Source organism: Carcharhinus amblyrhynchos, unplaced genomic scaffold (genome assembly GCF_965287045.1).
Source record: "Carcharhinus amblyrhynchos unplaced genomic scaffold, sCarAmb.v2.hapA scaffold_38, whole genome shotgun sequence".
Taxonomy (NCBI): Eukaryota; Metazoa; Chordata; class Chondrichthyes; order Carcharhiniformes; family Carcharhinidae; genus Carcharhinus; species Carcharhinus amblyrhynchos.
The window spans coordinates 3,190,158-3,322,384 of record NW_027649779.1 but is presented as its reverse complement, the minus strand read 5'-3'; the positions used below and the strand labels follow the sequence as shown (position 1 = coordinate 3,322,384).

Here is a 132,227-nt window from a genome sequence, read left to right as displayed (position 1 = left end):
CTATTACTATGTCTTAATTTCTGTCCTTCTAGTAATGTTTGTTTCCCTTTCTGTGTGCGTCTGTTTCCCCATTTGTCTGTGTGTACCTGTTAACATGTATGTATGTATAAACGTGTTGATAGTTCTTCATAACGATGTCTTGATTCGTGTTTGTGTTTCGATATGTAGTAATGTGTGCTATGGTATTCTGTTCTGTATGAGCATGTTAATGTTTGTGTCCACATGTTTGCGCGCAAATGTTTTGCTGTCAGTTCATCTATATGCAGCCTGCTTATTTGTTTATATGCATTTCCATATATATCTGTTAATGTGTATAACATTGTCTGTGTCTTTATGTATATCCCTGTCAGGGTGAATGTGTGCTAATATATATACTTATTTGAGTATATGTATGTGTTTGTGCATTTATGTGGGTCTACATGTATCTGTCGATGCATGTATGTGTTTGTGTCTGGGTCTGTGTACCGATTCACAGAAGTGTATGAACTTGTGTGTTTTATGTGTATTTGTGTGAGTGCTTTTGGAAATATTTGATTGTGTGCGTATGTTGTTGTTTTAGTGCCTGTTTGTATAAGTTTGAGTCGACACATTCGTGTGTGTGTGTGTGTGTGTGTGTGTGTGTGTGTGTACAGCTACACCTGGATTTCTAATTGTGATAGTTTTGTGTAGTATTGTCAGTATGTATATTTTTTAACTGTTGCTTCAAGTTTCACCGGCAATTGTTAACTGAACGTGATCCAAACAATCCGAACAATGGAGCACATTTTCAGACTTTGCTGTTTAAATGTCTTTTATGCGAGTGGCACGGTGATATCAGGAGAGTGAATGAAATAATTCATTGATGCATCTCAGAATCATCAGGGACAGAACAGTGAAAACTGGGGAGGATTCTATTACTTGTTTAAATTTGTATTATGGGAAATCAATGCCAGCACATGATTAACAGGAACAAGAGTGTTGAAACATTTTTGAAGTATGTTGCATAAATATATATGCATGTATTAGTTTATGTGTATTATATACTTCAATGATACTTTGATAATGAGAATGATACTTCAAAATCTAGAGCCAAAAGAAGGAAGCTAATTTATACTGATGACAACTGACTCCTGATTAGAGAGCCGTTCCCTTCCAAACACGCGACTTAGGGAGAGGGAGGGCAGTGAGCTCATAGTTTACCTCTCTCTACCCTGTGATGCAATGCGCCTGATGGTTCTAACCACTGAGGAAGTGGAGGTGAGTGGATTAAATAATGACATTCCTCCTCTTTTCATTGAGGAAGTTGTGGTATATGGGTTAGTTATTGATCCTCCCCTCTCTTTGTTGGGTGAGTAGGAATCCAGGATGTTAACAATTTCACTCTCCCTCAATCTGATGGGGGATTATTTCTCTATGTTTATGTGTGACCCTTACTTCTGTTCAGTGGGTGTGATGCAGCAGCTTAAAGCTGACATGACAGGGTAAAGGCATGGACAATGAGAGAAGCAGGAACACCGAGATCTAAATATTGAGAATGTTTGACGCAAATGTTGAAATTGTCGGATTTTTCCTCAGGCAGAAAAGTCGGTGAAGACGTTTTGGAGAATATTGTCATAAATGTGCTCTACTCTGTCTCTAAGAAAGGGTGGATCTGAGCAGGGTGCATTTGTTCAACAAGACTTGGGTCTGAGGCCTGAAAATATCTGACTCAAACCAAAAATATCTATTGGACGTAAAACGGGAAAAAAAGCAATCAATAAAGCAATTGGGTATTTCATTTATCATTAGAGGAAAATGTTTTTATTCTTTTTGTTGTAGTTTTTAATGTAACCGAGTGATTCTCATTGACATGAATTAACAGTGTCCATCAGTGCAAGGGAAATGTTCACAAAACTGGGTTTACCGCTGGATTTGTCAACTGTTCTGTTGATGATCTTCAAGGGGATGGCTTCATGTCCCACCACACAGGAGTAAGAAGCGCCGCTGGACCATTCCTCTGCTGCAATGGATAACAGGCTGTACATGAAGAAGGAGCTATCGCCGTTCTCCGCCACCACCTCGGTGTTCCTGTAGGTCCCGGGATTCACTGGCTTGTCGTTGATGGTCCACTTGACGAAGATCTCTCGGGGGGAGAAACCTCTCACTAAGCAGCTGAGGGAGACGAAACTCTGAGCGGAGACTTCTTCTGCCGAGGGCAGGAGGACAGAGACGACAGGTTCCCGCGGATTTGGATCTGCAGAAAGTGTACAATAAATATCAATAAACTGGAGAATTCTGGAGACAATGAAACCACTGGTTAGATCTGAGGAAAATGTGCTTCGCTTCTGATTTTAACTGTTCCCAGTTTTGATTTGCTGCTTGGAGGAGCGGTGAACACAATTGTTTTCTCAAATAACTCGGGGGGGGTGGAGTGGAAAGATTCAGAAAGTTTACAGCACAGAATCAGGCCATTCGGCCCAACTGATCTACTGTTTCTTTTTGGTTTTCTGGTTTTTATGCGCCACATCAGGCTCCTCCCTTCTTCTTCGATCTAAACCCAATAACATCGCCTTCAGTTCACTTTTCACTCATCAACACATCAAACTCCCCAGAAAAATATCAATCGGCCCAGAGTCGTTTAGTTCAGGGGAGAACATTAATGCACTGAATACTAAATATTGAGTAGTACACTTTCACTGGAGATAGACACAGTGATGTACTTACATAGAAACACAGAACATTACAACACAGTACAGGCCCTTCGGCCCTCAATGTTGTGCCGAGCTATCTCCAAACCCAAGATCAAGCTATCCCACTCCCGATCATTCTGGTGTGCTGCATGTGCCTATCCAATAACCGCTTGAAAGTTCCCAAAGTGTCCGACTATCACAGCAGGCAGTGTATTCCACACCCCAACTGCTCTCTGAGTGAAGAATCTACCTCGGACGTCCCTCCTATATCTCCCACCATCAACCTTATAGTAATGCCCCCTAGTAACAGCTACATCCACCCGAGGAAATAATCTCTGAATATCCACTCTATCAATTCCCCCTCATCATCTTATAAACCTCTATTAAGTCGCCTCTCACCCTCCTCTGCTCCAAAGAGAAAAGCCCCAACTCCCTCAACCTTTCCTCATCAGACCTACCCTCCAAACCAGGCAGCATCCTGGTAAATCTCCTCTGCACTCTCTCCAATACTTCCATATCCTTCTTATAGTGAGGTGACCAGAACTGAACACAATATTCCAAACGTGGTCTCACCATGGCCCTGTATAGTTGCAGCATAACCCCATGGCTCTTACACTCAAACCCCCTGTTAATAAACACTAACACACTATAAGCCTTCTTCACAGCTCTATCCACTGGAGTGGCAACCTTCAGAGATCTGTGGATATGCTCATTGTTCCGTGAGAGCACTGAAGAGAGGCTGCGATTTGCGAGTGGAGAGCTTGTGGGTGAGTACAGCGACTTTTTCTTTTTTAAAAAAACTAACTTTGTTTTAGTTTTTTTTTGCTTGCTTTAAGTTTTACCCCGGAAGTAGTTGCTCGGGCACTCGGGTCAAGTTTTTTTTTTCTCACCCTACTATAAATTAGACCGGAGGGGATTCCCGATACTCTACATAGGTAGAGTATCCCAGCCCTCCCCCCTCCTCTAACCTAAAAAAGAGAGAGAGAGAGAGGGGCTCTGTCTGTGAGCAGGTAAGACTGCTTTTGTTTTTCAGTGTGCTGTAAGGGCTTTGGCTCACAGGGCCAAAGAGATAAGGGCGAGGCAAGGTAAGTTGTAAGTTTTTTTTTTACTTTTTCCTCTGGGTTACTGAAAGGGGCAAGTATGGGTGTGAGGCCAGTATGTTGTTGCCAGTGCAACATGTGGGGGGTCTTGGAAGCTCCTGGTCTACCAGACATCCACACCTGTGCTCAGTGTGTGGAGCTGCAGACCCTACGGAACCAGGTTAAGGAGCTGCAAATGCAGCTCGAGGACCTTCAGCTCATTCGGGAGAGTGAGGAGGTTATAGATAGGAGCTATCAGCAAGTAGTCACACCAGGGCAACAGGAGGAGGGCACTTGGGTAACTATTAGGAAGGGGAAACCTTGGGTGATGGAGAGCACACCGGTGGATGTCCCTCTTCAAAATAAGTACTCCGGCCTGAGTACTACTGGGGGGGACAGCTCATCTGAGGGAGGAAGCGGTGGCCAGGTCTCTGGAGCTGAGCCAGTAAGTCAAAAAATTAAAAAAGAGAGCAGAAAGGTAGTGCTAATAGGGGACTCCACAGTGAGGGGGGCGGACAGGCGTTTTTGTGGACGTAGACGGGAGTCGCGGATGGTGGTTTGTCTCCCTGGGGCTGGGATTCGGGATGTCTCTGGGCGTGTCCCAGACATCCTGAAAGGGGAGGGTGAGGAACCAGAGGTTGTAGTGCATATAGGTACTACTGACGTAGGCAAGAAGAGGGAGGCAATCGTGAAAAGGGACTATAGGGAACTGGGTAGGCAGCTGAGGAAGAGAAAAGCGAAGGTAGTAATCTCAGGGTTGCTGCCTGTGCCACGGGAGAATGAGGGAAGAAATGGAATGAGGTGGAGGCTGAATGCGTGGCTGAGGGACTGGTGTAGAGGGCAGGGATTTCGGTTCCTAGATCACTGGGACCTCTTTAGGGGCAGGTGGGACCTGTACAGTAAAGACAGGTGGCACTTAAATCCCAGGGGGACTAATATCTTGGCGGGAAGACTGGCTAAGGCTACCGGGGGGACTTTAAACTAGAAAGGATGGGGGGAGGGAATTGTGATGGGGAAACTGGGACGGAAGAGCTCCCAGGTAGGGGAGGACTGCAGGCAGTATGAGAGGGAGGTTAGACAGGGGTGGAGAAGGGAAATGCCCAGACTGAGGGGCTGAAGTGTATATATTTTAATGCAAGGAGTGTAGTGAATAAGGTAGATGAGCTTAGGGCGTGGATTGCTGCTTGGGAATGTGATGTGGTGGCCATTACGGAGACTTGGATGTCTCAGGGACAGGACTGGGTACTTCAGGTGCCAGGTTTCAGATGCTTCAGGAAGGACAGGGAGGGTGGCAGAAGAGGTGGTGGAGTGGCACTGTTGATCAGGGACAGTGTCATGGCTGCAGAGAAGGAGGATGCCGTGGAGGGACTATCTACAGAGTCTCTGTGGGTGGAAGTTACGAACAGCAAAGGGTCAAAAACTTTGCTGGGTGTTTTCTATAGGCCGCCCAATAGTGACAGGGAAGTTGAGGTGCAGATAGGGAAACAGATTCTGGAGAGATGTAGTAATAACAGAGTTGTCGTGATGGGAGACTTCAATTTCCCAAACATTGACTGGAATATCCCTAGGGTAAGGGGTTTGGATGGGGAGGAGTTTGTTAGGTGTGTTCAGGAAGGTTTTCTGACACAGTACGTGGATAAGCCTACGAGGGGAGAAGCTGTACTTGACCTGGTACTGGCGAATGAACCAGGGCAGGTGATGGATCTCTCGGTAGGAGAGCATCTTGGGAATGGTGACCATAATTCTATCTCCTTCACAATTGCGTTGGAACGAGATAGGATCAGGCAGGCTAGGAAGGTGTTTGTCTGGAGTAAGGGGAGATACAAAGAAGTCAGGAAGTTACTTGGACAAATAAACTGGAAGGAGGCGTTCTTAGGGAAAAGTACCAAAGGAAGGTGGCGGATATTCAAGGAATGTTTGTCTGGTGCTCTGCATGACAACGTTCCGATGAGACAAGGGGGTTTTGGTAGGTCGCGGGAACCGTAGTGCACGAAGGCTGTGTTGAACCTAGTCAGGAGGAAAAGGAAGGTGTACAAAAGGTTCAGGGAACTAGGAGAGGTTAAGGATCTTGAGGAGTATAAGGACTGTAGAAAGGAGCTTAAAAGGGAAATTAGGAGAGCCAGAAGGGGTCATGAGAAGACCTTGGCGGGTAAGATTAAGGAGAATCCCAAGGCCTTCTATAAATATGTGAAAGGTAAAAGGATGAGAAGAGAAGGGATAGGACCTATAAAAGGTGAAGGGGGAAAGGTCTGTGTGGAACCGGAAGAAATGGCAGAGGTGCTTAATGAGTACTTTGCCTCAGTATTCACGGTGGAAACTTATCTGGGAGATTTTGCTATGGATTTGCAGCAGATGGAAAAGATTGAGTATGTGGATATTAAGGAGGAGGATGTGTTAGAACTTTTGAATTCTATCAAGATAGATAAGCCGCCAGGACCAGGTGGGATGTACCCCAAGATACTGTGGGAGGCGAGTGAAGTGATTGCAGAGCCCCTGGCAATGAACTTTGCGTCGTCAATGGAGACGGGAGAGGTTCCGGAAGATTGGAGGATTGCGGATGTAGTTCCTATTTTCAAGAAAGGGAACAGAGATAGCCCGGGAAATTACCGACCGGTGAGTCTGACCTCAGTGGTTGGTAAGCTGATGGAGAGGCTTCTGAAGGACAAGATTTACGAGCATTTGGAGAGGTTTGACATGATCAGAAATAGTCAGCATGGATTTGTCAAGGGCAGGTCGTGCCTTACGAGCCTAGTCGAGTTCTTCGATAATGTGACTGAACACATTGACGAAGGAAGTGCAGTGGACGTGGTGTACATCGACTTCAGCAAGGCGTTTGATAAGGCCCCCCATGCAAGACTTCTTGAGAAGGTGAGAGGGCATGGGATCCAAGGGCCTTTGGTCTTGTGGATCCAGAACTGGCTTGCCTGCAGAAGGCAGAGAATGGTTGTGGATGGGTCTTTTTCGGCATGGAGGTCAGTCACCAGTGGAGTGCCCCATGGATCTGTTCTAGGAGCCTTGCTGTTTGTCATTTTCATAAATGACCTAGATGAGGAAGTGGAGGGATGGGTAAGTAAGTTCGCTGATGACATGAAGGTCGGTGGTGTTGTGGATGGTCTGGAAGGGTGTCAAAAGTTGCAGCAGGACATAAATAGGATGCAGAACTGGGCGGAGAAGTGGCAGATGGACTTCAACACGGATAAATGTGTAGTCGTCCATTTTGGCAGAACCAACGGGAGGAACGAGTACACTATCAAGGGCAGGAGTCTTAGTAGTGTTGAAGAGCAGAAGGGTCTTGGGGTCCGGGTCCACAGGACTCTTAAATCGGCCTCGCAGGTGGAGGATGTGGTCAAGAAGGCGTATGGTGTACTGGCCTTCATTAATCGAGGGATTGAGTTTAGGAGTCGGGAGGTAATGCTGCAACTTTATAAGACCCTTGTCAGGCCTCATTTGGAGTACTGTGCGCAGTTCTGGTCACCTCACTATAGGAAAGACGTAGAAGCTATTGAAAGGGTACAGAGGAGATTTACAAGGATGTTGCCTGGACTGGGAGGCATGCCTTATGAAGTTAGGTTGAGGGAGCTGGGACTCTTTTCCCTGGAGAGACGAAGGTTGGGAGGCGACCTGATAGAAGTTTATAAAATGTTGAGAGGAATAGATAGGGTGGATTCTCAGAGGCTATTTCCCCGGGTTGAAATGGTCGCTACGAGAGGACACAGATTTAAGGTGCGGGGAGGAAAGTACAGAAGTGATGTTAGGGGTAAGTTTTTCACTCAGAGGGTGGTGAGTGAATGGAGTCGGCTGCCGTCAGTGGTGGTGGAGGCGAACTCGCTGGGGTCTTTTAAAAGACTTCTGGATGAGTATACGGGGTTTAATGGGATTGGGGGTTATAGATAGGTCTATAGATTGGTTAAGTGTTGATGTGATCGGCGCAACTCGTGGGCCGAAGGGCCTGTTTGTGCTGTAGTGTTCTATGTTCTATGTTCTATTATATGAACCCCAAGATCTCCCTGTTCCTCCACATTGCTCAGAACCCTGTCGTTGACCCTACATTTATTGTTTCAATCTCTCAGCTCACCTGTTTCCTTGTGGATAGATGCTCTTAGAGGAGTCGGCAGATCCTGATGGCTCACCACGCACTCAAACACAGCCGCACTCAGCCAGGCTTGTGTGGAGATGCTTAATTTGCTGATAACGCTGTCACGATCCGCTCCGGGCTTTTTGGCAATCTCTGATTTCAAATACTTCCTGTCTCGGATCCAGGACACGTTAACTCCATCAGGAGCATGAGAAATGATGCAGGTTAAGGTCGCGGTCGCCTCCAGTAAGACCTGTTCTATTGGTGGTGGCTGTATCTTCACTGTGGTATCAAGGCACTGGAGAGGACCTGTGAATGAGAAATGGAAATCAACCCTAGTTCCCCTTCAGAAGCAGGACAGCAGTCTTCAGCCTGAAGGAGACAAAGTCGCCTTCAATATATCAATCTCTAACTATCGCCTTTCAACTTCCATGGCGAATGGGAAACCAGCTTGCTGTATGGAATTATTCCCTATATTAAATATTGGAGCAGCGGTAACATTTCCATGAATCAGAATTGGAGAATTCCCAAACAAACACACCATCCTGAACTCAGGGAAAAAATAAAGTTTATAAATAGGGTGGATGCACCTTCTAATATTTTACCCCTGTGCTGTGACCTGTGAAACAGTCTCACACCTACTGTCTCTCCAAATTTTACCAGCTGTCTCAGGAACAAGCTGACATCAAGGCCACCTCACTCACTATATTACTTCAAACCGAAAGGGGGCACTCTTTTAAGGGGACGCAGTGGCATATGGTGTTGTCAATGGGCTTATAACCTCGGGCTAAGGCTCTGGGGACACAGATTCGAATCCCATCATTGCAAATATGAAATTTGTGTTTTATAAAAACGTATAATTCAAAGTTGAAATGATTCTCATGAAGCTATTGCTGTAAAACCCCTCCTCGTTCACAAATGTTCCTTAGCAAAATCAACCTGCTGTCTTTATCTGGCCTGGCATGCATGTGACTCTAGATTCACAGCAACGTGAGTGACACTTCAGTGCCCTCGGGTTTGGGAAATAAATGCACATCTCAGGAAGGGATAACAAAAAATTGTTTTTCTGATGAAATTCTGAATGAGATATTGTCCTAATGCAGCAAACTACGTGACAATAACTTACAAGTTGTTCTATGCTTTGTACCAACTTTAATAGATCCCTAATTCTAATTAACATCAGAATGATATATGTTATCCTCTGTTTGAGTCTCTTACCCTGAGATGCGCTGATGTTCAGACTCTGAGTGTCTCCTTGATGAGTGACCTGGCAGGTATAGACCGCTTTGCTGAACCATTCCCCAGCGGAGACTGTCAGCCGACTGCTGGCCGAGAAGTTCCCGTTCACTTCACAGGGGGGAGAGGTGACAATTCCTGAATGCGTGGGTTCCCCATTCTTCAGCCAACTCACTTCCATTGACCCTGGCTGGAAATCGATGATTAAACAGACGATGATTACGAATTTCCTGTGTGAGATTTCTTCACTGGAACTCACAGTGAGGATAACATTTGGAGGGATCTCAGGACCACCTTCAGGTAAAAAAAAAATGTGGATCAATTAAACTTTTGTCAACAGAGGGTAGTAAGGGCGTGGAAGGCCCTGCCTGCAGCAGTTGTGGACTCACCAACTTTAAGGGCGTTCTGGAGGAGGGAACCGAGTGCATGGTGTCGAAATTTGCTGATGACACCAAGATTGGTGGAACGGCAAATTGTGCGGAGGGTGTGGAGAGTCTGCAGAAGGATCTAGATAGGCTGGGTGAATGGGCCAGGAAATGGCAAATGGAATTTAATGTTGGCAAGTGCGAGGTGGTCCACTTTGGCAGGAATAATGGTAGGAAGGACTATTACTTACGGGGTGAAAAACTGCAGCAGGCGACGGTGCAGAGGGACCTCGGGGTCCTTGTGCATGACTCGCAAACACCCAGCTTGCAGGTGCAGCAGGTGGTCAGGAAGGCGAATGGGATGCTGGCCTTCATAGCGAGGGGGATTGAATATAAAAGTAGGGAGGTCTTGCTGCAGCTGTACAGGGCACCGGTGAGGCCGCAGCTGGAGTACTGTGTGCAGTTTTGGTCGCCGCACTTACGCAAGGATATTTTGGCCTTGGAGGGAGTGCAGAGGAGGTTTACTGGGCTGATATCGGAGTTGAGGGGGTTGAGCTATGAGGAGAGGCTGAATAAACTAGGCTTGTACTCGTTAGAGTTTAGAAGAATGAGGGGAGGTCTCATTGAGACGTATAAGATGATGAATGGGATGGATAGGATAGAGGTGGAGAGGCTCTTCCCGCTCTTAAAGGACAGTAGGACTAGGGGGCACAGCCTCAAGATAAAGGGGGGGCGGTTTAGAACGGAGTTGAGGAGGAACTTCTTCACTCAAAGGGTGGTGAATCTCTGGAATTCTCTGCCCGTTGAAGTGGTGGAGGCTAACTCGCTAAATATTTTTAAGACGCGGGTTGATGGGTTTTTGATAAGCGAGGGGATTAAGGGTTATGGGGAGAGGGTGGGAATGTGGAACTGAGCCACAACAGATCAGCCATGATCTTATTGAATGGCGGGGCAGGCTCGAAGGGCTGGATGGCCTACTCCTGCTCCTATTTCTTATGTTCTTATGCTCATATGGATAACATTGGAATAAACTAGAATTAGTTTAGAGGGTCATTAGATTGGGTTCCACTGGTCGGCGCAACATCGAGGGCCGAAGGGCCTGTACTGCGCTGTAATGTTCTATGTTCTAACTCATTTGCAGTCAATAGACACTAACTGGTCCAATCCAGAGTGCCGGATTATGCACATCTATTTAAATGAGTTATAACCAAGGCCCTACATGTTAACCACAGTGTTTCTGTTTTACACAAGCTCCACAACACTTACATGGTATTTTAATGCTCTCGACTGTGTTGATGTGTCGAACCTCACAGTCAATTCTGGGACATTCTCCCGCTGAGTCGCTGATGGTTAACTGGCTGCTCAGGGTGTAGTTTCCCTTCGTGCTTCTCACTGATGGGTAAGTCTTAAACCCACTGGGGACCGTTTGCCCATTTTTCTTCCAGGTCAGTTTGGAAACATCTGGAGAGTAATCCATCGCCAAACATCCGAAGGTGATGGAGCCGTCGGAGTTCTGTTGCTGACAGGGGGAGACCAGGCCGTAGAGAGTAGGCGCAGATGGTGTCGCTGGGAAAGAACAGCCAATTGAACAAGTTAGACTCTTGCGTTTATTAAGTCAACAAACATATTGTTACAAATAGGTTTCTATATTAAATATTGCTCTTGGTGTTACAGGGATGAAGGGATATGGGTAGTAGGTGTGATCAGGATAGTGATGAGCTCTGACCAAAGTGAATGGCGGAGTAGGCTCAGAGGGCCGAATGGCCTACTCCAGCTTCTATTTTCTATGTTTCTATCTCAAACATTGATTAGAATTATGAACTTATCCCTAATATTTCCCGATTAAATCTTTCATCCGCCTTTGAGATGATGTTACTTCTGTCATTTGGGAATTGTCATCTCTGTAGAAACTCATGTCCCTGTCTCCACTTCTATCAAATTAGGAAGAAAAAACACATTCTGTTAGTCTCACAATGACATGTCATTCGTTGGATTAACAGAGAACAGCAAAAATTTTCTCCATTATTGCAGCAAATATTTATTTCTCAACAACAGCAGTGTGTGATGAACCGCTGTTTATTTCTCAAACAACAACACATTGTGATGAAGAAGCTCTCCCTTCATTCAGACTATCCACTCACCTGATGAGGGAGCTCCAACTGCTTGTGATTCCAAATAAACCTGTTGGACTTTAACCTGGTGTTGTGAGAATCCTTACTGTGCCCACACCAACCTCACTCCGCCATCTCCACACTAGTTTTGGAAATTACCTGGGTTCAAACTGATTGATGCCCCTTCCTCTCTCCAACTCACTGCCTCTCACTCCACAAAACGGAGATTAATGACTTTGCTTCAAAAATACCTCCGGAATGAATACTTACTGAATGATCAGGAAACTCTAAATGTGATAAATTCAAATAAATGCAACATTGACTCATTGAAGGATCATACATTACTACTGAGAGTCTCCCATTCGGGCCCTGAAGTTTCCTCCATCATTCACTGAGATTACAGATGAGCTGATTGTGGTGCTAGCTCTATTCTGAACCTCCTCACTCCGCCCGTCCATCACCCGCTCTCTGCCCATTTTCCCCAGCTCTTTGCCCTTTCCCCTGGCTCTCTGCTTTCCACGGTGGCTCTTTTCCCCTTTTATCCAGCTCTCTGTATTTCCACCTGGTTCTCTACACTTCCCTCCAGCTCTGTGCCCTCTCCCCTGGCTCTCTGCTCTTTCCCTCAACTCCCTACGCTTTCCCTCAGCTCTCTGCCCTCTGTCCCTGCTCCCTCCCCTCTTTCTCCTTTCCCCCAGCTCTCTGACCTTTCCCCCTGACTCCCCTGCCCTTTCCCTCGGCTCTCTGGCCTTTCTCCTGCCTCCCTGCCCTTTTTCGTGCCTCCCTGCCATTTTTCCTGGTTCTCTCCCCTTTCCCTGATCTTTCTGCCCTTTCCTCCATCTCTCTGCCCTTTCTTTCGGCTCTCTCCCCTTTCACTGGTCTCTCTGCCCTTTCCCCCTGCTCCCTGTCCTTTCCCCTCTCTCTACCCTTTCCACTGGCTTTCCGCCCTGTTCCCCGCCTCTCTGCTGTTTCCCCAGCTCTCTGCCCTTTTCCTCGCCTCCTGTTCTCCCCTGACTCTTTGTCTTTGCCCCTGTCCCTGAGCCCCCAGCGATTCCCTCCAGCTCTCTGCACTCCCAGGGCAGCTCCCACCTTTGAACACCAAACTGCCGCTTGAGATCTTTCTTCTCTCTCGTTGCAGGCCTTCCCCACACAGATTCAGTGAGTGTGAGTGGGAGAATCTGAGTGTGTGAGGGTGAGTGATTAAATGAGTCAGAGTGGATGAGTGATGTGTGAAGGAAGGTGGGTAAGTGAGGGTGTGTGAGTGAAGTTCTTTGAGTGAGGATGAGTGATTGAGGGTGAGTAACTGTGGGTGAGGGTGAGAGAGCGTAAGTAAATGAGGGTGTGTGAGAGAGCGTAGGTGAGTGAAGGAGGCTGAATGTGAGTGAAGGTGGCTGGATGAGTGTAGGTAAGCAAGATTGAAAGAATGAGGGAGAGTGAGTGAGGATGTGTGAAGGTTAGTGGAGGTGGGTAAGTGAAAGTGAGTGAGATTGAGTGAATGAGGGTGAGGGAGTGAATGTAACTGAGTAAGTGAGGGGTGAGAGTGAATGAGTCAGGGTGTGTTATTGAGGGTGGTGTGTGAGGGAGAATGAATGTGGATGGGTGGGAGAGTGAGGGTGAGTGAGTGAAGGTGTTTGAGTGAGGATGAGTGATTGAGGATCTGTGTGTTAGGGTGCGTGATGTTGATGATGAGGATGTTGATGATGAGGATGTAAGGGTGTGTGAGTGAATGTAAGTGCGTGAGTCTGAGTGAGTTTGAATGGGTGAGGTGGCGCTAGTGAGAGAGAGACAGAGAGAGGGTCATTGAGCTTGAGTCTGTGGGGGTGAGTCTGGGTGATTGAGGGTGGGTAGGTGAGTGAGTGAGTGTGAGTGAGAGTGAGTAAGACTGGATGAGTGAGGGTGGGTAAGTGGGGTGAGTGAATGAGTGTCAGAGAATGGGGTGAGTGAGTGAGGGTGTGTCAGACTGAGTGAGACTGGGTGAGTGAGGGTGGATTAGTGGGATGAGTGAATGAAGGTGAGTATGAATGTTGATGACTGACTGAGGGTCTAAGTCAGTGAGCGAGGGTTAGTGAGTGAGTGATGGTGTATGAGTGTGGGTGGCTGAGTGACAGTGAGAAAATGAGGGTGCGTGAGGATGAGTGCATGTGGTTGCGTGACTGAGGGTGTGAAAGTGAGTGAATGTGAGTGAGTCAGTGAGGGTGTGAGAATGAGTGAGGCAGGGCGTGACATTGAGGTTGAACGAGTGAGGTTGAATGAGTGTTTGTGGGTGAGTGAGGTTGTATGAGAGTGAGTGAGCGAATATGCGTGAGTGATTGTGAGTGAGTGAGTGAGTGAGTGAGTGAGTGAGTGAGTGAGTGAGTGCGTGAGTGAGGGTGTGAGGATGAGCGAGTCAGGGCCTGTGTTTGAGTGAACGAGTGAGGTTGAATGAGGGTGTGTGAGTGCTTGTGGGTGAGTGAGTGGGGATGGATGGATGTGAGTGAGTGAGGGAATATGAGTGAGTGATTGTGAGTGAGTGAGCGTGTGAAGGTGAGTGACTCAGGATGAATCAGGATCAGTGAGGTTCTGAGGTTGAGTGCGTGAGGGCGAGTGCGTGAGGGTGGATGAGTGAGCAAGGATGAGTGAGTAAGCGTGAATGAGAATGAGTGAGTGAGGGTGAGTGATTGTGGTTGAGTGAGTGAGGGTGAGTGAATGAGGGAGAGCGAGTGAGAGAGTGTGTCAGTGAGGGAAGGTGGGTAAGATAGGGTGAGTGAGTGAAGTTATTTGAGTGAGGATGAGTGAGTGAGGGTGAGTGAATGAGGGTGAGTGAGTGAGAGTGTGTCAGTGAGGGAAGGTGGGTAAGTGAGGGTGAGTGAGTGAAGTTCTTTGAGTGAGGATGAGAGATTGAGGGTGAGTGAGTGAGTGTGGGTGAGGGTGAGAGAGTCAGTGAGCCACCTCCTCCTCTCCCTCTCCATCGATCTTTTCCCGATTCTCTCCATTGATCAGCTTTCAGTAACAGGGCTGTGTAAAGTCAGGAATCAGTGTAGATCACCGGGCAGCTGCTTTAATGTCGGGGCCTTTCTTTCAGAAACACGGATCAGTGAACAAATAGACAGACTGAGGGAGCTGGAAGGGAAGCTTCCAGCAAAACTAGGGTCACACAGGAATCAAACACCAAGTTTACGCCAGTATTGGGGAGCCAGGCGGACTTAGTCTCAGCCAGATCCCTTCTTATTGATTGTGTCTTTGTGTCCGGTGTAACACATGGAAATCCTTACTTCTGACCTCATGTTGGATGGAATGTGTCATTGATGAAGCAACAGAAGATTGTTGGTCCCAGAACAGTCCCCTGCCGAACTCCTGCAGTGATAGCTCAACTTAGATGTTTGACCTCCAACAACCATTGCCATCTTGCTTTGTGCTAAATATGACTCCAAACAGAGAAGAATTTCCCGCTGAAACTTATTCACATGAGTTTTACTCGGGCTCCTCGATCCCACCCTCATTCAAATGTTAGTGGGGGAGGGGGAGGGGGAGGGGGTGGCCGAGGTGGCACAGTGATTAACGCTGCTGCCTCACAGCTCAATTCCCGATATGGGTCATTGTGTATAGAGTTAGTAAGTTCACCCCGTGTCTGCTTGGGTTTCCTTCGGATGCTCCTGTTTCCTCCCACAGTCCAAAGAAGTTTGGGTTCAGGGGATTGGTCGTGCTAAATTGCCCCTTAGTTTCAGGAGGACTAGTTAGAGTAAACACATGTGGTTATGGGGATAGGGCTTTGGTGGGATTCCTGTTGATGCAGACTCGATGGGCTGAAAGGCCTCCTTCTGTACTGTAGGATTTCGTGATTCTATTCTGTGATGTAAATGACAGTCTCTCTGACGTATGTGAGGTGGAAAGTGTGTGAGAGGGTGTTTGGATGTGTGTTTGATAGAGAGAGAGGGTGAATTTGTATGTGAAGGTGCCTGTGTGTGATAGACTGTGTTTGCACGTGTGAGACAGTGGGCTGCGTTTGCAAGAGAGGACAGTGTACCTTTTGGAAAGTAAAATAAACTGTTCATGAGTGTGTGGAAGTGTGCATGGGATTGTGTGTGAGTGAGAAAGATGTGTGTGATGTGTGTGGGTGACAGAAGCAAAGTGTGTGTGTGTGTGTGTGTGTGTGTGTGTGTGTGTGTGTGTGTGTGTGTGTGTGTGTCTGAGAATGTTTGCACGAGACTGTGCTTGTGTGAGAGACTGTGTCTGTGTATAAGTTACAGTGCGTGCATAGGTCTATGTTTGTGAGAGACTGTTTAGGAGAGAGCTAGTGTGAGAGAGCAAGAATGTACAGGTGTGAGATAGTGTGTGCAAAAGGGATAGAAATAGATGCATGTGTGTGAGAGAGAGCGATGCGTGTGCAAGAGGAATTGTGAGAGAGTGTGTGTGAATAAATGAGAGACAACTTGAGCGTGTGTGACAGAGTTTGGGAGAAAGGGTGCGTGTGCGAGAGCGTGAGACTATGTTTGTGTGTGCGTGTGAGAGAGAATGTGTGTGGAGGTGTGTGCGTGTGAGTGTTTTTGTGTATGAGATGTGAGAGACTGATTGAGAGAGCGGGAGTATGTTTGTATTTGTATTTGAGACAGAGTATGTAGACCGTGAGAGAAAGAGAATGTGTGTGAGATATCGTATGAGAGGGAAAGTAAGTGTTTGTATGTATGTGTGAGAGAATATGAGCGTCTGTATGTTTGTATTTATGTGTGTGAGAGTGTGTGATGTGTGTAAGTCTCTATCTGGCTGATTCAGTCTGGAAAAGCACCCTCACTCCACACATACTCACCCACTCACACAGTCAGTGGGAGTGACAAGCGAGCACAACACGGACTGTGGGGCACGGGTTGGAAAAAAACATTTAAATCTTTCACAAGTCTTTCACAATTAAATAATTTCCTCTTTCCTCAATGAGAGAAACTTGTAAAACCTCACGCAATTTGACACAATCCAGGGCAAAGCCACCCACAAGATTACCCACCTCCTCATTCACCCTATTCACTCTCTCCATCACTAACAAGCAGTGTCAGCACTGTGTGTATTATATACAACATGCACTGCAGCAACTCACCAACGCTCCATAGATTACACTGTCCAAACCCGCTGCCTTTACATCCTAACAGTACAAGGGCAGCAGCTACATATGAAACACTATAACCTGTAAGCTTCCCTCCAAAACACACACCATCCTGACCTGAAACAATATCTCAATTCATTCATAATCGCTGGGTCAAAATCCTGGAACTTCCTGCCTAACAGCAGGGCGGATGCCTGCAGCATATGGACTGCAGTTGCTCAAGGATTCTTCATATCAACACTTTGTGAAGGAACAATTAGATTAAAAATTCTGGCCGAGCAAATGTCTCTAAAATGCCTTTAGAAGATTAAAAATAATATGCAAGTGAATTTGACCCTTCAACTGTCAAACTAAACAGTTCAGGGGCTGCTGTAGTACGGAGCACAATATAGTAAATCTCACTTTGTATTTGTTCATCGAACATTCCCAAGGCCGGTACATCACTGCTTAAAAATCACCCAATTCTCGCTCTGCAGTCTGATGTTTCTGCTTCTCTGATGAACACAATATGCTTTAGGGATTTAATTTCTGAGACGCCGAGTCAAACAGTCACATTTCTCACAGATACAAGTGCATTGAAGAAATAAATCAAATTTCACTTCCTGCAGTACAGGAGAAGGAACCAGAAGATTTATAACCAGTCAGGGAGATTCCTGGTCCCAACACAGTGACCACACGCCCAGAAACAGAACAGACACAAACAGTTCAACAGTCGATTTCCCAGCAGAAAGATCTGTTCACTCTGTCAATTTCAAACTGTTGGATTCACATTGATCAATAGTCAACTTACAATAGAAACATCAATAACCTATTTTAAATTAAACTGATATTCATTTCAGAACTCCTCTCGACTTTTAATTATTTCTCTCTGCCTGTCTCACTTCTCGAAAACTGTGTAAAAATGTAATTTCGCTGAAAATGAGCAAAAATAACAGATTCAGGACAGTTCAATGTCCCTAACAGAGATACAGTGACATAGTAACAGTTCAATGTCCCTAACAGAGATACAGTGACACAGTAACAGTTGAATTTCCCCCAACAGAGATACAGTGACACAGTAACAGTTCAATGTCCCTAACAGAGGTACAGTGGCACAGTAACAGTTCAATGTCCCTCATAGAGATACAGTGACACAGTAACAGTTCAATTTCCCACAACAGAGATGCAGTGACACAGTAAGAATTAAACAAACTGGGAAACATTTACATTGAAAATCGTTACCTGATTCGATCTAATTTCTTAATTAAATGTAACCAACAAAATAATCAAGGCAAAACACTTTATCGAGCCGAGCACAGCTGAGTAAGGAAATATTTTGTTTTTGAATTCATTTTCATTCAATTAAATATTCTCTAAAACTGATAATATTTTGCACGCTAGTGCAATATTCAAGGTCTTTTGTTTTGAATTAATCAGCGTCAATATTACATTTTAAGTTATTGTTAATTGTCAGTTAGTTCTCCTGCCAGCTGATTTGTACTCTGTAATAAAATGAGTTTTCAATCATTCAAAACGTCCTTCTGCCCCCAACATTGTTAAATAATTAGGTCCCAATTAAATCTCAATGTTAAACTATAATTTCAAATTACTGAATGGGAACATTCAAACATCTGTCATTCATTTACTTAAATCTAATCACATTGTAATATTTTACTTTTTCACTTTTACTACAAATGTCTTATTATAACCAACAATCGTGTTAAAAATGCATACTCCTGAGTTTGTATAGACTGTAACGGCCTGGCCGTTTGAAATCAATAATACTACTTCCGAGATTTAATAATTTAGACCACCCATATAACTTCATTACTGAACACATTGTTTAATTAAGAAGATCTGAATTAAACAGTGCAAACACAGAGACGACAATTGATTCAAATCCTCTGTAACGCTAAAAACACGATGCAGAAGAGAAGTCTCAACCTTTTCTACATTATAATATTTAATAAGAATTAAACATAAGCTTCAGTTCGTATGAATTCTTCCATTCTGTCATTTATTCTTCCTATAATTCTATTCTGTGTTTAACATTAATGGGAGACATGATGTTATTAAGTGCAGAGCTAATATTATTTTTATCATATTTATAATATCATATTATTTTTATATAAAGTAATCCTTTTGAATTTCAAGCATTTAATTGTCAATCTGTAGCCAGTTTCTGTTGATACTTTACTGCAATTCAAACACAATCATTTGAACAATTTTGCTTGAGTGTCAGCAAATTCCATCTGTCAGAAAACTCTTCACTGTCAATTTTTTATGAATTGAATTTTGATTCTAGTTGACCAAAGGTCAAATTACAACAGTGAAAACAAATCAATAAACATTTTAAATTAACCTGACGTTCATTTTAAAACTCCCTTTGCCTTTTAACTACCTCTCCCTGACTGTCTCAAATCCCAAAAACTGGGCAATTATTTTTTCTGAAAGTGAGAACTTCGTATAAAACAGATTCAGAGCAGTGTAATGTCCCTAACAGAGATACAGTGAATTGTAATTCATGTTTTATTTCAAAAAGTAACATGAATAAAATGCCCTAACATATATGTATTTTATTTTCCGAAACTTTTCTGCTTTATCCCTACAAGGATATTCAAAAGCAATTTTATTTTCATTTAGCCAGAACTGCTTAGTATCACTGAGCTGAAACAATGAAAAAACAATTGAGGAACACCAAACAATTACACAAATTTTGAGATAAGTGATTAATTATCTCGGTATCTAATTTTAAGAAATACTTCGAACGAATAATCTGGTTGCAATTGCATAGAAAAATAATTAATAATCGGATACAAAAATTTCCAAAAAGGAAATTATTCTGCAAAACTCGTATTCCAGTAAATGAGAACTTAATCTGGGATATACCGATTAATGCAAAGTATCTTGTTCAACAGAGCGCTGCTGTGAAAACAGCAGGGTATCATTGAAATAGCTTCTGGAATTGTCACAAAATATTTCCAGTCTGGAAAATGTTCTGGTCATGTTATTTGTGTGAAAAACACTACAGAACTATAAAAGGGGATTATTGCTAAATTATTAATATAAAATAATCAGTGGTGAATATGGAGTTATATTACTGATTAATAATTCTTTGATTTATATTATTTTTACTATTAAACTTATAAATGAGAAGTTTGTGATTGCAACAAAGATGAAGTGTCCGAATGAGTGTTGTAAGTCATGACTTACTTGAATTTGTAAGCTTTAGTTAAAATTTATAAAAATGCTGTGGTATCTTTTCGATTTTTTTCCCCAAACCTGCTTGTTTTCTCCCTACAAGGATTTTCAAACTCGAAGATTCTTTGTGTTCAACCAGAAAACGTCTAAGTCTCAACGGCACCGTTAAAACACTATTCAAACAACACAGAAATAATGCCACGAAGCCAAACCATTGCACAAATTTTAAACATCCAGTGACTGCACCACAGAATCTCCTCAGCAGAAACACAACAAAACACATCAATGAGGGAATGAATCCGTTTCACAGAAAAGCAGCTCAATTATCCATTCAACTGAATCAAATGTAACATTGCAAAAAGAAATCTCAATATCGAATCTAGCAAACCAGCCCTTAACCAATAATTAAACTAAACAGAAATCTGGAATACGAGCAATCGCATTGCGAGGACGTGGAATATGTCCAACAAATTAGTATTGAAACTTTACCACATCTTATTCATACCAGGTCATATTTCAAACATATTTAAACATTTGGATGGTAAAAGTTCCAGCCATCAAATGCCACCGAGATTAAACATTGCAGTTAGATTTTTTTAAATTTTTGGTTTAAATTTCAAACACTTGTGCAGTAGATGGTACAACCCGCAGCCACTAGATGTCACCGAGATTAAACGCTGCAGAAACGCTGAATTGTATAACAGACATTCGGCTTTTAAAGTCACCCAACCACACAGTAACCTCAATAGATAAACACAAAATCCCAACAATTTGAATCCCTCAGCAACACCTATTGTCAAGAAACAGCGGAATTCTAAAACCCCTTCGCAGCAGAATCACAGGAAACATTGTAACAATTCTCAACCAAGAATCCACCAAACTCACATTTATGTTATCACATGGATTATTAGTACAGGTAAAAATATAAAACAAAGACACATGTAAACCAGTTACTCAATAAGTGGATGGTTCTTACCTGTAGTCACCGTCACCATGGTCCCTTGTCCCCAGTAATCAAAGTAGTCACAGTGTCACATTCCGTAGGCTGTGTCATACAATAACCGTCCCTGCACAAAATAGACACAAAATCACCATTATTTTAAATATTCACAAACGCAAGGAAAAGCAAAATCAATTAATGTTCATTAAATTATCATTGGATTTCTGGATATCATTTGACATTCATAAATGACCCTCATGTTTTATATTTCACAGAGTTACACGTGAGCATGTTGTTGAACACACCGATAATTGAGTAATTATCAAGATTTTCCATGTTTATTCTTGTCATGTGGTCAGTGCTGGACATAAATAATACTGTACTGTGATTACAGTTGGAATATAAAAGTGACACTGATCCAGTTTCAGTCAATCAGTGCTGAGGGTTTTTTGTATTGACAGTAACTGCAGTGCCATCCAGTTATCACAGTGAGACACAGCATGACAAATACTGAGGCGGACTGTTAGCTGTAAAATACAGACAGTTAATTTCACTGCTATTTCAAAAGCCTGTTTCCAGCTCGTTAAGGGTGACTCAGTGAGATATTTCAATTTTTACTGGTCATTGTATTGATAAGGGGTTAGAAACTTTGACACTCTCTGTGCACATTCAGCGTGTAAATCAATAACAAGAAAATTGAAGCATTTTACATCTTAAAAAGAAACAATGCTGTTTCTAAGTATTATTTTGTTGAACCCTCATTTACTTTGGCATTCGGCAATGGCATTGGTCACAAATTTAAGCAACGTCCTTTTCTGAGGTTTTTGGATGAGGATGGCGCTTTTCTCAGCACTGTGACTCCTATCGTACATCACAGTGACACACACCCATACAAAAACTGCACTCACTCTGTTCAGTACTGCTATTCAATATTCACTTTAAATGGGCCATTAGTTTTGCTCTAATGTAAAATGTAGGCAACTGTTTATACAACACAATCTATCAGAAATATTAAAAAGAGTAATATATCGTGTGTTGTACTTGCTGAAACTACAATGAATATAAAGTCAGTGAAAAGCTCACCAGTTATATCGGTGAGTTTGGGAAGTTTTACTGTTAAATGCTTTCTGTGTTACTTTTTTTAAATACGATTGTAGTTTGGTTCTGACCACTGTCGATCATATTGCATTTAAAACAGATACTGACCTTCAGGTTATGATGGAAGTAGCGGAATCCCCTCCCGGGCTGTTCTTGTCCGGGTGCAGCCCTGGATCCTCTCGCTGTGTCCTCCTGCACAGTAATAGATGGCCGTGTCTTCAATCTTTAGGCTCGTCATGTCCAAAGAGCAGATTTTACTTGAAGTGTCTGTGAACACAGTAAATCGACCCTGAATTGATGGCGCGTAGTAGCTGTTGCCGGAATAAGCAGAGTAGCTAGCCAGCCACTCCAGGCCCTGTCCGGGAACCTGCCGGATCCAACCCATCCAGTAGCTGCCAACACTGAAACCGCTGGTTTTACAGGTCAGTTTCAGGGAGCCTCCGGGAATCCCGGTCTCTGCCTCTGGCTGGGTCAACACAACATCCGACTGGACACCTAAAAATAGATCAAAAACACCAGGCATTAATCTTCGTGAAATGAATGCTGAGTCTGGAACATTCCAGAGAGAGACTAACACTGAGACAGTAACAGTGAGAGACTTGAACAATAATAATGAAAAAATCATCACCAGATAAGAAAGTCAGCAACAAACTGAGAGAAATGGCCGACCTCATCTTTCTGGTGATTTGGGGGAAATGGTTGTGTCAGGAACTCAGTGAACAAACCAGCTCCCGGACTGTTGGATTCTGGTCCCAGTGAGCGGTATTTAAATACCCGGCAGAAGGGGGCGGCTTTCCAGGCGCCGCCTGTTGATTCCCTGCTGGAGGCGGCGCCTGGATCCGCGTCCCACCTTCCACACCCCCAACAGAATGGACTCCGAAATTTACAATAGTTTAATATTAAAATGGACATTTTATCTGTATCGGGATATTTGTTTGGCTGAAATGTTCAATGTATTGTCCCATTACTTCTGATGGTGATACTCCAGTTCATCATCTCTTTACTTTTAAAATAACTAATTCCATTGTAAATATGGTGCTTTTGTTACCGCTCCGGTAACAACAAGACAAATCTGAAAATGATGAAATAACGTTTTCGGAAAATAAAGTGACCTTCAGTCTATTTTGCAACAATTCCGGGTCTCTGCCACATTTCAATTACAGGAGTCACATCCTTGTGAGACCAGGCAGCGATGGCAGATTGCCCTCACTGGGGAATCAGAAAGGGTCCGAGATTTGCGGGCAATTGGATTAGCTTAGCGTTTAAAAAAAAAGAAAGACAGCATGGACAAGTTGGGCCGAAGGGCCTGTTTCCATGCTGTAAACATCTTTGACTCTATAATTCTGACTCTATGACAACAATAAAACATAATTTATCGAAAGAATTGTTATCGATTTCTGTAACTAAATGCGGGGGATAAACAGTGTGGATGGTTATCTCTGTATAAGTTGGGTTTGCAGATGAGAAGAAACTCTCGCACAATACAGTGTGTCACCTTATATTTGTCAAACTGCCCCAATCTCGAAGACAACCCTTTGAAAATAACAGGACTCGCGCTCTTCTATAATTAAATAGTGAGTTGACAGAGAAACATAAAATTAAATTGATTTTTGACCGAGAAGTTAATGAACCGGAACGGACACGGAGATCATTAAAGTTCTCCTTCAGTATCCAAATCATTACAGCTCACTCTCTTGGCCACCGGCTGTCAAACATACACTGGTATTGGGAACATAGGATGTCAGGACTTTGTGGCACATTGCACAACATCACAAAAGTAAATGTTTTATACTCCATTGAATCAGGTTATGAACTGATCATTTCTCCACTCATTGGCAGCTATGAGAGGAACTCTTCAACAACAGAAATCAGATTATAGTGTACAATAGCACACGGTGCAAATCAGGTACAAGAGACGCTGTTGTTTCAATAGGGTACAAAACTTTCAGAATATTCCAGGAATCCCCGGTGTTCATGTCAGTTTTATGATGTTGTTTTAGTATTATTTCATGCCATTGCACCGATTTTACTTCACTGGGGAAGTGGGACCATCAACATCTCTCTCTCTCTCGCACTTCATGAAGTGATTAATAAACAGACTTTAATGATTGGAATGAAATTTACTCGGGAACTGTACAAATGAAAAAAAAACATCCGGTCACTTTATTGTTTTGCGATACTATTTACTCAGATAATGAACAGGACACTGAATGAAAATATTTAATTAGAATGATTACGATTGAAATTGTGTCTTTCTTGTGGGGATGAAACATTTACTGTTTAAATGTCTGAATCCCATGTTATCCATTCAGCTTCACGCTAATCTGTCCCACACAGTATTTGGCAGCAATCCAGGCTGCTGTCAAATGCTCAAAGTTATTGACAGGAAACATCTGGGGGTGTTTGTGCAGTAGATCAAAGATCAGTTTCATCAGCACTGAATGCTTGGCTACAAGCCAACTTAAAACATTGCATGTTGTCAATAAGGTCTAGTTATAAACAAATCTACCCAGCAACAGTACTGGAGGCACTTGAATTTTTGGAAGTTATAAATCTAGATGAAGTTTTCCCATCTCTAAAGAAAGGATTATTTTCCACCTTCTCTGGTACCCTATTAACAACAATGATGATTTTTCCAACACATCAGGATATTGCTAATATTGCTAATAATAAATAATATCGCTAAATATTTTTAAGACGCGGGTTGATGGGTTTTTGATAAGAGAGGGGATTAAGGGTTATGGGGAGAGGGCGGGAAAGTGGAACTGAGCAGCGACAGATCAGCCATGATCTTATTGAATGGCGGGGCAGGCTCGAAGGGCTAGATGGCCTACTCCTGCTCCTATTTCTTATGTTCTTATTGCGATGGACGGACAGAAATAATCACAGGCTGACTGAAAAATAGCTCAGAGAGATGATACATGCTGTTATATTTGAACATACACATTTATATGTTATTTCCTTTTATCTTTCCATGGGGTGTTTGTTTGGAAAGGCCGACACTCTTTGCCTGTCCGAAATTCCCTTAAATTGACTGGTTTTCTAGGACACTTCTGTAGATATTAAAGAGTCAGTTATTTTGCTTTCCGCCTGCAGTTATATCCTTGTGAGACAATGTAGCTGGTGGCAGATTTCTTCCATTGGGGAATCAGAGCGGTTCCATTGATCGCAATTAGTATCCATTCCAGATATATCAATAGAGTTCAAAATCTACCTGCGGGAAGGGTCCGACTTAAATCCCTGTCCTCACATCATTGCCCTGGGCCTCTGGATCACTGGAACAATTAAAATAACTGATGTCACCATCTACACAAACAATAAATGTATGACTATGTTGACGCAGGAATGAATCACATTTGAATGACTGATGGATGACGACTGTTGGATGACTGAATATTTTGATTGAGGAATTAGTGAATGGATTGGTGGATTCATTGATAAATGGGACTGAATGATGCTGTTCTATATTTCCATATTTGTGTTTGACTACTTCATAAATTGAAACAACTCCTTTATTCAATGTGTGTCCGTCTAATACCTTCAATCCTTCTAGAGTGTCTGGGTGAAATACATTCCGAGTTTCTCGGGAGTTAGCAAGCTGATCCTCTTGAAGAGAAGGGGGAGATTTTCCTGCAGTTCGGATGGTTCATTTCTCTGCTGATGCTGAATCTTCATATCCAGGACAAAAAGAGAGCGTGATTTGGTTGAGGAGGAATGATTGTACGATATAAAATACTGGCTCTTTCATATACAACAAATCAATCAACACACCCTCACCCAAATTAGTGAAGGTAACAGGGTGAAAAGTAAGTAAGATAGCAACAGAAATATTTGTGAAACTCACTGGAAAACTACAAGTGTCACATTATTTCCCAAAAGAGTGTAATAATGAATCATAATTTAAAGATTCAGTAACTTCACATGAAGTACAGGTTGTTCCATTTATATCATCACTTTGAAAACCATCACACACTCCAGCTATGTACCAGGACTTTCTGTGTGATGAGGAGGTGATGACTTGTCAATGAAGCGCAGGGGCTGCTGGGTAGCTGTTCATATCCTCGGTCTGAATTAATCCCATTCCCCACTGAATTCTGGGACAGATTTCATTCCTTGGTGTCAAAAAAGCCAATGTATTGTCAATAAATTTTAAAATCAATAAATTATATGAAGCAAAGTACAGTTCTATGTTAAATGGAATGAAATGCTGACAATCAACAGAAAATACTGGAGAATCTCAGTAACATCTGTGTGGACAGAATACAGCCTTTGTTTCACATTTGGTTGACCCTTCGGCAGAGTATTCCTGATGCTTTGGAGAGATCATCATTGTTTCCAACAATGTGTCAGAAAAGCTGCATAAATTTCCTGTGAGATGGGAATAACAGAAATCATAGATCCTGTTTCGAGACACACACAAGTTGCATCAATTCACATAGTGATTCCAAATATCATAACAAACTTCTTCATCCTAAACTAATCAACATCTCAATCACGAATTATATCCTAAAAAAATCCTAATCCCTATCCACCCACATCATTTCTCAATGTCATCACCCTCTTCAATTTCCTCCAAAGAAAAGATCACACTGACTCGAAACGTTGGCTCTATTCTCTCTCCACACATGCTATCAGACCCGTTGAGATTTTCCAGCATTCATAATTTTTGTTTCAGTTTCCAGAATCTGCAGTGTTTTGCTTTTATCAAACTGATGAACATAATTGGTGAACTAATTGTTTATCTGTATGAATTGATGATAACTGGGGAATTGGAACAACCCCGCCTGGAAATTCCTCTCTAAAGCACTCACAAACCTCACTTGGACCACTCCTTTACTGATGCTGAGTCGGACCCCAGGAGCACCCTCCCCAAGAGCACTGTCGGTGTACCTACACTGCAGGTTCTGCAGCAATTGAATAAGGCGGCTCACCACCAGCTTACCAAATGCAATCAGCAATGGGAAATAAATGGGGGCCTAGACAACGTCGCCTTCCTACCATAGAGTAATTTTAAATACGCTCCTCATCATGTATGAATGAGATCTGGTGAATGGAATTATTCAATTGCAAATGGATAGTAATTGGTGAAAATAGTTACTACCTTTCTGAACTTATTTTTAACATTCTCCTTATTTGGTCCAGTATCATTAATTAATCAGCACTGTTTCAGTTCATGTCTAAGAAGTTCCAATATCAGTAAAACTGTGCGAGATACTGCCTCAGTTTTATTTTCCTTGACAATGTTATTTTTTAAAATGTTTCTTTCACGGGATATGGGTCTCATTGGAATTTGGCATTTGACCAACCCTACATGGCACTCGGCACTAACTCATTACTATAAACTGTTGCATGTGTTGATGTTTTTTGCTATTTTACTCCGCAAGCGCGTCGGTTCACCTTGTTGTCTAACGAGGGGCATGCACACGGTAGGTCTTGCGTGGGCTGTTCTTGGATGTTTCGAGAGTGGCCTAGCACTTCGCGTCGTTTGTGTATGCTTAAAACTGGACCAGTAGATGGGCACCACGACAGCTCAGTGACTATCACTGTTTGCTGTGCAGATACATGGATTTGGGCCAGTGTCTGTGGGAGTTTGCACATTCTGCCTGTGGTTGCGTGGGTTTCCTCCGGGTGCTCCGGTTTCCTCCACATCCCAAAGATGTGCTCTTAGTCTGATCGGTGTAACAAATTGTCCCTAAATTATTCGCCCCTTAATCTGGTTTCCAATGGGGGTACCATAAGCATATACATGGGTCAAGGGTGGAGGAGGAAAAACACGTAGTTAAGATGGCGGCGCGGGCTCGTTGGGCCGAAGGGGCAGTTTCCCGTGCTGTGTTGTTCTTTGTTCTTTATTTTCTTGAATCAGGCCCCTGTTTATATTAAAATACAGCCTGGTTCTGTTAATACTCTGCTCGACCAGAGCTCAGTTTACGTTGCACAGGACATTCTCTCTGGTTATGTAATATTTGATACTCACTCTGTATATATTTCACTGTGGCAAGTTTGTTCCTACACTTAACTATGCCTCTCTTTGAATTATGTTTGTTTTACTCTACGGTTTTGTGAGAAGAAGAGATAATATGTTAGGATAAAAAAGATTGCTATCAGGCAAGATCCAGAAACGGGCAGTATTGGATCACCAGTATTTTATTGCGCTGTAATTGTCTTTGTTTTTTTGTTCTTCATTGACATTACATGCTACACAGGACTTGATATCCACTTTCAATGCAGCCAGCAGAAGTAGATTTCAGATACCGCTCCTTCTTTTCCACTGTCCAAAACCTCAGAGTTTGCCCTTGCAGAAGGATGCAGAGAATTGTGTTCTCCCAACCACTTACATCATTACTGGCATTGACCAGTGCAGTAAAAACTGAGACCATGTCCGATGCAAAATAAACGTGGACACGGACAATTGCAGAAATAAGATTGCATCTACTGTGATACAAACAGAGAGAGATCTAAATTAATATAATCAGAATCAACGTCTAGTTTAATATAAACAGAAACATGGTGACACATAATATAAGTAGGGATAGCGTCTAATTTGCTACAGACAGATGTTATATCCAATTTACTATGTGTAGAGGCAGACAACATAAAATTGTACATGCAAGATAAAAAGAGTTAGGGTCTAGTGGAAAATAAACAAAGGCATGGCTTGTCATATAAGCTGACACAGGGTAAATTTACTTTAATATAAAGAGAACAGTTCAATCCCCATGAAATTTGTAGAGACGGCCGACTGTCCCATCGAAATTTTACGGGATCGAAGTAACACGGGGTTAGCTGCAACATGCAAAGTCCCCTCTGTACTGGCAAATTAATAACTCCCAAAGCAGGAATAACACGAGTGAGATGCAAAGTGAATCTCCCTCTAAACTATTCAATTCAAACATTCTCAGAACAGTATACTGCCTATAAACAGAGGGAAACTCCGTCTACAAATCTGTTCAAACAAAATTAAGGCAGAAGGAGCATGGACACTCTTGTATGTAAAAACTCTCCTGCACTCTTCCTTCAGAGATCCAGGAGGCAGGTTTAAATTAGCGTTAGGTAAAGGGGAAAGAGCCGTCTACACAGTTCCACAAAACACACCCAGGCCAGGTACAGCAGAGATTAGATACGGATTAAATCTTCCCTGACAAAGATACATCAAACATTCATAAGCCAGGTGCAATGAGTTCAGACGCAGAGTAAATATTCCCCCACACTGTCAAGTCAAATGCTCCAAGGACAGGGATAACACCGGCTAAATATAGGGAAAGATTCCACATTGAATCCTTATCACCAGGTGTAACCGAGATTAGGTGCAGAAGAAAATGTTTCAAGCATTTCAAAATTATAGATTTCTCAAGAGATCTTTTCGAGTAAATCTCAGTCATTTATTCCAATTTATTGAATTATATTCTTTTAGAAGCCTATAACGGTGGCTGAGAGAACACATTGGGCAGACATTGACTTTATGCTGTGGAGTGAAGACGATGAACCATCATGGAGAGACAAGACACAGAACCAGACAGGAGAAAGACAGAGGAAGGGATGAAACACAGGAAATTTCCATGAACACATTTGCAGTGTCATTACATTTCGGGATCAGAGGCATTATTTCCTAATTCTGAGCTTAGATATCATCATGATGTTTTTCCTCACATAACTGATGAATAAATAATGTTGAAAAACAACCATTACTGGAATCCGTTGATTGATTTGCATGGTTGTCTCTATTTCTGTGCTGTGTTGGTGGGGAAATATTTGTTTTTTTTTTGTTAGTCAACAATCTAATTTGGAATTTCTATTTTTGTGTTCATTTACATAAATACTCACTGTTTACAATGAAATGTTCATGGCAGCAAAACCAGATAAACCGTCACTTATTGATCAGTTTCAACTCAAAATAGCGGTTTAATTTAAGAATATTAACAGTTGGTTCAAAATGAATTGAAACTTTTTGAACATTCATTACACCAGTTGTATTTAATTAAAAGAAAATGATACATTCCATTTCAGAATTAGTTCTCAAAGTTCTGAAGTCACAATTAAGAAAACATCTGTTAACAGGCTGATATTCCACTGAATGTTAATTTGATTGAGGATTTAATCTGTTTAAACTAGACAAATTCAATTTAAAAAAATCTGATGTCTCAATATTCCTGTCACAAATAGTGATCACACTCACACGACAGGAGGATAAAAAAAATCAAATATGGTTATCACTAAGAGATACAATTAATTTTGCTGCCTCACAGGCGACAGGGAAACGGGTTCGATTTCACACCCTGGGTGAATGTGAGTGGTTTTCATATCCATGTGAGTTCTCTCCGAATGCTCCAGTTCCCTTCCACAGTCCAAGGATATGCAGATTAGGTGGATTGGCTGTGGTAAGTTGCCCCTTAGCTTCCAATGATGTGCAACGTAGAATCACGGAATCCCTACAGTGCAGAAGGTGACCATTCTGTTCATCAAGTCTGCACCAGCTATCTATCAGAGCATGTCTCACAAGGTGGAATGTCTATGTTAAATTTCCTGTTAGTGTCCAGCGATGTGTAGGTTCGGGGGATTAGCCTGTGAATATGTGACGTTGTCGGGATAGGGTGAAGGCTGGGCCCAGGTAGGATGCTCTGCTGGAGAGCCGCTGCAGACTTTTTGGACAGAATGGCCTCCATTTGGACTGTAGGGATTCTATGAGTTCATGTTGCTATGATCAGGCAGAAGAATGAATATATCCGCAATAATCTCAGCACTTCCAGAAAATTACAACTTTCATTTTGGTGGAACTTGCATTTATAGAACATTTTACCCGAACTCATGTCGTCCCAACGTTCTTACAGCTCACTAATGTACCTTTGTAAAATTTAGTCACTGCTATAATGTTGGAAATACAGCAGGTAATGTATGTGTAACTTGCTCTAACAAACCAAGATATGATAAATGACCATCACAATGCGATTTTATTTGAAAAATGAGGATTTGTGTCGGATATTGGGCATAACAGCCTTGCTGTTTGTAGTTATATGAAGAGATTTTGCATCCTGGCATCGACCTTAAATGTGAATCTGCTTCTCTCTCTGCTGATGCCCATTGAGCTGCTGAGTAGCGTTTTTATTGTTTAGATTCTGTAATCTGCAGCACTTTGCGCTGTTTTCATTGATCCTCTGAATGTGAGCATCACCGACAAAGCCAAATTAATTATCCCTGCTGAAAAGGCGGATGTGAACCACCTTGGTGAAACTTGCCCTCGGGATGATTTTATTGTTTGACTGTCGATAAAAGCTTTGATACAACTGGGTGGCTTGCTCGGCAATTTCAGTGGTGGTGAAGGGTCATTTTCCTCACAGTGGAACTGGAATCTATCTGGGACAGATGGAGTAAAGATAGGAATATTTGGTTCTCGTGTTATTTCCAAAGAACGGTGTTGTTTGAAGTATAAAAGTAAATTACTGAGTATTCTGGAATTGAAACCAACAGAAAACAAAAAGAGAGGAAAGAGCTGACGTTTCGAGTCCAGATGACCTTTTGACAAAGCGTTGATGAAAGGTCATTGGACTCGAAAAGTCAGCTCTTCTCTCTCCTTGCAGATGCTGCCAGGCTTGCTGAGATTTTCCAGCGTTTTCTCTTGACTTTTTTTTAACGTGTCTTTGGGCGGAGTTGGATTGATTCTGAATCCCTGGGGCGAAGGAATTGTCGGTTGATCCAAGACTGTTGTACGGAAGAAGACACTATAAACATTGTCCAGGGACCTGTGAGACCCAGGCCAGGCTTTTCTTGAAAGCTTGGGATGAAACTTGTAGCGTTCTGTTGTTCAAAAGAGATTGAAGAACATAATAAATGTATGTCACGTTGCACTGTAAATGGACACTAAAGGGTAACTGAGCATGGCCATTCCAACCACTCGGTACATTTTTGGAATGTAGAGGGAAAGCGGTAAACCTGGAGGAAACCCACGCACACACGGGGTGATTTTTCAGACAACACACAGTCACACAAGGCCGAAATGGAACCTGTGTCCGTAACAATGAGGTGTTCCTGTGCTAACCACTGTGTAAACAATTCTTAGTAACTTTAAAAACGATATGAGTCACATATTCAGTATTCACTTGCACATTCTATGTCTCAGTCAATACCTAAATGTAATGATTTGCCCGAAGCGTGCTTGAGTGTGATGTACAGCTGACCATTCCGCTGCCAGTGCCATGCATCTTTCAAATGACTCACTGAACTGCTCTCCTATCTTTCCCTGCCTCAGACTGCACCTAAATCAGATAAATTTTATTCTCTCCCTCAGTCTCCATTAACTCACTTACACGGGTACCCAGGAAACGGATCTGGCTACTCGTTGAAAAAAAAAGTTTTTTTTGGTTACAGCATCTTTTGACTAAAAAGATGAAGCACAAAAGTCTCATCAGTGGAAAATTCAGTGTCGGAAACAACCCAATTCGTTCGCTTAAACCCCTCTCCTCGACTTCTGTTACACAGCACCGAACACACTTAAACTTCCTACTTTAAAACACCTCGGCGGGAAAGAAATGTTGCTTTAACGTTTCCTCTCAGTGATAATCTTTAGTCCATTTCCCTTCAATTAATCTGTTTAAACCTCCTAATATGATAATTTTCTGGATTCATTAAAATGGGAATGGGGGTGAATGTAATGCTGAGACCGGCAGCAATCTGTCTGACTGTTCTTGATGCTTTCAGAGTGAGTTCACCCTCACAGGCAGGAAGACTGTTCACGGTGATAACATCAAACTGACCCCGGTTGTTTCATTCTCAGGTAACACAACTTCCTGTTTCATACTGCCAGTTCCAAACCGCACATCTCACTTCTGAGCAGAAAATAAATCCAGAGACCACAATCTGGTGAGAACATCTGTCAGTGCGGCTTATACCTGCCCACAGAGTCAGGGCAGAGTCACACAGATCACATTGCGGTGACATTTACAAATGAGCCTGATGTGATCTGTTCAGAGTTTCCATTCCCGGACATTATCGGAATGGTCAGTGGATCAGTCACTGAACTCCCCCGGATTCCGTGAAGGGAGGGAATGATAGCTGTTATCTTTCCTTGTTTGATCATTTTCTGTCCATCTGTTATTTATTTTTGTTCCCCAGCTTTTATCTGGCAGCACCCTGTTCTTCTTTCTCCCAAATCTCCCGTTGTCTCTCTCTATTCCCTTGGCAATCATTTGAACACTTTAATTCGAGTTCAAAATCTTGAAGTTGTGAGTGGGGTAATTAAAGAGAGAATATCTCTACTCGAAGGACAGTCGGTAACCAATGGGCAGAGATTTATTTTATTGAACAGGACGAGAGAATTTTAATTGTTCGCCTTGACACAACAGTTGTTATGAACTGGAATAAAGAACTTGAAAGACTGATGGAATCAGATTTCATAGTAACTTTGGAAAACGAATTCGATATATCCTTCATAGAGTTAAAATTTGAAGGATTTTCGAGAATAGGTCCATTTTAATGGCCCTTAGATATCATTGTCCTCGCATCGATTCTGTATCTCCCCCCCCCCCGTCCTTCATTGAGCCTGAATAAAATGCAATATTCACACAGCTTTCATCTTGTGGTACTCTTATCTTTTGACAGTACTTGTGTGTGTGTGTTTGTGTGTGTGTGTGTGTGTGTGCGTGCGTGTAGGCGGAGTGTTGTGGGGGGCGGTGAGGTGGACTATTCCGAAATTCAATTATTCAATTCTATATACAAGCCGTGACTTTGAACAAATTAGCATTGGGTCGAACTTGTTTAAGAAAAGCACAACAATCCTTAGCATTTATTGTACTGTTCTTTTTGCCTCCGATGACGTTTTCACATTTAGTTTTTTTCAGTCTTCACGCGTCCTAATTTTGTCTGTAACTGTATGACTATTCGTAAGAATGAGAGGGACCAGATTATTCACAATTATTCACCATTATTGCCTCAGATAACAGGAAAACATGGAGTCTCCCATGACTGACTGCACCCCGCACCCCCCCCCGCCCCCCCCCCCCCCCACACACACCTTGGGCATAACAGCTCTTAGTCAGGTGGAGTCAGTCACTCCTGCGGTTGCCATAGGGTTTCCAATCCGTGTTTGCCACACAAATCCCTGCGTCACTCCTCATGACAACGACACCCGGGCTCAGGCCCAAGAAATAATTGTTTTTTTATATCAGGTCCCAGTCTGGCTCCGCGCCCAGCTGTCTCTGTTAGTGCTACACTGAAGCTAGTCATTCAAATTATAATGTTCTAATTCCCTATGATTATTTTTTGGAAAGCGTTACCCAATCAGTTGTGAATTAGAACCTGAATCCGATTTCCTTCACTGGACACCTGTCGATTATTATTGAACAAATTACTTTTTTCCAGAATTATCAAACGCACAAGAAATGTTTATTTAAATATGATATCATGCTCTGTCTCTCTTACTCTAGAGATCCCATACATTGCTTTACATGACTCTCTTGGTCAGCTTATGTCATCATTGTGCAAGAATATCTGTCTATATTAGATTCGATTCTGTCTCTGTTGTTACTGCAGAATTTTTAATCATTTATAGGATGTGGAGAGCACTGACACCTGTTGCCCCTCTCTAATTGCCCCTGCCAAAGTTGTGATGAGCTGCTATCTTGAATCGCTGCAGTCCATGTTCACCCGGCAACATCACTGTTTATATCGCATAAGGTCTGGCCACCCTTATGATACACCTGATCCTGATTCATCGTATTACCGAGATTGTACAACCCATACACAGTAAAAAATATTTGGGATAGTTACCATGGAATTGATGAAGATAACGGTTAAATAAAAATGTTGAACCTTCTCAGGAGAGCAGCAGATGTTTCAATCCTTAGCATTAATACGAATAAGAAGTCTGAGAATTAGAGGTATAATTATGTCCTGTCGGCTATATATCCAGGGTCATTTTCACCATCATTTTCACAAATCAGCACGCAATTGAGTCCTATATCAGGAACTTCAGTGAGGCATTGAGAAGATCAATTTGCATAATCTCCTCGTCATTCAAGATGCGATTTATTCATTTTCCAACAGGTCCCTAAAGACAGATAAGTCAACGCCGGGAACAAAATAGTGAGGCTGAAATCATTTTGTATGCAAGAGCACACAACCGAATGGTTGTCAATAAATACTTACAACTTAAATGACCTTCAGTTGAAACACATGAACTGTTTGGTGTTTTCATGCATTCATGGAAGGCAGTGATGGGCTGAAGGTTATCACTGGGAAAACTGAAGGGGAGTTGCTAAAAGAGATCATTTCTCCAAAGGGGGTTATTAGAAAATACAATATATAAAATACACAAGCACACAAATGTCTATGATATTTCTTAGACATAGAACCGTAGAATTCCTACAGTTCAGAAGGAAGGTTATCTTGGCCCACCGAGTCTGCATCCCACCCAGGTCCTCCCCTCTGCCCTATCCCCGTTAGCCCCACACATTTACCATGCCTAATCCACACACTCTAAGGGAAAATAACGGGCAATTTTGCGTGGCCAATCCAACTAATGCTATCTGTTGTAATATAAACGAGGGATGGGTTTTGTGCAGTAATACAGAGATAGAGCCGAATGCACCAGGTATCGATACAGCAACTGTACTAATAAGAATACAGACTGGGCCCAGTTCAGTCATTACTGAGAGAGTGTATACAGTATATTACTAACCAGCGTGGTGTTTTCTCATCTAAATAGAGACATGACATACTTAGTTTTGACAAAGACAAGGTCTATTCTAATATAAGCAGGGTCAATGTGCGCTGTAATTTAAACTGAGACTGGTTCCAGCGTATCAGCGCTAACAGAAAATTGAGACATGATCTAGTGTGATATAAACAGAGATGTGACCCAGTGGAATAAAAAGTGAGGCAATGCAGAATAAAGCAATGGTTGAAAAAGGTTAATGTGTAAAATGAGCAGAGGGATGGTTTGGCTCACTGATAAAGGAGAGAGCAGCTGGCGCAATAGAACTGTCTCCCAGTGTAATTTTGTCTGATTCTGGACATTGTATAATATAAACTGAGACAAAGCCGATGCAGTAATTTCAAACCAAACCTTTAGATTGATATAAACTTTGACAGGGGCAATTGCAGAAATAAACAAATCATGAAACAGAATAATAATTAGAGACAGAATATTATTCGGGATAAACAGGGAGGTGGACTAGTGCAGCAGTGATTGAGATATTGTCAATGTTTCTTTATATGTGGCAGGTTTCAGCAATGTAATAACTGAGACGGAGCCTCGTGTAATGCAAACAGTAACATATCCTGGTGCATTATCAGGAGAGAGAGGATCCAGTGAAGTAACAACGGAGATATAGAGTTTCATGACATTAGACGAGGATTAATTCCGTGCTGTCATAACTGCCAGAATGAACGGTGTAATGTCAAATAAGGCTTGGTGCAGTATAGCAACAACTGGGATTTTGTTGAGTACAAAATCAGCTGAGAACTATTATTATATAATCAGAAAAATGATTTCGTGTCAGAGAAACTGGTTCACGTTTAGGATGGACAAAGACTGAGTTTATTACAGAAATAACTGAGATGATCATCTGTATCGTGTCGTGCCAAAAAGCACAGTTTCACTGCCATCTCCTGGACTATCTTTGCTATTGCAGGTGTTGTGAAATGCTGATTTCAGTTGCTGTTTCTTATTCTTTGATGGGCTGTATACCCTGCTGGTAAGGCCAGCATATATTGGCAATCGCTAATACACTGAATTTACTGGTTTTCTCGACCATCAAAGAAGGTACATAATCGCCAAACACGTGTGCGCCTGGAGTCAACTCTGGGCCAAACTGGTGAATGATGGAAGGTTTCCTTTTCTGCAGGGCATTAGATAATCTGATATATTTCTTGTCATGGCCGCAATTACAGAAACGAACTTCAAATTCAAAATTGTAATTGCATTTTAAAGCCTTTTGTAAGTGGATCTGAATATATATATATTGAGAAATTTGCCTACCCTCGGAATTACTCTCTCAGAAATATTACCACCATGACACTGTCTCCCTTTCAACATTGACAAAGTACTTACAGCAGCGAAGAAGGCATTTTGAAGCTTCATGTATGTGTTGGCCCTTTAAAGGGGCAATTCATCCAATAACACTCTGTACCCCACAGTCTAGCATTTTGTTCATTTTCAGACCATATGCAATTCCATTTTGAAACCATTAATTGGCTCTGCCTGCACCACACTCTCAAACAGCACATACCAGATCTGGATCACTCACTGTCTGACAATGTTTTTCGTGATGTCTCCATGTTTCTTCCACCAATTTACTTCAACCCGCGCCCCCTGTGTCAAGATCCTTCTGCCACTGAACAAGACTGTGGTGCAGCACAGTATCACATGACTTTTGAACGTCCATTTAGAGAAATATCCTCACAAACAATCTCTGTCACACAGCATAAAACTCAAACAAGTTATTTAAACTGGATTTGACCTGAACAAATACACTCGGGCTGAATGGGTCAAGAAACATATAATTGGGATGATTCCTGCAGTGATGAAGAAAGTGAAGATATAAATGCTAAATATGCTGACACACACAGATAGGTCGGAAATGTTGGCATTAGTGAGGGCATTGGATATATCTCGAATATTGTGCACACTACTTGCCTCCTTTTCTTAAGAAAGACGTTGATGCGTTAGAAAAAGTTCAGAGGAGTTTCATTGAACTATTGCCAGATATGAGCGGGTTATCTTATGAGGGAAGGGTGGTGATGTCAGGTTTGTGCCCACGAGAATTCAGAAGAGTAAGAGGCAAATTGACTGAAACCTTCAAAACTCTAAGAGGTGCTAACAGTTTGGATGTTGAGAGGAAGTTTCCTCTTGTCCAGTGTTGAGCCTGTATTGGATGTGTCTCTGAGTGCAGATATCTCGGGTCTTGGTTCTGCGTCTGTTTCCAATGCTGTACTGTCCACGTGAGGGCGCTCTCTGATCACGTACCGAACATCATGGCCTCCTTTTGCACAAAGTGACAATTCGCCGATATGAAAATGGGCGGAGAATAAAAATCCCACCGAATCACATTGCACCTTCCCGGTTCTTTGATTCAACCTTTACCTTCAATACATTTATTTGACACGAAATGCCCTCATTCTGGACTGAATATCTTTGAAATAGACAGCATTGAATTGCAAGCATGACTAACAAACAAAAGAAAGCGAATCACTGCGAAATACACATCCCATGGTACTTATTTTGAAATTGACCACAGTCAGCTTTCAAACAAAAGCAAATAACTTTCAAGGGATATTGATCATCACTGAATTGAAAACATAACTGACCTACAGAACGAATCAAATCTCCGGGTAATACAGATCCAATTTTCAGATTGGCTGTCGTCAGATTTTACACAAAGTCAACTACATTTAAATGGAGGGGAATCAAGAACTATCTGTGGTTCACACTTGAGCTTTTTTCACTATGGGTGTGAAACATTCAGGCGCATAAAATCCGGCCCTTTACTGGAAAGTCCAGTAGATCCGCACTGAGCATCGATTCCCTCATCTGTCTGAGTGGCTTTTCCTGTTTCTTAGTGATGAAAAGCCATTAAAAAGATTATTCTGTGAAATGTCCGCCATTTCCACAAGTTCACTTACAGTATCACTTGTATCTGTCTTTTTGAGCACACAGTACTATCAGATATTTCAGATGGTCATTAACCATATGAGTCTGCATCTAGAAACCCATTAAATTCTGTTGAAGCCTGAACAGGATGGGAATAAGTGTTCGGTGTCAAAATCGAACTTCCCTGTCAGTGCGTCAAAAAGGAGTTTATTATTTTCCAGCAGACATTTGAGAGTGATATCAGAGCAATGAAAACATGCCTTTAACATCGAGGTTCGGATAATGTTGAACAACAAACTGAAATCAAGGAATGCTCCATTGCAGACATCAGAAAGCTAAAATTTGACTGAATGTTTCTGCCCGGGGAACCTTCCGCGTGTTAGGCGAACGTGATAACCACTACACTACAGAAACAGCTTGAAATACATTAGCGCAAATCTGCCTGTCTGCAATGTTCAACTGCGCTGTGTTGCTGCAGGTTCCGATGGTTAGACTGAGAGCCCATGTCACTGAATTCAGGAAGATAACCGTTACTTTCAATCTGATTGTACAACTTATCCCCAACATCAAAACTTAAAAGTGTCAGTGTCGAAAATATCGAAAGGAGCAATGATTTCTGCTCATTCATTAATGCGTCATTTCCATCTTCTTTCGAATAATCTCGAACCATTATACTCAGTAATAAAAGCAAATTACTGCGGATGCTGGAATCGGAAACGAAAAGGGAAAATTCTGGCAAGTCTCACAAGGACTGGCAACAACTATAAGGAGTGAAAGGGGCTGACATTTCGAGTCCAGATGACATCTTGTCAACGCTCATTGTACAATTGTACTCTGTATATGTTTCAATATTTAGTTTCAGTGCACTCTGGGGAAATTCCTCTCCTGCACATGCGCCCAGGCAGTTACCTTTTAATCTTTTAGTATGTTGAATCTTGATGATTATTATTCACATCCTCACCCGTCAGACTTTCGGTTCCTTCTCCATTCGGGAACATTTTTTTTATTGCGTCTATTTTTCAATCACTCCGGCGCGGTGCGCTCTGGGAAAATACTACAGCACATGCGCGGTTCCGCCACCTGCCTCTTTATAAAAATATGTATTTTATTTAATTTTAATTCCGCTCCTGGCGGGATTTCCGGGTGGGAATTTCTCTCACTTTCTACATTTCTGAACCGCCGCTTTTTCCTCGACGGGAGGAGGGGCTGAAGGTGACGTCACGACAATATGGCGGCTGGTCCCGCCTCACTACAGGACCCGGATGTTCCGCCAACGAGCAGCGGCCGGGCAAGAGTGGGCAAGAGGCGATACCGGGAGGAGCAGCGTCCCGTCGAGTTACAACGACCCCGGTGGTCAGGAAGGGAAATAGCAGCAGCGCAGTCCCTGCCCAAAGGCTTCCCCAGTTCAGCTGCTCAGAGACACTGGGAACGTCTTCAACTGGAAACTTCAGCTTCTCACATTCATCCCCTGTGTTCAGTCATTATCTAATAGACAATCTCTGTAGTGAAATCAAAAACAACTTTTTCGCATTAAAAGGGGATGGGAATCTGAACCATTCTGCTCAAAAGGCTCTGCTCGCCTTGAAATTTCAATTGCAATGTTCAAGATGAGAATTTACAGATGTCAGTTATGTTGCATGTGGAATGCTCATGATGCCACAATAAGATCAGTACAGACATCGCACAGGATTGTGTGACTGGAGAAGAAGTTAGAAGTGGAGTGGTTAAATATAGAGCTACAGGGCCTGAATGTCAGTTTTGGGTAAAGAAAAATGGCAGTACAAAGAACAAAGAAAATTACAGCGCAGGAACATGCCATTCGGCCCTTCAAACCTTCACTGACCATGCTGTCCGACTTAACTAAAACCCCCTATCCTTCCGGGACCATATCCCTCTATTCCCATCCTATTCATGTACTTGTCAACTGACTTAAAAGCCACAACTGCATCCGCTTCTACTATCTCTCCCCGGCCGCGAGTTCCAGGAACCCACTATTTTCTGTGCAAACAATCTGCCACGTCCATCTCCTTTAAACCTTGCCCCTCGCACCTTAAAGCATGCCTTCATCATCCGGGGCATTTTGTTGCTGAACAGTATCTGAATCTCGATGTGAAACCAATCGTATCTTCGCTGTGGCCTCGGCCTCAAATGCTTTGTGTCAAATAAGAAATGATAAATTGTTTGATGCAATACCAGGAAAGAAACTTCCCTATTTTGACACCTGCACATATCAGCAAGTCATCCAGTCTACAAGACAATTTAATAGGTTTAGGTGCAGACTAACATAGTTAATCAACATCTGAAACATGCCAGGGTGAGGGAAGTCTGCATGATTTCAGTTTCGTGCTGAATATTGTCAGAATCTCGATGTTACAGTCATATAATCTTTGCACTGACGTCAGCTTGAAATGCTTTCTCCAAAGTCAGAAATGCTGAATATTATGAAAAATTTCACAAAATTGTTTAAATTCTCTAAGACGTTGAATTTTGCCCAAAATGTATTTGAGGTTAGCATTTATTTAATATCCTAATCTTATTAAATGATTTTTTTTCGAAATAAATAACTTAAAATAGTCGGTTACTGTTCATTAGCAATTTCCTAACATTACTTTCTCCAGACAAGCTGAAAATATGCTTGCCAGCATTTGTCTGAATAAGGATAAAGCTATTAAATACCTTTTTCATCGAAAGTAACAAGGAATTTAAGACCACCTTTTAAAGGTTTGTACTGAGCCAACCAGGAGTCGAACCTAGAAACTTCTGATCTATAGTCAGACGCGTTATCCATTGCACCACTGGCCCACATGAGAAAGTGGGATGGTTGTTACATATTAGCTCGACGTTTCGAAAGTTTCAGGCAGAAACATTGTCAAAACGTTTGCGTTAACTTGTGAGGAAAAGGTCCATTGTTCAGATTGTCTTCAATCATTTCCTATCATCCCGCATTGCCCTTGAACTGAGTAACAGCAGTTGATCGGGCTGGCAAATTCTCCTCTCGATTCGGACTTGGTGATAAACTTAAACCAAATGCTCGACAGTCAATCCATCATCTATATTTGCAAATTAAAACGAGGTTTTACCGAGATTTGAACTCGGATCGCTGGATTCAGAGTCCAGAGTGCTCACCATTACACCACATAACCCAACACATGGGCACAATCTGAAAATCGTGAATCTATACTTGTGCCAATTTGAACAACAGAGAGAAATATCAGTCCCGTTGCACAATTATTCGTATATATATTTCCCTTACTGGTTCCTCCTGTAAAAGCGAGTAGGCTCCCTTCCACTGCATTAAATTTCACTGTAACTGACCACATTCAAACACCAATGTTTGCATCGAACTGACATAAACCTTACTGCAGTAAATCCACTGAACAACATCAGCTTATCACAGCTCTGCTTTCATCACACTGGAAGCCAATGTGAAAAATATAAACAATTTCAAACCTTAACAGACAGGAAGGAGTGTGTGAGTGCGGACAATTGGCGCTGTGCACATTCCTGTAATCAGTACCTGGGAGAATCAGGCAGATGGGATCCTGGTAGTCTCGTGGTTAGGATTCATTGCTTTCAGATGTCGCAGACTGGCCTCGATATATGAAGATTTAATGCATTTTTTAACGTAAGAGTAAAAAGCTTTGCGGTTTTCCTTTATCCGACTTGCCAAGGACTTCTCATGCCCCCTACTAGCTCTCCTATTTTTTTAACTCATTCCGAGCTAACTTGTAACCCTATATAGGTGCCATCAAGTCTTGAAAGTGGAAGTTTGGCCTGGTGTCGCACTGGGTACCAGCTTTGAAGAAATGAAGCAACTTAAAGCATTTGCAGAATGGCATGATGTGTATTGTCGTGATATGAGTTGAGTGTAAGAGGCAGTGTGCAAATGATTTGAATACGTTTTGAGAGTGTTTGGACTGATGTGGAGAAAGCAGAGGCATATTTGGGAGAATGAGGCTGTGTGAGAGGGGGACTGTTGCAGAGTGTTTGTGTTTTGGAGGAAGGTTGAAAGTTTGAGATGCGGTTGTGAATGAAAGGAAGGTGTTGAACAGCATGAGAGGCTTGTGCGATGTTGCGTGAGAGATTTGAGTGAGAGCATTTGTGGGCATTTGGGAAATGAGAGGACAAAGTAAGAAAACTACAATGCTGCTGAGTGTGAAGGAAGAGAGAGCATGTGGGGGTAGTAGTAGTAGCAAGCGCAGCATTGGTGGTTCAGTGGTAGAATTCTCGCCTGCCACGCGGGAGGCCCGGGTTCGATTCCCGGCCAATGCAAAGCTTCTTCTTTCTCCGTTCACTCTGTATATTGAAGCGAATCTCCTGTCAAAATTGGGGGAAAACAAGGGAAATATTAATTCCTGGAAGTAAATCCTGAGGGAAATGGATCACAATATTCGGAAGGTGGTGCAGTTGTGAATGGTGTTAATGATGATTGAGTGGAAATTATTGGAACTTTGGGCTACTGGTGGTTAGTTCCCTTCCTGCCTGTGATAAGAGACATGGATTTATTTTACCTGCCCGTTCACAGAAGAAACACTCGACAGCAGTGCTGCAGGATCAAGAGAACTAAAGAGACTTGTATAGAATTGTAAACAGTGCGGTCATGCTGCTGTTCTGGAACAGGTTTTCAGAAATAGAATTGTGGTCACTGACACACTAGTTTAGAAACTGCTGTTGTCTCAGTCTCTGTGGCGCAATTGGTCAGCGCGTTCGGCTGTTAACCGAAAGCTTGGTGGTTCGAGACCACCCAGGGATGGATTTTTGCTATTTTTCTCACTATCAGCATTCATGGGTAAACAGTTGCCTGCTTCAACTCATTGAAAAGTTTGGACCTACGAGAGAAAATTTGGTAGTGTACAAGCTGAGACATTGTATATACCTCTGATTCTGTGTGTGCCCTTGCATCTTTCGAGTTACGAGGATCTCTATATGTCTGCGCCTGAATCTTGGTGTATCTGAATCTAGTGTGCCCCTACATCTATATGTGTCCCTGAATCTATGTATGCCCCCCTGTTTCTCTGTAGGCTCCAATACCTGTGTGTGTGTGTGTGTGTGTGCATCCCTGTAAATGTCTGATTCTTTGTGCCTTTTTTAAGACTAAACGGTGAAAATGTCTTACAAACGAATTGCAGAGGGCAGCAATGTTTACCCACTAAGATTCTGAATTTGATTAACGTCTGATAACTGCATCGAATGTACAGTTTGAAGTCTCACATAATCCCAACTTCAATCTCCAGACATTATCTCCCAATGGGAAATGATTTATCTGCGGTGCTTGGTTATAAAAAGGGCGAATACGCCAGCCGAGATCCTTCTATAAACTCCAATCTCGGACAATATCATTCAATATTCATATTTCAGTAACCGGTTCGCAGACTCACAAGCACCAGCGCCTGCAGTCGCTGTTGTCCGTCAGCAGATGGTGGTGTTGTATCACTTTAATCTCAAGGTGAGTGCAGCAGGTTTGAGAAGATATTTGAGGAAAATTTATTTCCCTGTTTCCATGGAAAGGGAACAATCAGTAAAGCAATGGCATTACTATCTCTGTCAGTAACATTCACAGGAAAATCTGGCCGAAGTATAGCGAATTTAATACTTGCATTCATATTTACCTTCCGGTTACTGAACACGTCGATTACCAGCTAATTATTGTATAAACTTACCATTTTGTGATTTAAAGATTTGTCCATTTTATCATCCACACATTATCAAATAATATTTCATTATAATTGGACACATGTCTCTTTTTCGCTGGATTTTCCATTCCTCGGCGCTCATTTTTTTCCTTAGTCTGTTCAGAAATCCAGCCGAACCCTGCCTCTATAATATGTTCTGTGTATATGTAAATATAGTTCCTTCTTATAATTTTTGACTTTAGCACAATTCGAGCCCTAACTCACTCTGATCTATAACACAATTTCATCCACTTCATGAACTTTTTAGTTAATATCCATCTATTCTTCTCACTCGCTCTTTGTTCGATTCCATCTATTAGACACATTTGATAGAAAAACAATTAGTGAGAAAGTGTCTGCTTTATTAGTGATACACGGGTATGTTCAGTAGTGCATGACACAGAGCCGAGCACAATAATATCTGAGATGGAGCCTAATGTAACGTAAGTGAACTCTTGACTAAGTAATAATAGTCCAGAGACGGTGACTTGTAGCATTTATCATGGCATGTCCACATGTATTAATAAATGAAGCGGCATGTAATGTAGTGTACACAGTTGCAAAGTTTATTGCAATAACGATTCAAATGAGTCAAACGCAGTATATAAAGAGACATGGCCTAGTGCATTACTGTACAAGGCTGCACCAAATGTCTGATTGTAGTGAACACTGCCATGAACAGTCATAAATGAGACAAGGTTAATTGTAGCCCTGATAGAAGCAAAGCCCAGTGCATGAATAATAAAATTAAGCTTCAGATTGCGTGATCATTGGTCCCAAACTGGTTTAGAATATCTTTAGCGGCTGTCTCAGTCTCTGTGGCGCAATTGGTCAGCGCGTTCGGCTATTAACCGAAAGGTTGGTGGTTCGAGACCACCCAGGGACGGAATTTTACAATTTCCTCACTATCAGCATTCACGGGTAAACAGTTGCCTGTTGGCAATGGGTCCGTGGGTGCCAATAAAAAATAGCTGTCAATTGTTCCCGGCTGTACTGTTACCTGGTATTACCAACATTATTTAATGACGATTGACTTCAAACATATTACATATAACATTTTATATATATATATCTGTACACCATTACATGTATATATATCGTGTATATATATATATATATATATATATATATATATATATGCTTCCATTATACCTTTAAACATAAAAAAAACTGAAAAATGAGCTATTGGCTGAGCATTTGTTCCAATTCCATATTCCTGCTTCCATTCATTCCTGGATAGATCATAAATCTGTCTAACCCAAACTGAAATGTGTTCAATGATGGAGCATCAACACCTTCTGGAGGAGAGAATTCCCAAGATTCACCAGCCTTTGAGTAAAGCAATTTCTCCTCATCTCAGTCCTGAATCATCAGCGCCTTATCCTGAGATTGTGTCTATGTCGAAATAAAACTAAAGGTAGGTGACTCATGGGTGAAGTAATAGTTTGAAACTAACCAGCTTCCCTGGTGGTCTAGTGGTTAGTATTCAGCGCTTTCACCGCCGCGGCCCGGGTTCGATTCCCGGTCAGGGAATGTAGATTTTTTGCTGTATAACAATCCTCTGTTACTTCCCGGTCTGCACCAGTTCTGTTGGAATCAGTATCAGGGAGATTTCCTCTTTAGTATCTGAATTGGAAATGACACATTTGAAGAACAGAGAAAAAAAGGAGCGACAGGTTACAAAGCGCTGATGATACAAATGCTGAGATTATTCGAAGAAAGATGAAAATGATGCATTAATGAATGGGTAGAAATCATGGATCCCTTAGATATTTGCGAGACGAACGCTTTTAAATTTTGATGTTGGGGATAAGTTTCACAATCAGATTGAAAGTGAAGGTTATCTTCCTGAATTCAGTGACATGGGCTCTCAGTCTGACCATCGGAAGCTGCAGCAACACAGCCTAGTTGAACATTGCAGACAGGCTGATTTGCTCCATTTGTTTTCCAGTTGTTTCTGTAGTGTAGTGGTTATCACATTCGCCTAACACGCGAAAGGTCCCCGGTCCGTAAACCGGGCAGAAACATTCATTAAGCTTTCTCATGCCGGGGAAGGGAAAAACTGTTTGTTGCTGAACATCACCTGAACCTCGATGTTAGAGGCCTGTTATCATTGCCCTCAAATACTTTCTGTGAAATAAGAACCTATTTTACGTACTGACAGGGAAGTTCGATTTTGACATCGAGCACATATCCGCATCTCATTCAGTCAACAAAGAATTTAATGGGTTTATAGGTGCAGACTAATATGGTTAATCACCATCTGATCACTGTCCGATAGTAGTCCTTGCTTAAAAAGACAGATACAAGTTATACAGAGGAAATGACACACATTTCACAGAAGAATCACATGACGAAAAGGACACGACACACACTCCTGCTTTCAATCTGAGCTGTGAGGCTACAGCAGTAAGGACCAAAACTCAAACCCATTTTAGCAGCACTGGGATTCGAGCCCACACCTCTATAGAGGCTGAAGTCTTAATCCAGCGCCGTAGACCGCTCGGCCACACTGCTACATTAGAGTGTATCAGAATCATATTATTTAATGAAAATGTTACTGAAATTCGTATAAAGCAATGCAGTTGGGAAAGACCATCGGGAGGATTGAGCCAGATCCTTCCCTGTACCAGATAAGCCTGAACTGTGTAACAAACAGAAATCATTTCCAGTCAGAAACACAATGAGCTGCACTGAAGGGACAGCATCATTTAAACTGTCCTTAAGCTCGTCGATTCTCAATTTCCTTTTGCTCTGTTTTTTGAAGGTAAGCAGTGGGGGTGTGGAGATGGCCTTCGCGTGATATTCGCCTCCATCGATTGTACACTGAAGGCTCTGAAGAAGATGCCACAGGTTCCGAACTCTGGGGACTTACTGGGGGAGGAAGAACACTGACCGCTGGGTCCCAGAGGAGGTCGGTGCGTGTTTTTTTTTGGTGTGTCGTATCGGAACTGACGATTGATGAGTCAAATGCAATATTCTGGTCTTACAGGGGCATCTGTCAAAAACGGCACCGCACACACTCCTGTATCCAACCGGAGCTGTTGGATTTCAACTCCAAGGTCAAAAACTTGCACCAACTCTGGCAGCGGTGGGATTCGAACCCACGCCTCAATAGAGACTGGAACCTAAATGCAGCGCCTTAGACCGCTCGGCCACGCTACGGCATCATAATCATGTATTTTCATTGCATTGATACTGAAATATATCAGAATCCGTGGTGTTGGGATGGGCCATGAGGAAATCGTATCCGAATCAGATGATCCTGAAATGTGCAGCAAACAAAAATCATCTCCAGTCAGAAACACAATGAGCTGCAGTGAAGAGCCGGCTCCATTTAAACTGTCCTTAACCTCGTCTGGACCCCAGAAAGGACAATATGTCTTCCTGTTGAATTGGCTCAGGGTTTTCACTTGAGAAAGGACAGAACACAAGGCGAGGCTGATATTTGAGCGTTCTGCCGGGAAATAACTGATATTTATTGTCACTGATTGGAGGAGAGCAATAAATCTTCATTCCCTGGCTTGCAATCAAAACAGCAGTGAAAGCTTCAAACTCTAACCACCAGACCAACAGATTACAGCGGGTTTTACAATTTGTTTTGTCCATGATCCTTTTGTTACTTTAATTTCCACGCCAGACCACTTGCACCAAAACCTAACACCTGCAAAATGTCACCTTCTTTTTAAACACCAGGGAAGTGTTCAGCCAATTGCAGCAATAATTCTACAATAGTTATCCCGTCCGAATCCCATGGAATGAAACTGGGCAGATTTTTTTTTCCGAATCCTTTTTATTGAATACTGAGGGAAAAGTTCTATTATTCATATTTTTGTAAATTTTAATTAGTCTGATAGGTTCACCCTGCATTGTCTGATTGTGAAATGAGGGGTCAGTCCTTAAAAGGGGCAGAATGCAAGGTTGGAGGATGTTTTATTTGACACAAGGAATGATGGACAAGGTAACATTGAGCTGGTGATGGCGGAACCCGGGTGTTCCAATGGTGCAAAGTTATCGTTTTCACCACCATGGGCTTGATGACTGGTGTCAAGTGTGGAAATAAGCAGAGTATTTTTTTTTAATGAGAAACCTGCCTATTGTGTGACGGAACAGAACGAAGAGAATGGCTAAAATGATGATGATCCGCTGATTGGGAAAGTCACTGCCAGCTTCCCTGTTGGATCAGTGGTTTGGATTCTGCACTGTGGCCACAAGTTTATATCACTTGTCTGTGAAATAAACATGACAATGTGAAGGAGAAACTTGTATTTGGTGAATAAAAAGACAGAAACAAAACAAAAGGCAGGTGGCTCATGGATAATATAATACTTTATAGTGCAGTCATCAGCTTCCCTGGTGGTCTAGTGGTTAGGATTCGGCGCTCTCACCGCCGCGGCCCGGGTTCGATTCCCGGTCAGGGAATGTAGATTTATTGCTGTACAACAATCCTGTGTTACTTCCCGTTCTGCACCAGTTCTGTCGGAATCAGTATCAGGGAGATTTCCTCTTTACTATCTGAATTGGAAATGTTACATTTAAAGAACAAAGGAAAAAGGGAGCGACAGGTTACAAAGCGCTGATGATACAAAATGCGGATGATTTTTGGAAGAAAGATGAAAATGATGCATTAATGAATGGGTAGAAATCATTGCCCCCTTAGATATTTGCGAGACAAACGCTTTTAAATGTTTTTATTCTAACATGAATCATAGGAGGAGGAGCAGACTACTCGGTCCATCGAGATTTCCACCATTCAATATCATCATGGCTGATCTTTGGATATAACTTAGTTTTTCCAGCAACTCCCCATATCCCTGAATTCTCCAAGAAATCAGAAACCTGTTTATCCCAACTTTATATGTGCTTGATGATGGGACATACATCAAGCCAAGGATTCTCACCCTTTGAGTGAAGCAATTTCTGCTTATCTTAGCCCTAAATGATAATCTGTGCCGCATTGGGTCAGATTCCCGAATAGCAGAAAAAAGAAAATCTCTCAGCCTTCTTCCATCAAACCGAATCAGAACTGTGCAGGTTCAAAGAGATCACCTCATATTCTTCTAAACTACAGACAATTTCATCATAGGACAACTCACTGACCCCAGTGAGCAATCTGGTGAACCTTCTCCTTACCGTTTCTAATGCAAAGCATAAACATTTTTAAATGTGACTGTCACATCTGCGCAGAATATTCAACCTGACTTCAACAAAACCCTGTGTAACAGGAGAAACACCTCGTTATTTTTAAACTCCTGTCTGCCGGCAGTAAGGACAAAATGTAATTTCCCTTCCAATTAACTGCTGCACCTACATGTGTATTCGTTGTGTAAATACATCTATTCTATTCTTAATATCAACATTTATATTTTTCAGCTCGTCAAATATGTTCAGGTCTTTCTTTTTTTTTCACGAAGAAGAAAATCGTTTTACTTTCCAAAGTTGCACCCGATCTACCCCTACACTCAGAAGAGCACTCTGCTCCATCTCCCAGCCTTTTTCCTACGGTTTATTGTAGCTAAACTTTGCGTGGAGGTTCCAGCGAGAATTGAACTCGCGACCCCTGGTTTACAAGAACAGCGATCTAACCACTGAGCTATGGAGCCAACTGCTGTCACCACCTTGCGGTACGAGTAGCATTATCAGCGGATTGAGGAGCAGGATGGGGTTTGAAGTGGGGGATTTTTGATGAATGTGGAAATGTCTGAGGTGGAGAGCAGAAAGTTAAAAGCCGCAACTTGAAAGTGACATGATTTGACATGTGTGCTGTGTGTGTATTTGACATGTATGTTGGGTATCTGACATGTATGTTCTTCAGAGTTTATCGTCAGTGTTACATCTCTGTCTTCCCCAGCTCCGATGCCAGTTCATCCAGCTGGAAGATTTAGATGTTGTTCCCTTCACAGACGCTGTGGGGCGTGTTTTCATTAAATGAAGAATTGAACAAAAAATGTTTCACTCCGTGACTGGGAATCGAAACCGCGTCACGGCGCCGATCCCGATCACTGGACCCTCAGTGATGCTGATGTGAGCGATTTGTAATGAATTGACCATCTCTGTGCCCATTGCTTTATTTCCACTACTTTTCAACAAAAAAAAAGTCACGATGACAAATGAGTGGAAGCGAAAATGGCAGGATTTGAAGCTCAGTTAGAAAGTCCCAACCCATCCTCTGGGCAGGGATTGCAGTCTCAATGTTTGCAATTCTGTAGTTTATATCGACAAACAGCCATTCAGCCTGTGTTCCTGTCTGTCTTCTCGATCGGAGTAACTCCGTTTGATAAAGTGTCATCTGGACTCGAAACGCCCGCCCTTTTCACTCCTTACCGGTGCTGTCAGACATTGGGAGATTTTGGAACATTTCCTCTTTTCCCATCCGCAGTAATTTGTTTTTATCACTGAGTACAATTGATTGAGATTATTCGAAGAAAGTTGAAAATGATGCATTAATGAATGGGCAGAAATCATTGTTCCCTTAGATATTTGCCAGATGAACTGTTTTAAGTTTTGGTGTTCGGGATAAGTTGTACAATCAGATTGAAAGTAACGGTTATCTTCCTGAATTCAGTGACATGGGCTCTCAGTCTGACCATCGGAACCTGCAGCAACACAGCGTAGCTGAACATTGCAGACAGGCAGATTGTCTATACCATGCTTTCAGCTGTTTCTGTAGTGTAGTGGTTATCACGTTCGTCTAACACACGGAAGGTCCCCGGTTCGAAACCGGGCAGAAACATTTACTAAGCTTTCTCGTGTGGTGGAAGAGAAAACTGTTTGATTTCAGTTTGTTGCTCAACATGAACAGAAATTCGAAGTTAAACACATGTTATCGTTGATCTGATATCTCCCTCAAATACTTACTGTGACATTATAAACACGTTATTTTGACGAAAAGACAGGGAAGTTCGATTTTGACACCGAACATTTATCCGCATCTTGTTCAGTCTACAACAGAATTTAATGGGTTTCTAGGTGCAGACTAATGTGGTTAATCACCGTCTGAAATACCTGATAGTAGTGTGTGCTCAAAAAGACAGATACAAGTAAAACTGTAAGTGAACTAGGGGAAATGGCACACATTTCACAGAAGAATTTTTTTTCATATATCGTTTTTCATCACAAAGAAACAGGAAATACCACCCAGACCGATGAGGGAATCGAGACTCAGTGCGGATCAACTGGACTTTCCTGTAACGGACCGAATTTATGTGCCTGAATGTTTCAATTCCATAATAAAAATGGTGAGCAGTTCCCTTTGCCTCCCGTTGAATTCCTCCCTGTGGTAAGAGACGTGGATTTATTTGACCTGCCCGTTCATAAGAGAAAGGGAATAACCAACACACTACAGCAGCGCTGCGGGATCAACGGAACTAAAGAGACTTGTATAGAATTGTAAACAGTGCGGTCATGCTGCAGTTCTGGAATAGGATTTCAGAAATAGAATTGTGGTCATTGACACACTAGTTTAGAAGATACTTACCGTCTACTGTCTCAGCTTCTGTGGCGCAATTGGTCAGCACGTTCGGCTGTTAACCGAAAGGTTGGTGGTTCGAGACCACCCACAGACGGAATTTTACTATTTTCTCACCATCAGCATTCACAGCAAACAGTTGCCTGTTGGCAATTGGTCCGTGGGTGCCAATAAAAAATAGCTGTCAATTGTTCCCGGTTGTACTGTTATATGGTGTTACCAACATTATTTAATGACGATTGATTTCTAACACATCACATATTACATTATATATTCCATTACACCACTAAACATAAAAAAAATACAGTCGGAACATGAATTTGCGGCTGAGCATTTCTTCCAATTCCATATTCCTGCTTCCATTCATTCCTGGATAGATCATAAATCTGTCTAACCCAAACTGAAATGTGTTCAATGATGGAACATCAGAACCCTCTGGAGTAGAGAATTCCCAAGATTCACCAGCCTTTGAGTGAAGCAATTTCTCCTCATCTCAGTCCTAAAGCATCAGCGCCTTATCCTGAGATTGTGTCTCCGTGTTTCAGATTCCCGGATCAGAGGAAATAATGTTTCAGTTTTTTAATGCTATCTATTCTTTCCCGTTAAAGCTGTCGAGATTTTCCTGCATTTTCTGTTTTTGATTCAGATTCCAGCATCCTCAGATTTTGCTTTGATTCTGTTTAAAATGCGGGGATCCAAACTGCACACACTGTTCCAAATGTGGTCTCAACAAAACCCTGAATTACTGGAGCAAGTCTTCAAACACTTCAGAACTTAACTCCGTGCTCAAGGCTGGAAGGAGAGTGTGACAGTGGATAATTCTCACTGTGTACATTCCTGTAACCAGTAACTGGATCAGGAAGATGAGATATCTGTGTTTCTTTGTACTGTCATCTGTAAACTCCATCTCCTCTCAATGCCGTGTATCAGACATTCGCTTTCCCTGCTTTCCAGTTTGGTAAATGACTTGTTCCCGTTACCCTCCGTGATGAAAGCCTGCCGTGAATTACCGTGTACGTTTCACGAAAGCCACAGTGATGGGTTTGTTTGGTTTTGGAAATTGAAAGCGCCAAAGGAGCAGTTTGCGGGACTATTTCACCTCACTGTCCATTTCCTGTTCCAGCTAACAGGAATCACTGCTTTCATTGGCTGAGACATTCACTTGTGTGTGATATAAACATGACAATGTGAAGGATAAACTTGTATTTGGTGAATTCAAAAGTCTGAAGTAAAATAAATAGCAATTGGTTCATGCACAAGTTCATCTTTTAAAACAATGGCATCAGCTTCCCTGGTGGTCTAGTGGTTAGGATTCGGCGCTTTCACCGCCGCGGCCCGGGTTCGATTCCCGGTCAGGGAATGTAGATTTGTTGCTGTACAACAATCCTGTGTTACTTACAGTTCTGTCGGAATCAGTACGAAGGATATTTCCTCTTTTACGTCTGAATTGGAAATGTCACATGAAAAGAACAAAAAAAAGAGAGAGCGATAGGCTACAAAGCGCAGATGATATAAAATGCTGATGTTAAAATTTGGCTGTTGATGGGAGAAAATTTATTCCTTCTACTGACACAAATATCTCGCAGATCTGGGTCCAAATCTTGTGCTCAGTGACAAGAAAACACTTCCATTGAATTAAGCAGGAACTCTCCTACCTCCAGTGAAGAAGAGGCAGTTTTCACTCAGAAGCAGTAACTGTGAGATTAAGTGGAGAGCGGGATAAGGACAGGTTAAAGCAGTGTGAATTGTCTCAAGCCTGGACACTTTCTCGGATTTTGCAAGCCCATGCCAAAAGGTAGAGGTGACAAGTCGTGTTTCATGAACGCAAAATCCCGGTTGAAGCCGTTCTCTGTATTTGGAATTTGGCTATCAGATCTGTTCAGCGATTCTGTGTTGTGGTGTGTCTTGAAGGCGGCCTTGGAGAAAGCTTACCCGAAGATCGGTGGTTGAATGCCCTTGACTGCTTAAGTGTTCCCCGACAGGAATGGAATAGCCTTGTCGGCTGTGAAGCGGTGTCCATTCATCTGTTGTCGTAGCGTCTGCATGGTCTAGGTGATATACCATGATACAGAATACCCTTTCATGCAGTGGATGAGGTAGACCACGGTGGCTCAGTTACATGTGTATATATCGTCTACCTGGTGGATTCTGTTCTCACGTTTGATGATGGCATCCATTTCGATGATCCAACACATCTTGCAGAGGTTGCCGTAGCGGTGGTGTGTGGTGTCATTGTCGCTGTTCTCCTGCAGGCTGGGTAGTTTTCTGCGAACAATGGTCTCTTTGAGGTTGAACTGTGTTTTGAAGGCAAGTAGGGGGGTGTGGAGATGGCCTTCGCGAGATATTTGTCTTCATCAATTGCATGCTGAAGGTTCCCAAGAAGCTTCTCCACTCTGGGGACGTACTGGAGAAGGAAGGGACTCTAACGTTGTCCCCTGTATGCTTTCTGAGGAGGTCGGTGAGTTTTTCTTTTTGCAATGGCGCATCGGAACTGTCGATCGATGAGTCAAGCGCAATATCCCGTTCTTACAAGTGTGTTTGTCAAAATAGAAACGAGATCACACACACCCCTACGTTCAATTGCTCTCTGGAAGTGGTGGGATTCGAACCCACGCCTCAAGACAGACTGGAGCTTAAATCCAGCGCCTTAGACCGCTCGGCCACACTAATCCTGTCATTTCACTGCATTGATACTGAAACATGTCAAAATCAGTGGAGTTGGGATGAGCGATGAAGAAATCGTCACCGAATCAGATGTGCAGCAAACAAAACTCATCTCCAGTCAGAAACACAATGAGCTGCAGTGAAGAGCCGGCTCTATTTAAACTGTCCTTAACCTCGTCTGCTCCTCAGATGGGAGAATATGGCCTCCTGTTGAATTTGCTGCGAGTCTTTACCTGAGAAAGGACAGGACACAAGGCGAGACTGAGATTCGTGTCTGCTGCCGGGAAATAAGTGATATTTATTATCACGGATTGGAGGAGAGCAATAAAGCTTCACTTCCTGACCTGCAATCAAAACAGCAGTGAAAGTGGATTTGAAACTGATGGTTTCTGACGAAGATTTGAACCTCACCCACTGCTCTGTTCAGCATTCATTCCTTTAGGTGACTGCAGAATTAATTCTTCGTTCAATGCAATCAAATCCTTCCAAATATTCCAGTTTTTTTTTCCTGTTTCACTTTCAGATTCCTTCATCAATGCTCATCAGCGATAACTTGCTAACCTCCAGCCAGAAATTGAACAAGACTGAAACCAGTTGTTGAAATCCTTGATTTCTGGATGTTTGCATCTCCTCAAGTCTCTGTCCGTCTTTGTGTCTGTGTGTTACTCTGTGCATCAATGTGATTTTGTTCCCAGAAGGAGTGAGCACATTTTTACATCACAGACTGTGTTCACTTTTTCATTCACCTCACTGGCAAATGGTACAGAAAATAACAACATGTTTGAAAGTAGAGAGAAAGATTGACTGATGCTGGTTTCTATTCTGATTGGCTATTGCTTATTGATTCGGTATCTGTATGTCACAGAGGATAATTGGTATTTTCACTGATCAACACTTAAACAGACAGTGGATTCATTCGGTGTGATGGTGGGTTCCAGTTCTATATCTGAAATCACATCAACAACTTCTATCAGTTACTGTGAACACAGTGTTTCTAATAGTTTGGAAATACACCAAAGCATAATCTAATGCCTCTTGTATTATTTGAAATGCATATTCATAGATCTATTTGTATATCAACTTACTGAATAACAGTGAGAACAACAAAGCTTGAACAATGTTTCTTTGTTGCAGAAGGACACACAGTGTGTATATATTGGGAATATAAGTAGAAGCAGGAATAGAGGAAAACTGTGTGGCTCACGGTGCGATCAAGCCTTCATCCTTTCAAATAACAGCTAACTTTCCGGAATAATTTTACTACAGGAATATAGCAGCAGTTTAATTTCAGGGCTTTCGTTGCCTGGATTGAATTCAATTCCCTGTCTAGATGTTGTGCAAATTGTTATAACTCGAAGATGTTACTGTTTTGAATAACATTATATTGGATTCTGAAACTTAACTCTGTTTTTCTCTTCATGTTTGCTGCCAGACCTGATCATAGAGACATAGAGACAATACTTTAAAACAGAGATGAGGAGAAATTTCTTCAGCCAAAGAGTGGTGAACCTGTGGAATTCTTTGCTGCAGAAGTCTTTGAAGGCCAGGTCATTGAGTGTCTTTAAGACAGAGATAGATAGGTTTTTGATTAATAAGGGGAAAAGGCGGGAGAATGGGGATGAGAAAAATGTCAGCCATGATTGAATGGCGGGGCAGACGTGATGGACCAAATGGCCTAATTCTGCTCCTATGTCTTAGGCCTTACTCCTTATGGTCTTACCACATTCTGAACCCTCTCCTTTTCTTCTCTATGAACGGTATGTTTTGTCTGTATAGTGTGCAAGAAACAAAACATTTCACTGTACTAATGCTTGCGACAGCAATAAAACCAATCAGTTATCTAAAACGAGTGCATTACTCAGTTGCACCTGGTTTACAGCCCGTTATCCGGCTCTCACTTTGTTTCTTCAATGGAGTTAAATTAACCGTTGCAGGTTTTACTTTTATTAGTCAGGTCGCTTCACTCTGTTACGTGTTTGTAAATGACCCTTTCTGTTGCACCTGAAACAACATAATTCCTTAATCAGCATGTTTCTTCGGAATGTTCTCCCCAACACCAAAAGTAAGGTCCTGCCCTTGAAGCTCCAACTTTATTTTGGGCTATATGAGGGAGGATATGGTGACAATGGAGCTGTTTCAGAGGATGTCCACCAGATTGTTTCCGGGGATGAATGTTTCCGAATTGTTTCCGAGGAGTGATTAAGCAGTTGGGTTCGTACTTTCTGGATTTAGAAGGATAAGAGGTGATCTTATTGAGATATATAGAAATTCTAATGAAGACTGATAAATAAATTGTAAGAAATGTTTTCTCTTATGGGGAAGTCTCGAATAAAAGGGCACAGATATCGGTTGAAGGCTGGTAATTTAAAATGGAGATGAGGAGAAACTATGTGCGGCAAAGGGTCGTGAATTTATGGAACTCGCTGTCCTAATACAGCGGTGGTGTCTGAGCCGTTAAATGGTTTCAAGATGGTGATACATATATTTTTAACGTAAAAAAGGACAAGGGGAACAAGTGGGGAGGTGCATTTGAGGCCAGGGAGAGATCAGCCATGATGAGATTGAATGGCAGAAGAGTCTCGAAGTTCTGAAGTTTCGTACTTCTGTTTCTGGTCCCAATGTCTGTATGTTCTAGTATTTTTTGGGGGTATGTTCATCAGTAACCTCTGTCACACTCTTGAATGTTATGATCGATCATTCCAAGTCCCATCCTCGGATGTGACGTATCCAGTCATAACATCAGCATGGATCAGAGCAGCATTTGCAAGTCACCAAGTCCATAGCATCATCCATGTGGCAAAACTCTCTGTGAAATTCAGAAGCTCATCACTGCCACTCCAATCCAGTCCAGGATACTTCCAAACACTTTGGAACAGGATATATAGGGCATTGATAATTTATTTGAATGCAATCAAGATACCAAAGGCATTCTGGATTCAATATGCATCTTATCCATTGCAGTGGGATGCACATTTACCTCGCTTGTTTCCTCCTGGACCAAATCAGGAATATTGAAATCGCATCAGGTAATGTTGTTTGTGTCGTCAGGAGAGCCTTGTTTGGAAACACAAAGGGTGCATCGTTGCTTTCCTCTTTTTTTGCAAACTGAACTCCGTATTATCCATACAGGAAGCAGCTTGTGCCATCAGACCCTAAACAGGAAGTCACCAGTGCTCCTTTGCACTCATGCAAAGAATTTCGGCTCCCTTTTAGTAAAAGTTGCACAAATTGGAAAGAGGCCTATCTCATTCCATGAATCTTTTGTGAACGAATTGATTCAGATTGATTGTAAATATGAGAGAACAGCTTTACTGTTGTATCTTGCGGCTATCAGACGAAATTTACGTTTTGGAGACAGTGGAGATAAGATTCTCCTTACAGTTGAAACATTGTAACGATGTATTTGTGAATTAATATTTCCAAATATGAACTTTTGTTCCCTTCATTTTATAACTTTCGATAGCCCTGGATATTTAGGCATTGTTGGTCAATACCCCTAATGGAAGGTAAAGTAAAAATAGAAAAGCTAGATAACCATAAAAGCCCTGGCAGCATCACCGAATGGAAAAAAAAAATAAGAAATGTCATGTGAACTCGAAATATTCACGCTGTTTCTGTCCTCATAGATGAGGCCGGGCCTGCTGTGCTTATTCAGCATTTTATGTTTTTATCTTCACCTTCCGGAGTACTTCTCTTCTTTTATGGAAGCTGAACTAGTTGCATTTAGTCTTTATCAATTGTTTTGTGTCAAATCCTGTCTTCTATGTTTGTGGGCCCAGGAATCTGGACGTGGAAAAGCGCCTCGTGCGCAGATGACAGAGTTTGAGGACATGTTTTCGTTAAACATCAGAAAATGTTCTATCATCTCGGGTTGAATGATACCAAAGCTGGATATTTATATTTCTTTAATCTGGTAAGCCAGTAACAGTTAATTATCGGACTCTGTGTCTCTACGTGAATGTAGAGTAACTATGGGGCTCTCAGGGCTTCCTGGAAAGCGCCTGACGCCAGTTAGTTCAGATAATGGATTGGGGATTAACTGACAACAGTTTAGACAAGTTATACATTATTTATTACATATCGTGCATTAATATGCCACAGTGGATATGGGAGTGAATGCGTGGCTTTCATAGACAATCAGGGCTAAAGTTTGATATTAATATGCAATTCAGGTGGATTACATTGAATTGATTCATTAAATAATTTGCCAATGAGTATCAGGGGATATTTTACCCCATTCTTTAATTCTTTCCTAAACTGACTCTGAGTCCCTGCATAAATAAAAGGGTTGATGCAGGAACTCAAAAGCTGAAGCATAGTCCCACTTTCATCCAGCATGTATGCTAAGTTGCTGGAATCAGAAACTGAGGAGTATGTAACATTCGCAAGTTGAACATAGAGAATGGTTATAAAAAATAACAAATACAACAGGATGAAACTCCCCGAGATACAGAAGAGTAAAACAATAGACTTCCTCCGTTTCTTCATCTCTGGGTCACTCTGATTCTCTCCATTGCTCTGGGCCCGGAGTGTCCTGCGGGCTCTATTGGCCATTACAATGTGCCTGACAGTCAGCACATTAAGCAATAAAATCAGAATGAATGGGAGAGAAGGTGTTAAAATGATAAGAGTCCAGTCAAATACGATCCATATTAGTGACGTATAAAGTATTGCTATTCCATTACAAAACCAAGGTATGCCGTCGATGATAAATGACGGCTCATATGTAAAGTACCAGGGGGTGTTAACAACACCGCTTAGAACACAAACTGTCCCTGTAACCTTCATCGCCGTTTTCTTGCTGCAATATTTCGTCTTCAACTTCTGGCAACAAATGGCAACGAATCGATCAAAGGTAAACGCGACTGTTGTCCAGACGGAACAATCTCTGACTCCATAAATTATCACAAAACTGAGACTACAGACCGGAGTGATGGAGAGGAAGCTGAATGGGAAATAAATATGGGCAATCCGGTTTAATATCACAGCTGCAATAATGACCATGAGATCTGTGACCGCCATTGATATCAAATAGTAAGTGATACATCCAGAGAGACCGCATCTTCCACGGGCTAGGATCACAATCACTGCCAAATTTGCTGTGTTGTAGACAAAATAATCTCAATGAATATGCAAAATAGAAAAATAGAAGAGAAAATCATTATAGTATTGAAGCATCAGGAAGCAAACATGATGAGAGATCAGAATTGGCAATCCTAGTTGAAGAACCCTCTGATTCACTGATTTAAAACAAAACTACTAAAATGAAGCATTTCTTCAATACTGCACTGAACTGTCAGAAAAAAAAACATATTGAATGTTAACCTCACTGTTTGATCAGCTACAGGAAATACAATCAGTTTGTGTCTTGTCCCACCAATAGAGAAGAGAGAAGACACGACCAAGTCATTGGCAAATCCGATGGCTATTAATATTAAATATATATTAATATAGCAGAAATGCATCACATAATTTTCATTGTACAAACACGTCAAGTCCCTCAAATGCGAGAAGAAAACTGGAAATGAATTTCATTTAGAACACAAGAACGTGCTTTGAATTGAGAATGGTTTTGGACTACAGATTTTTAATTCATTGAAACCATTGAAAAAATGGTTGAGAGTAGTGAATAAATATCTTCTACTTGCAAAGTTAACAACATGATTCAGTCAGTAGAACTGCCAAATTGTAGTGGACTTCAGATCTACTCCAAGAGTTCAGCACACATGGAGTTTTGCATTGGCTATGATTTCATCTCTGGAATAAAAACAATAACCTGAGACACTGTCTAAATAAAACGTTAAAAGAAAATCAACACCAACTTTACAGAGGATTGTCTTTCCCGTTGCAAGGAACAAAACAATAAAAACAACAAAAAACACGCACATCGGGATAAATTTGTGACTATTCATTAACAGCCTCAACAACATAACAGAGCTACATTTAGAGTACGGCAATGTCCCCACAGTCACAGTGACAAATCATACCAGAACTTACTTTACTATGAGGATAGTGTTGTGGTAATGCAGCCACAGTGACAGCATGAACAACCGAATGGTTCACCGACAATATGAGTTGGGAATAGAAAGAAGGCGAACTTGTAAGATTGAAGTGATAACATTACCCTGGTTAAGGTAATATAGTATATTGTTAAAGAGGGTAAGTTATGCAGATAATGTAGAGACATATCGCTAAAAGCGAGAAACAACACATTACAATAAGCTTGCTTCAACTCATACACAATCATGAGACCCAAATCGTTAATTACGTCAGGAAATTTGCTCCTTACGCTTTAAGTAATAGACATTGTTTGTGATGCATGTTGTCATTCACTATATTGATAATGTCTGCTGCCAAACTGCCAGAATAATGGTACCCATTGTGTTTCCATTCGCCTAGCCTTGTATTCTCTGTTCTCTTCATGTTCAATGAGAGCACAACTAATTGTATTTCCAGCCAGGTCGAGTAATTATGCCAGGCAGAGGGAAAAATGTAATGATTAAAATGGAGGATGAAAACTGTCATGGTGCAGAAGGTGAATCTCCAGCAAAATAGGGTAAATCACAGCAGGTAAGAAGAAGATTGTCAACTTAACTGAGCAAAAATATCCCACAATATCGGTACTGTAGAGAAACATTTTGGGAAAAGAAAATAGAATTGCGGGAGGGATAAACAATGATTTTCATAATGAATAATTCATCGTTAGACTTTACCCGGAACGCCAATAGCAGCAATGACGGGATAGTAAATGGCAAACAGAAGACCTTTCGGTGATGAGTGCATTTCGATCAAAGTCCCCAATTGTCTTCTCCACTGTACTCAGAGATTACCACATTTATCCTTGGTGTCAGGCTCCAGGGAGACAATTAAGTGATCTGTTTTTTTTTATACATGGATTCTGCTAATCAAATCAAACACATTGGCAAAGTTATTGTGCACCATGTGTTTAAGATTTTTTTTTCATAGGTTCTGATGTGTTTCCACACTCAGAGTATATAGTATGTTCCCTGTTAAATTATTGCATAAAAATAATGAGAATTAAATCGTGGATTATTTAAGTAGTGAAATGAGCATTGTACAAAAGACAATAAATGGGGTTAATCTGTTCATGCTGAGTTAAGTAGTCTCTGCATCAAATAATAATGAACAGTTTTGTTCAAGTCAAGAATGAAAACGCTGCCTAATTCTCTCTCCTGGTCAATATCCAGTCTACATGATGAGCAATCATGTTCCTCCTCGTGGAAAATCTCTCTGACTGTGTAGTTTATTACACCTGTCAGTGCATTCGTTGTGGAACTATACAGGTTAACACACTTACATGCGGTGAGCCAGATTCTGCTTATGTGTTTTAATTAAATATTACCTGATCCATTTCAGCATAGTTGCACTCGATGTTCAGATCAGCACCATTCAAGTCAATAGGCAGATTCAATCTGGCTGACAAATAGCCCACTCAATGAGAACTTTGTGAGAAAGTTAAACGAAGCTCCCTTCAGCAAATAAATCACCTGCATTTCCAAATTAAAGAAAGGTCCCGCCGAGATTTGAACTCGGATCGCTGGATTCAAAGTGCAGAGTGCTCACCATTACACCACAGAACCCAACCCACAACCAGAGCCTGAAAATCGCCGCTCAATACTTGTGCCATTTTGAACATCGTAGAGCAATATCAGTCCCATTGTCCAATCCCGTCAATGGCCAACACCAATTCGTATTTACATTGCCCTTGCTGGCTCCCCCTGTAAAAATGAGTAGGCTACCTTCAACTGCATTACAGTTCACTGTAGCTGACTATATTCAATGAACAATGTTAGCATCGAACTGATAGAGACATTACTGCAGTAAATCTACTGAACAGCAACAGCTAATCACAGCTCTGCTTTCACCACGCTGGAAGCCAATGTGAAAACATAAACAATTTCAAATCTTAGCAGACAGGAAGGAGTGTGTGAGTGCCGACAATTGGCGCTGTGCACATTCCTGTAATCAGTATCTGGGAGAATCAGGCAGATGGGATCCTGGTGGCCTTGTGGTTAGGAATCGAAACTTTCAGGGTCGCAGGCTGTCTTTGATACATTCAGATTTAATGATTTTTTTTATAAACAAACCAGCAATACTTCCTAGTCCAAAGCAGTTCTGCCAGAATCGGTGGTGAGATTTGCACTTTTGATTCCGGGTTGGAAATGTCGCATGAGCAGCAGGTCAAGAACAAACACAGATAGTGAAAGACAGTGATATGATGCAAAACGCTGCCGACAGAAATGGTGATACAAGGTCAAATCTGGATGGTAACGGGTCAAATTTAACCATTTGTTTTGACAGAATTATCACTCATTTCTGAATAAAATGACAAGAAAACTTCTCCATGAATGGAACACTAAACTTTTTGACCTTGACCGATTGCAAGCAGTTTTCATTCAGGAAGCAGTAACTGTGAGATTAACAAAGCAGAATGGAGAAAGTCTCAGTTTGAGAGGCGGCACTGCTGGGGGGAATAGAGAGCTGGAGTTCACCCAGAAAAGCAGCAAAGTTTAAAAACAACGGGTTTTGAAAACTTCAGCGGGAATCTCAACCTAAAACAAACCAATTTTCACTTGTCCATGAAGGATTAGCAGGTGACAGGCAGCGCCGTGTATTACTGTGCACTGAGAGCCACAGAGAATGAGGGTCCCGCCGGGCTCATTGATAATCTGGCACATGTTGATAATCAATGATTCAATGTCAGGGCAACACATGGGATTAAATATCAGGGAAAATTTACTTATAGTGAACGTGCCAATACAGTCCTGTCTAGGTGCTTTCCCTCACTGAGGTTCAGGATTGTCACTGTTGGGGAATTTGACATATACTCAGAATTTACTCATATTACTATCGAATCAAGTCCAATCCTTCCCCATTCACACAAACCCGCAGATCTCCCAGGTGAACAACGTCATCAATCTGTACTTATAATGTTCCAGATCTTTCAACTGTCTGACAGAGCACACCTTTCAAAAGTGATCAAATATCAAAGGCAGAATCAGAGTTGCTACATATTGAAGTCGCTGAGTTAAAATTATTGACTGTGACATGTGTACTTTATAAACAAAAGCCCCCAGTTGCAAACAGTCGAGATAACAATATTTGGCAGATTAAAGTTCACAAATGCAGATGCGGTGAGTTTGTTTTCACCAGTTTCGACTTTCACTCGAGGTGGCAGAACTGCTTTGTAGAAAGTTAAACAATTTTATTTTGCCGTTTAGTGACGTACGGGCTCGTTGGTCTAGGGGTATGATTCTCGCTTAGGGTATTTCAAGGTATTAGCATGCGAGAAGTCCCGGGTTCAAATCCCGGACGAGCCCTTTGTTCGCTTCTTTTTGACCAAGTCAAATATCCTGATCTGTTTGAGGTGCAAACGGCGGGATGGCTTTCTGCTGACTGACTCCGAAAAAAAAGGCACAGAGTTTTCGAGCACGGAAAGAGCCCACTCAGACACCCACATGGCAGGAGCCCACACTCATCATGTCCGCGTCTGCCATGTGACATCTGGATGGGAAACATTCGTTCTGATTCTCGCTCCACAGATAGTGCCAGAAATACCGACAGCACCCAGTATTTTCTGATTTTATTTCAGATTTCGAAAGTCCGCAGTATGTTACGTTCTATTAGGCTATATGTTTTGGACTAGCAAGTGCTGACAAGTGGCAAGTAACATTCGAGCCACACAAATGCCAGACAATGTCCATCACCAATAAGAGAAAATCTGACCTCCGCCCCTTGATATTCAATCGATTTTCCATCACTGAATCGCCCACTGTTAGCAGGTGAGAATGATCTCTCCCCACTGTGACTGCGCCGAGGAATCTACAGCTGGGGTGGGTAATCGAATGCCTTCCCACAGTCTCCACATTTCCATGGCTAATTTAACCTTGGAGCTGGACAACCAGAGGGAGCTGAATGAGAGGCAGCGACAGAAACGGGAAGAGAAGCGACATGATAGCGTTTGGTAAATGACTTGTCCCCGTTACCCTCCGTGATGAAAGCCTGCCGTGTGTTACCTTCCAAGTTTCACAGGAGCCACAGTGATGGGGTTGGTGGGTTTTGGAAATTGAAAGTGTCACATGAGCAGTTTGCGGGACTATTTCACCTCACTGTCCATTTCCTGTTCCAGCTAACAGGAATCACTTCTTTCATTGACTGAAACAGTCACTTGTGTGTGATATAAACATGGCAATGTGAAGGATAAAGTTGCATTTGGTGAAAAAAAAACAGAAATAAAACAAAAGGCAGGTGGCTCATGGATCAATTATCATTTTATAAATTTTGCCCAAACTTCCCTGGTGGTCCAGTGGTTAGGATTCGGCGCTTTCATCGCTGTGACCCCGGTTCGATTCGCGCTCAGGGAATGTAGATTTATTACTGTACAACAATCCTGTGTTACTTCCCGGTCTGCACCAGTTCTGTCGGAATCAGCATCAGGAAGATTTCCTCTTTAGGATCTGAATTGGAAATGTCACATTTAAAGAGCAAAGAAAAAAGAGTGCGACAGGCTCCAAAGCGCTGATGTTACAAAATGCGGATGATTATTGGAAGAAAGATGAAAATGATGCATTAATGAATGGGTAGAAATCATTGCTCCCTTAGATATTTGCGAGACTAACGCTTTTAAATGTTGACACAGCCTAGCTGAACATTGCAGACAGGCAATTTTCCTCTGTTATCCCTCCAGCTGTTTCTGTAGTGTAGTGGTTATCACATTCACCTCACACGCGAAAGGGCCCCGGTTCGTAAACCGGGCAGGAATATTCATTAAGCTTTCTCATGTTGGATAAGGGAAAACTGTTAAATTTAAGTTTACTGCTCAACATCATCCGAACCTCGATGTTAAAGACATGTTATCATTGCTCTGATTTCACCCTCAAATACCTTCTGTGAAATAAGGTGCACTGACGGGAATGTTCGATGTTGATACCGAGCATTTATTCCCATCCCGTTCATTCTCCAACAGAATTTAATGGGTATATAGGTGCAGACTAATATGGTTAATCACCATCTGAAATATCTGATAGCAGTGTGAGCTCAAAAAGACAAATAGAAGTGATACTGTAAGTGAACTAGAGGAAATGGCGAACATTTCACAGAAGAATCTTTTAAAAATCGTTTTTCATCTCTAAGAAACAGGAAAAGCCACTCAGACAGATGAGGGAATCGAGACTCAGTGCGGATCTACTGGATATTCCTGTAACGGGCCGGAATTTATGCGCCTGAATGTTTCACACCCATAATAAAAAACGCTCAAGGGTCACTAACAGATAATTCTTGATTCTCCTCCATTTAAATGAAGGTGACTTTGTTTAAAAGCTGACGATAGTAAATCTGAAAATTGTGATCTATATTACCCGGTGATTCGATTGGTTCTCTTGGTCAGTTATGGTTGCAATTCAGCGATGTTCAATTTCAGAAATATTCAATTCATAATGAAAACATATGTGTTAAATAATGCATTGATACAAAATATTGTATGATTTGTATGAAGTCAGAAATGCTGAATTTTATGAAAAATTTGACAAAATAGTGTGCATTCTCTAAGACATGCTGAATTTTGTCTAAAATGTATTTGAGGTTAGCATTTATTTAATATCCTAATCTTATTAAATGATTTGTTTCCCGAAAAAATACTTAAAATAGTCGGTTGCTGTTCATTAGCAACTTCCGAACATTACTTTCTCCAGAGAAGTTGAAAATATGCTTGCCGGCATTTGTCTGAATAAGTATGAAGGCATTAAATACCTTTCCCATTGGAAGGAACAAGGAACTTGTGAACACCTTTTAAGGGTCCGTACTGAGCCAACCAGGAGTACGAACCTAGAATCGCCTAGCTCTGTAGTCAGTTGCAGTTATCCATTGCGCCACTGGCCCGCAAGTAAAAATGCGTTAGTTGTTACATATTAACTCGACGTTTCGAAAGTTTCAGGCACAAGAATTGTCAGAAAGTTTGCTTTTACTTGTGAGGAAAAGGTCCATTATTGAGATTGTCTTTATTCATTTACTATCAATCCTAATTGCCCTTGAGTTGAGTAACAGCACTTGAACGGGCTGTCAAATTTTTCTCTCGATGAGGACTTGGTGATAAATTTAAACGAAACGCCCTTCAGCCAATCCATCATCCGTATTTGCAAATTAAAACAAGGATCCACCGAGATTTGAACTCGGATGGCAGAATTCAGAGGCCAGAGTGCTCACCATTACACCACAGAACCCAGCATGACGCTAGACCCTGAAAATCGTGGATCAATACTTGTGCCAATGTGAACAGCAGGGAGAAATATCAGTCCCGTTGCACAATTATTCATATTTATATTTCCCTTGCTGGTTCCTCCTGTAAAAATGAGTAGGCTCCCTTCCACTGCATTAAATTTCACTGTAACTGACCACATTCAAACACCAATGTTTGCATCGAACTGACATAAACCTTACTGCAGTAAATCCACTGAACAACATCAGCTTATCACAGCTCTGCTTTCATCACATTGGAAGCCGATGTGAAAAATATAAACAATTTCAAATCTTAACAGACAGGAAGGAGTGTGTGAGTGCGGACAATTAGCGCTGTGCACATTCCTGTAATCAGTATCTGGGAGAATCAGGCAGATGGGATCCGGGTGGTCTCGAGGTTAGGATTCAGCGCTTTCAGATGTCACAGACTGGCCTCGATATATGAAGATTTAATGCATTTTTTTAAAGTAAGAGTAAAAAGCTTTGGGGTTTTCCTTTATCTGACTTGCCAAGGACTTCTCATGCTCCCTACTAGCTCTCCTCAGCCCTATTTTTTAACTCATTCCGAGTTAACTTGTAACCCTATATAGGTGTTATCAAGTGTTGAAAGTGGAAGTTTGGCCTGGTGTCGCACTGCGTACCAGCTTTGAAGAAATGTAGCAACTTAAAGCTTTTGCAGAATGGCATGATGCGTATTGTAGTGATATGAGTTGAGTGGAAGAGACAGTGTGCAAATGATTTGAACAAGTTTTAAGCGTGTTTAGACTGATGCGGTGAAAGCAGAGGCATATTTGGGAGAATGAAACTGTGTGAGAGGGACTGTTGCAGAGTGCTTGTGTTTTGGAGGGAGGTTGAAAGTTTGAGATGTGGTTGTGAATGAAAGGAAGGTGTTGAACAGCATGAGAGGCTTGTGCGATGTTGCGTGTGAGATTTGAGTGAGAGCATTTGTGGGCATTTGGGGAACGAAACGACAAAGTAAGGAAATTACAATGCTGCTGAGTGTGAAGGAAGAGAGAGCATGTGGGGGCAGTAGCAACAAGAGCAGCATTGGTGGTTCAGTGGGAGAATTCTCGCCTGCCACGCGGGAGGCCCGGGTTCGATTCCCGGCCAATGCAAAGCTTCTTCTTTCTCCGTTCACTCTGTATATTGAACCGAATATCATGCCGAAATTGGGGGAAAACAAGGGAAATATTAAGTCTTGGAACTAAATCCTGAGGGAAATAGATCACAATATTCGGAAGGAGGTGCAGTTGTGAATGGTGTTATTGGTGATTGAGTGGAAAGTATCGGATCTTTGGGCTACTGGTGGTTAGTTCCCTTCCCTCCCGCTGAATTCCTGCCTGTGATAACAGACATGGATTCATTTTACCTGCCCGTTCATAGTAGAAACACACTACAGCAGTGCTGCAGGATCAACGGAACGAAAGAGACTTGTATAGAATTGTAAACAGTGCCGTCATGCTGCAGTTCTGGAACAGGTTTTCAGAAATAGAATTGTGGTCATTGACGCACTAGTTTAGAATATATTTAACTGCCGTTGTCTCAGCCTCTGTGGCGCAATTGGTCAGCGCGTTCGGCTATTAACCGAAAGGTTGGTGGTTCGAGACCACCCAGGGACGGATTTTTGCTATTTCTCTCACTATCAGCATTCACGGGTAAACAGTTGCCTGCTTCAACTCATTGAAAAGTTTGGAACGACGAGAGAAAATTTGGTAGTGTCCAAGCTGAGACATTGTATACACCTCTGATTCTGTGCGTGCCCTTGCATCTTTCGAGTTACGAGGATCTCTATATGTCTGCGCCTGAATCTGTGTATGCCCCCCTGTTTCTCTGTAGGCTCCAATACCTGTGTGTGTGTGTGTGTGTGTGTGCATTCCCGTAAATGTCTGATTCTTTGTGCCTTTTTTAAGACTAAACCGTGAAAATGTCTGACAAATGAATTGCAGAGGGCAGAAATGTTGACCCACTAAGATTCTGAATTTGATTAACGTCTGATAACTGCTTCGAATGTACAATTTGAAGTTTCAAATAATCCCAACTTCAATCTCCAGACATTATCTCCCAATGGGAAATGAAGAACACGGTTTATCTGCGGTGCCTGGTTATAAAAAGGGCGAATACGCCAGCCGAGATCCATCTATAAACTCCAATCTCGGACAATATCGTTCAATATTCATATTTCAGTAACCGGTTCGCAGACTCACAAGCATCAGCGCCTGCAGTCGCTGTTGTCCGCCAGCAGATGGTGGTGTTGTATCACTTTAATCTCAAGGTTAGCGCAGCAGGTTTGAGGAGCTATTTGAGGAAAATTTATTTCCCTGTTTCCATGGAAAGGGAACAATCAGTAAAGCAATGGCATTAATATCTCTGTCAGTAACATTCACAGGAAAATCTGGCCGAAGGATAGTGAATTTAATACTTGCATTCATATTTACCTTCCGGTTACTGTACATGTCGATTACCAGCTAATTATTGTATAAACTTACCATTTTGTGATTTAAAGATTTGTCTCTTTTATCATCCAGACATTATCAAATAATATTTCATTATAATTGGACACATGTCTCTTTTTCGCTGGATTTTCCATTCCTCGGCGCTCATTATTTTCCTTAGTCCGTTCAGAAATCCAGCCCGAACCCTGCCTCTATAATATGTTCTGTGTATATGTAAATATAGTTCCTTCTTCTAATTTTTGACTTCAGCACAATTCGAGCCCTAACTCACTCTGATCTATAACACAATTTCATCCACACAATTATTTTGAACTTTTTAGTGAATATCCATCTATTCTTCTCACTCGCTCTTTGTTCGATTCCATCTATTAGACACATTTTATAGAAAAACAGTTAGTGAGAAAGTGTCTGCTTTATTAGTGATACACGGGTGTGTTCAGAAGTGAATGACGTAGAGCCTAGCACAATAATATCTGAGATGGAGCCTAATGTAACGTAAGTGAACTCTTGACTAAGTAATAATAGTTCAGAGACGATGATTTGTAGCAGTTATCATGGCATGTCTATATGTATTAATAAATGAAGCGGCATGTAATGTAGTGTAAACAGTTGCAAAGTCTATTGCAATAATGATTCAAATGAGTCAAACGCAGTATATAAAGAGACATGGCCTAGTGCATTACTGTACAAGACTGCACCAAATGTGTGATTGTAGTGAACACTGCCATGAACAGTCATAAATGAGACAGGGTTAATTGTAGCCCTTATAGAAGCAAAGCCCAGTGCATTAATAATGAAATTAAGCTTCAGATTGCGTGATCATTGGTCACAAACTGGTTTAGAATATATTCAGCTGCTATTTCAGTCTCTGTGGCGGAAATGGTCAGCGCGTTCGGCTGTTAACCGGAAGGTTGGTGGTTCGAAACCACCCAGGGACGGAATTTTACTATTTCCTCACCATCAGCATTCACGGTTAAACAGTTGCCTGTTGGCAATGGGCCCGTGGGTGCCCATAAAAATTAGCTGTCAATTGTTCCCGGCTGTACTGTTATCTGGTATTACCAACATTATTTAATGACGATTGACTTCAAACATATTACATATAACATTATATATACATATACACATATATACATCTGTACACCATTACATATATAGATCATATATATATAAATGTTTCCATTATACCTTTAAACATATAAAAAAATTGAAAACTGAACTTGTGGCTGAGCATTTGTTCCAATTCCATATTCCTGCTTCCATTCATTCCTGGATAGATCATAAATCTGTCTAACCCAAACTGAAAAGTGTTCAGTGATGGAACATCAGAACCTGAAGTAGAGAATTCCCGAGATTCACGACCCTTTGAGTGAAGCAATTTCTCCTCATCTCAGTCCTAAATCATCAGCACCTTATCCTGAGATTGTGTCCCCGTGTAGAAATAAAACAAAATTCAGGTGGCGCATGGATCAATTAATATTTTAAAATTAGTCTGTTTCCCTGGTGGCCTAGTGGTTAGGATTCGGTGTTTTCACCGCCGTGGCCCGGGTTCGATTCCCGGTCAGGGAATGTAGATTTATTGCTGTACAACAATCCTGCGTTATTTCCCGGTCTGCACCAGTTCTGTCGGAATCAGTATCAGGGAGATTTCCTCTTTAGTATCTGAATTGGAAATGTCACATTTAAAGAACAAAGAAAAAAGGGAGCGACAGGTTACAAAGCGCTGATGATACAAAATGTGGATGATTATTGGAAGAAAGATGAAAATGATGCATTAATAAAGGGGTAGAAATCATTCATCCCTTAGATATTTGCTAGACGAACGCTTTTCAATTTTAATGTTCGGAGTAAGTTGTACAATCAGATTGAAAGTAACGGTTATCTTCCTGAATTCAGTGACATGGGCTCTCACTCTGACCATCGGAACCTGCAGCAACACAGCGTAGTTGAACATTGCAGACAGGCAGATTCGCTCTACCCTGTTGCCAGTTGTTTCTGTAGTGTAGTGGTTATGACATTCGCTTCACACGCGAATAAGTCCTCGGTTCGAGAGCGGGCAGAAACTTTCATTAAGCTTTCTCATGTCGGGTAAGGGAAAATTGTTTGATTTCAGTTTGTTGCTCAACATTATCCGAACCTCGGTTTTAAAGACATGTTATCACTGCTCTGATTTCACCCTCAAATGCTTCCTGTGAAATTAGGGACACTGAGGGGAAAGTTCGATTTTGACACCGCATTTATTCGCATTTCGTTGAGTCCCCAACAAAATTTAATGGGTTTGTAAGAGCAGACTGATAAGGTTAATCACCATCTGAAATATCTTTTAGTATTGTGTGCTGAAAAAGACAGATACAAGTGATACTGTATGTGTTTGCAGTCTCGATGTTGTGCTAGTTGTTATAATTCACACTCAGTTACAGGTTTGAAAAGAATCATATTGAACTCGGAAACTTAACTCTCTGTCTTGCTCCACATTTGTTTCAAGCCCTGCTGAGAAATTCCAGTCCTTCCTGTTTTTATTCTAACAGGAATCATAGGAGGAGGAACAGGCTACTCGGTCCATCGAGATTCCCACCATTCAATACCATCATGGCTGATCTTGGGATACAACGTAGTTTTTCCACCAGCTCCCCGTATCCCTGAATTCTCCAAGAGATCAGAAACCTGTTTATCCCGACCTTAAATGTGCTCGATGATGGGACATACATAACTGTCAGGTACGGAAAATACCAAAGATTCTTGTCCTTTGAGTGAATAATTTCTCCTTATCTTAGCCCTAAATGACCAGCCGCTGATCTGTGCAGCAGGGGGTGAGATTCCCGACCAGCAGAGAAAAAGAAAATCTCTCAGCCTCCATCCTATCAAACCGAATCAGAACTGTGTAAGTTTAAATAGATCACCGCTTATTCTTCTAAACTCCAGAGAATTTCATCACAGGACAACTCACTGACCCCAGGGAACAATCTGGTGAACCTTCTCTTTACCGTTTCTAATGCAAAGCATATCCCTTTTTAAATGTGACTGTCACATCTGCGCAGAATATATGTAAATAGTGCTGCAGGTGGTTTTGCTGTGGGCCAGTGGCGCAATGGATAACGCGTCTGACTACGGATCAGAAGATTCCAGGTTCGACTCCTGGCTGGCTCGCTATGTCACTTTACTTCAAAAACTCCATGCTCGTGTTGATGAAAAATATTTTTTCATTAATTTTAGACCAATTCAGGGAAATGTTGACCAAATGCAATCAGCTTCTGTGAAGATATTTGTCTTAGCTACTTATTTTTCAAAAAACAATGTTGACAACAAAAAATGAAAAAACTTTTCTTTTGAAAGAAAAATGTTTCTTTTTTAAATGAAAAATTCTCGTTAAAGCATTTGGGGAAAATACGTCAGCAAGCATAAGCTACCTTTTAAAAGTTGGAAATTTCTCGAAAAATAAACATGGAAACATTACATTTTTCAGAATGGTGAAAATAGTTTCTAAAAAAGTTGATGAAATCTGTTGAAGAATTTATTTTAAGCATGTTTAATTTTAAGAAGCAAAATACAGAGATTTTTTTTAAGCTGACGAATTTCAGTTAAAACAGATGGAGGAATTTCTTCGGAGTAAGTTTTATTCTGAAAAGTTCAAATTAGCCAGAAGTTTCTGGTTTGTGATGCTGGGATTGTTGTCCATTGGAGAGCAGATTGAGGAGTGATTTAATCGAGGTGAACTAGATTAGGGCAAGTTTATAGGGGGAGCGGCAATTTATAAAATTTGGGGCAAGTCGGGGACATCACACATGCACACACACCTACACACTCTCTATCTCTCTCTCTCACGCTCACACACACACACACACTTGCTCAATAATTGCCAGACTCGAGTCGAATTGCTATTATGCGACACAAACCGCTTCTTTTTATTTTCCAACAGAGGAATTAAAGAGCAGCAAAAAAACGAAAAGCACTGACGTTGCAGACACCTGGCACCAGAGGATTATCACACAGTGCATTGTCAGACCAATTGAACTGGCTGACAAATTGTCCTCTCGATTGGTGCTTTGTGATACATTGAAACAAAACACTCTTCAGCAAATCAACCATCTGCATGTGAAAACAAGGTCCCACCGAGATTTGAACTCGGATCGCTGGATTCAGAGTCCAGAGTGCTCACCATTACACCACGGAACCACACAGGCGCATCGAAAATCCTCATTCAATATTTCTGCCACCTTGAATAGCAGAGAGAAATGGAAATCCCGTTGAACAATCCCCTCAATTGCCAACACCCATTCATACTCGCATTGCCCTTAATGGTTCCTCCTACAAAAATGCTGGAAAATCTCAACATCTTTAACGAGAAACAATAAGTAGTATTACAAAACTGAAACATTAGTTCTCCTGATCCGGGAATCTCAAACACGGGGACACAATCTCAGGATAAGGCGCTGATGATTTAGGACAGCAATGAGGAGAAATTGCTTCACTCAAAGGCTGGTGAATCTTCGGAATTCTCCACTCCAGAAAGTTCCGATGTTCCATCATTGAACACATTTCAGTTTGGGTTAGACAGATTTATGATCTATCCAGGAATGAATGGAAGCAGGAACATGGAATTGGAACAAATGCTTAGCCACAAGTTCATGTTTCAATTGTATTTCTTTAATAGTATAATGGAAGCATATATATAATGTTATATGTAATATGTTTGAAGTCAGTTGTCATTAAATAATGTTGGTAACTCCAGATAACAGTACAGCCGGGAACAATTGAGAGATATTTTTTATTGGCACCCACGGACACTTTGCAAACAGGCAAGTGTTTGCCGATGAAGAGAAAATAATGAAATTCCGTCCCTGTGTGAGCTTCGAACCACCAACCTTTGGGTTAATAGCCGAACGCGCTGACCAATTGCGCCGCAGAGAATAAGACAATCACTGTTAAATACATTCTAAACTAGTGTGTCAATGACCACAATTCTATTACTGTAAAACCTGTTCCAGAACTGCAGCATGACCGCACTGTTTACAATTCTATACAAGTCTCTTTAGTTCCGTTGATCCTGCAGCACTGCTGTAGTGTGTAGGTTATTCCCTTTCTCCTATGAACGGGCAGGTAAAATAAATCCATTTCTCTTATCTCAGGGAGGAATTTAACGGGAGGGAAGGGAACTGACCACCAGCAGCCCAACCATCCAATACTTTCCACTCAATCATCAATAACACCATTCACAACTGCACCTCCTTCCGAATATTGTGATCCATTTCCCTCAGGATTTCTTCCAAGATTTAATATTTCACTTGTTTTCTTCTAATTTTGATGTAAGATTCGCTTCAATATACAACACAAATGGAATTGCAAACCTGAGGTTAAACCTGGGAAACAAGTCACTGGATAACACAAATCCCATGGTGCTCATTTCCAGATTCACAACACTCAGCTTTTCAACCAAATAGAGGAATTTATCACTGAAAAGCTTTGGAAAGTTGGTGTGAATTTTGTTTGTGAATCACTCGGGTGTTGTGTAAATGCTACTCGAAGGTTCAGTGAGCCTGATATAATCTATCTGCGTTTTGCTGAGCTTGTGTTCGGTGTATGGGGAGGTTTGAACGGGGTTGGATCTTGTGTCCCAGGGATGGGCAGTAACCCGCTGATTGAAGCTGCAGTCGCCGCTTTCTGCTGGCGATTGGAGACTGCGGGATATAATCCTGCTGCTTCTCCCTGTCTCACTCACTGTGGAGCCGGGGGAAAGAGAATCATTGATGGGTTTGAACATAAGAACGTAAGAACATAAGAAATAGGAGCAGGAGTAGGCCATCTAGCCCTTCGAGTCTGCCCCGCCATTCAATAAGATCATGGCTGATCTGTTGTGGCTCAGTTCAGTTTGTTTCCCGGTCTGAAATGTGGCCTCGAAGAGCGGTTATTAACGGAGGTAACGCTGCGGAGACCTTTAATAACCTGACAAAAACGAGCCCAGCGCAGTGCTCCAGTGGCGCAATTGGTTAGCGCGCGGTACTTATACAGCAGTACAGCCAGCGGGCTATGCCGAGGTTGTGAGTTCGAGCCTCACCTAGAGCATCCGTTTTAGGTGAGCGGATCGTCCAGTGGTCTAATCCCTCGACCAGCTCATCATCTGGGAATCACCAGAACGGTCGTGGAATTTGAATACAACAAATAAGATCGGAATAGAAATGCATTGATGAGCATGAAACTGCTGTCTATTGTTGGGAAAAAAATCATGATTCACGAAATCATTCATTTCGGGTGCAGAAAATGCGAATGGAGAGTGGGATAATGACACGTTAAAGCAGTGTGAATTGTCTCACGCCTGGCCAGTTTGTAGGATTTTGCAAGCCCAGGAAAAATGGTGGGGGTTAAAAGTCGTGTGACATGAACCCAAGATCACGATTGAGGCCATTCTCATGTATATGGAATTGGGTTATCAGTTTCTGATCAGAGATTCTGTGTTGTCGTGTGTCTTGAAGGCCGCCTTGGAGAATGCTTATCGGAAGTTTGGTGGTTAATGCCCTTGACTTCTTTAGTGTTCCCCACGGGAAGGGAATATTCTTGCCGGTGATTACTGAGAGATGATCCTGAAATGTGCAGCAGACAAAACTCATCTCCATTCAGAAACACAATGAGCTGCAGTGAAGAGCCGGCTCTATTTAAACTGAATTAACCTCGTCTGGACCCCAGAAAGAACAACATGGTTTCCTGTTGAATTTGCTCAGGGTTTTCACTTGAGAAAGGACAGGATACAAGGCGAGACTGAGATTTGAGCGTTCTGCCGAGAAATAACTGATATTTATTGTCACGGATTGGAGGAGAGCAATAAATCTTCTTTTCCTGACCTGCAATCAAAACAGCAGTGAAAGCTTCAACCTCTAACCACCAGACCAACAGATTACAGCGGGTTTTACAATCTGCTTTGTCCACGATCCTTTTGTTATTTTAATTTCCACGTCAGACCACTTGAACCACAATCTGACACCTGCAAAATGGCACCTTCTTTTTCAACACCAGGGACATGATCTAGTCTGATATAAGGCCTCACTGAGTATCCACCTCTCTGAATTTACACACATTCAGATAATAATCTGTCTTCCTATTATTGCTGCAAAGAGATAACCTCACACTTACCCACATTTTACTGCAACTGCTTTGCACAAGCCCACACACTGAGACAGTTCAAATCACACCGAAGCTTGTCTGTATGTTTCTCAGAGCTCACCCTCACCCACCTTCAATCTTCTGAAAATTTGGGAATAATACATTTAATTCCATTTTTAGATGAATAAATATATAACGTGAACAGTTGGGTCCATGGACAGATTCCTGCCGCACCCCACTAGACACTGAATGCCAACTCTCTGTTTTCTATCTGTTAACCAGCTTTCTATACATCGCAAAACATTGCCTGCAATCCCAAACGCTTTCACTTTACATGGCAGTCTGATATGTGAGACCTTGTCAAAATCCTTCTGAAAGCTTCAATAATCCCATCTGCTCACCTCACTTCCTGAACTGTAATGTCTGGGAGACACTGCCCGCACTGGACCGGGCAATAGGGGACACAGCACACTGAAACACCATTCCATCCACTTCCCTAAACTTACCCCAAATCTCAGTGTTTCGATCTTTGCAGCTTGGAGCTCCCTGTGGAGCTCACTGAGTGGACAGATTACACAGGCCTCAGTTCGGTAGTTTATATTTATGTACGTCCGACTGTGAACCTATTGGAATTCATTGCACCCCTCTCCTCTGGGTCTAAGTAACCACCGAGAGCTCACTGCTTTGTAAGCCTTTTTGGCGTTTCAAAGCTGGGTGTGGTTCCTCCAGCTCAGCCTGGGCAGTGAGTGGGGTGTTCAGCAGACCGGAGCTGCTCTCTTCCACCACGAGCGCAGTGGCCCGAGTTCCCTTTATTGTGAGACAAAGTTGTCGAGAGGCTAAACCCGCTGTCTCCATTTCAGACTCAGTGGTGCCCACTGGTGGAGATGAAGAGCAGGAACTGGAGTGCCCTGAATTCTTTCCGAAGTTCCCAGTGTGCTGGGAATTGATTTTTCCTGCATGGCTTGGGGCTTCATGGCTTGTAGACGATTGAAGCAGGATGTTGCCCTGTAATTGACGATGAATCTGGATGGTTTGGTGTCCAAGGAGGCTGTGGACGGTTTTTTGAACCTGCTTTTACTGTTTGGGCCGCTCTTTCTGCCAGCCTGTTGGATGATGGGTAATATGGACACTGTCCTAACGTGTCAAATTCTGTTCTACTTCATGCAATGCACAAATTCCTGGCTGATGAAGGGTGGTCCATTTTCAGAAACCAACACCTGCGGGAGTCAAAAGAGGTATGAGTTTTCTCCACTCTTGTCCTTGTGCTTGATTAACTGACTATGTCTTTGAAGCAGCACCTACCATTATCAGGAACACTGACCCCATGAATGGTCCGGCACTGTCCAAGTGCAGCTACGCCTACAACCATCCCAGCCATTCCCAAGAGTGGAGAGTAGTGACTGGTCATAGTTCTGCCCCTGTTGATGTTGCCAACAATGACCCTCGAGAAAATATCTGTATCCATACCTGGCCAACAGACATGGCAATTTGGAGGACATTCAGTCTGTCACTCCTGGGTGACTAAGATTAATTTCAGCCAGGATGTGATGGTGATACTGATTCAAGACAACACACTTGAACCATATAGGCCCGTGCCATCTTCCACAGTCAGCTCCTCTCTGCCACTCCAATATGGGTGCAATTCAGGCTGTCACAGCTTTTTGGATTCCCCATAAGAACATAAGAAATAGGAGCAGGAGTAGGCCATCTAGCCCTTCGAGCCTGCCCCGCCATTCAATAAGATCATGGCTGATCTGAAGTGGATCAGTTCCACTTTCGCGCTTTCTCCCCTTAATTCCCTTGCCTACCAAAAACCTATCTACCCGTGACTTAAATATATTTAGCGAGGTAACCTCCACCACTTCAACGGGCAGAGAATTCCTGAGATTCACCACCCTTTGAGTGAAGAAGTTCCTCCTCAACTCCGTTCTAAACTGCCCCCCCAACTTATATTGAGGGTGCGCCCTCTAGTCCTGCTGTCCTTTCTGAGAGGAAAGAATCTCTCTACCTCTATCCTATCCATCCCTTTCATTATCTTACACGTCTCTATAAGATCCCCCCTCATCCTTCTAAACTCCAACGAGTACAGACCCAGTCTATTTAGTCTCTCTTCATAGTCCAACCCCCTCATCTCCAGTATCAGCCTAGTGAACCTCCTCTGCACTCCCTCTGAGGCCAAAATATCCTTGCGCAACTGCGGCGACCAATACTGCACACAGTACTCCAGCTGCAGCCTCACCAGTACCCTGTATGTTGCAGCAAGACCTCCCTGCTTTTATATTCAATCCCCCTCGCTATGAAGGCCAGCATTCCATGCGCCTTCTTGATCACCTGCTGCACCTGCAGGCTGGGTTTTTGTGACTCATGCACAAGGACCCCCAGGTCCCTCTGCACCGTAGCATGCTGCAGCTTTTCACCTTTTAAATAGTAATACCAACTCTCTGCCTCCTAAAAGACAGCCAATCCTCCATCAACACTAGCTTTTTCAGTTTATTCAGGAATGGGTAAATTTGCATCCACAACCGAATATTATTGACTGCCACTGGGAGAGTTTTGAAAGAAGTTCATGATAACCCTCTCTTCCATTGGGAATACGACCAGTGTCTGTCAATTATAACCAACTCAAGGCATCTGCCTTCGCGACTCGGCCTCCCAGTTGCCCATGTTCAGAGGGCAATTAAGTGTCAACCTCATTGCTGTGGCCCTGGGGTCACGATTATGCCTGACAACAGTAGGGCGACAGATTACCCTCCCTGGGACATTGGTGAACCAGATGTTTATTTTTTCTGAAAACCGACAATTTTAATGGTCACCAGCGGATTCTAAACTCCAGATATATTTATTCAAGCTTTACCATATGCCGTGACAAGATCGGAACCCTGGTGTCCAGAACATTAGCTGAGTTTCTGCATTAATAGCCCAGTGATAAAACCACCAGTCCATCACGTACACATCCTGAGTGTAAACATCCTGAGTTCCTGTAACCTCGAGATACCATATTATGTAGATCTGTAGAGCTCCCGGATTGGACAGCATTAACTGTCTCAATCAGGAAGGGCATATTCCAATAACTCCACTTGATGGGTATCGTTAAGCTCATTAAATGTGTCTCTCTGCCTCTTTTTGTGTTTGTGCCTTTCTCTTTCTCTCTGTCACTCTTTCTCTGTTCCTCTCTGTGCCTCTTTCTCTCTCCCTCTCGATGTTACTCTCTGTCTTTTTCTGTCTCTCCGCCTCTCCCCCACTGTCCCTCTCTCAACCCTTCTCTCTCTCTCTCCTGTCCCCTATCAGTCCCACTCTCTTCCCCCTTTTGAGTCTCCCTCTCCTTCTGTTTACCTCAATCTGCCTCTTTTTCTTGTTGTTTCCACTGTGCTCATTAAGTCTCACTCTTTCCCATTTGCACCTGCTGTCTGTCTCTATATCTGTGTTTCTCTTTGTCTCTGGCTACTTCCCTCTGCCTCACGTTCTGCCTCCCATTTCCCCTTCATCTTCCTTTCACTCTCTTATTACAACCTCCAAACTGTCTTCCTCTGTCTCCCTTTCTCATTCCCTGTATATCACCCTCGCCGTTTTTTCTACTCTCTATCCCTGTCTCTCTCACTCTGTGAGAGTCTCTCTCTGCCTCTGTTCTTTCTCTCTGTCTGCACCTATTCGAACATCTTTCAAATCTTGTTGTTATCCATGCCTTTGTGCCTTTCCCTCTCTCTGTCAATCTCTATCACTCTCACTGTTGCTAACACTGCCCCCCCCCCCCACCGTCTCCCTCTCACTTTTTCTCTCTGTGTGTATGTGTGTGTGTAATTATTTCTGTCTCTATGATGCTGTTTTGTTGTTTACTATGTGAATGCTTAACAGGAAGAATCATGGACCTTGTGGTTGTAGTTTCCTGTCAGGGTGTATTGAGATGAAGAATTGCAGTAAAGGGGTATTTCAGAAGATCTTTTAGCTGCTGTCTAAAGTGAGTCTGTGTCACAGCATAAATGGCGGTGTTTGTGCAGCAACTTGTGAGTTGTAGCATAAAACCCAATTCCATAACAAAAAGATGTAACCTCATCGACTGATAGCCCAAGCCATACATCCGACTCCATGTTGAATAAAACATTAATGTCGACCATAAGACGATGAAATTCGCTGAGATAACAAACAGTAAAATGATGGATTTCCTTCGACTCTCCATCTCTGGGTCACTAGGATTTTCCCCACTGCTGTGAGCCCGGAGTCTCCTGCGGGCTCTGCTGCTCACTAAAATGTGTCTGACAGTGAGAGCATTGAGCAGCAGAATCAGGGCGAATGGGACACATGGGGTTAGAATGTTGTGGAGAAACTCAATTGTTGTCCAGACCAGAGAATCCACAACATCCCATGAGAAGCGACAAAACCAGGGATTGTTCGCCAGCCCATATCCATTTAATAACATAAAATACCAGAAAATGTTCTTTAAAAAGCTCAGCACTGTCACTGTTCCCAGAACCACAGCCGCCGATTTCTCAGTGCAATATTTACTTTTCAGCTTGGGGCAGCAAATGGCCACAAATCGATCAAAGGTGAAAGTGACGGTGAACCAGACAGAACAGTCAGTGGCTGCATAAAGCAGGACGGCGTGGATGTTACACACGGGGACTGAGTACAGGAAATAAAACTGTTGCCAATAAACAATGGGAATGTGTCTCAATATCAGGTCAAGGATAATGACGAGCAGATCCCCCACTGACATGGCCACCAGGTAACGAGTGACACATTTGGACAGACCACAGTTTCTGCTCGTCAACGTCACAATTGTGATTATGTTCACTGTCAGGGAGGAAATAAAGAATAAAATTAGCCATGATTCAGGGGAATAAGTTACCATTTAGACTGCAGATGGAACTTGTTTTAAAAAAATGTGCACACACACTGAACCAGTTAAATCTTTCTTTTTATATGATCCAGCACATCTTTTGGAGAGTGAGACGAAAGTGGAACATCTGGAGGAAATCCAGGCAGTCACGGGGAGAAGATCCAAACTCGACACAGACAGTGACCCGAGCCTGGAATTGAACCCAGGTTCCTGATGCTGAGTCAGCAGTGCTAACCAGTGTGCCACTGTGATGCTCCATGGTAGGTACAAAATGCTATTCATTTTTGAACGCGTTTTCCGGGGGTCCTCAACATTTACCCTCACTTAGCTGCAGGTAAATAGTTTTGATACCTTGTGGGGGATTTGGAGAGTGAGAAGGCTGTGTGGGTAATCCTGACAGATAATTCAGCGTGGAGTCCTGTACGTAGTAATCTGTCGTCTTTCAAACAGCTTACTGACAACTCGTGCAGCAGAGCTGGTACCAAACAGTGCTGGTTTCACCCTTTCCTCTAGACACTACCAGCAGTTGGCAGAGAGAGATCCCAATGCCTCGGCAGCTCAGAATCTCTATCATGTTTACACAGGACTGTATCCTGGAGAGGAGACCACAGCATTGTGTCCGCTGTTTGTACAACACGGGAAGAAATCATAATCTCACACTCGAATGGCACAGAACACAACTACCAGGGTTTGATTTCAAAGCTTCCTGGTTCAGTGTATAGCTACTGTCCATAGTGCCCAGTGTATTTGCTGCTGCCCCACTATGGTCTACTGGACCAGTGAAGCTCAGTGATTCCTCTCTCAGTGGGATAGTTGCTGGTCTATGCACCGTAAGAAAAGCTCAATCCAAGGCCGCTATCAAACCAAAACCAAGCAACCTGCCTCAGTGACTATTGTCCAGTGACACTTATAGCCAATATTATATGATGCAGCAAAAGATTTGCTATGGCATGAATCAATTCCAGCCTCCCAGATTGCTTGGATCTGCTACAATTCACCTATCTCTGCAATAGGTCCACAGATGACATCGCCCTGGCCCTACATTCAACATTGTAACAATGACTCCTGTTTATTGACTACAGCTCAGCCTTTAACATCATTATTCCAATGAAACTCATCGACAAAGTCTGTGGCCTGGGGCTAGGCCTCTACCTCTGCAATTTGATCCTGTGAGACAGCAATAAATAAGGACAGTCAAAACACCTCCTCCAAAATCACTCCCATCAGCGGTGCCCCACAAAACTGTGTCCTCAGTCCCTTACTATACTCCTTATACAGCAATGACTGTGTGGACAAATTCCTCTCCAACTTGATATCCAAGTTTGCTGATGACACCACTGCAGTGGGTCAGATCTCAAACAACGATGACACCAAGAACAGGGAAGATTCGGAGAATCTGGTGAACTGGTGGGATCACAGTAACTGGGAAGTGTCTGGGAAGTGATGGGTTTGAGTTGCTTGGGTTGGCAGGGATCAGGTCGTGGGAGAGGCGGGTTTGAGTGGAATGTTAGAATGGAACCAATATAACAACCAACAGACTCACATTGGATCTGTTATAGTGATCAATGGGAACAAGATGAAAGTTATCTAACCAATGAGAAAATGACGTGGCGGTCAGCTGACCAACCGACTCAGTATAAGTAACATGCTGCTGGGGTTTGAGGGAGCTTGGAGTGGCCTAGGGTGAGGTCTCGAGTGTTAGTGTTATGAAGTTTCCTTATTAAAGCTTTTTTGTTTTCTTTACAAGTTGGAGTAAGTTTTGTATCATTTTATTGCCAGGAACTGAAGAATCCCTTCTGCTGGATGCACATGGAATATGTGGGGTGGGGTTGGGGGTGGGGTGTGTGGAGCTGTCCCATATGGAGCACTGTCTGCACTTTTAAAATAAAATCCAAAGTTACAAGAGGTCGCCCTCCCCCTATTTTTTTTCAGGGTAACTCTGATCTGATGTAAGGGATTGAAATCAGTTTGCCAGATGGTAGCAGGCACAGTACAATTCTCCAGTGGAATAGGCCTTCTGGACTATTGCCAGGTAAACACCTAACTATCAGGGGCACAACAAGTCCGATACTAACCTCCCACTCCCCTCACAAACCAGCCCCCAGCCCATGCTCTAATCCATTACCATTTAAAACTCTGTCTCCTCAAATTTAAGAAATCCCAGCATCCACCACACTGAGGTAATGAATTCAACAGATTCACCACCCATTGAGAGAATTAATTTCTCTCCATGTCTGTCTTAATCCTGACTATTTCAGGTGATCGGGCCCCGCTTCTGGATGTACTCCTGGCTCAGCACTGGTGGATCTGCCCTGAAGACAGTTGTGTTTTTTTATATAATCCTAATGACCTATCAACAACCCTGGACTCAGATTGGTTTGAGGTTGACAACAACAATAATTTCAAATCGGTCCCTTTTAGCTGAGTATTTTTTAAATTTAAACTCATGGACTGGCACAATGCAAAACCATGATGTGGAGATGCCAGTGTTGGACTGGGGTAAGCACAGTAAGAAGTCTCACAACACCAGGTTATAATCCAACAGGTTTATTTGGCAGCACCATCTTTTGGGACGCTGCCCCTTCATCCAGTGAGTGGAAGTTCTGTTCACAAACAGGGCATATAAAGACACAAACTCAATTTACAAAATAATGGTTGGAATGCGAGTCTTTCGAGATAGTCAAGTCTTAAAGGTACAGACAATGTGATTGGAGAGAGGGCCAAGCGCAGGTTGTAGAGGTGTGTACTGTCTCCATCCAGGCCAGTTAGTGAAATTTTGCAAACCCAGGACTGTCAATCACCAGGAATGTTCTCTTCCAGTTGGGGAATACTTCAGCAGTGACGGGCATTGAGCCTCAGATCGTCAGGTAAGCATTCTCCAAGGTGACCTTCATGACACATGTCAGCGCAGATTCGCTGAACAGTGACTGATAGCCAAGCTCCACACACACTGGGATCTTGTGTTGCAAGATCCCATAATGTCACATTATCTGTAATATGTGTGATTATGTGATAAATTCACATTACCTGTTTCCCCCACGACTTGCCTGGACTTGCACAATCTCACTAACTGCCCTGACAGGAGATAATACACATCTCTTTAACCTATGCTTAACTCTCCACTCATATTATCTGTAACTTTAAGACTTGTTTAACTATGAAGACTCCAATTCCAACCATTATTTTGTTAATTGAGTTCGCGTCTTTATATGTCCCGTTTTTGAACACAGCTCCTCATTTGTCTGAAGAAGGAACAACATTCCAAAATCTCATGGTACCAAATAAACCTGTTGGGCTTTAACCTGGTGTTGTGAGAATTCTTACTGTGCTGACCACAATGCAAAACCTGCAGTGCCGGTTATACCAGGCAACTCCTAAGCTTTTGGCCTCTGGAATAAGTGTTGCAACTTAGAGTTCCTGTGCATTCTGCAGTTTAAACATCTTAGCGTCAAACAAAAACAAAATTTTAAAGGGACCACATTCTTCTTTGCCCCTCCAGCAGGTTTTCACAATTCTTTTAAATCTTTCTAAGCATCTTTTACATCTTTACAAACTCAACTTCACAACACAGGCAGCATTAACATAGTGATCAGTGCTTTGTGATGTGATAACTCGACAAGGACACAGACCACAAGCAACAATCACAAACAAGGTCGATCAGACGGCAAGAGTGGCAGAGTTAAACACGGGCTACATCATTCATAGTCAGTGGAGAAACTTACCAGGGACACCAACAAGAGCCAGAATTGGATAGTAAAAATATTGAATCAGTTTCAGTACAGATTCAACACGCTTAGCTGTGGACGGCCAACCTTGAGAAAGCAAGTAAAGTATCGAGAATAAACTCCTCTCAGTTGTTGTAACATTCAGATCTGTGCCCCTCAGATGCTGATCCATTCTGGAAACATCCAGATCTACCTTTGCTGGATTCAAGTCCATTGCAAAAAGCTTGCAATTTCTCTCTCCCAATGTTGATCTCTCGACTCCCTCTTTCTGGAGCCGCTTATCACCGTGACACTCCCACTGACACTGTGCATAACACTGGGAGGACTCCTTTATGAAGCATGGATGGGAATGCTCCAGAGACACGATTAGTACTGGTTGAATTAATTCCAACATTAATTACAGTCACTGAACAAACAGGTTAATATTTTCCATCCAAAATCTTTCCTGTAAATGCATCACAAAAAGGGTCTGAGTGAGCGTTCCTGACGGAAGGAATGTTGGCAATGCCGGAAGGGCTGACCAGCATCTTTCAATCCTGCTGGGAGATGGAATTGTGACAAAAAAAAAGATGGTGCAAAAGTCCCCCCAATCTGTCCGTAAAGGCAGAACATTTTAAACCTCGAAACGCAAAGTTGTCAGCATCGCATTAGGGGGAAAAAAAGGGGGAATGTCTGAACCCAAAATCTTGGAGAAAATAACTTGTGACTACAAAGAACAAAGAACAAAGAACAACACAGCACGGGAAACAGGCCCTTCAGCCCAACGAACCCGCGCCGCCATTTTAACATTGTGTTTTTCCTCCTCCACCCTTGACCCATGTCTATGCTTATGGTACCCCCATTGGAAAGTTCTAACACCATGGGCGTGTCCATTGTGATTTGTGGTTTATATTAATGATTTGGATGAGAATTTGGGAGGCATGCTTAGTCAGTTTGTAGATGACAACATGATTAGTGGCATAGTGGACAGCGAAAAAGGTTATCTCGAATTGTAACGGGATCGTGATGAATTGGACCAGTAGGTTGATGAATGGCACATGGGGTTTAATTTAGATAAGTGCGAGGTGATGCATTTGATATATCGAACCAGGGCAGCACTTAGTTAATGCTAAAGTATTTGGGGCAGTTAGAGAAAAAAAAATCTGGGAGGGTACTGGTTCATATCTCCTTGAAAGTGGAGACACAGTTGGACAGAGTTGTGAAGAAGGCATTTGACGTGCTTGGTTTCATTGGTCAAAACAGCGAATAAGTGAGTTGGGACTTCTTGTTGAAGATGTACAAGAGATTGGTAAGGCCAAACTTGGAACATTGTGTACAGTTCTGGTAACCCTATTATAGGAAAGATATTATTAAACTACAAAGAGTTCAGAAAAGATTTACTAGGAGGGTATAGGGACTTGATGGTTTGTGTTTTAAGGTGAAACATGATAGACTGGAACTTGCTCCCGGCCGTATAGAAATCCTAGGGGTGATCTTATAGAGGTCTACAAAATAATGAGGGGCACAGATCAGCTAGATAGTCAATATCTTTTCCCAAAGGCAGGGTAGTCTAAAACTAGAGGGAATCGGTCGAAGGCGAGAGGAAAAGATGCAAAAGGGTCTGGGTGGGCAATTGTTTCACACAGAGGTTAGTGAGTGTCTGGAACAAGCTGCCAGAGGGAGTAGAGGTGGGTACAGTTTTGACAGTGAAAAAAATATTAAGACAGTTAGATGGATAAGATAGATGAAAATGTGCCAAATGCTGGCAATTGGGACTAGCTTAGCGGTGGATAAAAAAATGCAGCATGGACAAGTTGGGCCGAAGGGCCTGTTTCCATGCTGTAAACCTCAATGACTCTATGATTTTACGGCCGTGATTGTTCCAATGTCAGAAAATCCCCGCCTGAGGTCACGGGGCTTTTATATGATCTGTGTCTCGCCTGCCGTGGGAATCATAATGGGCGGGAGAGGACAATTCCATCCCGTGTTAATCAGTAGCAATCCGTGTTTATGTCATAGAATCATAGAATTCCAACCGTGCAGGAGGAAGTTATTTGGCCCATCGGGCCTGCACCAGTCCAAATGGGCCACAACAGCCCCAGCCAGGCCCTATCCCATAATCCTCTGGAAGCCTCCTTCTCACTCAGACACCCACTCAGCCTCTTTCACTCTCAGACACCTCAATCAGCCCTGCCCACCCCCAGCACCTCACCTGAACCTGTCCTCCTCAGGCTCGTCACTCACCTACCCCCATCCTCAAAACCCCACTCGACCCTCTCCCCCTCAGCTCCCCATTCAGCCACCTCCTCCTCAGGCTCCTCACACAGCCACCCCCACCCTCAGAACCCCACTCAGCCCCCTCACCAGTTAGACAGCCCTCTCAGTTCCACTCCCACCTCAGACACTCCTGTCAGCCCCCTCCCCCTACAAACCCCTCGTTACTCAGCCCCCCTTCAGGCCTGAGTCTTGGCAGTGTCCATCACACTGCCTACTTGTACTGACACCTGTATTTCGCGCCTTGCTCCTTCACGGAGTGTTGAGGAGGTTTATCTGCCTCCTGAGTTTGATATTGTCTGTAGTTAAAGACAGCATTGGACACTTCAAATTATCCCATAACACGAGTCACAATTTGGAAATTTGTAATCTTTAATGTGCTTATGTGAAATACACCTCAGTCTCTTTGTTTCATCTCATGGTTTGCACCACTGCTCTGTATGTGTTCCCTATCTAGCTTGTGGTATGCCTGCCTTGTAACTATTCCATCCGACAATGTACAGAGAGATTCGTCCTGTTCATCCACGCTGCAGCGACTCTGATAGTTTTTTATAAGGGGCAGTGTTAAGGGAACTATTTCCTGCCTAGCACCGCCCTGCATCGGCCTCTGATGAAGCAGAGCCTTTGCTGTTTAGAATTATCTGAAACTCGTCAGTGACGGACCAGTTTATGAATTAAATCACCAATGTCTCCTCATTGTTCATTCATTCTGTCTCTTTCTTTTTATCATAAAAAGGCAGAGATGAGGCATCTTGAGGGGAATTCCTGATAGAGCAGACGCAGCACGGTTTCGTTAAGGGGAAGTCGTGTCTGACAAATTTACTGGAGTTCTATGAGGATGTGTCTAGGGCGGTGGATAGAGGAGAGCCGGTGGATGTGGTCTTTCTTGATTTTCAGAAGGCGTTTGACAAGGTGCCTCACAAGAGGTTATTGCAGAAGGTCGAGGGACATGGAGTTGGGGGTAGGGTGTTAGCGTGGATAGAGGATTGGTTGTCAAATAGGAGGCAGAGAGTAGGGGTCAACGGGTGCTATTCGGATTGGCGGATGGTGACTAGTGGAGTGCCCAGGGGTCGGTGCTGGGGCCTCAGCTTTTTACCATTTATATAGATGATCTGGAGGAGGGAGCCGAGTGTATGGTGTCGAAATTTGCTGATGACACCAAGATTGGTGGAACGGCAAATTGCGCGGAGGGTGTGGAGAGTCTGCAGAAGGATCTAGATAGGCTGGGCGAATGGGCCAGGAACTGGCAAATGGAATTTAATGTTGGCAAATGCGAGGTGGCCCATTTTGGTAGGAATAATGGTAGGAAGGCGACTGTGCAGAGGGACCTTGGGGTCCTTGTGCATGAGTCGCAAAAACCCAGCCTGCTGGTGCAGCAGGTGGTCAAGAAGGCTAATGGGATGCTGGCCTTCATAGCGAGGGGCATTGAATATAAAAGTAGGGAGGTCTTGCTGCGGCTGTATAGGGCATTGGTGAGGCCGCAGCTGGAGTACTGTGTGCAGTTTTGGGCGCCGTACTTACGCAAGGATATTTTAGCCTTGGAGGGAGTGCAGAGGAGGTTTACTAGGCTGATGCCGGAGTTGAGGGGGTTGAGCTATGAGGAGAGGCTGAATAGATTAGGTCTTGTACTCGTTAGAGTTTAGAAGAATGAGGGGAGATCTCATTGAGACGTATAAGATAGGGGACACAACCTCAAGATAAAGGGGGGGGGCGCGGTTTAGAACGGAGTTGAGGAAGAACTTCTTCACTCAAAGAGTGGTGAATCTCTGGAATTCTCTGCCCGTTGAAGTGGTGGAGGCTACCTCGCTAAATATTTTTAAGACGCAGGTTGACGGGTTTTTGATAAGAGAGGGGATTAAGGGTTATGGGGAGCGGGCGGGAATGTGGAACTGAGCCACGACAGATCAGCCATGATCTTATTGAATGGCGGGGCAGGCTCGAAGGGCTAGATGGCCTACCCCTGCCCCTATTTCTTATGTTCTTATGAAGGTGTTTTTACACGGGTGGACCACTGGGTGGTGCAGTGCCTCTTTCACGGATGGGCCTTGAGTTCAGCCACATCCCATACATGGGGGGGACATGTCTGTCTGGGGAAGGGGGGATGGTGGGGGTCTCTATAATCGGGAAATGGAGCGGAGTTGATGGGTTTTTAGAGAACGGAATTAAGCCAATCCAGAGATGGTTAAATTTTTATTCAATGTTCATTTTTAAAAATCAGACAATAATTTACAACCAATTTTTTTTAAGTTAGAAAAGTGAATACAACGATTGAACATTACATTGAAAATAGAACACATGCACAGGGAATCCGTCAACGTTTGGACATCTGTTACATGCACCAAAAATAGAAAACAGGACATTAATAGGAAGTGGAATTAACAAATGTGAATAAGAAATAAAACAAGTTTCTTACTTGTACATGAAATTTGAACTACGGGGAAACGATTAACTATAATTACATTATAACAAAAATGCCTCATACATTTTACACTGAATATTGAAGTAAAATCTAAGGTAGCCTCAGTTACAGATTCAGAATGATAAGCTGGGAGAATTTTACTGATACAGTCACCCAGAGCTGATATTGTAGTTGAACCATACAGAGATCTTGATAATCAGCTGAGGGAAATTTTCAGCGTCCAAAGTTCAACCCATCATTTGCTCTGTAAGCGAAAGAGACAACATTGAAGCAGATGTTTATGATGTGGGACATTAATATTTTTAATCAGTAAAACATTGAGAGATTTTTCAAATCCATTCTGCCAGTTTGAAATGTGAGCGAATTGAATCATCTCACCTTCACCAGAGTGACGGCAGTGCTGTAGGACATGCTCAGGAAGAACAGGACGATGAATGTGGAAGCGGTTGTCCAGATGTTGCTGTTATCATCCTCATTGCCTTCAATCCAGATGCGATCGGTGGGGTCTAGAGGTTGGAGACCAGGAAATGAAATTACATCACTTAATTTATCCAGGAAATCATATTGCTATATTTCATCTCCCCCTTCTCCTTCATGAGTTGTTAATGTATTCTGTTTGTCTAATTTTCAATATGTATCTACTATTAAGTTCAGGACACTCAGTAACCGATCTCCGTAACTATGTTCACACTTGATCTTTATGCACATTTCTTGGACAGTCCGTCAGAAAGCACTGAAACTGTTTTCTTGAGTATCAGTTCATTTTTGATCAATTTGGCACTATCCCTCATTGAAGAATATTATGACTGATATCGAGGAACGTTCACTGATCAATGATTGTTTTCACAGATGGTGACTCATCTGTAAACTGTGAATGTTGCTGTTTAAGAACTGGGATGTAATTTCTGATCTTTTCATATTTGTGGTGGTAATGGTTAGAAGATGACTAGCTTAATTCAGCTTCTCAACGTGCTTTCGGTGCAATGTACATTGGGCTAATTGTCGGTAGACATGTCCATTAAAATCCATGGTTAAATTTTACTTTCATCATTTACCTACCATTTGTATTTAAGATTTTGCATTTGTGTGCGTGCGCATGATCATCTCGTGCTCTGCATTAAACTTTGGCTCTGAGTTAATATATGTACAAGAGCTTTAATGTACGCGTTCAATATCTCCTCGTTTTTGATCTCAATATGACTCAAAATATCTATACACCTTTTCCCAGATCCATCATCCACCAAATACTTTTCCCATTCCTCCTGTCTCACTCAATCTCTCTCTCCATCTCCATGTGCCTCCTCCTTCATGCCATCTCTACTTCCATCGCCTTGTCCCACCTCCCTTGTTGCATTTCTCTCTTCATGGTTCTGTCCCGCCTCCCTCAGATCGTTCTTCCTCCATTGGCCCGACTCTCCTCACTCACTCTCTCTGTCTCTCTCTCTCTCTCTCTATTCCCCCCGTCTGCTCCAGCTCTTCTTCCACTATATGGTAACTGCCTCTCCTTCCATTGTCTGGTATCTGTCTCATTTGCCTCGTCGCTCTGCCCCTTGCCTCCTCTCTCCCTTTCTCTCACTCCATCAAAGTTATTTTTTCTTTCTCCACGCATCCCTGTGTCTCTCACCCTCTCAACCCTTATACCCTTAAATCTCTGATTAAAACTGTGTTTCTCACTTAATCACCTCATCTGTATACATCAACGTCTTACTCCCTCTTCACTCATCACTCTCTCCCTCTCCCTCATCCCAGTTGCCATTTCCTGTCGGACCCTCTCCTCCATTTCTCTCGCCAACGCCTTTACATCATGTCTATTTGTGTATCCCAGAACAGGACACAATACAGCAGCTCAGTTATTTAACGTGAGCACTGCACTGATTCATTTTGGTAGGCCAAACTTGAATGCTGATTACAGAGTCAATGGCAGAGTCCTGAGGAATATGGAGGAAGAGAGAGATCTTGGGGTTCATATCCACAAAGCGATAAAGTTTGCCACTCAAGTGGATCGAGCAGTGAAGAAGGGTTATAGTGTGTTAGCGTTTATTAACAGGGGGTTCGAGTTTAAGAGCCGTGGGGTTATATGCTGCAAGTATACTGGACCTTGATGAGGCCACATTTGGAATATCGTGTGCAGTTCTGGTCACCTCATTATAAGAAGGATGTGGAAGCATTGGAGAGAGTGCAGTGGTGATTTACCAGGATGCTGCCTGTTTTGGAGGGTAGGTCTTATGAGGAAAGGTTGAGGGGAGGGAGCTGGGGCCTTGCTCTTTGGAGCGGAGGAGGATGAGACGCGGCTGAATAGAGTTTTATAAGATAATAAGGCGGCTAGAAAGAGTTGACGTGCAAACATTATTTCCTCGAATAGATGTAGATGTTACGCGGGGGCATAACTATAAGGTTCATGGTGGGAGATATAGGACGGATGTCTGAGATAGATTCTTCACTCAGAGAGTGGTCGGAGTGTGGAATACACTGCCTGCTGTGATAGTGGAGTTGGACGCTTTAGGAACTTTTAAGCGGTTATTGGATAGGCACATGGAACACACAAGTATGGTAGGGAGTGGGTTAGCTTGATGTTGGGTTTAGACAACGCTCTGCACATAATCGTGGGCCGAAGGGCCTCGAGTGTGTTCCATGTTCTATTTAAGATGGAGCTGAATTCCCTCAAGTTTAAGATAGTTACATAGGCACAATTCCTCTCACAGTATCTGCTCCCCCCAGAATCTCTCCCACACTCCCTCTCCCTATATATTTCTCTCCATCTTCCTCTTTTTCACTTCCATCTCTCATAGTCTCCTCTTACTCCAATCCGTTCATAATCCTCACCCGGTTCTCTCCCTGGATAACGTTTTGAATGAGACTGGGGACAAGTGTCAGCTGGTGCCTGTGCATTACTTGTCACAGTTTTTTTTTACTTTGATCTGATGTGTCTGTATCTGTGCAGTGTCTGAATTTTTTTGTGATGTTCCGTTGTTTCTTAATGTTTTCCCAGTTTGAGCAGCTGCATCAGATTTAGGAGAAAAATCTTTGCACCTTAATATTTCCAGATTATTGATTAGTAGAATTTTGGAATTTAAGTTCACCCATAACCCACTTCAGCCATTAACCTGAATATCCACAGTTAAAAATCACAAAGGGAAAAACCTTGGTAACAGTTGGAACATGGTTACTGAATGGTCACAGTCCAGCTATCACTGTAACAAGCTGAGTTCCAGAGACAGGCTTGATGGCGTTTGAGTAGATAACGTATTATTCGTTGAAAAATGTGATCAGTAGAATCCAATGTTTTGAACGAGGTCAGTCAATTAACAAATACATATTTTCCATCACTGAACTAAATGTTGTAATCTGTTTGTTCATGTATTAAGAAAAACTTCAAACCATTGTTCAACCTCAATGTCCCTCAGGTGATTATATAGTGCATAAATTGAAAGCTTTTGGAATGGAAAACCTCACAGTTTAAGACAGAGGGACTGCGAGCAGTAGAAGGGACTCATTACTGCACAGTGAGAATGATCTATCCAGTTCAGAAAGCTACGAAAATAATCTACCCAATCATTGCCATTATTGGCGTTCCCGGTAAGTAACTATAACCAGTTAAGTCGCGTCAATCTGTGTTGGAACGGCTTTCTGATTTTAAATTCTGAATGAAAATGTCTCATGTTGATCTTCTGTTCACTGCCATATATGCACCAGGTGAATGATGAAATACATTTAAATCAAATGTCTTGTATTATCTCTATGATTTTAAGTATTGTCATGAACACATAAAACTCACGGGCTCACTGATCAATGAAATTATTGTATTTAATTTTATTTTGTAAATTTAGAGATTGGATCTCAGTGAAGGCGATCACTCTGAATTTTATAGAAGTAAGAATAAATTCAAATTTTGCATGTGGATTACTAACCGGAGTGCAATAACTGACACCAGTGAATAAACATTACCGTGTCTATTTATCAGTATTGAATTGTACGATTAGCGCAGTGGAATATTTGATCGAAGTATCCAGCTATTTATGACATTCTGTCTCCATGCATTTACAATCTGCAATGCTCTGTGTATGGAACATTAGTGAGGCCAGAACTATAGTGTCGTGTGCACTTCTGGTCACTACTTTTTTTTGGAGGAGTGTGATTGCATCTGTAATTATTTTTATTCCAAGTATGGTCAACGTTGCAGCGGAGGCCAGTCTGTGTTCAGAAAGATGCCAGAAGAAACTAAGTGGTTTATATGGATTGCAGCAAAGCATTGGCAAGGTCCTGTGTGGGAGACGTGTAAAGAATGTCAATTCACATAGGATACTAGGTAATTTGATAAAATGTATTCAACATTGACTCAGTTGTCGAAGCAGAGGGTGATGATAAAGAACTGTTTTACTAACTGCAAACCAGAGATCTGTGCTGGCCCCCTATTTATCGGAAATAATACAAATATCACAATGATGACTCTGTCGCGGGTATGATTAGTAAGTTTGCTGATAACAACAAAAAAATGGACGAGTGCCTAACAGAGTGCGCTGTGCATTGGGCTACAAAAAGATATAGACGGAATGCTCAAATATGCAGATCAGTGGCAGGTTGTACATCGCCATGAAAATTGTGAGATGATAGAATTTGAAATGAGCAATTTAACAAGGAAGTGCAAAATGTATGGTAGGATATGAGGAAGTTCAGTGGAACAAAGGAACCTTGATGTGGTTATTCACAGATCGCTGAAAGCAGAAGCGCATTTTAGTCGGGCGGTGAAAAAGTATGGAGCACTTACCATTATCACTTGCGACATAGGTTACAAAAGTGGAGAAGTCATGTTGGAGTTGTATGGAAAATTAGTGAGGCCACAACTATAGTGTCATGTGCACTTCCGGCCGCTACTTTATCGGAGGGAAGTGATTGTACGAGGTGGGTGTACTGACAAAGGATATACTGGCTCTGGAGAGGGTGCAGAGGAGATTCACTGGGTTGATTGCGGAGTTGAGAGGTTTGGCTTATGAGGAGAGACTGCGCTATACTTACTGGAATTCAGAAGAATGAGAGGTGATCTTATCGAAACATACAGGAATATGAAGAGAATAGATAATATGGAAGCAGGGAAATTGTTTCCACTGGCGGATGAAACTCGAACGAGGAGGCATAGCCTCAAAATAAGGTGAAGCAGACTTAGGAATGTGTTGAGGAGCAACTTCTCACACAAAGATTTGAGAATCTGCAGAATTCCTGCCCAGTGAAGCAGTTGAGGCTACCTCATTGAAAGTTTTTAAGGCAAGAATAGACACATTTTAGAAAGGTAAAGGAATTAAGGGTTGTGGTGAGCAGGCGGGTAAGTGGAGTTGAGTCCTTGAAAAGATCAGCCATGATCTTATTGAATGGTGGGGCAGGCTCAATGGTCCAGATGCCCTACCCCTACTCCTTGTTCTCATGCTCTTATGTAGAGGAGATTCACTGGGATGCTGCCTGATATGGAACATCAATGCATGAAATTAGATTGGATAGGCTTGGTTTGTTTTCGTTGGAACAGAAATGACTGAGGTGTAATCTGATCGCGTTGTCCAACATTATGTGACAGATGGACAGAGTGGAGAAGGAAGAGTTCTTCCCCTTAGTTGAATGGTCAATCACAGGATACAAGGTTCAAGGTGAGCGGAAGGAGGGTTGTGAGTAAAAACTTTTTTCTAACCCAGAAGGTAGTGACGGTCTGGAATAACCCGCATGGGAGGTTGGGAGAAGCAATTTCTTTCGCATACTTTAAAAAGTATCTGGTTGAACACTTGATACCTCAGTGCTACGGGCCAAGTGCTGGCAGATGGGGTTAGATGTGATTTTAACTGTTTATCGCGTGCAGGTGCAGACACGATTGGCCAAAGTGCTCCTGCGCTGTGTGATTCTATCATTCTATACCTCTCTCTTTTTTGTCTCCTTACTGTCCCATTTCCTCCATTTCTTCAAATCAGGCAGAAATTTGAAATGGAAAAAGATAGAGATCTCCAAACAGAACCCTCAAAAACTAAATAAAATGTTCGTCCTCCCCCAACCCCATCTCCTGTCCCACTCTCAGTATCCAGAAGCTACTCAACTCCCTCTTTCAGTTTGGGATGGGGCTGCAGATTCCTTCCTGACACTTCTAAAATCATTCTCCCAATCATTCTCCAATCATTGGAGTTGCATCTAGTCACTATACTCTGGAGGTTTTCACATCTTGTCTCTTTCTCATGTTCTCTTCCTCCCTCACCATCTCTATTTCGACCTTTTGTTCCACCTCTCTCTGTTTCATCTACATTCTTCCTTTTTCACCTTCTGCTCACTCTCTGTAATTGTGAAGACGGATGATCTTATCTAGGTCGTGACCCCGCATCAACCCACCCACAACCTCTCCTTCTATCCTCCTTCTAAGTACTTCTAACTGTCCATATCTTTCCAACTTTCCCTGCCTCTCATGCACTCTGTTTTCAAAGGAGTGATGCAATATTTCTGACCATCTTTGCCAATAACCACAAATGAAATTGCTGCGAGGGGCTGAGAAGTGGCACAAGATCCGGGGTGTCCAGGTTGGGGTTATTGCCCAGCTGCCAGTCTCGGAAGAAAAGCATCAGCAACAACCCTCTGGGATTGCTGATTTATAGTAAAAAGTCTGACAACACCAGGTTTTAGTCCAACCTATTTATTTGATAATATACCCACAAGCTTTCGAGGGGACTGCCTCTTCGTCAGGTGAATGATTCACCTGACGAAGAGGCAGTCCCCTCGAAAGCTTGTGGGTATATTATCAAATAAATAGGTTGGACTAAAACCTGGTGTTGTCAGACTTTTTACTGTGTTTACGCCAGTCCAACGCCGGCATACCCACATCATTGCTGATTTATAGACATCAATCAATGTATAAATAAACAAACAAATTAATACATTAATAAGCACGGGGTGGGGGGGGGGGCTTATTTTAAAACAAACTAACAAAGGAATTTACACAGCATGTTGTCACACTGTGTGCGAGTGTGTGTGTGTGTGTGTGTGTGTGTGTGTGTGTGTGTGTGTGTGTGTGTGTGTGTGTGTGTGTGTGTGAGAGAGAGAGAGAGAGAAAGCACGCGCATGTGTGTGTGTGTGTGTGTGTGTGTGTGTGTGTGTGTTTGTGTGTTTGTGTGTGAGAGACAGAGAGACAGGAAGAGTTAGATGCTGGGGGAGATGAAAAGGAATAGAGACAAATAGAGAGAGATGGGGAGAAATGTCTTTAAATATATTGCGAGTAGGGTTGACCAGGGGGAGCCAGTCCAAGGGGTATACTTGGACTTTCAGAAAGCATTTGCCAAAGTCCCCTATAAGAAATTATCCTGCAAGATTAAATCACATAGGATTGGGGGAGTTGGATTGAGATGGTTAGAAAACTCGTTGGCAATGATGAAACAAAGAGTAGGAATTAATTGGTTCTTTGGAAATTGGCAGGCAGTAGGTGGTGTGGTGCTAGATGGATCATTGCTGAGGCCTTAGCTATTCACAACATATATCACTTATTTGATGATTGATCAAAATATAAATACAAAATACAACATCTCAAAGCTTGCAGTTGATACCAAATTGGGTGGAAGGGAGAAGAGTGACGAGGATTCAGAGGTCCATCAGCATGTTGTGGATAGGTTGGGTGAGTGGGAAAATTAATGACAGATGCAGTATAATTTGGATAAATGTGAGGTTATTCATTTCGGAAATAAAAACAAGAAGACAGATTACTGCCTGAATGGCTGTAAATTGGGACAAAGGAATGTACAATGGATCCTGGGTATTCATGTGGACCAATCGCTGAATGTAACCATGCAGGTGCAGCAAACAGTATAGAAGGCAAATTGTATATGGGCCTTCATGGCGAGAAGCTTCAAAGTAGAGAAGCAGGAATGTGTGTTACAATGTGGCTTGGTGAGGCACAATTGCCATATTGTGTGCAGTTTTTGTCCGGTTTTCAGAGGAAGGATGTTCTTGCTCTCGAGGAAGTACAGCGACGTTTACTAGGCTAATTCCAGGGGTGGCAGAACTGATCTATGAGGAGAGATTGGTTAGCTTCGGATAGTTTTCGCTGAAATTCAGGTGAATGAGTGGGATTTACAAAAGAACATAAGAAATAAGAGCAGGAGTCGGCCATATAGCCCTTCGATCCTGCCCCACCATTCAATAAGATCATGGCTGATCTGAAGTGGATCAGTTCCACTTTCCCGCTTTCTCCCCATAACCCTGAATTCCCCTGTCTATCAGAAAACTATCTACCCGTGACTTAAATGTATTCAGCGAGGTAGCCTCCACCACTTCAACGGGCAGAGAATTCCAGAGCTTCACCACCCTTTGAGTGAAGAAGTTCCTCCTCAACTCCGTTCTAAACAGCCCACCACCCTTATCTTGAGGCTGTGCCCTCTCGTCCTTCTATCCTTTCTAAGCGGGAAGAATCCCTCTCTACCTCTACCCTATCCATCCCTTTCATTATCTTATGCGAGCCTATAAGATCCCCCCTCATCCTTCTAAAATCCAACGAGTACAGACCCAGTCTATTTAGTCTCTCTTCATCGTCCAACCCCCTCATCTCCAGTATCAGCCTAGTGAACTTCCTCTGCACTCCCTCCAAGGCCAAAATATCCTTGCGCAAGTGCGGTGACCAAAACTGCACACAGTACTCCAGCTGTGGCCAAACCAGTGCCCTGTACAGTTGCAGCAAGACCTCCTGCTTTTATATTATATCCCCCTTGCTATAAAGGCCAGCATCCCATTCGCCTTCTTGATCACCTGCTGCACCTGCAGACTGGGTTTTTGCGACTCATGCACAAGGGCCCACAGGTCCCTCTGCACCGTAGCATGCTGCAGCTTTTCACCCTTTAAATAGTAATCCCTCCTACTATTATTTCTGCCAAAGTGGATAACCTCACACTTGCTAACATTATACCCCATCTGCCAGGTCCTTGCCCACTCGCTCAGCTTATCCAGATCCCTCTGCAGACTTTCCACACCCTCTATGAAATTTGCTTTACCACTCATCTTCGTGTCATCAGCAAATTTCGTTACCCTACACTCAGCCCCCTCCTCCAGATCATCTATATAAATGGCAAATAGCTGAGGCCCCAGCACCGATCCCTGCGGCACTCCACTAGTCACCAACCGCCAATAAGAATAGCACCCAGAATATCACCCATTGATACCATTTCATACAGGCTCATAAAATTCTAACAGCGCGAGAACAGATGTTTCCGATGGTGAGAGTGTCCAGAACCAGGGGTAACAGTCTGAGGAAACAGGGTAAACCGTTTAAGACAGGGATGTGGAGCCAATTCTTCACCCAAACAGTTGGGAGATTGTGAAATTCATTACTGCAGGAAGCACTTGATGTCAAAATGTGTAGTGTATTAAAAAGGCGTCTAGATATAGCATTTGGGCTGAATGGGATGGAGATTTATGGGAAGAAAGCAGCATTAGGCTATTCAGTTGGATGATCAGCCATGATTCTGATGAATAGCGGAGCAGGCTCGAAGGGCCAAATGGCCTCCTCCTGTTACTATCTTCTTTGATTCTATGTTAAACAGAGGGTGAGAGAGATGTTGGAGAGAGACAGAATAGATATGGGGAAAGTGAGCCAGAAATATTCGAAGATAGATGGATAAATATGGAGAAAAAGCTGGACTGCGAGTTAAGAATGGAAAGAGGTTGGATGGGACAGAAACCTGGAGATCGGGGAAGAAAACTGCAAAGGGAGAAAGCGATAGGGTGGCAAGAGTCAGATTAGGAAAGAAGTAGGGGAGATGTAGAGACAGGGAGACAAGAATGGAAAGAAAGAAAAACAGAACAAGGAATCTGGAAACTAGAATCAGAAAAAGCTGGGGGTGGGGGCGGTGGTGGGGTGAAATAACAGAATGAGGAAGAGATTGAGAAGGGAACGAACAATCCTGAAGTGACATCAAAATCAATCAGCTGACCCGTCTAAAGAAGTGTTCAATCTGCTGTGGTCTTTTACAATTGGGTGTAGGAACGGATGGCAGATTGTATTGCCAATCTCTGACATACTTCTGTCCATTTTGGGTCTAATTAGAAAACCCGCCCTGTGTCAGCTAACCCTGTAACACAGATCAGATGAGAAATCCAACCTCTCGGTAATATTTGTCTGATCATAATTTGCAGACATGCTCCATCAAATTGATAGAAGTGTAATTCACAGATTTCTGATCCCCTGCCCCGATTAACCAGGAATGGTGTATTGGCTGTTACCAGTCTGCAATGCTAATCTTGAACTGAACTCCTCTAACAACAGCACCACATAGGGAAGTCCTGCCCGTTAGATTGATGCTGAAATCTTCTCCTTATTGTCGGTTCAGAGATGGAGAAATATTCACATTTTTTGTCACTAATTTTCAGGTTCTTATCCCTTGTTTTTTTTTTCTCTGACAGTTAATGTACTGGGAATTGTGATCCTGAGTCGGGGAAAGTGTGGCCTCTCCACCTGCACAACTCGCTACCTGGTGGCCATGGCAGTGGTGGATCTACTGTTCATCATTATAAACCCCATTCTCAACTATATAAATAATTATTATTTCCCCCTGAATTTCCTGTCCCTCACATCTGTATGTCGGACGAAAGCTGTCCTGGAGACTTCAACTGCAGACTGTTCTGTCTGGTTCACTGTCACTTTCTCCTTTGATCGATTTGTGGCCATTCACTGCCAAAAAATGAAAACTAAATATTGCACTGGGAAAACTGCAGCTGTCGTTCTGGCAACAACTGGCATCCTGCTCTCTGTGAAAAACATTCCCTTCTACTTTGTATCTGAACCTCAACTGATAATCGACAATGCCGAGTGGGGCTGTAATGCCAAGCCAAGTGTTTGGACTGATCCCGGGTGGATTGGTTTTAACTGGTTTAATCAGGTTTTAACCCCACTGCTCCCGTTGAGTTAAATCTTGTTGATTAATGCTCTAACAGTCAGTCACATTTTAATGACCAGTCGAGTGCGGAACGGTCTGAGGGCTCAAAGTAAACGAGATAATCGCAGAGACCCCGAAATGGAAAGCAGAAGGAAGTCAATGATTTTACTCTTTAGCATATCCGGAGCTTTCATTCTGCTCTGGTCGGTTTATGTTGTGAAATTTTTCTATGTAGATGTGAGAAGATTAATGTATCTCACTATTCCTGAATATACATTCCAAATAGTTGGATTTATCCTGCGGGATTTAAATTGCTGCACAAACACATTTATTTATGCAGTGACTCAATCCAAATTCAGGGAGCAGATCAGAATCGCGGTGAAATATCCGGTTATAGCAATTACTAATTTAATGAAGAGACAAAACTGAGTGACATCCAATAAGCTCGGGATGATTACCTGACGTCCTCAGCCAATAATAGTCTGGGTCAATAACTTACCATCTCAGACAATCAAAGGCTTGATTTCTAACAACCGCCAGAGCCAATCAGAGACGGGATTGCGAAACGACAACCTCAGCCAATCAGAGGTTAGATCGCTAAATGACTGCTTCGGCCAATAAGGGACTAGTTGGCTGAACAGACACCTCAACCAATCAGAGACTAATTCCATAACTGACTGCATCATCATGTAAGAAACTGGAATGTAGAGCGACCGCCTCAGCCAATCAGAGGCGGGATTACTAAACGACTGTTTCAGTCAAACAGATATTTGATTGCTAAACCAGCTTAACGTCCAGTAGTTTTATTTGTGATCGTGGCTTTTGGAGGGCTCTTCCTTCATCAGCTGAGATAATCTGGTTGTCTCATTGGGTTGGCTGTTATCCTCAAGGGGCTTGTCGAAGGGCTGCCTGAGCCTCACTTGACTGATGTTTTTCTCTCCTTCTGCCGCATGACCAATGGGTCCATTTTGGTAATGGGGCAGAAATGGGTCTTCGACTGAGAACTTCGACTTCATCTGGTTGAAGGGTGTAGTCCGGCAAGTTGACAATGGACTTCACTGTATTGGTATGGTTTTCTACTGTGGTACGAGGAAGACTTGGTTGCTGCTGGTGGGAATATTGAGTTTTTCAAGTTTCATCTTCTTGTTGTTCATGTAGATGGTGTAGTTTTGTTGTCTTGTCTGCTTGGTGGCCTCTAATTTCTGGTCTGCTGTGTCCTGAGGACAAATTCAGAATATTGTCTCTATTTAAGTTTCAAGGCTGTGACATCCGCTGTAGAGTAAATGTACAAGGTGATTGAGGAGTGTGAGAGAGGTGCAACGGCAACGTCTCGAGACATAATCTGTATTGTAGGCCGTGTTGACTGAGTTCATGATCTGTATCCTTTTGGGACCTTGTTTGCTTTCTTGCATTTTGTAGGAATTTGATGTCTGTGTTGATGTGGGTGATATCGTTGAAGATCCTCTCCACTTTGAACCGATGGTTTGTGCTGTTGGTGATAGCCATGAAGTAGAGATGCTGGCATTGGACTGGAGTCATCACAGAAACAAGTCTCACAACACCAAGTTAAAGTCCAACAGCTGTATTCAGTAGCACAAACTTTTGGAGCACTGCTCCTTCATCAGGTGAATGGAGAGATCTCAAAGAGGGCCTATATCGATTGATAGAATTGCAAGATATTGGTTGCAATTCAAGTCTTTGCAGGTAATCAAGTCTTTCCAGTTACAGATAATGCGAATGGAGGGTGAGATAATCACAGGTTAAAGAGGTATGCATTGTCTCAAACCATAAGAACATAAGAAATAGGGGCAGGAGTAGGCCATCAAGCCCTTCGAGCCTGCCCAGCCATTCAATAAGATCATGGCTGATCTGTCGCTGCTCAGTTCCACTTTCCCGCCCTCTCCCCATAACCCTTAATCCCCTCTCCTATCAAAAACCCATCAACCCGCGTCTTAAAAATATTTAGCGAGGCAGCCTCCACCACTTCAACGGGCAGAGAATTCCAGAGATTCACCACCCTTTGAGTGAAGAAGTTCCTCCTCAACTCCGTTCTAAACCGCCCCCCTTTTGTCTTGAGGCTGTGCTCCCTAGCCCTATTCTCTTTTTTGAGCGGGAAGAGTCTTTCCACCTCTATCCTATCCATCCCATTCATCATCTTATACGTCTCAATGAGATCTCCTCTCATTCTTCTAAACTCTAACGAGTACAAGCCCAGTTTATTCAGCCTCTCCTCATAGCTCAACCCCCTCAACTCCGGTATCAGCCTAGTAAACCTCCTCTGCACTCCCTCCAAGGCCAACATATCTTCGTGCAGGTGCGGCGCCCAAAAATGCACACAGTACTCCAGTTGCGGCCTCACCAATGCCCTATACAGCTGCAGCAAGACCTCCCTACTTTTATATTCAATCCCCTTCGCTATGAAGGCCAGCATCCCATTCGCCTTCCTGACCACCTGCTGCACCTGCAAGCTGGGTTTTTGCGACTCATGCACAAGGACCCCGAGGTCCCTCTGCACCGTCGCCTGCTGCAGTTTTTCGCCTCGTAAGTAATAGTCCTTCCTACCATTTTTCCTACCAAAGTGGACCACCTCACACTTGCCAACATTAAATTCCATTTGCCATTTCCTGGCCCATTCGCCCAGCCTATCTAGATCCTTCTGCAGACTCTCCACACCCTCTGCACAATTTGCCGTTCCCCCAATCTTGGTGTCATCAGCAAATTTCGACACTCTACACTCGGTTCCCTCCTCCAGATCATCTATATAAATGGTAAAAAGCTGAGGTCCCAGCACCGACCCCTGGGGCACTCCACTAGTCACCATCCGCCAATCCGAATAGCACCCGTTGACCCCCACTCTCTGCCTCCTATTTGACAACCAATCCTCTATCCACGCTAACACCCTACCCCCAACTCCATGTCCCTCGACCTTCTGCAATAACCTCTTGTGAGGCACTTTGTCAAACGCTTTCTGAAAATCTAGAAAGACCACATCCACCGGCTCTCCTCTATCCACCGCCCTAGACACATCCTCATAGAACTCCAGTAAATTTGTCAGACACGACTTCCCTTTAATGAAACCGTGCTGCGTCTGCCCTATCAAGCAATTCCCTTCAAGATGCCTCGCAATTTCCTCCTTAATGACAGATTCTAACATTTTACCTACCACAGATGTTAAACTAACCGGCCTATAATTCCCTGCCTTTTGCCTGGCACCCTTCTTAAACAACGGCGTAACATTAGCCGTTTTCCAATCATCCGGCACTTCCCCGGAATCCAGCGACGTTTGGAAAATAACCACCAAGGCATCCACTATCACCTCCGCCATTTCTTTCAGAACCCTCGGATGCATTCCATCCGGTCCTGGGGACTTGTCCACAATCAGCCCCTCCAGTCTGTCGAGCACCGCCTTTCTAGTAACAGTAATGTCATTAAGACCCTCCAGTCCTACCACCTTTCTATCGCTAACACCCGGACAAAAAAACCATGACAATTGGTAAAATTTTGCAAGCTCAGGCCAAATGTTGGGGTTTAAATGTAATGTGACATGAACCCAAGATCTGGGTTGAAACCATCCTCACACATGTGGAACTTGGCTATCGGTCTCTGCTCAGTGATTTGGTGTTGTCATGTGTCTTGAAAGCTGCCTTGGAGAACGCTGACCGAATGATCAGAGGCTCAATGCCTCTGACTGCTGACCTGTTCTCCGACAGGAAGGGGACACTCCTGCCTGGTGATTGTCCTGCGGCACCTATTTATACAATGCCGTAGCGTCTGCATTGTTTCACCAATGTACCACACCTCGGGACATCCTTTCCTGCAGTGTATAAGGTTGACCACATTGGCCGAGTCACATGAGTATATATCGTGTGCCTGCTGGATAGTGTCCTCATTTGTGATGGTGATATCCATGTCGATGATCCGGCACGTCCTACAGAGGTTGTGTCTGGTGTCCAGAGCGCTATTTTCCTGAAGGTTGGGTCGTTTGCTACAACAATTGTCTGTTTGAGGTTGTGTGGTTGTCTGAAGCCAGGTATTGGGGGTATGGGGAACATAGAACATAGATAGAACATAGAACATTACAGCGCGGAACAGGCCCTTCGGCCCGCAATGTTGCGCCGACCAGTCTTATTTTAAAAAAAAACATTGACCCACTAATCTAAACCAATCCCTTTTCGTCCATAAACCTATCCACCAATCTCTTAAACGCCCCCAAACTAGGCGCATTTACAACTGCAGCAGGCAGGGTATTCCAGTCCCTCACCACCCTCTGGGTAAAGAACCTGCCCCTGACATCCGTCCTATAACTACCCCCCCTTAATTTAAAGCCATGCCCCCTCGTGCTAGCTTTCTCCATCCTAGGAAACAGGCTATCACCATCCACCCTATCTAAACCTCTAATCATCTTATATGTTTCTATAAGATCCCCTCTTAGCCGCCTTCTTTCCAGTGAAAACAACCCCAAATCCCTCAGTCTCTCCTCATAGGACCTCCCCAGATGTTCATCTTCATCGATGACATGTTGAAGGCTCCGAAGAAGATCTCATAGCTTTTCTGGTCCGTGAAAGTACCGGATGATGAAGGATAATGTGTCGGTCATGTCCTGTGTTTAAATTCTGAGGAGATCGATGCAATGCTGATCCGGGAAAATGTCAGCAGTCAATCCCGCTCATCTTCCGATCTTTGGGTCAGTGTCCTGCAAAGGTGGCCTCCAAGACACACGGCAATGCAAAATCACCGGGCAGAAACTGATAGCCAAGTTCTGCACGAGGGCGGCCTCAACGTTGAGTTCTTGCTATACTGCATATCGTTCTCAGTATTTGGCCTGAGCTTGTGAAATCTTGTTAACTATCCTGCCTTGAGACAATTCATACATCTTTAACTTGTGAGTCATCCTCTCAACAATTGCATTTTCTGTAGCTCTAAAGACTTAATTACCTGTCAAGACTCGCATTCCAACTACTTACTTGCATTTGCATCTGTGTGTGTTTATAGTATATATATGCCGTGTTTGTAAACCCAGTTCTCCACTCACCTGAGGATGGAGCAACGCTCCAAAAGTTTGTGATTCCAAAAAAACCTTTTGGACATTAACCAGGTGTTGTGAGATTTCTTATTGTCTCTTAGCATCATTCCCTTTGTCAAATAATAAAAAAAACTCCAGCCTTCCCTCTTATCACAAGACCATTTGTTCTTTCTTCCTCTCCCTCTGTCTTTTCCCTGACTCTGCACTGGTTAGAAAAAAACTAAATATCTGAATTCTTCCTAATAAAAGACCACAGAAATGAAACATGCTCTCCATTTCCCTCAGTTTCACAAAATGTTCTGTTGTGAGATGGCATTTGTAATATGTGCAATGTCTTGTCTTTGGGTAAAGGTTGTTCAGTTTTCTCGTTCTGAACCACACCTGCCTTAATAACATAGGGAATATCATAGAATCCTTCAGTGAACATGGAGGCGATTCTAGTCTGCACTGAACACAAACCAACCCATGCCCTATCTCCATAACCCCACGCATTTACCCTCGCTAATCCCCCTGACACTAAGGGGCAACTTTGCATGACCAATCCGCACATCTTTGGAATTTGGGAGGAAATCGTAACAGCCGGGGGAAGCCCACCCAGACGCGGAAAGAACATGTTGTCTCTGAACAGATAGTGACTCAAGCCAGGAATCGAGCCCAGGTCCCTGGTGCTGTGAGACATCACCCCAACCACTGGTTAGGTAAGGTTAATAAGTAAAGGAAACCCATTTTAAATAATAATAATAATACACCAGATGTGTCATCATTTTCCACAAGAAACGAAACACAATGTGAATGACTATTTTTATTTTCATTCATTCATGGACGTGATGTCGTTGGCTGAGCCAGCATTTGTAGCTTGTGTCTAGTTACCAATCAACTCAATGGCTCGCTTAACCCTTTTACAGGATAGTTGTGAAGTAGGCATAGTGATGAGGATTTGGAGTGATATGTAGGCCAGAATAGGAAAGGGCGGCGGATTCCCCAGTCTATTCAACTTCACTTCATAGCAAAAATTCCACAGCACTGGAGAACAATAGACTGCAATGTTACAATTCTGGCTCATAATCTGAGATCAATACGCTACGATGTTCCAATACTGGATAAAAAACTGAGAAGAATAGACAGCAATGCCTCAGATTCTGAGAGCAATAGACTGACACGTTCCTTCAGTTCGAATTCCACCATCTGCTGTAGTGGGATTCGACCCAATGATCCACCAAACATGAGGTGAGTTTTTCAATTAATAGTCAAGTGATAATACCACTCGGCCATTTCCTCCCTAACTTATGTTGAGGTTATTGGAATACATCTTTGGTTTGGATGGAGACGAGGAGTTTAGTTTTTTTTAGTAATGTCACAAGCCTGCTTATATTAACACTGTAATGAAGTTACTGTGGAAACCCACGTGTCGCCACACTCTGGCGCCTGTTCGGGCAAAACTGATGGAGAATTTAGCATGGCAAATGCACCCTAACGAGCAGGTCTTTTGGACTGTGGGAGGAAACCGGAACACCTGGAGGAAACCCATGATGACACAGGGGAGGACACACAAACTCCACACAGTGAACAAGGCCAGCACTCAAAATCTGGTCCCTGGCACTGTGAGGCAACACTATTAACTACTGTGCCACCACAATGCAGTCGCTAGTGATTTTGATCTCTATGCTTCAAGTGGCAAGAACAATCCAGTTAATTGCAGGCCATGAGCCCTACATCAACGGTAGGAAAGTTATTGAAGAGGATTCTTCGAGAAGGATCTGTTCCCATTTGGAAGTAAGTGGACGTATTAGTGAGAGGCAACATGGTTTTGTGAAGGGGAAATTGTGTCTCACTAACTTGATCGAGTGTTTTCGAGGAAGATGATTAACGAGGAGAAGGTAGTGGATGTTATCTACATGGACTTCAGTAAGGCCTTTAACAAGATCCCTCTTAGCAGACTAATGCAGAACATGAAATCACATGGGATCAGAGGTGAGCTGGCAAGGTCGATAGAAAACTGGCTTGGTCCAAGAAGACAGGGTGTAGCAGTGGGAGGTTGTCTTTTTCTGAATGATGGTTATGACAAGTGGCACTCCTCAGGGATCAGAGCCGAGAACTTTGCTCTTTGCAACATTATGTATGACACAACGGTTGCAAGTTTGTGGATGATACAAAAGTTGATGGATTTGCAGATAGCGGTGAGGACCATGAGAGGATGCAGCAAGATATGGATCGATTGGAGACTTGGGCAGAGAGGTGGAAAAACGTAATTTGACCTCACTGGAATGGCAGAGGTTGAGGGGTGACCTGATAGAAGTCTACACGATTATGAGAGGGGTGGACAGAGTGGATAGTCAGAAGCTTTTTTTTTCCCAGAGTGGAAGAGTCATTTACTCGGTGGCACAGGTTCAAGGTGCGACGGTCAAGGTTTAAAGGAGATTACGAGGCAGATTTTTTTTCTACAAAAGTGGTGGTGGGTGCCTGTAACTCATTGCCGGGGGAAGTAGTGGAAGCGGATACGGTAGTGACTTTTAAGAGGCGTCTTGACAAGTACATGAATAGGATGGGAACGGAGGAATATGGACCCTGGAAGGGGAAAGATTTTAGTTCAGTCGACGCAGCATGGTCAGTGCAGGCTTGGAGGGCCAAACGGGCCTGTTCCTGTGCTGTAATTTTCTTTGTTCTTACTCTAAAGCCTGAAAAAAAATGATGAATGATTTTAGCACTTAATGAATCAAGTCACAAATTTATTGGAGGCGATGAATGGCAAAAAGTTCAATGATGTATATTATCCTTACGGTAATATTTAGGGGCATATCCTGATATAATATAAATGGGTTTATGTTAATGCTAATGTAAATTATCTCGAAACCAATAATATGTGTGCATTGAGAGGCGCGTTCAGGTCTCCACACTTAAACCTTTACATTGATCTTAAATGAAAACATATGCTATGATCATTCCAATGCGGGTAGGGTGGTCTGTCGGAGACTCGGTACAGACTCAATGGGCCATATGGCCTCTTTCTGCACTGTCATGTCTGCCTCTCCATTATTTCCAACTTCCCATACCTCCTTGAACCTCAACACCCCATCTAGGCTGTAAATTCTCTTCTTTGCGTGTAAAAAGTGTTGGATTGAACAGGGTGAGGTGAAGCTGTTTGTTTAGTGACTGTAATTGATGTGAGTCTCCATGGATCTGATTAGTGTGCCTGGAGGGATTTCCCCCTTCTAATAATAAGGGATTCCGTTCAATGTGTTGTCCCATTGAGTCAGCGGGAGCGACAACTCCAACACTAACAGCGATCAGCGGCTGTGGAGAGAGAGGGAGCGAGAGGAGAGATCAGAATCTGGGAGCAATGGCCCAGAGTGTTCCAACAATTGATCGGAATCTGGGAACAATGGATTGGAAGCTTCCAGCCATGGACAACAGTTTAGACTATTGGATTTATTTGTTTACCTTAGATAATTGGAGGATGCCATTAGCTTTTCGGATTGAAAGTCTACTGAAGGTGATTCAGTACGTTTACTATCCCATCTTGGCGATTGTTGGAGTTCCGGGTAAGTCCCTGTCTGGAATTGTACCAGTCCGACTGCCACTGGAATCGGAGCAGGCAGGGGTCAGAGCATGGGAAGGTCTGTTGAACATGGGGAGGATTTTGCAGTTTTCGGAAAAGTGAGGCTGTAAAGTTCTGTCCCCAGTTCCTAATTCTAGAAAGGCTGTTTAACTGTATTGATTTCCTTGTCATTTACTGTACTGGGTTTGCTGCTCTTGTTGTTTCTGTTGAATCACTATATCCTGTTATTAATTCTTTCAGCCGCTGACAATTGTCTCAGTGCCTATGGGCTAGGGTGTCTTCTGTGCGCTGTGACTATCCATAGACATGTGACCTAACACTAATCCTTTGTGAGAAAAATATAAAGCAGAATCGTTTTTTACCATCTACATGTAACGCCAGCTCACTGCCAATTGCCCACCCAGTCACCACGCTGCAGAATGCATTTTATTGATCCTGTTTGCACAGCAGGATCTCAAGAGAAAACATGTTTCATATTGAAATTCATTCATCAATGTCACAAGTATGCAAACATTAACACTGCAATGAAGTTGCTATAAAAATCCCCGAGTTGCCACACTCCGGCGCCTGTTCAGGTACACTGAGGGAGAATTTAGCACGGCCAATGCATCAAACCAGCACAACTTTCAGATTTTGGGAGGAAACCGGAGCACCTGGAGGAAACCCACGCAGACACAGTGAGAACGAGTAGACTCTGCACAGAGAGTAGCCAAGCCTGAAATTGAACCAGGGAGCCTAGTGCTATGAGGCAACATTGCCCCCTGTACCACCACAAACTTTCCTGGAGTCACAGAAACACAAACGTACATATATTAAGAGAAACATTTACTGATAGAAGCAATCAGATTTAGGCACTTACTCCCACTCACACACAAATTCAGAAGCCAAAATTGTTGTAAGGCTCCGGAATAACATACACTTAAGAACACTCATCAGGTAGTCTGGTGGTCACACACAACACACCCACACACACCCACCCACACCCACCCACCCACACACACACACACACACACACACACACACACACACATGCACAGGAATAATGGTGTTAATGGCTGAGCTGTCGTTGATAAACATGAGTCGGTGTTACAGGGTTGACTGTAGTGTCAGAGAGATGGCATTTTGGACCTGTTGTGGATGTAGTGAACTGTAGTGGATCTAGGGTGCCTGGGAAGCCAGAACTGATTCATGCCATGACTAACCTTTTCATGCATTTCATAATATTGGATGTCGGAGTCACAGGATGAGAATCATTAGGCAGCTTGCTTGGCTTTTCCTTTGCTACTGGCCTTTGTTTGAGTTTTTACCTGGTGCATATATTGACAACATTCCTGCCAAGGGAGGACTCATGGAGATGTAAATATAATAGAGATTCTGTGCTTCAGGGCATCAGGATCTCCCTCTGCCAACTGTTAGTATTGTCCAGAGGAAAGGGTCAAACCAACACAGTTTGGTACCAGCTCTGTTGTGGGAGTTGTCAGGGAGCTGTCTGAGAGACAACAGATTACCACCTACAGGACTCCACTCGGCATCTTCTGTTAGGGTTTACTGCCTCATCCTTCTTACCCTCCACATCCTTCACAGGCAGAGGGGATATTTACCTGTAGCTGAGTGAGGGATAATGTTGAGGACTCCCTGGAAAGCTCTCGCCCAAATGTTAACTTTGTGTCTCTGCCAAGGAGCAGTACGATGGCATAGTGGTTAGTACTGCTGTCTCACAGCATCAGAAACCTGGGTTCAGTTCCAGTTTTGGGTCATTGTCTGTGTTGAGTTTGTACATTCTCTCTGTGTCTGTACAGGTTTACTCCAGATGCTCTACTTTCCCCTCACATTCCAAAAGACGTGCTGGCTTAAAAATATATATCCCAATTGTTGTGGTAATGTACTTTTTTAAAAGAAAAACCCATCGTAAGTCTAAATGGTAATTCCTTCCATTGAATCATATCTAATTTTATTCTGTATTTCCCTCCCTGACAGTGAACATAATTACAATTGTGACGTTGACGAGCAGAAACTGTGGTCTGTCCAAATGTGTCACTCGTTACCTGGTGGCCATGTCAGTGGGGGATCTGCTGGTCATTATCCTCGACCTGATATTGAGACACATTCCCATTGTTTATGGAAAACACTTCTATTTCCTGCTGTCACTCCCCGTGTGTAACATCCACGCTGTCCTGCTTTATGCAGCCACTGACTGTTCTGTCTGGTTCACCGTCACTTTCACCTTTGATCGATTTGTGGCCATTTGCTGCCCCAAGCTGAGAAGTAGATATTGCACGGAGAAATCGGCGGCTGTGGTTCTGGGAACAGTGACAGTGCTGAGCTGTTTAAAGAACATTATCTGGTATTTTATGTTATTAAATACATATCGGCTGCAGAACCTCCCCTGGTTTTGTCACTTCACAGGCGATGCCATAGAATCTCTGGCCTGGGGAACAATCGAGTTCCTCTATTACATTCTAAACCCGTGTGTCCCATTCGTCCTGATTCTGCTGCTGAATGCTCTCACCGTCAGACACATTTTAGTGAGCAGCAGAGCCCGCAGGAGACTCCGGGCTCACGGCAGCGGTGAGAAGCCCAGAGACCCAGAGTTGCAGAGTCGAAGGAAATCCATCATTTTCCTATTTGTTATCTCAGCCAATTTCATTATCTTATGGTCAACATTCATGGTTTATTCAGTATGGAATCGCATGCATGATTTGGGGTTTAATTTTAGATTAGACTTTTATGTTATGGAATTGGGCTTCATGCTGCAACTCACAAGTTGCTGTACAAATACTGCTATTTATGCTGTGACACAAACTCAGTTCAGGCAGCAGCTAAAAAATCTACTGAAATATCCCCTTACTGCAATTTTTCAACTCAATACAGCCTGAGAGGAAATGACAACAACAAGACTTCTGACTCTTCCTATTGGGCATTCAAACTGTAAATCACCAAACTGCCTCACAGAGATAGAAAGTGTGACAGATAGATAGAGAGGACAATGTTAGCAACAGTGAGATTATTAGACAGAGAGTGGCAGAGAGAAGGAAAGGCACAAAGACTTGGAGAGCAAAGAATTTGAAAGAGTTTCTAACAGGTACGGGAAAATAAACAGGGAGACAGAGAGATAGAAGAGAGACAAAGCCAGAGTCTCACAGAATGTGAAAGACAGAAATAGTGAGGAAAATGGCGAGAGAGATAAACAAGGAATGAGAAAGACAGAAATAATGAGGAAAATGGCGAGAGAGATACACAGGGAATGAGAAAGGGAGATAGAGGAAGACAGATTGGAGTTTGTAATACGAGAGGGAGAGGGAGACAAGGGGGGTGGGGGAACGGGAGGCAAAAAGTGATGCAGAAGGAAATAGCCAGAGACAGATAGAAACAGAGATATCGAGACACAGAGCAGGAGTGAATGGGAAAGAGTGGGACTGAAAAAGCACAATGGACAAAGCAAGAGCAAAAGTCAGAGTGAGGTGGGTGGGGGGGCAGAGAGACAAATAAATTAAAGAGGGACAGGGAGTGGGAGTAGGAGAGTGACACTGGGCGGGGGGGCGGGGCAGGAGAGACAGAGGGAGAGTGGGGGAGAGCTGGAGAGACAGCAAAAGACAGAGTGAAACATCGAGAGAGACAGAGGCACAGAGAGACATAGAGAAAGAGTGACAGAGAGAGAGCCACAAGAAACATAGAAAGAGGTAGAGAGATATATCTAAGGACTTCAACGATAACCATCAGGTGGAGCTTTGGAATATGAGCTCCCTGATTGAGGCAGTTAATGCTGTCCAATCCGGGAGCCCTGCAGACATGCATCGTTTGGTGTGTCTGGGTAACTGGAATTCAGGATGTGTACACTCAGGTGAGGATGTGATGGACTGTAGGTTTTATCACTTGAACAGTAATGCAAGAACTCAGCTAATGTTCTGGGCACACGGATTCTGATCACGTCACTGCAGATGGTGGAACTTGAGTAAATATATCTGGAGTTTAGAATTCATGAGTGACCATAAAAACATTGTCCATTTTCAGAAAGACCCATCTGGTTTATCAATGTCATGATGTGGATATGCCGACGTTGGACTGGGGTAAACACAGTAAAAAGTCTGACAAAACCAGGTTTAAGTCCAATCGATTTATGTGATAGTAAATTCACTAGCTTTTGAGGTTACCCTCTTCGTCAGGTGAATGTTCGTCACCAGAACTCTCCATTCACCTGACAAAGAGGGTAACCTCGAAAGCTAGTGAATTTACTATGAAATAAATCAGTTGGACTTAAACCTGGTGTTGTCAGACTTTTTACTGTGTTTATCAATGTCCCAGGGAACGGCCACAGCAATGTGGTTGACACTTCATTGCCCTCTGAACATGGGCAACTAGGCATCAGATTTGCAAAGCAAGATGCCTTGAGTTGGCTCCAATTAACAGACACTGGTCATATCCCCAATGGAAGAGACTGTAATCATGAACTTTTTCAAAACTCTCCCAGTGGCAGCCAATAATATTCGGCTTTGGATACAAAATTACCCAGTCCTGAATAAACTGAAGCAGCGAGCGTTGATGGGGGAAACCAAAAGGCCGTTACAGCCTGAATTGCACCCATATTGGAGTGGCAGAGGACAGCTGACTGTGGAAGATGGCACACGCCGATGGGGTTCAAGACTGTCATCCTGAGCCAAGGTTCACCATCCCATCTTCGCGGTACTCGTGGCCACCCAGGAGTGACAAACTGAATAACCTCCAAATTGCCGTGCCTGTGGCCAGGTATGAATACAGGTATTTGGTCGTGGGTCAGTGTTGGCAATGTCAACAAGGGACGAATGTTACCAGTCACTACTCTTCACACTTGGGAATGGCTGGAACGGCCGTAGGCGTGGCTGCACATGGACAGTGCCGGACCTTTCATGGGGTCTATGTTCCTGATAATGGTAGATGCTGATTCACAATGGGTGGCCGTACAGAGGGTGAGATCATCAAACACAAGGACAAGAGTGGAGAAACCTCACTCCTCTTTCTTGACACCCGGGATCCCACAGGCGTTGGTTTCTGGACATGGACCACACTTCAACTGCCAGGACTTTGTGCATTGCAACAAATTGAACAGAATTTGACACGTTAGGACAGTGCCCATATTCCCCATCATCCAACGGTCTGGCAGAAAAAGCGGCCCAAACAGTAAAAAGAGGTTCATAAAACTATCCCACAGCCTCCTTTGACACCAAGCTATCCAGATTCAGCTACAGTTACAGGGCAACATCCCCCCAATCACCAGTCCCCTCCCCTCTTCAACAAATGGAACAGCCCAAGCAGAGTTGCTCATGATCACTCTTCCCAAAGTTAAGTCTGATCCTCCGAGGGTGGGAGCTGACACCCAATGCCGTTTCCATCAACTGGGACAGGCTGTTAAAGGCAGTTGTTAGGATATTAGTTAAGAATCATGGCAATGGATACGCTGGTTATGAGGCACATTCAGGTCAGGAACAGGGCCAGTTTTCTATCAAGTCCGCTTGGCGGATACCATCGATGGGAATGTTTCAAACATCTACAAACCGTGAAACCCCAAGACATGCAGGGAAAATCAATTCCCGGCACACCCGGAACTTCGGAAAGAATTCCACATACTCCGGCTCCTGCTCTCCATCTCCCCCACTGAGAAACTCGAAGTCTGAAATGGGCAGGGCGAGTTTAGCCTCTCGGCCACATTGTCTCCCGATAAAGGTAACTCGGGCCACAACGCTCATGGTGGAAGAGGCGAGCCCCGGTCTGCTGAACCCCACTCACTTCCGAGGCTGAGCAGGAGGAACCAGACCCAGCACTGAAATTTCAGAAAAAAAGCTTCCAAGTCGGTCAGCCCTCGACGGTTACTCAGACCTAGAGGGGGAGGGGTGTAATAACTTAAAATCGATTAATGAGTTGGCATGACCAAGTATGAACTTCGGAACTGAGGCCTGTGAAGTTTGCCTATTGAGGGATCTCCACAGACTGTAAGTTGCAGAGAGTGAAACGCTGAGAGTTGGGGAAAGTGTGGGAGTTTAGGGAAGTGGGTGGAGAGGTGTTGCTGTGCCTTGTGTCCCTTACTACCCGGTCCATACTGCCATGTCCAGTTGGGTAGGTGTCTATCAGGTATTACAGTTCAGAAAGTGACGTGGGACAAACAGAAGCAGCTCATTGTTGAGTAAGTCTTTGAAAGGAAATCTGAGGAAATTTTCTGAGTAGCTCCTACTGATGTCATAACTTCAGGAAGGATTCCTCATGCTGTTAATGTCTAGGTAGAAATCCGGTCACTGCAGCTGATGGAACTTGAATTAAATAAAAAATGTCTGGAAATGAAAATCTACTGATGACCATAAAACCATATTTGATTGTCGAAAGGACCAATTCCTTTCACTAATGTCCTTTAGGGAAGGAAATCTACCAGGGAGAGGGGAATAAAGCAAAGGTGAATTAGCTGAAGTGGAACTAGAGAACAGGGTCAGTAAGACTCAGAGAAAGAGCAGAAATAGTGTGGCTCCTAATTAAAGCGGGTCCGGCAGGCTGAACTGCATTTGTTTCAATACAAAAAGTGTAACAGGTCAGGCTGATGGACTTGGAGCTTGGATTTGTTCTTGGAACTGTGATGTTGCTGCTATTACAAAGACTTGGTTAAGGAAAGGAGAGGAATGACAGCTTAACGTACAAGGATACAGATGATTCAAGCAGGATAGAGAGTGATGTAACAGGGGAGGGACATTTTCAAGACTGGTAAGCGGAATATTGCAGCAGTACTGCAGGTGGACTGCACCCAATGTACTTTGCATGGCTTATACAGCGAGGCAGTATGGGTAGTGTGCAGGAATAGAAAGGGTGTACTGGCAAGATTCGGCATTTTCTATTGGCCTCCCAACAACCAGCAGGAGATTGAGAAAGAGATGTGAATGAGAACTTGGCAAAATGTAAAAGTAACAGGGTTGTTGTGGTGGGAGAGTTAACTTCCTCAAAATTGACGGGGACTCATTTTGTGCTGAGTGTGTGGATGGGGCAGTGTTTGTAAGGAGCATCCAGGAGGGTTTGCCGAAACATTATATAGGTAATCCAACTAGGTAAGCTGCTGAACTGGACCTGGAAATAAGGAATCAGCCTGGACAGGTGGTCGACATTTCAGTAAGGGAGCAGTTGGGGAACAGAGATCACAACTCAGTAAGCGTTAAGGTACGGACAGAGAATGGTAAGTGTAATACGCAAGTGAAGACTCTAAACTGGGGGATGACTAATTATAACAATATTAGGCAGAAACTGAAGAATGTAGAATAGGGCAGATGTTTGAGGGCAAATCAACATCTGGTACATGGGAGGCTTTCAAGTGCAAGTTGATAGGAATTCCGGACTGGCGCATTCCAATGAGGATGAAGGGTAGGTATGGCAAATTTCGGGAACATTGTAAAACGAGAGAAATTATGAACCTCGTCAAAGTGGGAAAAAAAGATTTTTTCTAACCTAGGAAGACACAAAACAATTATGAAATACAAGGAATGTAAAACGAAACTTAAGCAAAGAGTAAAGAGGGCGAAAAGGGGTCACGAGAATTATTTGGCCGCAGGATGGAAGAAAATCCGAAGGCGTTTTACACATATATAAAGGGCAAAAGTTTAGCCAGGGAGGGGGTTGGCACACCCGAGGACAGGTGAGGGATTCTATGCACGGAGCCAGGGAAATGACGAGGTATTGAATACTTGACGTTAGTATTCACCAAAGAGAAGTACTTAGTGCATGATGAGTCTGGGAAAGGATGCGCAGATAGTTTGAGTCATGTTGAGAGCAAAAAAGAGGAGAAATTGGGGTTCTTGAGAAACGTTAAGGTAGACAAGTCCCCAGGGCCTGATGTGATATACCACAGAATACTGAGAGAGGCCAGGAGGAAATTGCTGGGACCTCGAGAGAAATCTTTGTATCATCACTGGCTATAGTGGAAGTACGAGGTTTGGAGAATAGCCGGTTTTTGTTTAGGAAGAATAGCAACCATAATCCAGATAAGCACAAGCCAATGAGCCGTATGTCAGTTGTCAGGAAATTATTGAAGAAAATTCTTCGAGACAGGATTTAATCCCTCTTTGAAATAAGTGGATGTATTAGTGAAAGGCAACATGTTTTGTTTTTGAAGACCTGATCATGTCTGACTAACGCGATCAAGTTTTTTTTTGAGGAAGTGACGAAGATGATTGATGATGGTAGAGCAGTGGATATTATCTACATGGACACCAGTAAACCCTCTGACAAGGTCCCTCATGGCAGAGAGGTACAGAATTTGCAGTAAAATGAGATCAGAGGTGAGCTGGCTAGGTGGATGGAGAACTGGCTCAGTCATAGAAAACAGAGTGTAGCTGTGCAAGTGTGCGTTTCTGAATGGAGTGTTGTGGCTCAGGGATCAGCTCTGGTACCTTTGCTGTTTGTCATGGATATATAAATGATTAGAAGGAAATTGGGGAATCAGCTTGGAGATAATCGACACGTTGGGGGAAAGGTTGGAAAGCAGAGGATGGTGATTTAAGGTAAATGGTGACAGGGCAAAAAGAACTAATTGGTTGAAAGGGCGAGTAATTTGCATATTTAATATAGTGCAGAGAAAAGTTACATGATCAGTTTTGTTCAACAGAATGTGGAGAAAAAAATGGAAATGATGAAAAGTTATGAAAGTGAATATAGACGCCGAGGGACTTGAGTGAATATGTATGTAAATCATTCATGATGCAAGACAGGTTGAGAAAGCTGCAAACAAAAAAAAGTGAATAGTTTTTGTCTATTGGGGAAAAGAATACAGAAGCAAGGAAGTTGTGTTAAATTTGTAGAAAACTTGTAGAAAACACTTGGAAAATCGTCAACCGAAAAATTCGGTCCAATTTTCGGCACCGAACTCAGGCAGAATGTAAAGTCAATAGGCTGGATGTAACGGAAAGCACGAGAATAAGTCCAGAGATCAGAAACTTCAGTGACGAAAATATTTTGGAGAGGTTCGGACTAATTTCCTTGACAGGAAGTTGCTGATGTAACTTTAACGAGGCATTCAAAATCCTGAGGGGTCTTGATAGAGTAGATAAAGAGAAACTGTTCAATGGCAGAAGGATCTTGACACAGAGGGCGCGGGTTGAAGTAAATTGGTGGAAGAAACATGGAGACATCAGGAAAAACATGTTCAGACAGTGAGTGATCCAGATCTGGAATGTGCTGTTTGAGAGTGTGGTGCAGGCAGCGCCAATTAATGGGTTCAAAATGGGATTGGATAATTGTCTGAAAATGAACAAAATGCCAGACTGTGGGGTATAGAGTGTTATTGGATGAATTGCTCCTTTCGAGGGCCAACACACACATGACGCTTCAAAATGGCTTTCTTCTCTGCTGTAAGTACTTTATCAATGTTGAAAGGGTGACAGTGACAGAGTGGTAATATCTCTGTGAGGGTAGGCCAATTTCTCAAGATAAATGTTCAAGTCCAACTACAACAGGCTTCAAAATGCAATTACAATTTTGAATGTAAAGGTCATTTCCGTGATTGCGGCCATGACCTGAAATATATCAGATTCTCTAATGCCCTGCAGAAAAGAAAACTTTCCATCATTTCCCAGTTTAGCCCAGAGGTGACTCTAGGCGCACACGTGCTTGGCTATTACGTGCCTTTTATGATGGTCTAGAAAACAAGTAAATTGAATGTATTAGCGATTGCCAATATATGCTGGCCTTACCAGCTGGATATACAGCCCATGAAAGAATAAGAAACAGCAACTGAAATCAGCATTTCACAACACCTGCAATAGTAAAGCTAATCCAGCAGATGGCGGTGAAACTGCAATTTTTGGCACGACAAGACACAGAAGATCGTCCCAGTTATTTCTGTAATAGACTCAGTCTTTGTCCATCCTAAACGTGACCCAGTTTATATGACACGAAATCATATTTCTGATTATATGATAATACTACAATAATTCTCAGTTGATTCTGTACTCAGCAAAATCCCAGTTGTTTGAGTCTGGCATGTCTCTGTTCATATGAGAAAATACCACGCTGGTTAGAGAGTGTTAGATACTGTATACACCCTCTCAGTAATGACTGAACTGGACCCAGTCTGCATTTATATTAGTACAGGTGCTATATTGATATCTGGTGTATTCGGCCCTGTCTCAACATTACTGCACGAAACCAGTCTCTCGATTATATTGCAACGGATAGTATTAGTTGGATTCGCCATGCAAAATTGCCCGTTATTTTCCCTCAGAGTATGCGGAATAACCATGGTAAATGTGTGGGGCTAACGGGGATATGGCAGAGGGGAGGACCTGGGGTGGGATGCAGACTCGGTGGGCCAGATGGCCTCTGAACTGTAGGAATTCTATGGTTCTATGTCTAACAAACATCATAAACATTTGCGTGCTTACTTATTTTAAATATTCTATTTTCTAATAACCCCCTTTGGAGAAATGATCTCTTTTAGCAATTCCCCTTCAGTTTTCCCAGTGATAACCTTCAGCCCATCTCTGCCTTCCACGAGTGCATGAAAACACCAAACAGTTCATGTGTTTCAACTGAAGAACATTTAATATGTAATTATTTACTGACAACCCTTCTGTTGTGCGCTCTTGCACATACAATTATTGCAGCCTCACTATTTTGTTCCCGGTGATGACTTATCTGTCTTAAGAGATCTGTTGGAAAATGGATAAATCCCTTCTCGAATGACGATGAGATTGTGGAAATTGATCTTCTCAATGTCTCATTAAACTTCCTGATATAGGACTCAATTGTGAGCTGATTTGTGAAAATGATGGTGAAAATGACCCTGGATATATAACCGACAGGAGATAATTACACCTGTAATTCTCAGACTTCTTATTTCTATTGATGCAAAGGATTGAAACATCTGCTCCTCTCCAGAGAAGGAACAATATTTCTGTTTAACCGTTACCTTCTCCAATTCCATGGTAACCATCCTAAATATTTTCTCCTGTTTGTGGGTTGTACAATATCGGTAATACGATGAATCAGGATCAAGTGTATCATAAGGGTGGCCAGACCTTGTGTGATATAAACAGTGATATCACCTGGTGAACATGGACTGCAGCGATTCAAGATAGCAGGTCATCACCACACTGTCAGGGGCAATTAGAGAAGGGAAACAGATGTCAGTGCTGCCCGCACCCTATAAATGATTAAACATAATGCTCCAACAACAGAAGAAGAATCTAATCTAATATAGACAGATACGCTAGCGCAATGATGACATAAACTGACCAGGAGAATCACGTAAACCAACGTATGGGTTCTTTCGAGTAAGAGAGACAGAACATGATATAACATTTAAATAAACATTTTTTGTGCGTGTGATCATTCTAGAAAAAGTGATTTGTCCAATAATGACAGACAGGGGTCAAATGAAGCAAAATCAGATGCAGGTTCTAATTCACAACGGATTGGGTAACGGTTTCCAAAAATAACCATAGAGAATTAGAACATTACAATGTGAATGACTGGCCCCAGTGTATCACTGACAGAGACAGCTGGGCCCGGAGTCAGACTGGAACCTGAGAATTAGAACATTACAATGTGAATGACTGGCCCCAGTGTATCACTGACAGAGACAGCTGGACCCGGAGTCAGACTGGAACCTGAGAATTAGAACATTACAATGTGAATGACTGGCCCCAGTGTATCACTGACAGAGACAGCTGGGCCCGGAGTCAGACTGGAACCTGAGAATTAGAACATTACAATGTGAATGACTGGCCCCAGTGTATCACTGACAGAGACAGCTGGGCCCCGAGTCAGACTGGAACCTGAGAATTAGAACATTACAATGTGAATGACTGACCCCAGTGTATCACTGACAGAGACAGCTGGGCCCGGAGTCAGACTGGAACCTGAGAATTAGAACATTACAATGTGAATGACTGGCCCCAGTGTATCACTGACAGAGACAGCTGGGCCCGGAGTCAGACTGGAACCTGAGAATTAGAACATTACAATGTGAATGACTGGCCCCAGTGTATCACTGACAGAGACAGCTGGGCCCGGAGTCAGACTGGAACCTGAGAATTAGAACATTACAATGTGAATGACTGGCCCCAGTGTATCACTGACAGAGACAGCTGGGCCCGGAGTCAGACTGGAACCTGAGAATTAGAACATTACAATGTGAATGACCGGCCCCAGTGTATCACTGACAGAGACAGCTGGGCCCGGAGTCAGACTGGAACCTGAGAATTAGAACATTACAATGTGAATGACTGGCCCCAGTGTATCACTGACAGAGACAGCTGCGCCCGGAGTCAGACTGGGACCTGACATAAGGAAACAATCATTTCTAGGGCCTTAGCACAGATTTCTTTGTCAGGACGAGTGACACAGGGATTTGTGTGACAAACATGGATTGGGAACCCTATGACAACCGCAGGAGTGACTGACTCCACCTGACTAAGAGCTGGTATTCCCAAGGGTGGGGGACAGTCATGGCGGACTCGATAGATTTCTGTTATCTGAGGTAACAATGGTGAATCTATCAGAGGAACAGAAAATCATCTGTTCCTTTTCATTCTTACAAGCAGTTCCGCATTTACAGACAGAATTAGGACATGTGAAGATTGAAAAGACTAAGTATGAAAACCTCTCCGGAAGTAAAAGAACAGTGCAATAAATGTTAAGTGTTATTGTGCTTTTCCCAATCAAGTTCGATCCAGTGCTAAGTTGTTCAAAGTGATGGTTTGTAAATAGGATTTCGGATTGGTTCCTGGCAATCACACACACACACACACACACACACACACACACACACACACACACACACACACGTGCTGTAAAAAGGTAAGATTTACATAAGACGACAGCTGTATAAATATTGCGTTTTATTCAGTCTCAGGGAGAAAAACAAAAAGGATGCTGGGGCAATGATATAGATGAACCATTAAAATGTTCCCATTCTCGAAATCCTTGAAATTTTAAACACATGAAGGACATATCTTATTTATTTTCCGAAATTACTGTGAAATCTGATTCGATCACCCTTTCAAGCTGTTCATTCCAGTTCATAACAAATCTTGCGTAAAAATAAATAATTTCATTCCTGTCTCTCAGCTCAATAAAATAAACTTTTGCCGACTGGTTGCTGACCGCCCTCCCAGTTGAAATACTCTCTCTTTAATTCCCCCACTCAAAACTTCATGATTTTGAGTACTAATAAAAGTGTTCAAAAGATTGACAAGGAAATAGAGAGAGGGAGAGAGGCTTGGAGAGTTGGGAGAAATAAAAACGGGGTGCTGACAGATAAAAGCTGAGAAACAAAAAGTATATAGCAGATGGAGAGAAAATGATTAAACAATGAAACATAACAGTTATAATTTTCTTCCTTCATGAAAACCGGGAGTTCAGTGACTGATCCACTGACCATCAGTTATGTCCGGGAAACTCTGAACCGATCGCAACAGACTCATTTGTAAATGTCACCGCAATGTGATCTGTGTGACTCTGCCCTGACCCTGTGCGCACTGACAGATGTTCTCACCAGATTGTGGTCCCTGGATTTATTTTCTGCTCAGAAGTGAGATGTGCGGTTTGGAACCGGCAGCAAGAATCGGGAAGTTGTGTTACCTGAGATTGAAACAGTGGGCGTCAGTTTGATGTTATCACCGTGAACAGTCTTCCTGCCTGTGAGGGTGAACTTACACTTACAGCATCAAGTACAGACACACAGATTGATGCCGGTCTCAGCATTACATTCACTTCCACTGCCATTATCGTGAATCAAGAGAATTGTCGTATTTGGTGTTTAAATAGGTCAATTGAAGGGAAGACGGACTGGAAATTATCGCTGAGAGAAACGAGGGAAAATTAAAGCAACATTTTGTCCCGCAGAGGAATTCTAAAATAAAAAAAATTAAGTGTGTTAGGCGTCATGTCAGAGACATCAAAGAGAGAGGTTAAGAGAGTGAACAGGTCTGTTTCGGGCACTGAATTTCCCTTGATGGGATTTTTGTGTTTCATCTTTTCAGTCACAAGATGCCTTCAGCGAAAAAAAAACATTTTTTTTTCAACTAATAGCTGGATCCGTCTCTTGGGTGCCTGTAAAACTGAAGTGTTGGAGATTGAGTGAGAGAAGAGAAGTCATCCGATTTCGGCACAATCTGAGACAGAGACAGAGAGAGAGAGACAGAGGGGAAAACAGAGAAAGAGAAGGAGCCAGGGAGAGAGAGGGGGACAAGGAGAGACAGAGAGAGAGACAGAGAGAGAGACAGAGAGAGGGAGACAGAGAGACAGAGGAAAACAGAGAGAGAGAAGGAGCCAGGGAGAGAGAGGGGGACAAGGAGAGACAGAGAGAGGCAGAGAGTGAGACAGAGAGAGGGAGACAGAGAGACAGAGAAGACAGAGAGAGAGAAGGAGCCAGGGAGCCAGCCATTCCACATACGTTGAATTATCTGCTGAGTGTTTCTGGCATTTTTTCAGACCCCACGCATCTGCAATTTTTTTTATGAACAATAGTTATTTAATCAGATTAGCAAAAGGATGGTCAATGAAGGGAAAGGTTTATAAATTGATTCAGACAAGGAAACTGAGATAAGTAGATTTCGGAGGGAATACCAGAGCTTCGGGCCGAAGCAGTTGAACACATTCCAAATTGAAAAAAAAAATAAAATATAGCAATACAAACTGCAGAAAGTATACGTTTTGAATTATATGCAAACGTGACATAACTGCCAAGACTTGTTCTGTGGCAATTTTTTTTTTCTGGGGAAGAGATAAGCAATTAATGACTGGGTAGATATTCAGTCTGTTGGAACCCATCTGAGATATTGTATGTCCACAATTCAGTGTCACACTGTCAGCGTATCAGTGAGTGTTTTTAATAAAATGAGACAGACGAAACATTTTTCGATAAAATCTGTGGTAAATTGATGCAATGCAACACAATATTCAACTATTAAAATGTGTCTCAACAGGGATTGCCTGACGGTGTTACAACGAATGCTGCACCATTGTTCAGATACTGACCTGTCCCCCAGTGCCAGTAAATCACTTAGAAAATGTTACAACGTTCACGCTAAATACAATAACAGACCAATTCGGCGTTTCTCACAGCTACCTATAGATATTAGCAAACAATAAACCTACATTTCCAAACAAGAATGACTGGCATCGGATGTATATCGTGATTGATAATATCTTGACAGGAAACATATTCATTGTCGTATATTGAATTAACAGAGAGAGGTTCTTCTGTCATGCAAAGAGACACACCTTGTGTAATATAAAGCATAGATTGGATCTCATTTAATATAATCAGATCCGTGGTGGACTTTAGTATTAATTGAGAGGCCCTAATGTCACATAAATAGAGGGATGGTCCAGTGTAGATTAACGAGAGATACGAGCGAATGTAATATAAAGAGGGTCAGGATCTACCGACATATAATTAAATATTGGATCTGGTACAAAATAAGTAGAAGTATGGAATGGTGTGATGTCATCAGAGAGATGGTTCCGTTAATTCATAACTAATAAACAATGTCTTCTGTATACTGGCCCTTTTGCCTGTGGGTAACAGTTTCTTCCTAATGAGTAAAACATTCCCATTCATAGCTTTGAATTTTGTACTAAATCTCCCATAGACTGCTCAGTTCGAAGAGAAACATACTCAGCATTCAGCTATTATGATAGTGGAACTCATGCATCATTAAGTCAAACTCTCAGACCTTGTGCTTCGCTTGTTTCCAGATGTTATTTTAAGAATTGATGGAAGGTTCACATGGATTCCGATTAATCATTGCCATTCAGTCAGAATAAGATTGAAGACTAGGAAAAAACTTGCCTCTGACAATTAAATACATCTGTGTAATATTGGACGCTGATCTCAGACTTTAGACACGGTGAATTAAATGGCATAATCTCAAAACACAAAATGTGATCAGTTAACAGTCTTATCTCACAGGAATCAACATCATTTTTGAAACAGATGGTAATATGTTCAATTCCCACAACAGATCCCTGAACTCATGATCCAACCTGTGACCCAGTGATGAATGTTCAATTGTTTCATTATTAGATGCGATCATACTTAATTGTAACAATATTATTATTAAACTGGTAATACAGAAATTTGAAATCATGCTCTGGGGACAGGAGTTTAAATTCCAACCCGACAGCTGGGGAATTTCAATTCAATTAATTTGTTACAACTGAAACAAACATTTTTCTGTAATTAATAACAATCACATTTCATCAAAGCTCATCTTCTCCTCTAGTGGCTTGAAGGAGTGGAAATTTTACTTCTTATTTATAAAGTACAGACAATTGTCAGGAGAAGCAGCAGGCCTGAGGATTGTGAATTAAACGAATGAAGACAAAATGATTGAGGGGGGAAATAGATTATGAGAATAAAACTGCACGGAACATTAGATATATCATGGCGGCACAGTAGCACAGTGGTTAGCATTGCTGCTTCACAGCGGCCCGGATTCGATTGCCCTCTTGGGAGACTGCCTGGGTGAGCCTGCACGTTCTCCCCGTGTCTACGTGGGTTTCCTCTGAGTGCTCCGATTTCCATGTACATTCTGTGTTGGTCAGAATAATTCACACGGAGAGGCGCCAGACTGAGGTGACTTGGGGATTTCACGGTAACTTCATTGCAATGTTAATGTATGCCTGATCTGTATTTTTTTTTAAAATGAACTAATTGTGAAAGTGTCTATGAATATCTGAATGGACAAAGATTAATGAAGACAAATGTATGTAAGTTGTATTCAGAAATTAGAGAAATTATAGCGGGGAAGGAAGAAATGTTGGTGGAATAGACAACAAAGTTTGTCTCCACCTTCACAAAAGAGGACACAAGTACCCTTCAAAAAATGTTAAGGAACCAAGGGGATAGTTGGAAGACGGCATTGAAGAATACTAGTATTAGTAGAAAAATCATGTTGGGGAAATTAATACGGTTAAACGCTGAAAAATCACCGAGGCCTGATAATCTACATCCCAAAATATGAAGGGAAATGGCCCCGGGGAATATTGGATGCATTCGTGGTCATCTTCTAAAATTCGATACACTCTGGAACAGTTCCCACAGATTGTAACTCCAATGTACACAATAGAAGGGAGAGGAACGATGATGAATTACAGCCTGATTTTTGTATTAGTGAAGATGTCAGAGACTGTTATCACAGATATGATAGCAACATATTTGAAAGGCATCAACGGGGTTGGATGAAGACAGGATGATCTTAAGAAAGCCATGCTATTCTTAACAAAACTACTTGCGTTTTTTTGGTTAATATAAAAAATAGAATAGGAAAGGGGGAGGGGGTGGACCACCGTACGTGGTGTATTTTCACTTTCAGAAGACATTTGGGAAGGTTTCTCATAAAATATTAGAAGGACAAATTAAAGCACGTGGGATAGGGAGTAACGTATAGGCATAGGTACATAAATTGTTGACAGATAAGGAAGTGAGAGTGGAAATAAATGGGGATTTTTCCCGAGTGGTTTTTCAGCTCCAAGTGGGGTACCACAGGGTCCGAATTTATTTTATTTATTTATTCGTCACAAGTCCACTACAGTAACACCACAATGAGGTTACAGTGAATACTCCTGAGACACCACACTCCAGCTCTCTTTCGGGTACACACACCTGAGGGAGAATTTATGCCAATGCAACTAAGCAGAGTGACTGTGGGACTGTGGGACGAAACCTGAACACCTGGATGAAACCCACATAGACACAAAGAGAACGTGCAGATATTGTACAGCAATGACCCAAACCGGGAAATGAACCCAAGTCCCTGGCGCTGTGGCCAGTGGGATCTGGATGAGGGAATCAGTTGTAGCATGTCCAAAATGGCTGGCGATACAAAGTTTGACAAATTTGTGAACTGTGAGGAGGGTCCTGGGGGTAGCGCGGGGGGCTGATGGGGTGGGGTAAGGAAGGGGCTTCAATGTGATCTGGACAATTTGAGTGAATGGGTGAACACGTGGCAGATGTCTTACAACGGGGACAAATGTACAGTTATATACTGGTGTGTGAAGCCGAAAGCAACATATATTGGGAAGTGTGATGTACAAATGGATCTGGGTGTCCTTTTGCACCACTCAGTGAAATTTTAGAGGCAAGTACAACTAGCAATTAGGAAGGCTTTTGGTGCAAGAAGACATGAGTTCAGGATTAGGGAAGTCTTACTGCAGTGATGCCAGGCCTAGAAAGAGTGCAGAAGGGATTTACTGAGATGCTATCGGGACTTGATGGTTTGATTTATAAGGAGAGGTTGGCTAGGCTGGGCCTTATTTTTCTCTGGGGCGTAGAAGGCTGAGGGGTGATCTTATAGACTTCTATAAAATGATGAGGGATACAGATCAGCAAGATAGTCAATATCTCGTCCCAAAGATAGACTAAAACTAGAGGGAACAGGTTTAAGGTGAGAGGGGAGAGATACAAAAGTGTCCAGAGGGGCAATTGTTTCCACAGAGAGAGTGGTGAGTGTCTGGAACAAGCTGCCAGAGATAGTAGTCGATGTGGTTACAATGTTGTCTTATAAAAAGCATTTAGCCAGTTACATGGGTAAGATGAGTATAGAAGGATATGGGCCAAATTCAGATAATAGGGATTAGTTTTGGTGTTATAAAAAGGGCGGCATGGGCAAGTCGGTCCGAAAGACCTGTTTCCATGCTGTAAACCGCTGTGACTGAGATGATTGGCTTTAAACAACCACAACCATCTTACTCTGTGCTCGGTATGATTGCAGCCAGTGAAATATTTTCCCCCGGATCCCCATTGATTGAAGCTTTGCTCAGGCTCCTTGCTGTGACAGTCGGTCAAGTGCTGCGCTGATGTCGAGGGCAGGCTCTCTCACCTCACTTTACTAAATCAGTTATTCCTACTATATTTGGAGTAAGTTTAAATGATTTCTGGAAATGAGTGTTCCTACTGGGACCCCAACAGAGCATCACTGACCAAATTATTATTATTACCATTATTATTATTGCTTATTCAATAATCCTTGATACTTTCTACTACGTTGACCGAGTTCCGCTCATTGGGCGGAAGTTGGTCGAGTTGGATTTGTCCTGCCTTTTGTGATCAGGCATGTCTGCCAAAATTCCACAATGTTGCGTCTTTGATAGTGTCAGAGCTGTACTTGAATAGATTGGCTGGGGCACAGCTAGTCCCAGAACAAAAATCGTTATTATTGTTGTTGAAGTATTGTCAGGACGAATAATCTTCACATTGTCCAATGCTTTTAACATGGGGTTAGGCCACATATCATTCATGATCATATTGCATGACCGAGCGGGCTCCAGGAGATGAATGACCAACTCCTGTCCCTACCCTGTCCCTATCTTCCTATGTTATCCAGTGAAACGAGTTGAACTGCTCGGAGACTGGCATCTGTGATGCTGGGGACCTCAGGAGGAGGCCCAGATGGAATATCCTCTTGGCACTTCTGGCTGAAGATATTAACAGTTGTTTCAGTCTTGTTTCTTTTCCTTCTTGCTGAGCTCCCCCATCTTAAAAATTGGGATTTTATTTGACACTTCTGCTGTGTTTATTTTAAACTACCATTCAGGACTGTGTGCGGGAGAACTGCAACGTTACATCCTGCCTATAAAAATTTAGATCAGAGTGATGGTGTGATGTATACATTGACACGTACCGGTGCAAATTAGTTGAAACAAGGTGCCATATGATACATTATATTATAATCAGAGACAGGGCCCATTCCACATATATACATATGGAGGCCAATTCAAAATGAACGGACACAGAGTCCAGTGTAGTGTTTATTGAAGCAGTGCCTGAATCATCTAAAGTAACTGATCAAGATTGCAGTTCCATCTGCTGGCAAAACTCTGCAATTACAGTTAACTGTGACAATATCATTATCAGGTATGATCAATGATACTAATGAAACAAGAATTCACTTCTTTGGAAGGTGTCAAAATTAAAGGTGCAAAGAATTGTATATGTACGCTGTTGAATAATGTAGGTGAGGTGGTGTCCAATCGGAATCTATCTAGGGGCCTCAATTATTTACAATATTCATCAGCGACTTAAATAGTTACAAAAATAGTCAAATATCCAACTGATATTGATTAAGATTTTTTTTAGAAAGCACAAAGTTAAATTCAGTTAATGTCCAGCGAGATTTGGAGTGCCGGAGCAGAGCTTCTTAAAATGCCACGAACTGATGCAGAAAACAGTCAAGAAGACCAACGGAATGCTGGTCTTCATATCTAAAGGGTAGGAGTCTTGGGATGCAGATGTTGTGCTGCAATTGTGCAAAATCGTTGTTAGACCCCAATTACAGTACTCTGAGCAGGTATGGTCAACAAACTTTGGAAGCGTGTTCACCCTGGAAGGAGCTCAATGCAGGTTTACACGAATTATACCTGATTTTAAGGGGTTAGGTTGCGAGGAGAATTTAGACAAATTCAGAGTTTTTCGTTCGAATTCAGAAGTTTGAAGGGTGCGCTCACAGAAATCAACAAAATATTTACAGGGAAGGACAGAGTTGACAAGGATAAAACGTCTCCACCAGTTGAAGGCTCGAGAATAAAGGCCATATTAAAAAAAAAGGCCAAGCCGTGCAGGAGAGTTGATACAAAGCATTTCTGCACACAGAGAGTGGCGAAGTTTGGAACTCTCTTCCTCAAACGCCGGTGGATGCTGGTTCAATTGTTAAATTTAAGTCTAAGGTAGTTTGTTTTTTAATTGAACAGGGGTATCAAGTGATATGGGTCGTGAGAAGATTCATGGAGTTTGGGTACAGATCAACCAAGATCTTAAAGAATGGCGGGGCGAGTCTGTGGAGTTGAATGGCCCACTCCTGTTCCTATGTTGCCAATCCAGCCTCAGAGCAAAATACATCAATTCATGTTAATGTATTTGTGTTAATCCTGGTTAGAAGGAAGAATGTTGATCAAAGCCCTGCTGGAGACCATGGCACCTTTAAAGTCCAGCTCGGCAAAAATGGCGTTGGGGAACGTTTATTTCTTCATCATTCCACCTGAAAGATAGTTGGGGTCATTATCTCTGAAGCCTCCCAGGAAGGCAAGGTGGAGTCTTAAGCTGAAGGAAAATGTGTGCATTCATATGTGTGTGTCTGTGTGTGTGTGTGTGTGTGTGTGTGTGTCTACGTGCATGTTTATATGAAAAGAAGACAATATGTGAGACAGAATGAGAACAAGAGAGAATGTGTGGGTGTGTGTTTGGCTGATTGCTTTGTCTGGAAAATGTCAAGTTGTGCACAAATCAATTTCACAATGTTCCAAAGATAACAATCCACTCTCATCAACCTCATCATTTTCACTCTTTCCAGCTTCGATTTGAAGATCCGCCATCAGCAGTATGTGACTCTAGACGGACAGCAGTATGTGTAACTGGGCAATGCCTTCTGAGATGTCCTGGAATACCACTCTGCTGTAAATAAGTTAAGCACAGGTAACAAAAGTTGGTCTTCCCAGAGTTCCCCACATCCCATGGAAGAATAAATGAAATAAAACACAAGCATACATGTTTGTGTAGTATAAAATATATCATCTCTCTGAATCAGCTCTCGCAATCTGCCTGTATTTATTTTTATCCAACGATCACAGTGTTTGGTTGTGTTGGAGAGATCATCATTGTTGCTACCAAGGTGCCGGAGATGCTGGAAACTTTCTTTTCCTAAGAAATGGGAAGCATTGGTATAGATTTACAAATTAAAAAATAAGTAAGCTGCCTGCAGTACTGTTGCTGGGCAGATTTGTTTATAAATAGGCCCCATTGACAATGCTACGAGATTGAAGTTGGCTTACAGCCAAGCGCTCAGTACTGAGTAAACAGATCTTTGAGTTACTGAACAAACACCGTCAGATGTTTCCTGTAAATATTTTCGGGTATTTGGCAGCAGGTTGGACTGCTGCCAAATACTGCGTCGGGCAGATTAACGTGAATCTGTAAGGATAGAATGGAACTTAGTCAGTAATATAATAATTGCTTATTTCCTACAAGAAAGACACGTTTTAATTTGTATTCTTTCTCAGCGAATATTTTAAATGAATGCACTGTTCACTATGTGATTAAACAATATCGGAAACTAGTAAATTGGCCAGGTGCTATTTCATTTTTATAACTTCCAAATAAATGCCCTTTCAACAATTAAAGTCACGTTGTGAGCTACTGCATGATATGCATGGAGGAGATTTTGATGATCCCAATCCCTCAGTCCAATGAGATCAGTGTAATGTCCCAAAAATGAAAATAATTAAAAGTAGAAGGAAACCATATAACTGCCTTGAACAGCACGGATTCTTGGAATATTCTCAGTGCTCTGCCCCTCTCTTACAACTGATTAGCACCATGTTCTGTTGTGCAGCACAATCTGATTTCGACCATTTACCAATCCCTCTCGTAGCTGCCAATCTGTGAAGAAATGACCCGTTCATAACCTGGTTCAGTGGAAGATAAAACATTTATTCTTGTGATATTGTGCAATATGCTGCAAAGTCCTGATGTCCTGTTTTCACACTACCAGTGAATGTTAGACAGCCGGTGGCTGATAAAATGAGCTGCAATGATCTGGATGCTGAGGGAGAACTTTCCTGATCCCTGCGTCCGTTCTGATTCATTAAATTCTCTGTCCAAAGTCGATTTTAATTTCATCTTTCTCTGTCAACTCAAGTAACCAAAAGTCAACCAGTTTTCTTTCACCGTTATTTTTCACAGGGTTAAATAGCTATTGGGGAAATATAAGGTGTAACATTGCATCATACGAGAATTTTCATTTTTGAATGTATTTGTGAGTTGCACGGTGATATCTTTGTTAGCACTTCTGCCTTAAAGCGCCAGGGACACAGTTTCAATTCCAGATTTTGGTCTAAGTGGAATCACTACCTGTGTGGCGTCTGCACATTCTTCAATTGTCTGCCTATTTACTCACACTGTCAAATAATGTGCCTCTTAGGTTGATTGGCGATGATAAATTGACCCATAATGTCAAGGGAGTTAGCAGGGAATATAGTTGTGTGATGGGGATAGGGCCTGGATAGAAATGGTATCGGTGCGGTCCCGATAGGCCAAATGGCCTCCTTCTGCTCTGTAGAGATTCTATGAACATGGGCACAGCTGGATGACCAGAATTTATTGTCTACCTCTTGCCAAGGACAATGGAAAGCCAACCACATTGCCGTGGCTCTGGAATTGCAGATAGGACTGACCAGTTAAGGACGGCAGATTCCCTTCTCTAAAATACATTAGTGAACCAAATGGATTGTTTTTTTACACAATCGACAATTGTATCATGATGATAAGTAGATTCTTATTTCCCGATGTTTTTACTAAATTTAAATTCTACCCATCTGTTGTTCTGGGATTCGAAGCCAGGTCCTGTATATATTGGTTAAGTTTGTGGATGAATTGTTACTGACAATAACAGTAGGCCATTGCTTCTCTTCTTCGTTTACCCGGTCTCAAATTACAGTGATATCTATCCACACCGGAAATACAATCATCCCAGCATTTAGTTACATAAATCGATAATAATTCCTCTAATTTATTATATTTTTGCTGCCATGTGCTAGAAACTCAAAATTATTACAA

General features: G+C 42.7%; 1 protein-coding gene and 22 non-coding genes across 23 annotated transcripts; 17 read left to right on the top strand and 6 right to left on the bottom strand.

Moving 5' to 3' along the window:
• Nucleotides 1-41,450: 41,450 nt before the first annotated feature.
• Nucleotides 41,451-41,522, bottom strand: trnaq-cug (transfer RNA glutamine (anticodon CUG)). Its single transcript has one exon. It is a non-coding gene; the product is annotated as a tRNA-Gln (tRNA).
• Nucleotides 41,523-42,580: 1,058 nt separating this feature from the next.
• On the top strand, nucleotides 42,581-42,651 carry trnag-gcc (transfer RNA glycine (anticodon GCC)). The gene has a single exon. It is a non-coding gene; the product is annotated as a tRNA-Gly (tRNA).
• A 407-nt stretch (nucleotides 42,652-43,058) lies between these two features.
• Nucleotides 43,059-43,132, top strand: trnan-guu (transfer RNA asparagine (anticodon GUU)). Its single transcript has one exon. It is a non-coding gene; the product is annotated as a tRNA-Asn (tRNA).
• Nucleotides 43,133-44,863: 1,731 nt separating this feature from the next.
• trnan-auu (transfer RNA asparagine (anticodon AUU)) lies at nucleotides 44,864-44,937 on the top strand. The gene has a single exon. It is a non-coding gene; the product is annotated as a tRNA-Asn (tRNA).
• Nucleotides 44,938-45,512: 575 nt separating this feature from the next.
• trnae-uuc (transfer RNA glutamic acid (anticodon UUC)) lies at nucleotides 45,513-45,584 on the top strand. The gene has a single exon. It is a non-coding gene; the product is annotated as a tRNA-Glu (tRNA).
• A 420-nt stretch (nucleotides 45,585-46,004) lies between these two features.
• Nucleotides 46,005-46,078, top strand: trnav-aac (transfer RNA valine (anticodon AAC)). Its single transcript has one exon. It is a non-coding gene; the product is annotated as a tRNA-Val (tRNA).
• A 2,323-nt stretch (nucleotides 46,079-48,401) lies between these two features.
• On the top strand, nucleotides 48,402-48,473 carry trnae-cuc (transfer RNA glutamic acid (anticodon CUC)). Its single transcript has one exon. It is a non-coding gene; the product is annotated as a tRNA-Glu (tRNA).
• Nucleotides 48,474-49,581: 1,108 nt separating this feature from the next.
• On the bottom strand, nucleotides 49,582-49,654 carry trnat-ugu (transfer RNA threonine (anticodon UGU)). Its single transcript has one exon. It is a non-coding gene; the product is annotated as a tRNA-Thr (tRNA).
• A 1,057-nt stretch (nucleotides 49,655-50,711) lies between these two features.
• On the top strand, nucleotides 50,712-50,784 carry trnav-aac (transfer RNA valine (anticodon AAC)). The gene has a single exon. It is a non-coding gene; the product is annotated as a tRNA-Val (tRNA).
• A 758-nt stretch (nucleotides 50,785-51,542) lies between these two features.
• On the top strand, nucleotides 51,543-51,616 carry trnan-guu (transfer RNA asparagine (anticodon GUU)). Its single transcript has one exon. It is a non-coding gene; the product is annotated as a tRNA-Asn (tRNA).
• A 1,191-nt stretch (nucleotides 51,617-52,807) lies between these two features.
• On the top strand, nucleotides 52,808-52,879 carry trnae-uuc (transfer RNA glutamic acid (anticodon UUC)). The gene has a single exon. It is a non-coding gene; the product is annotated as a tRNA-Glu (tRNA).
• A 1,228-nt stretch (nucleotides 52,880-54,107) lies between these two features.
• On the bottom strand, nucleotides 54,108-54,191 carry trnal-uaa (transfer RNA leucine (anticodon UAA)). Its single transcript has one exon. It is a non-coding gene; the product is annotated as a tRNA-Leu (tRNA).
• Nucleotides 54,192-61,712: 7,521 nt separating this feature from the next.
• Nucleotides 61,713-61,784, bottom strand: trnaq-uug (transfer RNA glutamine (anticodon UUG)). Its single transcript has one exon. It is a non-coding gene; the product is annotated as a tRNA-Gln (tRNA).
• A 1,650-nt stretch (nucleotides 61,785-63,434) lies between these two features.
• trnap-agg (transfer RNA proline (anticodon AGG)) lies at nucleotides 63,435-63,524 on the top strand. Its single transcript is given in 2 exon segments — nucleotides 63,435-63,470; nucleotides 63,489-63,524. It is a non-coding gene; the product is annotated as a tRNA-Pro (tRNA).
• Nucleotides 63,525-64,893: 1,369 nt separating this feature from the next.
• trnav-cac (transfer RNA valine (anticodon CAC)) lies at nucleotides 64,894-64,967 on the top strand. Its single transcript has one exon. It is a non-coding gene; the product is annotated as a tRNA-Val (tRNA).
• Nucleotides 64,968-67,482: 2,515 nt separating this feature from the next.
• Nucleotides 67,483-67,553, top strand: trnag-gcc (transfer RNA glycine (anticodon GCC)). The gene has a single exon. It is a non-coding gene; the product is annotated as a tRNA-Gly (tRNA).
• A 430-nt stretch (nucleotides 67,554-67,983) lies between these two features.
• On the top strand, nucleotides 67,984-68,057 carry trnan-auu (transfer RNA asparagine (anticodon AUU)). The gene has a single exon. It is a non-coding gene; the product is annotated as a tRNA-Asn (tRNA).
• A 1,698-nt stretch (nucleotides 68,058-69,755) lies between these two features.
• On the top strand, nucleotides 69,756-69,829 carry trnan-guu (transfer RNA asparagine (anticodon GUU)). The gene has a single exon. It is a non-coding gene; the product is annotated as a tRNA-Asn (tRNA).
• Nucleotides 69,830-70,388: 559 nt separating this feature from the next.
• On the top strand, nucleotides 70,389-70,460 carry trnae-uuc (transfer RNA glutamic acid (anticodon UUC)). Its single transcript has one exon. It is a non-coding gene; the product is annotated as a tRNA-Glu (tRNA).
• A 1,505-nt stretch (nucleotides 70,461-71,965) lies between these two features.
• trnar-acg (transfer RNA arginine (anticodon ACG)) lies at nucleotides 71,966-72,038 on the top strand. Its single transcript has one exon. It is a non-coding gene; the product is annotated as a tRNA-Arg (tRNA).
• Nucleotides 72,039-72,992: 954 nt separating this feature from the next.
• Nucleotides 72,993-73,064, bottom strand: trnaq-cug (transfer RNA glutamine (anticodon CUG)). Its single transcript has one exon. It is a non-coding gene; the product is annotated as a tRNA-Gln (tRNA).
• Nucleotides 73,065-74,856: 1,792 nt separating this feature from the next.
• On the top strand, nucleotides 74,857-74,951 carry trnai-uau (transfer RNA isoleucine (anticodon UAU)). The gene is made up of 2 exons: nucleotides 74,857-74,894; nucleotides 74,916-74,951. It is a non-coding gene; the product is annotated as a tRNA-Ile (tRNA).
• A 1,689-nt stretch (nucleotides 74,952-76,640) lies between these two features.
• LOC145362396 (putative G-protein coupled receptor 139) lies at nucleotides 76,641-81,550 on the bottom strand. Its single transcript, XM_080218442.1, has 3 exons — nucleotides 81,502-81,550; nucleotides 79,954-80,771; nucleotides 76,641-76,988 (listed from the first exon to the last, which is right to left on the bottom strand). Exons 1-3 carry the CDS (start codon nucleotides 81,548-81,550, stop codon nucleotides 76,641-76,643), a joined length of 1,215 nt encoding a protein of 404 aa, XP_080074568.1.
• Nucleotides 81,551-132,227: the final 50,677 nt, after the last annotated feature.

Bases quoted from the DNA above. Each gene is read 5' to 3' on its own strand.
- LOC145362396 (XM_080218442.1), bottom strand. From the start codon at position 81,550: ATGGACAGTAGCTATACACTGAACCAGGAAGCTTTGAAATCAAACCCT. The intron at 80,772-81,501 runs GTAGTTGTGTTC...CCTCCCTGACAG, and splicing joins AGCTTTGAAATCAAACCCTG to TGAACATAATCACAATTGTG. The intron at 76,989-79,953 runs GTGACACAGACT...CGTCAATTACAG, and splicing joins CAAACACCGCCATTTATGCT to GGCAACATCCTGCTTCAATC.